Source organism: Lacerta agilis, chromosome 8, assembly GCF_009819535.1.
Source record: "Lacerta agilis isolate rLacAgi1 chromosome 8, rLacAgi1.pri, whole genome shotgun sequence".
NCBI lineage: Eukaryota > Metazoa > Chordata > Lepidosauria > Squamata > Lacertidae > Lacerta > Lacerta agilis.
Window position 1 is genome coordinate 21,360,806 of NC_046319.1, and position 144,179 is coordinate 21,504,984.

The 144,179-nt window shown below is 44.4% G+C and overlaps 2 protein-coding genes across 5 annotated transcripts; both read left to right on the forward strand.

Moving 5' to 3' along the window:
* The first annotated feature begins 5,470 nt into the window (after positions 1-5,470).
* Positions 5,471-52,745, forward strand: PRDM2 (PR/SET domain 2). Of its 4 annotated transcripts, XM_033156486.1 has the most exons (9): positions 5,471-5,576; positions 11,448-11,524; positions 18,902-19,019; positions 20,372-20,475; positions 21,420-21,572; positions 27,091-27,217; positions 44,608-44,715; positions 46,533-50,919; positions 51,445-52,745. In XM_033156486.1, the coding sequence occupies exons 2-9, from the start codon at positions 11,480-11,482 to the stop codon at positions 51,455-51,457; spliced, it is 5,055 nt and encodes a 1,684-aa protein (XP_033012377.1). In that variant the 5' UTR covers positions 5,471-5,576; positions 11,448-11,479; the 3' UTR covers positions 51,458-52,745. The 4 variants fall into 4 exon arrangements, with proteins under 4 accessions (XP_033012377.1, XP_033012381.1, XP_033012380.1 ...); XM_033156490.1 differs by lacking the exons at positions 5,471-5,576; positions 11,448-11,524; positions 18,902-19,019; positions 20,372-20,475; positions 21,420-21,572 and having other exon boundaries at positions 27,113-27,217; positions 44,613-44,715; XM_033156489.1 differs by lacking the exons at positions 5,471-5,576; positions 11,448-11,524; positions 18,902-19,019; ... (1 more) ...; positions 21,420-21,572; positions 27,091-27,217 and adding an exon at positions 38,072-38,126.
* A 5,740-nt stretch (positions 52,746-58,485) lies between these two features.
* On the forward strand, positions 58,486-102,028 carry LOC117051001 (putative uncharacterized protein C1orf196). Its single transcript, XM_033157004.1, has 3 exons — positions 58,486-58,629; positions 101,450-101,607; positions 102,023-102,028. The coding sequence occupies exons 1-3, from the start codon at positions 58,509-58,511 to the stop codon at positions 102,026-102,028; spliced, it is 285 nt and encodes a 94-aa protein (XP_033012895.1). The 5' UTR covers positions 58,486-58,508.
* The last annotated feature ends 42,151 nt before the right edge of the window (positions 102,029-144,179 follow it).

The following is a 144,179-nucleotide window of genomic DNA, read 5'->3' on the forward strand; positions in this document are numbered from 1 at the left end:
TTTCCCATATTTGATTACAGGAAGCCATTTCCTCCAATGTGAGATTTATCTGATATTTGGTGTGTCTGCAGTTTGTGCTCCTCTGCAGTGGAGAAAGGGCTTGGGGGCAGGGAGCAGGCTCGAGCAATCTGCTCCGCAAGCAACCCATTTGCAATGCACCTGTTCTTTTGCACCTGCGGCTTGGGTTCCGCAGCTTGGCTGCAGGGCAGGATAGGGGTGCAGGGATAAGATGTGCCACTCGCTAACATGCGAGACCCAAAAATAAGCACAGATGGATTAGACAGCTGTCAATGGAAACATTTCAACAGGAGGGGAGCAAAGACCGCACCAGAGCTCAGCAACACCGATCCTGTTCTGGATTAGGGTTCCAAGGACTGAAAAGCCTCCTTGCCTCTTTTGGAATAGTGACATCATCCCCTTTCTCGACCACTAATGGGGAAGAGTCATGCTTTCCAAGTAGCAGAGGCAATGAATATTAGCATCATACTTCTCTGAACTTTGCATTGTGATTCAGGAAACTGTCTGGGCAGCTACCCTCATGTGGTGAGCTAGCAGAACTACAACTTAGAACATCAAGCAGGCAAATAAAGCTTTCTCCGGTTCTGGACTGCCGTTCCCTCTCCAGACTGACATTTGGGCTTTCCAGGACATGAAAGGCTATCAGAGGCTTCCTGTTTCACTTAACCTGAAGAGGTATTTTTGCCTTCGGTGCAGTCACTGCCACTTACTTAAAGCTCAGCCCTGACAGACCTGTACAAAGGAGGCTGCGGAAGAGACTTATTACAATTGCCCTCCCCAGCATTAGACTTTAGGTGCTGTCAGCCTCCTCTGGAGAAAAGATGTGGGAGCCAGCTGCATAACATCTGCCCCTCCTCTCCAAACTGTATTTAAGCCAGGCTCCTTGGAGTGCAGCAAAACCAGCATCAGAAACTTTATTGTTGGTTAACTCTGGTTTTGCTTTGAATTTATGTACTTCAGTCTGGATTGTTGCTGTTTTGCGATATTGAATTTATTCTGTGTTTTCTAAGCTGGTGGGTTTTTTGTCATTTTTTTAAATTTACTGGCATGCTCTGTATTTTTGTATTTCCAATGCCCTGCGTTTTGATGTTTTGAATGTTTGCTGTAAGCCACCTGGGGCAGAGCTTAGTGTGGAAGTAAACGCAATCAACCAAACTCAATTATTTGCTATCTGGGGAAATGGCCATGGAAGGGTGAGAGCAGGGTGCCGGTGTCTATGTGGATGCACCTATGAGCATGTACATAAGGCTCAGTTTGCACCAGACCAAACTTTTGAAGATCTCAGGCTGAAAAGTGTGCATGTGCACACTCTAGCAGAATGTTTCCAAAGGCACCACCAGGAAAGGCAAATAAACAGTGGCAATGGGTAGCACCCAACTACTCAGAGTAGACCCACTGAAATGAATTTGAAATTAACAGACGTAAGTTAACGAAGGGGCAGGCTGTAGCTTGGTGGCAGAGTACCTGCTTTGATCCACAGAATATCCTAGTAGGACTAGAAACGACCCTTGTCTAAAACTCTTAAGTGTAGAGGCAGCGTAGACAATATTGAGAGAGATGGGCCAGTGAGTCAGGCCCATTAATTTCAGTAGGTTTACTTGGATACAACTCAGTACTTTGACCAGGTGTCAGAAAGCAGGAGTAGCTGAAACAATTGCAAATAAGAAAACACAAATCAGCCTCTTGTCTTCTCTCTGAAGGGCTTCATACTTCACTCAGATTAGGAAAACAGGACTATTTCCTGTTGTCTTCCAGCACGTTCCTCCAGCAGCATTGGGGCATTTGAAATGCTTGGCATGTTCGTCACATTCCAACCAACAAAGCATTCTTCCGCAATGTCGGAAAGAGGGAAGGCTGCAGTCGCATCAGGTTCCACCCATGGGATGGAGCTGTCAGCAATCGCAGCGAGAGAATTTCTCCAGTTCCGTTCCTGTATCGCTCCTTTTGTTTGTTCCCTGTCTGATGTCCCACTCTTCCTGGATTCCAGTTTGACTAGAGCAGTTTCTAAAAAGGATTCTCAAATTCAAGCATGCACCCTTTGCTGCAGTTTCATTGTTCCCTTTCATCTGCATCTGTATTGAGTCCGGAGCAGACATCCTAGAGGGGCTGGTTGGGAGGTGCAAGTGCTCAGGTCCAGCCCCCCAATTCTAGTTTGCTTGCCCAGTCCGCTCCTATATAATGGGGCACAAGGGGGCATGTCACTTGCTGGATCAATGTCTTAGCTTGCTTAGCCATGCATGGCACCTATGGTGCCTTTGAACCTTATTTTACCTATGCATCGTACTGATTTGAGCATTAAAGATTTTGGAAGAAAATGAGTTTGAACTCCTTATCCTGCAGTGAGAGCTAAGACAGCATCATTGCAACCTTCCTGATTTTTCTGTGTACATGTGCACATGAGAACTGATAAAACACTGTAGAGGGGGGCGAGAAATCTTGCTGCAATTGCATGATGACTGCAACATTATTTGTGTGTGTGTGCTTCTGGCCCACAAATATGGTCCTGTGTGTTGGCTGAAAAGCTTCTCCACAATGTTGCTTAATCAATATGAAAAAAGGACAAGCGGGAGTCCAAAATTTGAACAAAGAAATAAAAGAAAGATTAACAATATAATCCTAGGCACCTTAGAAGTGGGGAATGGGGGTGTTTGTAACTATTGTTTTTCAGGGTGGCAGGACAGAGTGCAGCTTGTAACAATGGATGACATATTCCAGGAGCAAGGACCTGAGGGCTGCATTCAACTCTGGGCAAATGTCTGGGGGCCACATGATAGTGGTGGGCAGGGCCAGATGCAAAAATGGGTGGAGCAATGTAACTTTGTTCAGTAGCCTAGTTTCCACACACACTCATCCTGCTCCCTGTCTGCTCTCCATCCAGACAAGCAAGAGGCACAATCAAAGTTCATGGACACATTCCAGCCAGGCAAAAACACTCAAGGAGGATGTAAAGTTGAGCCAGTGAAGGGCCGAGTCTTCAGGGGCAAAGAGACTCCTAGCTAGCACATTTGCAAAGCTAAGCAGGGTCTGGTATGGTTTCAAATTGGACAGATGATTGATTGTTAAGATTCCTGCATTGCAGGGGGTTGGACCAGATGATCCCTTCCAACTCTACGATTCTATGACTCCTGGAGAGCTGCATTCGGTTCCTGCGCCTGAGGTTTCCCTACGGCTGTCATATTTGGAAAACTTTCTGCTCCATGAGATATCACAGAACAAGTGAGCAACAGGAATTCCTTGGCAGGGCTTCACTATCTCAACCTGCACCCCATCCACTGTAATAACTGATTACTAATGATACAGATTTTCTTTATATAGCAGGATGCTTTATAAATGGCTTTCTAGCACCAGCTAGTGGCAACACTAAGTGAAGACCAGTAAAATAATGATAATATTAATGAAGCAGCAGCAGCAGCAGCGTCCTGGCTCCCACTCAATGAAGAACTCGAACTCAGGTTGCAGTTTCTATCCAACAAAAACAAAACAGAGGAACCAAAATTAGAACGGTTTAAAACATTTTAGCCAGTTGCCCCAACCCAAGAGTGCATGCATGAGAAAGTAATGTGGGGGATTTCTAGATCTGAATAAAGAATGACCTGAAGAATGACTTCTTCCTAAGGTTTAGTTGTTATCTCCTTTCCTAGTTTGAACCCACTGGTTTGGGTCCTACCTTCTGGAGCAGCAGAAAACAAGCTTGCTCTGTCTTCCATGTGGCAGCCCTTTGGAAATCTGATTTTGGCTCTCATATCACCTTCTCAGTCTTCTCTTCTCCCTGTGATGTGCTCTGCCCTTGAGTGCAGGGTCAGTTTGGTGCCACTGCCAGTAGAGGAATGGCTGCAGCTTAGGGTGCATTGCCTAGGGCAGGAGCAGTTAACCCGTGGCTCTGCATATGTTCCTGGACTCCAGATCCCATCATCCCTGATGACTGGCCATGCCGGCTGGCGCTAATGGGAGCTTTTTCTTTTTTAAAATTGCATTGTTATCCTGCCTTTCCTCCAAAGAGCTTAAAGTGCTATACATGGTTCTTTCCCCTCACCATTTATCCTCACAACAACCCTGTGAGGTAGGTTAAGTTGAGAGGCAATGGCTGGACAAAGGTCATCCAGCAAGCTTCGTGGATGAGTGGAGGATTTGAACCATGGCCTCCCAGTGTAACCAGTATTGTAAGCACCACAGCAACAACCTGCTGCGGACTTGCTCTCATCCTCAGTGAGGGTGAGCTTCTTCCGCAGTCACTAGAACCCCACGTAGCCTCTAGTCCTCATTGAGGACAGACTGCTTGCTCCCCACATCCCCAAGTTGTCAATAAGGGGGAGATGCCTATCCACTCACTGAAGACTACAAGCCCCACATAGTGAGTGCTGTGCTTTGTCCTTATAACCCCACAACCCCCTAGTTCTCAATGACGGCGAACTGCCTGTCTCTCACATCCCTCTAGTCCTCAGCGAGGGCGAGCTTCAGGTCCGCTCACTGAGGACTGCAAGTCGCATAGCGGGTGCTGTGCTCCACGTTGCTTCTAGTCCTCATTGAGGATGGGCTGCTTGCTCCCCACATCCCCGCCAAGTTGTCAATAAGGGGGAGATCTGCCTATCCACTCACTCAGGGCCAGATTTAGGTTTGATGAGGCCCTAAGCTACTGAAGGCAATGGGGCCCTTTATATGTCCTGCTGTCCTTTGTCAACAACAAATTGTCGCTGTTTTTTTGTGTTGAATATATGCTACATGGTAATTTATGGACCTAACAGGTACCTAAAGCCATTTGCACATAACAAAATATGTATTTTATCAAAGTAATTGTTGAACTGAAATACAATTAAGAAGTATATTAATAGTGAAATTTTGGAGGTGCCTCCAAGAGAGTGGGGCCCTAAGCTATAGTTTGTTTAAACAGTTTATACATAAATCCGGTACTGCCTGACTCACTGAAGACCACGAGCCTCGCATACAGCGGATGCTGCTGTGTTTTGTCCCTTTAACCCCACAAGCCCCCTAGTTCTCCATGACGGCAACCTTCCCGTCTCCCACACCCCTCTTGTCCTTAGCGAGGGCAGCCTTCTTCCCCGCTCAGCGAGAGCCGCGGGTTGCATGCGCTACAACCCCACGGTGCCGCTAGTCCTCAGTGAGGACGGGCTGCTTCTCGGCGCCCCCTCTCAGCGAGTGCCCCTGAGCCCCAAATATCGCGCTTGCCGGCAGGCTGCTTGCTGCGCTCCCACCCTAGAAGCCCCCCCCCCCCGCGCTCCAATCACCATCCCTCTAGACCTCAGTGAGGACGAGCTTCTCACCCGAGCGAGCTCTTCTTCCCTCGGGCGCCGCCGGCCGTTGAGTGGTCGCCTCGCGCGCCCCTCCCTCCTTCCCTCGCACGCGGCCCCCTCCCCCTCCCCCTCCCCCTCCCTCTCCCCCTCCCCTCCCGGCTGCTCCGCCGCCGCCGTCACTTCCGAGGCCGGAGACAAAATGGCGTCCGGAGGGGGCCGAGGGGCCCTGTGGGGCCTTTCGGGCTGAGCCGGGGGTCGGCTCTCGGAGGAAGGGGGAGGAGGCCGCGGCCACGGCGGCGGGCAGCGCAGGTAAAGGCCGGCTCGGGGCGAGGGGGGCGAGGGCAGGGTGAAGGTGGCAGCCACTTGCCCGCCGCTTCTTCCCTTCTCAGCGAAGGGGGCTCGGCGGGGTGGGGAAGGGGATTTCGCCCCAAGGGTTGTGTTTTTTTTTGGGGGGGGGGAAGAGACACACACACACACACCCTCCACTTCTTGCCAGCCGCAACCTCTTCCCCCAAAGGAAGCGGGGTGGACATAGGGTGGGGATGGGGTGGGATGCGGTGGAGGGGTGAGAGGGGTGAATTGGGGTGAGGTTATCCTAATTGGGGGAGGCACCCCCGCACATGACTCAAAAGTGGACTGGGGGAGGGAGGCGTTGATTTGGGGGGGGCCGGCGGGAGATGAGGCTTGCATTGATGGGGAGGGGTGTGGTGGAGTGGGGGGCGTGGGGTGTCTCGTTGCAGGGGTTGCCCCATTGGGAGTAACACTGCGAGGGGGAAACACAAGCACACCGCTTCCGGGGAAACCTCCCCACCTCCCCACCCCGCAAGGGGTGCAAGGGATTTGGGGTGGGGGTAGGGTAAGGATGAGGTGTTGATTCAGGGGCGTTGTTTTTTCATATTGCAGGGTTTTTGTGGGGGGGGGACGACCCCCCCCCCAAGCCCCAAAAAGGATGGGGCTTTTTCTTGAACAGTGTTAGTCGTGCATTGATAGGTTGGTGAAATAGGGCTAAAGCGTGTGTGTGTGTGGTATTTTATCTCAGTTGGGGAAGTAGGTCTGCAAGGGGGACCCCAGACCCCACCCCACCCCACACGTGGTGTTGTGTATAAGTAGAGTTCCGTGTTCATGTGCATGTGTCGTGTTTTACATAGGAGATAAGCGTGGGGCGGGAAAGGGGTCTTCTCCCTCCCTGCCTTCATGTCCGAATCGTGGAATGATGGGATATGTACATGAATGAGTGTGGCGGTGAATATTTTGCACCCAGTTAGAGGATGGGTGGGAGGACGCCTCCGGAAAGGATTCCTGCCCCCTGCTAAAAGCAGAGGTGCGTAAATGGATAGTAAAGGGTGGGGATTTTGTTATAATGGGAAGAAGTGGGGCTCTGTTCCCATGCTCACAACTTAGTCTGAAGTACGGAGTTGAGTGGTTCTGAAAAGAACCCCCCAACACACCCACCCAAAGCTTGGTTGCAGGAGGTTGCATAAAAGTGTGTGTGTTTAATTCCCCCTTAGACGGGAGTTTGACTGAAGGAGGAATCCCCCGTCCTCACAGAAGTTAGGTTCTGGATTGGGGGTGAGACTTTAGCATGAATGGGAGTTGTGCTGAAAGCTGGAATGAATAGATGTATCAATCGTTCCCATTGCATCCCAAAGCCAGAGTGAGTGCCTGGAAATAAAGACACAAGGAATCTAGGGGTCCTGCTGTTGTACTCTGAATTTTGAGTCACTTGTATAGTGTCAGTAGAAGGAGAAGAGCCAGGAGTTGTAATTGTAACAGTAATGATGATAAGCATACAAGGAAAAGGATGAAAATGAATATCTTTGAGGCATATACAGGTGAAACTCGAAAAATTAGAATATCGTGGAAAGGTTCATTTCTTTCAGTAATTCAACTTAAAAGGTGAAACTAATATATGAGATAGACTCATGACATGCAAAGCAAGATATGTCAAGACTTTATTTGTTATAATTGTGATGATTATGGCGTACAGCTGATGAGAACCCCAAATTAACCATTTCAACTTTGGGGTTTTCAAATACACTAAACAAAGCAACAGACTAAAATAGATAGTAAAAACAGTCATAAAGGCAAGGAGAATAAAAATAAAAGATAAAAAAGAATGAATAGCAGTGTCTAATAACACAACTCCACTTCTTAACACAAGAGAAGTGCATTCAGGGATATGTGTGTGTTGTAATAGCCTTTTCATTTCAGTGCTCCCATCCTCTGAAACAAAGCAGAAGTTGGCCTGCTGTTATCTCCTTATCTGCTCTGTGTACACACCCAAAGTTAGCTAGTGTGAGATAGTCCTTTCAACCACTCTGTGGTATTCAGAATCAGGATGCATAAAAATTCATCCAACCTGTTTGGTACAACTCTGATACTCCTTGGGTTTGTGAAGTCAAGGGGTGGTGATTATTACTTAACATAGAATATAGGAGTAAGATCTTGTTTTATTGTATCAGTATTATACTGCAAATGCTAGGCCATACTATGCACTAGCCTCCTGTGGGGCATTAGTCTCTTGTAGGGAAACCATCTCCCTTCAAAAGGGATTTCAATAGCACTTTGTGGTACTGGACAACTATAGTGGTTGATAGGAAAGAATGTGACATTCTTGAGATATCACCCCTAAAGATGATACCTGCAGGATAAAGGACTAAACATGCAGAAGACAGAATTAGGATTCAATGTGGCCATATCAGATTTGATAATTGGGTCAAAACTAATAAAATGAATTTCAGTAGAGACAAATGTCAGGTTCTGCACTTAGACAGGAAAAACAAAATGCACAGATATAATAAGATGGAGTACACTTGCATTAAATGGCGTTTCCATGCACTGCTCTGGTTCGCCAGAAGCGACTTTGTCATGCTGGCCACATGACCCGGAAGCTGTACACCGGCTCCCTCGGCCAGTAACGTGAGATGAGTGCCGCAACCCCAGAGTCGGACGCGACTGGACCTAATGGTCAGTGTTGTAAGGGGTCCCTTTACCTTTACCTTTACACTAGCAATGACAGTAGTACATATTAAAAGGATCATGGGGTCTTAGTAGACCACAAGCTTAACATGAGTCAACAGTGTGATGCGGCAGCAGAAAAAAAGGCATTGCTGTTCTAGGCTGCATCAGCAGAACTATAATATCCAGGTCAAGGGCAGTCATAGTCGTGCTCTATTCTGCCTTGGTCAGACCACATCCTTAATACTGTGTCCAGTTCTGGGCACCACAATTTAAGAAGGATATTGACAAGCTGGAATGTGTGCAGAGGAGGGCGACCAAGATGATCAAGGGTTTGGAAACCAAGCCTTATGAGGAATGGTTGAGGGAGTTGTGTGTGTGTTTAGCTTGGAAAAGAGGAGACTTTGAGATGAGATATGATAGCCATCTTCAGTTATCTCAAGGGTTGTCACATGGTGACCAGAAAGGAGATTCCAACTAAACATCATGAAGACCTTTCTGACAGTGAAAGCTGTATGGCAGTGGAATGGACTCCTTGGGAGGTTGTGGACTCTCCTTCCTTAGAGTTTCCTTAGTGTTAAGACTGAGATACATGGTAGTGTTTGTGTAGTGTTCCATTTTTCTTTTCCCTGTGAATGTTGATCTTTTCTTCTCTGCTTGTTCAGTATAGCTAGCAGATTGGAATGCTTTCAGGTGTGGGTTTCTTTCACTCGAAAGTACACAGAGAAATGTGTGAAATGCTCAACCCTGACATTCATAACAGCAATCTAGAACAGGGATGGGGAACACTATAGCTGTCCAGACATTGTTGGACTTTATCAGCCCCAGACGGTGAGGCCAATGACTAGGGATGATTGTAATTGTGGTCCAACAACATCCAGAGGGCTGCAGGTTCCCAATCCCTGATCTTGTGGTATTGCACTTAATGTAAATCAGACGATGCTAACTTTGAATCGTCCAGGTGTTTCCGACTGCATCCACCATATAGCTGTAATGGCTGGGAATGATGGGAGTTGTAGTCCAAAATATCTGGAGGACACTAGGTTGGGGATAGCTGAGTTAAACCATGGGCAGTATTGTGCTTGGTGTTGGATAACATTGCTGCCTTGCATTTGAAAGTGTATTTTAAGTGTAAGGAAGCATCCTTGGTCATTTTACAACAGTTCATCACATTGCTGAGGTGATTTGTATGTTCAGTCAGTTTCTGTTCTCACATATTACTTTCTCTGCAGGGTGTATGCAAAATTCAGCGACAGGGAGGTGATTGGGGATGTTAGCACTGAAATGTTGGCTTAATGCGGCTTATTTCTTTTTGTGCACATTTTAAAACAATTACTGTATTTTCTGGCGTATAAGACGACTGAGCGTATAAGACGACTGGGCGTATAAGACGACCCCCAACTTTTCCAGTTAAAATACAGAGTTTGAGATATACAGTACTCGGCCGCAGATTCTCCACCCAGCGTATAAGACGAACCCCGACTTTTGAGAAGATTTTCCTGGATTAAAAAGTAGTCTTATACACCAGAATATACAGTACCTCAATGTCAGTGAAACCACTTGTACTCTTTGTGCAACTATAATAGTTAGAACATCTTGTTCAAATGTGAGTGATTAAAAGTTAAGCCACGCCTTTAAACTCTTGACAGCATTGGGGACTAACGTCTTATTTCAGTTTTTAATGGCTTGATTTGTGGAGTATTTTATGGAGCTACAAAATCAAGTGAATGGGTCCTTAATGTTGCAAACTGTGTGTCAAGTTCAGAATATTTGTCCATCTAGGCTACTTAGTAGGGTTGACTGGCAGCAGCTCTTTAGTCTCAGATAGAGGAGAGGCTTCCAGGCCACTTGCTCCCTGATTCTTTTAGCTGTAGATGCTGGAGGTTGAACATGACCTTCTCTTTCTTTTTTGTTAAATGCACAGTATGGTAAGGCACCACTTGTTAAATTCTTATCTGTATTCATTCTGCCTTAATTTCCCAGAATGTGAGTCTGCTTTCAACCACAGTATGGACTGTTCTGTTCCCCACCCCCCCCACCCCACCAAATCACAGGATGCATGAGTTTGAGTAGAATACCTGTGCTGTGACTATTTTGCAGCAATAGTGAAACATGCTTTTTAGGGTAGAGGCACACCATGTTCTGCAGGTTCAAAGGTGGTATCCACACTTCCCTATAAACTGAATAGGAGTAGCTGAATGGCGCCGTGGGTTAAACCACAGAGTCTAGGGCTTGCTGATCAGAAGGTCGGCGGTTCGAATCCCTGCCACGGGGTGAGCTCCCGTTGCTTGGTCCCAGCTCCTGCCCACCTAGCAGTTCGAAAGCACGTCAAAATGCAAGTAAATAAATAGGGACCGCTCCAGCGGGAAGGTAAACGGTGTTTCCGTGTGCTGCTCTGGTTCGCCAGAAGCGGCTTAGTCATGCTGGCCACATGACCTGGAAGCTGTCTGCGGACAAATGCTGGCTCCCTCGGCCTATAGAGCAAGATGAGCGCCCAGAGTCTAACACGACTGGACCTGATGGTCAGGGGTCCCTTTACCTTTACCTTTAATGTCATTTAAATAGGGTGGACACCCCATGTTAAAGATGGTGAGTTGTCTCTAGTGTACTTACTTTGAATTCATTGCCTTCAAATATGAGAAGGCAAGACTCCTTGAGGGGACTTGCAATTTAGCTTTGACATACGTGAATATTTAAAAATAATAATATGAAAATTCATTTAAAATATCAGCTTGATTTTCTTATGCCATAGAGCAGGGCTGAATAATTTCTGGCCCTCCAGCTTTTCCTAGACTACAATTCCCATCATCCCTGACCTTGCTGGCTGGGATGATGGGAAGTGAAGCCTTCCATCTCTACTGTAGGTTCTCCTTAGGTGACTTAGTGAATCTACCAAATCTCAGCTCCAGTTCCCCCATGCCCCTCCCTAGTCTGCAGACCAACTTATCAGGTTGTTGTGATGCAAGGATGCAAGTAAGGTGCTTAGAGCACTTGAAAGTGCTACATAAATGCTAATTATTACTATAACGTTTTGAAACTTAGCTATGAAGTCATGCAGCTTAGGTGCCTTTACAGTTATTTATTTCATTTTTTTTAAATGTTGGGTGAAAAATGGTAGTTTTCTAGTTTGCTGCTATCCTCCTAACTTGAAGAGGATCAGCTTCAAATCAGTTATAAATCTGAAGGTAGGCACACATGACAACTGTCTGTTTTTCTTTTTAGGGTTCATGTAATCACAGGAGTTACTTTGTTGCATGTATCAACTTTGTTGTATGCAACAGGATTTCAGAATGAATCAGGTGAGTTTAAATGCAAGACTTTCTCAAAAATATAATTGCTCAGATGTTAGCATACATATCTATACTTACTGTCTTCTGGTAAAAATAGTAATCCCAACTGAAATCCAAAATGTAAATCTTCATTATTTCAATGCTAAACGTCCTTTTCTCTCCTTCTCTCTCCCTCTTTCTGGTTGTGAAGTTCCATTATTTGAAAATTGATTTGTGTTCAGTTAACTAGATTGTAGAATAATTTCACTGGCCCCTTCTGCAAGAGCACTATTCTCTAAGAAAGCTTTAGTTATTTTGCATGAATAATACTTATCTTTAGGCCATTAAAAAAATCAGAAACTTGAGTTCACACTTTCTCCCTCCTCCCTTCAATCTTAGCTCCATAATTAATATAATTCCCCCCCCCCCAAAAAAGAGAGGGACGTTAAGCAAAGATATTTGCATGCCTTCAACATGAAACCCTGGAACTGATTAAATGGTCCTCCAGCTACGTATTTTTGCATGTTTGAGAGTGTGGTCTTTTATGCTAGCCTTCTTCAATCTGGTGCGCTCCTGTGTTGTTGGACTCACAGGAAGACCCACACCTAAATACAGTATCTAAAATGCCCACTTTCTTTTGAGATGAGCTTATTAGTAAGAAGAGAGGGTGTCCTCATATCACAACCACTCCCTTTTACCCAGCCCCCAGGTCATTGGTCCTTCATAGTCTGGCCCATCTCCACTCCAGGTTGCACTTTGGAGAAAGGGAAAACGCCAATTGTGTCTGCACCCAAACTACAATCTTGATACCTATAGAGAATTTGGTGGCACTTTCCCTTAGAGAGAGTTTTTGTCACTGTTTTTATTTGCATTGTATTTGTGCTAGTGTCGTGTTGAATCTTTGCGATGTTCCTATCCTTCTCACTCTGCCAATGGCATTTTGTGAACTTAAATTAATAAGAGCATCGTTAGCATCAGCATCATTATTAAATGAAATCATTGGAGGCTGTATGCTGCACCCTTTCCCTCCTGTGCCAGAGCATGCATCTACTTAAAAGCAAAACCAGGGTGATGTGGGATCTGAAAAGCTATTACCTTCCCACTTCCTGTCCCATTCCATTGCATACAGATGCTGCTGCTGCATTGCTCTTGAAAAGGAACGTGCCTGGGTGATAGGGCACAGCTAAAATGTTGTCGCAGGATACTCAGTGTGGTAGGATTGCCACACTAGAATCCTCCTAGTAGCCATTCTGCTGTGATTTGGACTATTTCTTCTCATAAGTTGTCCCCACCCCACCCCTGCTATGTACTCCACTAGTGGTCGTACTGGTGCAACAAAAGTTGGCAGAAGGACATTGGCAAACTTCACATGTGGATATTGACATGGCCTACAGTCGGTGCAGTCTTTATATACCTGTGTGACCTTGATTAAACAAGTTTCCTTCTCCCCCATTGAATTGAAATGGAGGGTTGACTATGATAGTGGACAGATGATGTGGATGTATTTATTTACGTGGATATTACTGGTGTATGTTTATAACCTTTATCTCCTGCCCTTCCTGCAATGAGAACACGGCAACTATACACCGGCCACCCTCCACTGTGCGTATTATCTTCATAGCAACTCTGTTTTGGAGCCAGTGCTGGCACCTCCCACAAGGCAGAACTGATTTACAGGGAAGGCCATAGCTTTGCAGTTGAAAGGTCCCTGGTTCAATTCCCAGCATCTCCCAAGTAGGCATGAAAAGAACCTCTGCCTGAGATGGGGAACTGCTGCCAGTCAGTGTAGTGATAAAGGGAACTGCTGATTTTGTCAACCGGGTGCCCTCCAGATGTTTCGGACTACAATAAGTTCCAGCCAGCATGGCTGCTGATGTGGTCCAAAACAATGATATCCAACAGTAGTCATGGCAAAGGCCGTATTGGATTTGAAATTGTTTTCATATATGCAATTGTTTTAACTGTTTTTATTATGTAAGTTGTTTCTGTATTTTGAAATCGCTTTGAGATGCTTCATAGGAAGCGATTCATAAATGAAATCATCACCATCATCTGTGGTGCCCTGAGTTTTTGAAGACAATAATGAGCTAAACTGGCCAATGGTGAGACTTCCAATGAAACTTTTTAAAGAAAAAGGGAGGTGACATCCACTAGTAAGAGCTAGCACAGGCATAGGCAAACTCGGCCCTCCAGATGTTTTGGGACTACAACTCCCATCACCCCTAGCTAACCTGACCAGCTGTCAGGGATGATGGGAGTTGTAGACCCAAAACATCTGGAGGGCCGAGTTTGCCTATGCCTGAGCTGGCACAAGCTGTAGAGGAGAACAATTAATAGAATTTCGGGGCTCTAATTACCAACGTGACATCTCTGATTGATTGTCAGCGGATCACTGGGGAAAGCATGTTAAGATGACATCTAATGACCCTCGCCATGTTAAAGTTTATTCCCCATATAGGGTGGTTCTTTATAGTTGAAAAAGTCTCCTTCGTGGTCACTAGTTGCTATACTGAAAGCTAAGAGTTTGAATTTGAAGTTAACATATGCAGCTCCTCACCTATGCAGCTGTTGTATTTGTGCACAATACATACATACAACAGGCCTTTTGTCAGCAAGCAAAAATCAAGGGAAGAGTTTTAAAAGTTGCAAAATACCAAGCAATAAAAGCACTCACAAATCTCTCAAAATAAAAACCAGCTAGGTCATGGCCTTACCTAAGGTGGGTCACAAGAGCAGCACTGCATCATAGAAACATATGTTATCAGTTGATAAATGGGTCCTGAAATGTTTGTTTGGGTTAAAGGTGGGTGCTGAGCCTGAAAAAGAAGACTGCTGAGCTCAGTGATTGTGCTGAAGTCCCCAAAGGTTGTTGTGTAGCTGTCAAAAGGACATCAGATTTGATGCCAGGCAAACCTTCCTGGGGAGGATGTTATGCTTGCCTCAACAAGTGAAAAGACTATTCTTGAATTCAGAAGATGAACAAAGGTCTTTGGATAACACATGTACCAATAGGGCAGGCTCATATGGCGGCATTATGATTTTAAAACTTAGCACTAGCACTTAAAATTGTGCTCAGGACCACATCTGCTAGGCTGCTAACCAGTTTTCCTGAGCATACTTCAATGGCAGGCTCACCCACTACATGTTTCAGCTGCACAATTAGGTGGTTTACCATGGCCCGGCTATTTTTGTCCTGGAGGTGTCACTGTTGGTGTGCCATTCTTAGCTGGAGGAAGCCACTTGTTGCCTCAGTGTGGTTAATGGTCAGGGGTGATGGGGTTTGCAGTTCATTGATACCCACAGAGCCAGTGGTTACCTTTCTGTGCTCGATGAGTAAATAAATATCTGCTTGCTGCAAAATTGAATACCAGGTCTTTATGCACAGATTTATGTAGAAATACCTACTTGTAGTGAAGGGCATCTTGTTTCATTCCCCTGGTATTCAGAGGATAGTTGTATGTTTCATATGCTCCTCTCTCCCACATGCCAGCATTACATAGATCCTTTCCAGGTGAGATAAATAATTAGAAGGAACTGTTGAAATTAAATAGGTTGGGTCTTGAGCACTGCTTGGGTAGATGATCACTTGGAGTCGTAATTAAGCTTCTCTGAACTCTTAAGCAAAAGCCACAGCTGTAACATGCATTTCCACTTAGCTATTCTTTCTGTCAGTAAACCCTTTAGTTCTCTTCTAAGAAGGAATCAGCATTTTAAAATAGTTACGTTTTGTGCAGATTTTTAATTTGTGACTTGTAAACTCCATTAAATTGACCTGCTTTTGAGTACATCTCTGTGTGAAGGATAAGGAATGTGTTTGCCGGCCAGATGTTCTTAGACTCTGACCTCCATGAGCAGGGTTAGAAATTAGCAAGGCGTCAGACACATTTTGCGCCTAAAGATTCTCCATTTGTGAGCAATTCAACAAGTCTGGGTACCATTTTTTGCACCTGGCTGACACTCAAGGATTACTGAAATGTATGTGCTTTGAAGCCTCGAAGTATATGTTAAGGGTAGACAATATATTAAGGAGTTCAACAATTAAGAGTAAAGTGTTTTGAAAACTGAAGTTTGGTACCAATATTTTTTATTGTAAACACCAAATTAAACATGCATTAACAAATTCTGCTAAAAATGTGCAATTAACAATGTGTCACTTATGTGGATTGCATATTAATTCATGCTTATCAAAATAATAAAAAGTGTTGCCGACCCCCCCAGCCCAAGTGGCGACCAGACATTCTGTTTTGGTGCCCACAACCCAGGTCCCAGAAGCCACTTGGCTCCTAGCTTTTCTACCCCAGTTTCTAACATTGCACATGAGCCTTAGCTAGCATAACTGATGGCCAGGGATGATGAAAGTTTTAGTCCAGGTACATCTAGCGAGCCCCAGGTTGCCTACCTCTGCTCTTTGGCTCCACTGAACCCACATTTTGTAAACTGAATGTAGGCTGTTGCTGAGAGCGATTCTGGCAGATTTTATTTTTTTTAATCTACATGCTTATCCAAATGAGTAGGGTCCCACAAATACTGGATTACTAGCCAGCCTATCTTTGTGCTTTGTGGAGGAAACATTTCAAGGTCTGACGAAAAAGATCCAAACTTTGCTGCTTGAAGATGGAGAGCAGGAGGGGTCAAAGCACACTTACAGTGCAATCCTTGCATATTTGCTCAGATGGGTTCCTCTGTGTACCAGAAGGGCTTATACCTTAATGAACGTACAAAGGATTGAAATCCAGTCATGTTAGACTGAGTTAGGTGTAAGCATGTTTCAAGCAGTACCATGGGTTACTAGGACAGAGAAAGATGGATGCCCTTGCCTTGAAAATTAAACACAGTGGTAAATTGGATCTGCCTCCACTACTGCTCAGAACACATGGGCCTCTTTGTAGAGTACAGGGTGGGGTGAGGAACAATTATTTTGCTTTACTTTGCTTCATAAGCAAAGCCCCAGAATGAAGAATGCTGATGAGCTGAAGGCATTGGGACACTGATAGAATTGCTGGAGCACTGGTACGACTCCCAATGACTCCTTCCAGTAACAGCTGCATCGTTCTGTTCTATATTAGCTACTGCCACAGAAGAGTCATCAGGTCCTCTTGTAGGCTTAATGGTAGTGTGTATGTTAAAACATACTCCGAAGGTTGCCACAATGCTAAGAGGGAGAATACCTTAGTGGAATCGAGTATGTGTTTTGCATGCAGAATGTCCCAGGTTCAATCTCTGGCAACTTTAGTCTAAAGGATCAGGTAGCAGGTGACTTTCTGCCTGAGACCCTGGGGAGATACAGCCAGTCACAGTAAAAAGCACTGCAGTGGGTATAAGGCAGCTTTCCACGTTCTGTTGCCCACAGAGGGAAGCTGTTTAATATCTGAAGTATTAGTTGTTAACCTTATGGCATACTTGGTCGGTCTTTCTTTCTTTCTCTCTCACATCTCTGTATTTTGTAGCTATTTCTTGCTTACTGTAGTAAATTTCAGTTACAGGTAGGTAGCTGTGTTGGTCTGCCGTAGTCGAAACAAAAAAAAAAAAAATTCCTTCCAGTAGCACCTTAGAGACAAATTAAGTTTGTTCTTGGTATGAGCTTTCATGTGTGTACCTGAAGAAGTGTGCATGCACACGAAAGCTCATACCAAGAACAAACTTAGTTGGTCTCTAAGGTGCTACTGGAAGGATTTTTAAATTTTTTATTTTGTGGTAAATTTCACCACTTGCTTCTACAGACGATGCAAATGCACCCCCCCCCCCAAAGTGTAGTCCTTGTGGGATTTCTGATATACACCATGTTTGGAAGTGGTATTAAGAGACAAACTGATATTTATAGCTTAATCCTGGCCAAGCAACACTGAAGCAAATGGGTTTTGCATACATATTTATAAGTATTAATATGATTTTATTAACCACAGTGAAGCTTGTTTTACTTAAACTATGAAGCCCCGGGTTCCTGCATTGCACACCCCTTCACCATCACTTCTCTGACTTAGATAATTTCACTTCTGGAATAGATGAACCACAGCTGCTTATGTGCAAGCCCAAGAAATTGCTTCATCTTAATTGTGGTTTGTCTGAAACAAGCCTGCTTCAAACAGTTTTATTTAAACAAATAGTTTAATAGTTAGTATTAAGTGCAGTTTAGGGTTCAGATGTTTCGCTCTTCTGTGTTTAAATGGGATGAATGCTCATTTCTCACAACTGTATTGGAGAACAAGAGGAGAGTACATAACCCTCAGGCTTACTGAAGCTAGCTTTCATCACACTAAATTATTGTTTAGTGCAGGGTTCACCAGTCTTTTTGGACCAGTGGGGACATTTGGAATATTGAGAATGTTGTGGGTGCCAGTCACAAAATGACTGTCAAGGGGGCATGGCCTATCACAAAGTAGCTGCCATGGGAACATGTCTTAACACAAAATAGGTATTTGCTGAGATTTTTTATGGATGCCCTGGCATACTGTGATGTTCAAACGCAGCCTATATCTTTGCTTTATTTTACTATACCTTGGTTTGTTGCTTCTGTAATAACTAGAGTGGAAGCTGAGTAAAGCATATATCTTTGACTGAAAGGAAGGTAGCTATATTTCCTATTAAACTAAGTGCTCCAAAAGTAATTTCCTTCACATACCTGTGCCTAGCCTTGTAATCCCTTTTGAATAGCAGTGCTTCAGAGGAATAAGAAAAAGAATTATTCCTTGGCAGTGATGCTGTTCTTTAGATATACATGCTGGGTGCACAGATAATATCTGCTTAATTTGGTGGGGCATATCAGTACACAATTGGCTTCCAAAGTCAAGAGCCATCCCACAATACTTGGGGGCAATGGGTGGAGAATATATTCAAATACAGGTAGAGATGCTTAGGCCTGGAGTCTGTAGTAGGTGAGGAACATGGTTTTGAGGAAAAGCTGTGATCCATCACCTAGAATAAAGCCCAGATGTAGACCATCATAATCCGCTTTGCAGACTCCTTATAAGGAATGACAATAAGAACTATACAACAAGCAGAACCCTGTTGGAGACATCCCACCCTCCTTGTTTGTTCCTGCATATTGTGTGTCTGAAAATGAAAGCTACATTTCTGTTTAGTATGTCTGGTAGCTAGCGATAGCCCTACCCTCTCTAAGTTTAAAAAGTCACTTATCCTGCTGGCCGTCACAGCATCTGGTGCATCACTGAGTAGATTATGATTTGGACGAAGGATTTGCAGTGTTTCTCTTAATATCATCATTTTCAAATGTGCTTGGTAAACTAGTGTTTATGTGAAGTTGAAATGCCAGCTATTGCAACACAGCTTTGTTTATGGATTATTGTGTCGTGCTGCCAATTGTAATGCAGGTGGGTTGCCAGATTCTGCCATGTGTTTACTGTTGGGCTGTCCCCTTCCATTTTTTGTTTCGTTTTGTTTTCTTCATAGAACTCAACGGAGCCTTCAGTATCAGTTGAGACTTTGGCCGACGTACCTGAGCACGTGCTTAAAGGACTTCCTGAGGAAGTGAGACTTCTCCCATCTGCTGTTGACAAGACACGGCTTGGTAAGTAAATCTAGAAACAAGCTGTGGGCAGAGAGGCTGCTCGAACTGAAGAATGTTTAACCTGGGGAGGGAGTGCGGGGTGGAGTCCTTCTCAGGATTTGCTACAACAGGGTGACTAGATGATGCACCCTCAGCCCATGTTTTGAAATGTGGTATCCAATTTAGTGCCATATATTGTCTCCTGCACTCTAAATTCAGCAGCACTACCTGGTTTGAGGTGGACTTACATCAGCAGCACTGCTGGCAAATGGCAGCCCAAAGCCAAATGTTTTGTTTTGAGGTTTGGACAAAGAATTTCCAAGTTATTAACCCCAGTTGGTGTATGGACATTACTCACACCTCTAAAACCCTGATACTTATCTGTGGCCACCAAACAGTTTGCTTTCCTTGGGGTGGCGAGTTGAGGTGTAGAAGAGGCATCTATGAATGAGTAGGCTTTACACATATTGCTATCGTTGAAATTGCCCCCATGGAGGACATTAGCAAGCTGCCCGCAAAGAGATACATCTGGGTCCCATGAGAGCAGGTTTTGTCTGTTAAGGTCATCCAGGAAATGTGGGTGTATTCAGGAATGTTTCCCAGGGATGGAGGAGGTGTAAAGTGGAACATTGAAAAGTGGGACAGGCTGGTTTCTTCTCCCCACCCCTCCAAAAAAGAAGTGTGCCTGTCCATTTTGCCTTATATCTCAGGTTCTACAAACCTTTCATTTAAAAATGAAAGCTGGAGATTTAGTAATTATGGTTTGACCCCTTCAGAGCCTTGATCCAGGTCCCCTCTCCCAGCAGATTTTACCCATTTTTACTGCCCCCCTCCCAGTTCTCAGTCCCAGATTATGTAGTCATCAGCATCCTGGCATTTTACTGCTTTTTCTGTTTCATGTGTTTTGCTCTTAGTTGCATGCCATTTTGTAATATGCTTGTTCCCCCTCACCTCTTTTTGGCTACTCTGCTGTTCCACCCTTTACAGTGGATGCTCGGGTTGTGAACGTGATCCGTGCGGGAGGCACGTTCACAACCTGCAGTGTTCGCAACCCGCAGCGCCGCTCCTGCGCATGCATGGGTTGCGTTTTGGCGCTTCTGCGCAAGCGTGAAGCACAATTTAGTGTCTGCGCATGCGCGAGCGCCAAAACCCGGAAGTAACCCATTCCGGTACTTCCGGGTTTAGCATGAGCACAACCCAAAAAAACGTAACCCGCAGCGTTTGCAACATGAGGTATGACTGTATTTAGCCAGGCAAAGTTACAGTGTATTTATGGAATCGCTTTGTTGCCGTTACGCAGTGTTGCATGGTTTTGAAGCATGCAATACTGTACTGCCAAAGAGTCTGATTGTGGTTCCTCATTTGATCTTCAGGTGTCTGGGCAACAAAGCCAATTTTCAGAGGCAGAAAGTTTGGTCCGTTTGCTGGTGACAAGAAGAAACGATCTCAGGTTAAAAGCAATGTGTACATGTGGGAGGTAAGCAGTGACTGATGGGCAATTCCTTTTTTTATATATAATGATTTGAAAGTTCTATAATCCTTTTTTAAAAGTAGCTCATGGTGGCTAACAGCATTACTATCAAGCAATAAAGCATATAAAATAAACTGTAGATAGTTTTTCTCCTGGTTTTAAGGATCACCGAAGGCAAATCAGAAATGTAATTAAATTTTAAATTTAGCTTAACTCTCTTGCTATGGTAGCTGGCATTTTTAGACCAAGCCATGGTTTGTCTGCTTTTTAGTTTCTGAGAAGTAGGGGTAAGAGACTACTAAGAGGGACGCAATAAATGCTTATAAAATCATGACTGATGTATAGAGCAAGTGTGAGAAACCTCAGTCCTGCCTGGGGGCCAAGTGTGACCCTTTGGGCATCCCTGTTTGCCCCCGGAAGACTCCTCAGGCCATTCCTTGCTGGTCCTGTTCCACATCCTCAAGTGCCGGAATGTGCCCTTGAGCTGCAATAATGCCTCTCGTTTGCAGGCCAGGAAGGCAAGGATTCTCTTGTAAATTCTCAATAAATATTGTGCAGGACGGTGTCTGCAAAAGTTGTCCTTATTGCTTATTCTGCTTCACTACGCATCCAGCCTTAATCTAACGCAGATGCAGTAGTTAAGACAGATTCCAAAGTCAATGGTCTTGTTGCTGCACATCCCTTTCTACACCACCACCAGTGAGTAGCAAAAAATAGGCCTAAAGCCCAAACTTCCCACTCCAGAGAGCAACTTCCTGTCAGCACAGCCATGTGAGTAGGTGGTCTTAAGTCTCCTGGGGATCATCCCATTGTGCTCCATATGGACCCAGTCATATAAAACACCCACATTTTGAAACTGAGACGATGGGTGCATGCTCTCGTGATTAATGAGTACTTTTGTTTCTTTCCTCCTCTCTGTCTCCATGCACACATACGTTCAACCTCACAAGGTCTATTACCCAAACTTGGGATGGATGTGTGTTGATGCCACAGATCCAGAGAAGGGGAACTGGCTGCGCTATGTGAACTGGGCTCGCTCAGGAAAGGAGCAGAACCTATTCCCTTTGGAGATCAACAGAACCATCTACTACAAAACTTTAAAGGTAGCAGTGCCTCTGTGCCTATATCAGTTGCCTTTGTACAAATTTCAATACCCTGTCTTCCCATTGCTGCTGTGCAAAAGTGCAGCCTGCTGCTACAGGAGATGCAACATAGCTTCGTGGCGGAGTACCCGATTGGTAGCCAGAAGCTCTCAAGTTCAATTCATGGCATCTTCCACTTTAAAAGTTCTCTGGTAAAAAGCATAGCCATAGCTCTTTGGGGTGGGGAGCTGTGCTAGGCTAGATGGGCCAGAAGTATGACTTTTTAAAAAGTTGTTCAGCAATTTCTCAGGAACTCTGGGGGGTCTCCCATACATCTCTTTGCAAGAGACTGTAGTTCAGTGGTAAGATTGCTTGCTTTGCATTTATTTATTTTTTAAAGTTGTGGTCCATCATTGTTTCAAATGCATTTGAAAGGGTGGGGTATAGGTTTTCCAAATAAACTGAATAAGGGCCACATTAGAAATAGATTGGTGACCACAGTTAAATGTTCCATTTGAGGGATATGTGCAATTGCAATACATTGCGTCTGATGTTTTATGGCATAGGGTTGTATTCAGTGGTTAGTCCTACTCAGATTAAACCCATTAAAATTAATGGGCATGAGTAACTTAGGTCTATTAGTTTCAGTGGGTCTGTTCTTAGTGGGATACAGCCCATAAATCCCTAGTTGGCTGCTTGACCCATCATTTTGCTTCGTGATGTGCAGTCCTTGAACTTTCTGGAGGGATCCCTAACATTGATGTCAAACAGTCCTTTCTACTGCCAGGATCTCCACTCTTCTGTATGTAAGGGGGGGGGAGAGACCCTGTGGCCTTTTCTGACCCTGCTCTGACATGCTAGCCATCTTGAAGTCATGCTTATCCCCCTTTAATGAAGTGTTGCTCCAATTAAATAGCTGTGTATTCTTGTTTCTTCTTCCACTCCTCTTTCCCTTAGGTGCCTTATCTTTTCTTCTGGTTTGTAAGTCATAAGCCAAGAATTGTCTCTTAAAAAATAAAATAAAATAAAATGGTGTAGTTCCTAGTAAAAAGTAAAGGACCCCTGGACGGTTAAATCCAGTCAAACTTGACTGTGAGTTGCGGTGCTTATCTCGCTTTCAGGCCAAGGGAGCCGGCATTTGTCCACAGACAGCTTTCCGGGTCATGCAGCTAGCATGACTAAACCTCTTCTGGCTCAACGTGACACCCTGACAAGTACCTTGGTTATGTTACATTGGTCCCTGGTCATTTCCCAGAAAACCTTTCCTACATTGTTTCCAATAAACATTACTGTACGTTTGACACTTGGCCATGAAACACTTGCACTTTATGTATATTGCGGTTGATGCGGGGTGGGGGTGGAATTGGTCCATGCTTTTCGAGACAACACATATCCAAGTTACAGGTAAATTCTTGAGGTTGCAAAACTGTTACATTGATCATAGGTTTTTTAAGGTGCATTAACAAGAAAACATTTAAACTGCCAGTGACATCCTTCTTGATTATTTTTGTAATCATGTTAAGAAACAAACAGTTTAATGTTAATAAAATTAGCCAAAACACCAGAAATTATGAGAAAAAGGTTACAAATGTTGCATTGGTGACTACAGAATTACCTGATACCGTTTCTTCTTCTGTGTTGTTTTATTTGGCTCCTTTTGCTGTTGATATTTTGTGTTGGTGGTGTTTAATGTTGCTGTTTATCATAGTTGACTTTTAAAAATATTATAAGGTACCTTGGATATTTTTAATTCTATGTCACTGCACACTTGTGTAGAGTACGTTTTCCTTTCTCAGTCAGTTCTAAATTTATACTAATCTTCTGCTATAGTCAAAATCTGAACAAAACTTACCTATGTGTGTCAAATTGTAGACTTCTGTGATCTAATCAAATTGTTAATCAATGATAATTAGCCAAACACATTTTAATGTTAATATGTTTTCCCCATTAGAGTTGTGTATCTTCAGCCTTTTATGTTTTGCTATCTTGCCTATGTAATTAGAATGAGGTTTTTTATTAATCCTTGAATAAGTCACCTCATCACAATTTCAGAGCAGCTAGATCCAGGAATTATTAGGAAGTTGTAACAAAATTAAATTATTTCCACTACCTGTTTATTCTTGGAGAGGAGGAGACTTATGGCACTCAGCCTTTTGAGTGTCAGCTGTCAGTTTTTTCAACAGACATGTGATTTGAGATTCTTTATATAGGTGGAAGGCCACCACTGACTTTCCAAGGAAGCAGTGCCAGGAACAAGATAATACCACCTGCTTAATACCACTGAGAGCACCTGGTATCATGGCTCTGTTAATTGTGCTAAAAATCTGATTTTATTTTATTTTTCTGAACCTCTTTGAGAATCTTAATGGTTGAAAAGTGTTCTGAAAATATGGTAAAATTGTTTTTTTTAGAATTGTGTTTTGATCCAATAAAAGGATTAGTTTTGATCCAATATAAGAAGAGCCCTGCTGGATTAGACCAAAGATCTGTGTAGTCCAGCCTCCTGTTCTCACAGTGGCCAACCAGATGCCTGTGGGAAACCCACAAGCACAAGAGTTTTCTCCCCTCCTGTGATTTCCAGCAACTAGTATCCTTCTCCCTCTTTTTCTCCCTGCATATCCTTGAATTCCCCATGGTTCGCTTTTACAAAACTGGTGTTAGATTGGCTACATTCCAGTCCACAGGTATGGATATTGATCTAAGGGATAAGTTGCATATTTCTCCAGAAGTTCAGGAAGTTTACATTTGAGTGTTTTGAAAACTCTTTGTGGATGCTGCCTTGGGCCCAGTGATTCATCTTGCATTTAGGCTGAGATCCTATGTGTGCATTCCCAGGATTAAGACCCCTTGAACACAATGTGATTTACGTCTTAGTAGACATGCTTAGGATTGCACTGTTTAAAGTATTTTAGCTACCTTCTTACAGCTACATTGTTGCAAAACGACATAGAGACCAGGTATAGTGGAAAAAATAATCGCATCAGAACAACTGTGTGCAAATTCATATGAGAAGCTGCTCTGGACTAGCTATTCATGCTATCGCTTAAAAGCAGCCTTGACTTCTATTACAGTGCCTATGGTGGATGGGGAGCATCAGAATATGTCGGCATGGCCCAGAAAGTTTGTGTACATGCCTGGTCATGAACTTACTCAGGAGACTTTGGGCAGTGTTGTTAACTTTCAATAAAGGACTGTATGATAGTGAATGTAAAAACAGTTGATACTCTTATCAGGTCACAGTGTTTTCTGTCCTGCAGTTCTCTGACATAAGCTAAAACTAGTGGGGAGAGTATCGTTTCATTCTTGTCCTGCTTGGGGTTTTCTGATGGGCATTTTGTTGGTCACTGAGAACAGGAAGCTGGAGTAAATGGGCACCCTTCAGTCTGAACCAGCAGGACTCTTACTATGTTTGTAAAAGTATGTATTCTTTGTTGCATAGTCACCTGCACCAGGTTTCGGAGTGGGGGCTCCAGAAATCAAAAGTTCAGTCTCAAGTTTATTTTATATTTAAAAAGTCACAGAGCTTTCAGCTTTTATAGTCAATGGCTTGTGCCAACTAGGTTTTCCTCAGAGTAGATGCATTGAAATCAGTGGCCGCTACCATTCATTTCATTGAATCTACTCTGAGTAGTACTAGCATCCAATACAACCCAATATATACAATTTCCATACAGGGTAAGGGATCAGAGGTAAATGTACTTGGGTATCACATCACATCATGACTGGCTGGAAAAGGTTTGTGTGTATATAGGAGGGAAATTACAACATGTGTTCACTTATATGTTAAGAGGCGTTTTAGTAAGAGGTTTTCTACATTTGCATGAGGTTGGGCTGAGTGATCTTTTGTGGTCCCTTGCATTCTTTGATTCTGCAATCTACTTTTATATCCCCACCTGAATGTTTATTAAAAGGCTGGCAGATATAAATAAAAATGCATTTTGTTATCAGTGTATAATTATATTATCAGTTAACAAGTCTCAAAAGCTCAGACAGACAAGGTGACAAGGTGGGCAGTCTTCATTTACTTTAGTGCAGGGAACTGTAGTCTCAAAGTTCTGGAGGGCACCAAGTTGTTAAAGGCTGATTTAGGTCTGCTAAGCTAGATGCACAAATGTTCTGACAGCTACCTCCAATGGGAGGGGGGTCTTGGGCTTCAAAGCCCCACTTGCTGGGTGACCTTGGACCTGTTTCTATCTCTCAGCCTACCGGTAATTTACTGCAAATAGTTGTTGTGAGGCTAATCCAAGCAGGGGGAAGAAGCCAAATAAAGGCCTTGCAAAATAGTTTTTATACCCCTCTGTAAAATCTGGTCTTTGCAATGGGGGGGCGTGCGTTCCTATTTTCTGCCCTGCCAGTAGCATGAGAGAGAGAGAGAGTCTCGTTCCTTTGCGTTCTTTGGTGTCTGGCCTGCTGGGTTAATCAGTTTTACTGAATTGACCCTGTGCTTAATTGGGTACTTTTTATCTGCTGGGCTTTTTCCTGCACTGCATATTTTGATCTTATTATATTGCTGTGGCAGGGAGGGTGCTGTTGTAGAATGGAAATAAATATATCTAATACATGAATGAAGTCTGGGGGTGGGGGGGTTGATGTGTAAAGAGATGCCAAGGTCGTAGATAATTGTTGGGACTCTCTTTTATGAATCCACCTGAAATTTATGATCAAAGTCAGAGGGATGGATGAACTGGAGGGAGGGACATTTTAGTGGTGGTGTCCCATTGGAGGAACGTCCTTTCCCCAATAAATGAGGGGGATTATTCTGTTTCTTAAGAGAAGACCATTCTGTTCCTGAAGTTTTTAGAATTGTCATTATGTTTGTGTTTTAAATCCCTTTTATGTGTGTAGATCACTACGTTTGAGCCGCTTACTTGTAACAGCAGAAAATATGGGAGGTCAAACGGCACATCCTAGAGATGTTTAAAATAAAATGTGAAAAATTCTGTTTCCTTTCAAATGCATTGTTCATTTTTCCTCCTCGTCTTTTGAGAAGAACCTGTTGAAATGAGCCGATGCCATTTGGAGCGGTGTGGGTTTTCTTGTGCTTTTTTCTTTTCTTTTCTTTTTTGAAAGCTTGCTTGCTTCTCTCCCAGTCTGCCATTTGGTTAAAGCTCTTGTGCCAGATTTCACAGCAAAGCAAGCTGGAGTTTCGGTGCAATCTGCAAGTCATGCTAATGCACTGGATAAATGCAGTCCTCCTTCCAGCAGAGGGGTGTGGTGCAACCGGCTCTTTCTTTCTGTCTGTCTGTCTTTCTTTTTTCCCCTTCTCTCTCTCTCTCCTCTCTTCTGTTCCTTCCCTTGTGACGCTGCGCTTGCACAAGCCACCAAGGGTTAAAGAGTCCTTCCTGTTTGGCCAGGCAGGCAGTTAGGAAATCTGTTCTTAGTGCAGAGTACAGCTGTTTGTGATCCGCACAGCAAGCTCCACGCCCTCTGGCCCTGAGCCTGCTTCTCTCTCTGTCTCTCTCTCTCTCCCCCCCACCTCTTTTTTATTAACAACCTTCCTCTTGATTGGTGTCCTGCTTGTCTCTTCTTATTCCTCCAGCCAATTGAGCCAGGCGAGGAGCTCCTGGTGTGGTACAATGGGGAAGACAACCCAGAGATAGCAGCTGCTATCGAAGAGGAGAGAGCCAGCAATCGCAGCAAGAGGAACTCTCCGAAAACCAAGAAAGGTAAGAAGTTTCGCCTCCCTCTCTCTCCCATCTCTCCCGTTCTCTCCATGAAGGTAAAATCCAAGGTGGGGTGTGTGGCATGGAGTGGCATGAAAAAAGGCAAACTTTTTTCTTCTCTTCCTTCCTTACCCCCCCCCCCCCAAGTTCCTGCTTGTAGGATTAAGAAACGTTCCTAATGCTTTCTCACTGAAGGGAGTGTCATACCAGCAAGTATGTCTGTGTGACCTTTTTCCCCCCAAGCTCTGGTGCTTGCCTCCTCAATTTAAACAGCTTCCAGACTTCCAGTTAAAGTTTTGTGTGTGTGTGTGTGTGTTCTCTGCCCTCTACCCCCCCTTCATTCGCTCAAAGAGTAGAACGGTCACATCAATTTCCTTTTCGGGGCAGGGGGATTTGACAGTTCTTTCTCCGCTGTGTCGGTCCTTTTCAAACCAGAAGTTAGTTAAAACTTGAAGGAGAAAAATAACCTGCTGGCAAGTTGAGTTTTTAAGGTTTTCATGTTTTTGCTTTATCCGACATGTTGGGAGAACAATATGGTTCTCTTTCTTTAACACCGTGGAAGTATTTTTAGTTGCCTTTGTTGTTTATTGCACTTTGTGCCAGCAGATGGATTCCGCAAATGATTTCAAAAGATTTTAAAAGCACTGCATTTATTTATTTTTTTGAAGTCTGCAAACATTTTATATTGCCTCCCAATAGTGTTAACTGTCATGAGTTTAGGTAGCAAATGACATTTTGGTGCATGGAGAATTCCAAGTATTGAATTCAGACAGGTTGCATTTAGGGTTTTATTTCAGAGTGGTGTGAAATTTGGGCGATGACTCATCAAGACACGGCATTTGCATTTATTCCTTCATTATGGCTTTACTGTTTGCAGCATTGCACTAAAGAAAACTAGGCCTGTAGTTTGTATTTTTTTATTTTAAATTTCTTATTGCGGGTGGGGCTGCTTTTGTAATTAATGGGAAGGAAAAGATCAGTCTATATTCAGAGAGGGAAACGAAAAACAAGGTCTCCATGTGTACATATTAAGGACATGTTTCAATTTGTAATGAATCAAATAAGTTATTGTGATAGAAACAATAACAAGACAGGTGAGAAGAAACAAACTAATTTGTTTTTGAGATTGTAAGCAAATAAAATATTTCAGCATCATTATGAATGGGAAAATATGTTGTTGTTTTTTTAAAAAAATTAAAATGTCGTTTTAGATAGTGACTAAAATACAGGCTTTCCTTTTGTGCCGCCAAACTTCTCTGATAAGATGTAGCTGCCTTTGAGTTATAACTTCTGCACATTTCTGACAATGATGGAAGAAACAGAATATTTCTTAATATACTGTTCAGAGTAATTAAATTGTATTGTATTAAATTATGTTTTACTTAGAGTAGACCTATTGAAATTAATGTTCATTAGCTTAAGAGGGTATGATTCTGAGCAGGACTAACATAATGTTGTTTTTACTCCAGAAAATGTGTTTCTAGGCTATATATATGTATCCAGTCCTAACAAGAAAGCGGCTGCTGCTTTTAGTATTAGTAGTACAGTGATACCCCGTGTTACACATGCGATCCGTTCCGGATCGCGCTATGTAACACGGGTGTGCTTAACACGAACCCCCCCCCCAAAAAAAACAAAAAAACCCGGAAGTTTGCGTGTTTTTGCACTTCTGCGCATGCGCGAAGTGCGCAGAACGCTTTTGCGCACCTGCACATTGCGCATGCTCCGGGGAGGACTTCCGGGCCACGGAGGTCCGTAAGTCGAACGTATGCAACATGGAGCGTACGCAATTCGAGGTATGACTAATTAGTATTAGTAGTGGATCCACATTCCAGGAGCGATAATGTTACAGAGCGAGTTGATGCCTTTATTTACTTCACACTAGTTTGGGGAGAAGGGCAGGGTGAAGCCAGCCTACTTGGCCATTGAATCCTAGAAGGATCAAGGACAGAGACAGTCAATATGGTGCTCTCCAGATGTTCTAGACTCCAGCTCCCATTGTCCGTTGTCATTAGCCATGTTGTCCAGGTCGGATAGGAGTTGGAGTCTACAATATCCTCAGTCTAAGAACAAAAACTGAGGATGTCATCTTATGTTCACTAACTTTGAAACAATCCCATTGGTCAGGTGCACAAATCCCATGCTGGGAATGGCACCAGCCTTATTAGTTGTGAAGTTGCTTGAGCTAATCCAAAGGAAACAACATAAGAAACGCCCTGCTTGGATCAGGCAAGGGGTCCCTCTTGTCCAGCATCCTGTTTTCCCAGTGGCCAGTCAGGTGCCTAAATGGGAAACCCACAAGCAGGGCCTGAGTGCAACAGCCCGCTCTACACTTGATAGTCACAACAGCCGGTATTGAGAGGCATAACGCCTCCAACAGGGAAGGTAGAATATAGTCACCATGGCTAGTAGCCATTAATAGACTTGTCCTCCAAAGCTTACATAGCTACTGCATAAGACTGTTCCAGGAGATGGGAAGTGCCAAATGGTCAGGTTCTCTCAACTGATAAAGAAGGGCCTTGCTGTTTGCACTTTGCCCTCTGCCCATGCAACCCAGTGGAAGGGGTCGTTTTGGGGGAAAGGAGGTGCCAAATGGCAGTTAGTCCCAGCTGAGTCGATTCAGCCAGCTTGAATGTCAAAAACTTGAGGACTGCAATGCTTGAGATCAAAAGTTCAAAACAGTTCCCATTGACTCCGCTGCCACTGCAGTGCTACAGCGTATGCTTCCAGTACTAGTCCTACTCAGAGTAGACCCATCACAAGTTCCATAGTTTGCAATGCATGAAGAATTGCTTCTTTTCTTCCCCAGATCTTCCAATGTTCAGCTTCAATGGATGTCCATGGGTTATGAGAGCGGAAGCAAAACATTTTGCTATCCACTTTGTTATGCTATGCATAATTTTATAATCATCTGTTATGTCACCTCTTACTCTCATTTTCTCTAAATTAAAAAGTCCCGAACACTGCAAGCTTTCTAAGAAGTGTGTGTTGGGGGAAGAATCTGGGGATAATTATTCATTATGGGAGGAGGGTCCCTTTTGCCACCCCCAACCCTTGCAGACGCATCAACCAATATTGGGCTTATAGGACAATACATTCCTGGGAAGAGTCAGGTGACTTCCCTCTCTACTTTTATTTTGTCTTTATAAAACTCTGCCGTGTTTTGTCTTTTTTTGTTGTGTGTTTTTTTAAAAGAATGCTTTTGAAAACTAGGAATGGCTGCATGTGCAGAATCAATTTGCTTGCTGTTTTGAAGCCTGGGTCTCCAACTGGAATTCAACTGGAGTTGGGAGCAAATCCACTTAACCTTGGAAAACACATGTGCAGTTTGTTTCCCCATTCTTTCCCAGAGTAACTAAATTAGAAGCAACTCCCTCAGAAGCTGCTCTGTGTCTCTCTGTCCTGTGTATAATTTCTGTTGCTGATGCAGCTATCAGGAAGATGGGAAGCTGCCTTGTGCAGAGTCAGACTATTATTGGTCTATCTGGTTCAGCATTATCTACACACAACTCGCAGCGGCTCTTTGGGATTTCACACAGCATCTCTTTGAGATTTCTTTCTCAGCCCTTTCTAGAGATGCCAGGGATTTGTTCTGGGACCTTCTGAGTGGAAATTAGATGCTCTACCACACGGCTTAAACCACAATGCCTAGGGCTTGCTGATCAGAAGGCCGGCAGTTCGAATCCCCACGACAGGGTGAGCTCCCGTTGCTCAGTCCCTGCTCCTGCCAATCTAGCAGTTCGAAAGCGTGTCAAAGTGCAAGTAGATAAATAGGTACCGCTCCGGCAGGAAGGTAAATGGCGTTTCCGTGCGCTGCTCTGGTTCGCCAAAAGCGGCTTTGTCATGCTGGCCACATGACCCGGAAGCTGTACGTCATCTCCCTCGGCCAGTAAAGTGAGATGAGCGCCGCAACCCCAGAGTCGGACACGACTGGACCTAATGGTCAGGGGTCCCTTTACCTTACTAGCCATGATGGCTGTGCTCTGCCTTCTCAGTTGGAGGAAGTATTGCTTCTGAATACCAGTTATCGAAACGCCAGGAGTGGGAGGGTTCCCTTGTGCTTGAGTTGTGCTTTCAGGTTTCCCAAAGGCCACTGGTTGGCCACTGTGAGAAAAGGATGCTAGCTCGGATGGGCCATTGGCCTGATCCAGCAGGCCTGTCTTACATTCTTAGTATTGAGAGGCATACTGCCTCACACTGAAGGTAATACAGAGCACAGGGGCACCTTCTGATGAAAATTTCCATGCCCTTGAATGTATATATAGCAATAAACTTCTGCCCATTACCACTAATAATAATAATACATGTGCATAAAAATCCCAAGTAATAGCTCCATGTGTGAAGCATGGTACAAGTGTTATCTCAGACAATCAATACACACAGCAGCAGCAGATGCTTGTTTTTACTTGCAGTGAGCATCTCTGTTTATTACATAATGGTGATGATGATGATGATGATGATGATGTATTATTTCTACCCCGCCCATCTGACTGTGTTTCCCCAGCCACTCTGGGTGGCTCCCAACAGAATATTAAAAACACAATAAAACATCAAACATTTAAAACTTCCCTAAATGGGGCTGCCTTCAGATGTCTTCTAAAAGTCAGATAGTTGTTTATTTCCTTGACATCTGATGGGAGGGCGTTCCACAGGGTGGGCGCCACTACCGAGAAGGCCCTCTGCAATTGTGTGCAATGGCCTTGTGTGTCAAATGTTAGAAACCTTTTGGTCATACACACTTTCCCAAGTTTACATAGAGCAGGCGTGCCTAGCTGGAGGTTAAAAATAAGTTTTCACCACTTCACACAACACGCAGTGGATATGCAGTATTTGTTTGTGATGAGAGCCTCTAGCTTAGCTAGCTTTACAATGGGATTGGACCATTTCAGCGAAGTGAAGAGGTCTATCAACAAGCTGTTGGTTCATGATGGCTGTTGTAGATTCCTGGGCAGTGTACCATTGAATCACAAGGGCTTTTGCCTTCGGGCTCGGCTGCTGGGAATGCAGGAAGCATCTGGTTCGCTGATGCAGCAAACAGGATGCTGGACTAGATGGGCCTTTGGTTTTTCTGTAGCCCAGACACAGTAAGACAAGAAGCCAGCATGCTGCCTCTGAGCACCAGTTCCCACTGGGGAGAGGCTGTAGCATGAGCTCCTGCTTGTGGGTTTCCCATGGGCATCTATCTGGTTGGCCACTGAGAGAATAGGAAGCTGGGGCAGATAGGCCTTTGCCATGATCCAGCAGCATTCTTTTTATGTTCTCAGGCTTATGTTTGTCTTACATTCCTAGTCAAGAATGAAACCTGGGCAAGAGAGCTTACCTCTCTTCTGGCCTCTTGTGGTGTGGGGAGATCAATATCGGGACCATAACTTGAATGATAAAGAACATGCAATTTCTTTTGAGGCATTTCCACCAGAATCCTAACATAAATCCCCCAGTTTCTGCTTAGATTCTCCCAGAACAGCTTGCCATGGCTCTGCATGGGGTATTTTCATGGGTCAGGACAGACTCTTAACAAAGTGATCTACAAGTCTGGGGGTAGTTTGATAACAAGCTATCCAAGCATACCGCTCTTCCCAGCTGGAACAACTGCTCCATTGTATTCTGGGGTTTGTGAGGAGGGGGGCATGACTTCGAGAAGAGCCTGGAAAATGACAATTATTCTGCTTTTTTGCTAATAGGCATACTAACAGGTGCCGAGGTAAATGTGTCAGGCTCTGAATATACTGTAGCTGGGCTCGAGAGATGTTGAAGGGCTTATGTAATCCTCCTGGAATAGTTCCATAAACTTCTCTCCGGGGCCTTGAAAACTTCTACGGCTATTCATACCAGCTTCTACAGTTCAGTTTACAAAGTGTGACTAGGATCTGAAAAGCTGGTTAGTTTCCTGTGCCAAAGTGGGTTGTGGACTTGTCTGTATAAAAAATTGCGTCTTTTTCTCCCCAACTTAAAGGAGATTTAAAAGTAGTTTGTGATGTGGGGAAGGGTCTGGAATCCCAGCAGTGCATGCAATCTGTCTAAAATGGCTCTCTAGCTAGGAACAAATGAGACAGTCTTATTCCAAGGCAGGGTATGGGTCGGTCTAGTGCAATATTTTATACTCAGTAGATTCTACTGTGACTCTCCAGGGTTTCAGACAAGTGCTCTTTCCTAATCATAGCTGGAGATGTTGGCAGGATTGAATCTGAGTCCTCCTACATGCGGAACAGCTGCTCTGCCATGGATCGGCAGCCTGTATTGAATTCAGTATCTTCCAGAACTGAATTTGTTCCTGAAAGTTAACTGGTTTTGGAGGATTCTGTATGTAACCTAATACAATCTACTAGTGTCATACATTTAGTTGAACGCATAATAAATTTTTAGCACTATGAAATGAGTTTACTTTTATTTTTATTTATAAAAGTATGCGTGTACTGCCAAGTCATGTAAAATATTGAGGTGGTGTGCAAGATATTCAGTAAAATGCAAGATAATTGAAGTTTATTTTTAAGATTTGAGTCAATGTGTGTGCTAAAGGAACTGCCAAGACTGCTGCCAATTTCCAACTTTTCACGGGGGGGGGGGGGAGACCTTCTATATTAGATGTATACCTTGCCCTTGTGTTGCAGTACACCACAAATTGAAAGCAATCATGCAAAATGAATAAAATATCATATTAATAATATTGAGAAACCTTTAGAAAGAGAAATGAACCACATGAACTTTACAAATACCACTAGACTTGCATGACTTAAAACCAGCTTCTCCGCTTCTGCCACCTTGGTTCCTTTACGTAGGAACATGTGTGTTTGTGTATTTCGAAACATTCTCTATTTCAATTGATGCGGATGAAGAAGGACTCTAAGGCACGTGAGAATCAAAAGGAGCCTGAGATTGTGCTGAGATACCTGAGAATATTCTGTATTATGCAGCCCCAATGTTGTTGACCATTGAATAATCCAGTCAAACAGACTAGGAACGCTCTCATCACCACCTTTGCATTTTGGCTGTTCAAGATTTGCCGGAGCTTGAATTGACTGTAGCAGTATGGTTGAATGGTTAAGTATGGTTAAGAGGTTAAGACTGTAGCAGTATGGTTAAGAGGTTTCCCCACACAATCCATTTTTACCATTTCAAGCTGTGATTCCTCTTTTTTTCTTCCTATTCTCCCCACCCCCCAATCATTCATCTCCCCTTAATACTTTCCCACCAAATAGCCCAATCTGATTGGCCATCAAAATGTGTGGCAATAATTAAACTCCAAGAATAGGAGTTATAGTGTAGCAACGTGATTTTTCCCCCCCCTTTTGGGAAAACTAGCAATAACATCTCTTTTATTTTATTGTCCGTTAAAAAACAAAACAAAAAGGATTAGTTTCAGTCATCCCTTTTTTATCTTCTGGTGCTTCCTTCATTTGTCAGCATCTGTTTTTCCATTTGCAGTGTCCACAAATTAATATGGTGGTCCAGGTGGGCTTGGATTAGTTATGTCCCTGAGTCAGGGATGGACTATATCAGGCATGTCCAACATGTAGATCATTATCTACGGGTAGATCACAGGGTTTTCCTGGTAGATCCTGATTGATCTCTGGCTCCTCAGCGATCTCCTTACAAAAAAGCAAAACAACAACAACAACCCCAACTTTGACTTACTAAAAAATAGCTCCACAACTTTGGGTAGATCACTTCCAGTCTTTTTATGACAATGGGTCACTTCCAGTCTTTTTATGACAATGGGTAGATCACTGCCAGTTTATATATATACATACATATATATATATATATATATATATATATATATATATATATATATATATATATATAGTGAGTAGATCACAGTCTATTGGGACGTCCTGGGACTATATAGTTTACGCCAAGGGTGTCATAGTGCTCCCAACCCAAATGCAGTGATCTCCTGTAAATGCCCCTGTGCCTTGGCTTCCCACTGCTGTAATACTTAATTTGTTTACTTTGCTAAATTTGTATACGCCTTTTCACCTCTTTAAACAAACAGAGTGGGGTTCAAAGCAGCTTCCAGCCAAATAAGAACAAAGCAAAGCTATCATTTAAAAGCAACCCAATGCTCCCCCTGCCCCCCTCCTTGCAGTGAAACATAAGAACCTGAAGCATGCCCAAACAAAACTGTCCTATCCTGCTTCTAGAAATGCCAGCAGGGACAGAACTGAACAGGCAGCCTGTTGGAGGATGTGTCACGGCTCTCGTGCAGCAACTGAGCAGGTTCCTGCTTCTCAAAAGCCAGCCTGGCCTCTGAATACAGTGTACAGTAACTTGAAACAAAGCCTCTAAAACTGTGGAGAAAGTACCATATATACTTGAGTATAAGCCTAGTTTTTCAGCACATTTTTTGTGCTGAAAAAGCTGCCCTCGGCTTATACTCGAGTGAGGCGGGCGGTGGGGGCGGCGAGAAAGAAGCCCTTTCTCTCCGCTCGTGCCACCACCCGCTCTCCCCAGTCAACCATTCCTTAAGAAGTGTACAAGAACAGCGGTTCTTTACTCTCCCCAGGCAGCTTGTTCCATTCCTGAACTGCTCGCATAAATGCAAACTTGGCAAAGGAGGAAGAGGAAGGAGCAGCCCAAAGGGCTGCTTTCGGGCTGCTTGTTCCTCCTCCTCCTCCACAGCGGCAAAGGTGAATCGGCTTATACTTGAGTCAATAAGCTTTCCCAGGTTTTTGTAGGAAAATTAGGTGCCTCGGTTTATATTTGGGTCGGCTTATACTCGGGTATATACGGTACATGCAGGGAGGTTGTGGGAAATGCAGGGAGTGCTCAGCTTGAGTGCTTTGGCTCCTTTGCTTAACCTGTTGCATCTGAAGGCAGCCGTAGAAAACAGCTTCTGGAGAAAGGCTGGGAAAGAGCCCCTTCTCCTTGACATCTTGTTCCCCCTCTTGTAAGAGCATTTTTTAATATATATTTCATGCAATTCCCACTTGCAGTCTATTGTCTAAAGGTCCAGGAGTGGTTTTGCCACCTCATGAGTTGTTATTGTGAACGAGGCTTCAGACTGTGCATCAAAACCCAATCTGCCACTTCCAAAAGTCCACAGCAGTGCATTTGACTGTAACCTCATTCTGACAGTCACATGCAGGCATCGTGCTTGTAAAGGTAATGGGAAAGGGACCCCTGACTGTTAGGTCCAGTCACGGACGACTCTGGGGTTGCGGCGCTCGTCTCGCTTTACTGGCCGAAGGAGCCGGCATACAGCTTCTGTGTCATGTGGCCAGCATGACTAAGCTGCTTCTGGCGAAACCAGAGCAGCGCGCGGAAACGCCGTTTCCCTTCCCGCCGGAGCAGTACCTATTTATCTACTTGCACTTCATGCTTTCAAACTGCTAGGTTGGCAGGAGCAGGGACCAAACAACGGGAGCTCACCCCGTTGCGGGATTTGAACCGCCGACCTTCTGGTCAGCAAGCCCTAGGCTCTGTGGTTTAACCCACAGCACCACCCACGTCATGGTTGTACGATGCTGCAAAAAGGACCAAATGAAGTATGTTCCACCTCTCCACTTACTTTTAAATACAGTACTCGTCTGCTGCTTTCCCACTTTTTTTTTTTTTTTTTAAAAAAGGTGCATTCCAAAAGTTTATCGCATAAACATCCCACAAACTAAAGCAAGATTAAATTTACACTACTTTTTTTTTAATGGCAACAAGTAGCACACACAGTCGATAAAACAAATGGATAAACAGCAATCAGTAAAACAAACAAATCAATGAGGGTGAAGTTAATTAAGAAAGTCTTAAATGCCATTGAAAATGCTCTTTGCCACCCATCTAATATTTTGACACAGGGTCACCTGGAGAATAACTGGGGGGTGGGATGGTATTAGAGACCACTCATTGCGTGCAAACTGCTGTTTCTACATCTTTAAGCCTTTCAGCAGAAGTAGACCACTATTAATCCCATTTTACAGAGGAGGCAGTTGAAACCATGGGGGCATGCCTTACTCCAGATTCCACCCAGAGAGTCCTGGCTAAGTTTCTATTGCATCCCAGGTCCAGTGGTCTACACCAACTCCAGACAACATAGGAAATCGCTTTATACTTTTTCACAACACTGGTCCATCTAACTTAGCCTTGTTGACACTGTATGGTGGCAACTCTCCAAACTCACTTTCAGGCAGGACCCCCCCCCCCTTACCTGGAGATTGAACCTGGTAAGCTCTACATCAGGCTTCCTCAACCTCGGCCCTCCAGATGTTTTTGGCCTACAACTCCCATGATCCCTAGCTAGCAGGACCAGTGGTCAGGGATGGTGGGAATTGTAGTCTCAAAACATCTGGAGGGCCGAGGTTGAGGAAGCCTGCTCTACATGGAAAGCTACATTCTTTCCCCATCCTTGTACCCACAGTCTATATTTAAAAAGAGAGAAAGATTGAGGGCTGTGCACCAGGTCCGGCCAAATCCCAGATCACAGACAGCTTTGGGATGACCTGGGATTCGACCAGATTGGGTTGAGGCAGCTCTGGGTTGGCTCAGGTCCACCCAGAGGGATCTGGGGCTGTTAAAAGAGGGGGCGGTCTGGCAGGAAGGTGGGATGGGGAACACAAGGGCCTGTCTCCGTCTCCCCCCCCCCATTGCTGTTTAATTAGGCTTTTTTTAGGGGCTACTCTGAAGCATGGGCCCCAAAACGGATCTGTGCATCTCTAGAGAATAGCCTCCACCTTTCCTTGTCTCATCCTTTTAACCTCTTGGCTATTTTCTGTTCCTTTCATGTGGTCTTGTTCTTCTCTGTTTTGACACAGCATAAACCTGTTTGGTTCTACTTTTTTCTGTTTTCATTTTTTTCCTTTTCTTTCACTGTTCTCATTCCACTTCCCCTGTGGTTTCATTCCTATATCTTTCTTGTTTAGACCAACTGGAGGATCCAGCCGGCGGTAGCGCAGGCATGTAGGACCCTTCGGTAAACCTGATGGTAAGTGCACTCGTGTGCTTCTATCAGGCTCCTAACAGGCTTTGGGGCGTAGCGGCCACAAAACCTCTGGCAGGTGGGAACTGCTATCCTGTGCACAGGAGGCAACAGCATTGCCTTCTGCAGCTACAACACAGAAGTTTTCGACCATGTCGTAGCAACTAGTATAGAATGCCAAGGACCCAAAGTTTCATTAGTCATGAGTTCCCTCTTTAAAGAGGGAGGGAAACTGAAAAACTTGAGTGACTTGTTTTGACATAACTTGCTTGTGACTCTCCGTGTTAAGCTGAAAAAAATTAATGCCTCTTTCTAGCTCCTCTGGTAAATACGCAAAGGGGGTTCTCCTCCCCAAGTTTCCTATTGGGTGTCAAGATTGCAAAACTAAGGATGTTGATTTGTCTGCCTGTTGTGTCATTTAAATCTTCATTCCCCACCTTTTCTGTCCTCACCTGTGACGTGTGAGAGACAATTTGGTGTGGTTGTTAGAATGTCTGAACGAAACTTGATAGACCAAGGTACAAATAAATCCTCACTCAGCCCTGAAGCTCACTTTCAGCCTAATCTACTTTGCAGGGCAGTTGTGGGGATAAAATTTGGAGGGGAGAGAACCATGCCTGCCACCTTGAGCTCCTCGGAAGAAAAGTGGGATATAAAAGTAATAATAAATGAAAACGGCACTTGGAAGTTTGCTGATAGTCAAGAGTTAAAATGGAATGCCAATAAGTAATTAAAATAAATGCTGCACAGCAAGTAAAAATGGCAGCCACATAGATACGAATACTACCTGCTCCTAAAACATGCTGGAATAGCAGTTTTTACCTGGTGTTCTGAATGCCAGCAGAGAGGGGGGCAGACAAACTTCCAATACAAAAGGGAGGTCGCCTGGTTGAGAAAACTGTCTTCTTCTTCTTCTTCTTCTTCTTCTTCTTCTTCTTCTTCTTCTTCTTCTTCTTCTCAGCTGTAGCTATAACGGGTAGGACATAAAGTAGGGCCTCTGTTGAAAATCTGTGGGGAAACCAGGTAAAATTGCCCAGGATGAGATAGTCCTTTAGAGTTTTACTGATTTATTCATCAGTATCTATACCACCTGTCGATGAATTCCTCTGGGTGGTTTACAGACTCATTACAAATAGAAAATACAATAAATAGTGTAAACTCAGTAACCCAACTACATAAACCAAGTGCACACACAAAAACACAAGCTGCATTGAAATCAATACAAAACCAACAAGTGGGGCTGGGGGAGTGCAAGAATTTTACAAAGAACCAAGATAATATAACTAGTATGAACTAAAAGGTCCTGGAGAATAAAGATAACATAGTTTTTGCCCAAAGGGAGGGTGATAAACGTGTAGAAAATACTGCATGGTTTGGAAAAAGAGGTTTTCTTCATCATAATCCTAGGAACCTGAAGTCATCCAATGAAGCAGCTCTTCTGCATGCTGTGAGAGGTCTAAATGCAGCTCCTGGGAGCCTGCAGTTAGGAGACTCTCGGCATAGCTCATGGTCCATTTTCCACAGTTCTTGGCCCCGTCATACTTATCCAGTGATTTGTAAACTCCAGCGGCCTTCCTCTAGACTCTCCCGAGGTAGAAGTAGAAATAATCCAAATTCTGTTAAGTGTAAGTTGCCAAAGCAGAGTGCAGAATGTTCTGACTTGTGCAGCTTATTTCATTTCTTAATAAAACAAACCTATATTTATATAATTTCAAAAAAAAAAATAACAACACTTTCCAAATTACAATCAAATAACTTTGGACTCCCTCCCCAGTGGTTTCTGCAATTTTCCAATTAATGCTGCATATTATAATTATTCTATGCCTTATTTTCTCCACACTGTTTTCAGATATAAATTTTACTGCTGTTCTTATTCTAAAGCTACTTGCCTTTTAACATGTTTACATTTTTAAAAAACAATCTGCAAACAATTTCCAATCCTCCTTAAATTTTCCCACGTCTTGATCTCGTAATTTTGCTAGTTAAACTTGCCATTTCGGCATATTCCATCAGTCTGACTTGTGCAGTTTCAACGTTTTTACAGTATTTTTGCTTTCAGATCAGAGACTTTGGAGAACCTTTTGGGTGCAGTATTTCAGGCTATCAGGGTCCAAAGGGGCAGAATCCTAGAGAAACCAGGGGATATTTTTGGCTGGGAGAAAAAGATTTGGAAAAGATTACTTTTCTGCGAAACACAGAAAAAGGTTGTGCAAACCAGTTTGAAAAGTGGTGGAAGTTGCTGAAGCAGTAGACACTGAAAAGCTTTGGACATTTCCGTTTGCTCCTAGGACTCTGATCCAGTGGATCTAAAATTACATTTGCTCTCAAGTTGTCATCCTGGCTGTTTTTAGTAAGCGGGAGCAGCTGCACGTTGAATCGCCTCTTCCAGGGTAATTCCGTGTTAAGGTCATTCAGGTCTAATTCCAGAGCGAGTGTTTGCAGCTTGGAGTCTCACTAGGAGACTTTTAGGTGAGCCACTTATCTCTGGTATTGTTTCATTTCCAAGCCTATTTATTACTACAATTTTTTTATCTAACTGCTCCTCAAAGGAACTCCCAAGCTGCATGTGCCGTTTCCCTTCCCACCCGATTATAGCCTTACAACTGTCCTGCGAGGTAGGTCTAGCCCAGGGGATGTGGAGAACCAGACGTTGTTGGACTCCAGCTCCCATCAGCCTCAGCCAACATGGCCAGTGGGCAGTGTTGATGGGTCCAATAACATAAGCTCAGCTCCACTCCCGGTCTTCACATTAGATTTCACTGCAGTGATTTGTTCGTGAGGCTGTTACGGGCAAATCAAATACAGAAACTTGGGAATGCAGACCAGCAGCAAAGTAGAGAGTGCAGAATGAATGATGGAAAGGAAGCAGCTCAGGGATCAGTACTATAAAGCAACTTAAGCATATGAGAGAGCATCTCGGAGGAAGTTCAAGATGGGTTTGTGAGAGTCGCTGAGAAGACAATCAGACTTCCCATCAGTATACAGGGAGCAGAGCAGCAATTACCTGGAGTTAGTTGCATGCCCAGTATTAGCCCACATTTAACCTATGAGAATTATACATTCAGAAGGGAGAGAGATTATCAAATCTGCTTTGGGTGGTCGAGTCTCCAATTTGTTTTTTGTTGGTCATGGGTTGCTAAATAAAATTGTGCAGTGATCCACCAACCCTGCTGTTTCCAGACATGGGGAAAAGGTGAGCTAGGTTCCTCATTTTTCACCGGACTTGTGCTTCCACATGCCTCCAAAACTCACCACGGCATCTAGGGCACGGCGGCCCCCTTTCTTCAGGCCCCAAAGAAGGGCAGAGGCTCACCTGCATGTGACACTGGGCATTTGTAAATTGTCTTTCAAAAAGAAAATTTTCTGCTTTCTATAATTTTTCATTATGCTTTCTCACGTTTCTTAAGTCTTGGAAAAATATGCAGTCATTATTATTATTATTATTATTATTATTATTATTATTATTATTATTTAAAAGATAGATCAGAATTATAAACGGTCTTAAGTCTGCTGCTGATCTTGTTTCAGTTGAACGTGAAAAGATCTGTAATAGGACGGAGCTGAAATTGTAAGGAAGAAAACCCAATATTTTGCATTTCACCTGCGCACAAAATTGTAAATCCTTACAATAGTTCTGTAAGGTGGATGATGGTTATTTCCCCCTGTTTTTCCCATGTTAGACACTACACACATCTGTGCATGCAACATACGTGAATTGCAGAGTTCCATGTCATCAGAAACCTGACATGGTTCAAATACTACTGTGCATGGAAATTTTGTAAATATGGACCAGACCTGGTGCTGGGGAAAAGGGATCCATGAGTTGCCTGCTGTTGTGCTTGCTCATGAATAGAAAGGTAACAGTTTTAAGGATGCTGAGTGTGCCCAAGTATCTCCAGAAATTTGGAAACCAATTTGGTCACCCTAAACATATAATTTATATGGGGCACTTAGCACCATATCTCCTTAAACAGAATTTATAGTAGTAATAGTGCTAGGTGATGGAGGTGCAACCGTCATGGCTGACTTTTTTAAACAAGTATTGGGCCCACAGACCAAATAATTTTGGGGGACATTTGTTAAGTTAACCTATTGATCCTTAATTCGATTTCATTCTTTGCCCTGGTTAATTTGTTAAGTGATAATAATAGAGAAGGATAACCCAAGTGGTAGCAAAGCAGTGTGCAGCTCATTAACTGTACTGTAGTTGCAATTGGGTGTGAAGAATGTTGGGTCTTCAGAGCTCGCAAGTAAAATAAGAGTTGGCAAAATTTTGGAAACTGGTCTAAGCCAAGGAGGTAGACAGGTATGTGCTTAAGAGAAGGTGACTAGATAACAAGTAGCTAAATTATATAAACTCACTGGCTTTCTTTTATATTCGTGAAGGAAAGATTTAATCTAGAGAGCTTTGGGAAGGTTTCTGTGTTGAGAAGAAGTGTGTTATTGGAATAAGATAGTATTCTTAAATATGGCGCTACTGGAACAATTTCTCTTGCTGCAGCAAAAACAACAAAAAATAAAAAATTATTAAAAACAGAGCTTTCTGAGAGCCAGTGTGGTGTAGTGGTTAAGAATGGTAGTAGACTCGTAATCTGGTGAACCGGGTTCGCGTCTCCGCTCCTCCACATGCAGCTGCTGGGTGACCTTGGGCTAGTCACACTTCTTGAAGTCTCTCAGCCCCACTCACCTCACAGAGTGTTTGTTGTGGGGGAGGAAGGGAAAGGAGAATGTTAGCCGCTTTGAGACTCCTTCGGGTAGTGATAAAGCAGGATATCAAATCCAAACTCTTCCTGTGATGATACTCATTGGTATACAGAGTAACAACACCTCTTTCTCACCCCATTAGCAGCCATTTTGTGCTGGCACAGTCAATGCTTTTATTGAGATGAGTATCAGCACCACATTTTTACCAAAGAGGAAGAAGAAGAACCCCAAACAGAATGCAGCATAATAAATTTTGTGGACAGCAGGCCATTTCATCAAGTGCATGATCTAGCATCTGCTGACATGTATGACACAAAAGCTTATCCCATAATAGATGTGTTAGTCTTTGAGACTCCCTCTTGTGATTCTGGTAGAATTACTTTCTTGTTCATTTCTGTATGCATGGATACAATATTTCTAACGTACTTGATATTAGTTTCAGAATCAAAAGTAACCAATATTGAAATTAAAAGAATGTTTAAAAAGAGAGGAACATGCAGTGGTCCGAAGACCCTAATGCTTTTGCTTTATTTGAATGTACTTTCTGTAAACACCAACTTCATTTGGATACCTCTTTGGATGGCATACATAACCAAGATGGATGTATTTATTGTATCTTAAGTTTTAAATGCTTTATTGTTCATTTTCCATATATACAGGTGAAATTCAAAAAATTAGAATATCATGGAAAGGTTCATTTCTTTCAGTAATTCAACTTAAAAGGTGAAACTAATATGTGAGATAGACTCATGACATGCAAAGCGAGATATATCAAGCCTTTATTTGTTATAATTGTGATGATTATGGCGTATAGCTGATGAGAACCCCCAAATTCACAGTTTCAACTTTGGGGTTTTCATCAGCTGTACGCCATAATCATCACAATTGTAACAAATAAAGGCTTGACATATCTCGCTTTGCATGTCACGAGTCTATCTCATATATTAAACTCCAGTAGCTAATGAAAACAATTGCTTACATAAATGGACTTTTCCACGATATTCTAATTTTTCGAGTTTCACCTGTATATATATATATATATATATATATATATATATATATATATATACACACACACACACACACACACAACACATAATTTTCTTCATTTCAGTCAGTCCAATAAGATTGTCTATGTTCACAAAAAATGCATACAAATTCAATTATACGTTTTGTAGACAAACCTATGACTTCCCATCCTCTCAATATTTTTTTTTATAATAAACATCTTACTTTAATTTATCATTATTATTTTGTAAAAATTCTCTTTGCTATTTTGATACCATTTTCTTTCATATACATTATTTACAGAAATCATTCAAAGGCAACTACCGTGTGGAGATTACAACTATTTTTCAAATAAATCTTGAAATTATTCCATTCTAAAATGAACTCTTGTCTGGGCTTGTCTCTGATTTTTTTGGAAAGAGAGGCTAATTCCACGTATTCTGTCAGTTTGAGTAACCATTCAGCGCTACAAGGAAGTTTGTCATTTTTCCAATATGGAAAGATGGATGTATTTATTGTATTGTGAATTTGAGCTGATGGTTTTGGTTTTGTGCTGTGATGGTTTTGGTTTGCCCCCCCCCCCTTTTCCCTTCTTCTTCTCCTCCTATGCTTTTGTTTTTCTTTATTAAATTTGCAGTTAAAAGAGAGAGATAGAGAGATAAACACTGCCTCTCATTTGTTTATGGAGATGTTGCCTTTAAAAGAAGTTAAAGCACTGAAAACAAATTGTCAAGTCTTTTTTCTTTTCTTCTCCACACTCTTTTTTTTTTTAAAGGGAAGAAAAAATCCCAAGAGGCTAAAAACAAAGGAAAGAAAGCAACCGATAAAAAGCAGAAAACTGTTTTGGATTTAACTTCTGCCGACATGAGGGAGCCTAAGGAAGGTAAGAGTGCGTCTGTATGTGTGCACATAAAAATGAGAGAAGGTCCTTCCAGATTATCTGTTTACTGAGCATTCATTCCAATTTGCTTGTAGGGGGGGTTAGATGATTGTTGCGTCAAAGCCAAGTATTATTCCACACTTTCCAGGTCATCGTTCCTCAAAAAGTCCAACCTTTAGGGGAAGTGGGGTTTGTTGCACAAGAGTTCCAAAGCAACTTTAATGATGCAGCCTGAATTTGCTGGTATCAAATCACACTGAAAAATACCAAAAGCCTAGAAGCGCCCAGAATTAATTTCAGTCCCTCCTTCTAATAGCAATCTTCTTGTGATTGCCACTAAGATTGTAGTCAAGTGGGGCCATTTAGAATCAGTAAAGGTAAAGGACCCCTGTGTGGTTAAGTCTAGTCAAAGGTGATTTGTTGTTCAGTCGTTCAGTCATGTCCGACTCTTCGTGACCCCATGGACCAGAGCACGCCAGGCACGCCTATCCTTCACTGCCTCTCGCAGTTTGGCCAAACTCATGTTAGTAGCTTCGAGAACACTGTCCAACCATCTCATCCTCTGTCGTCCCCTTCTCCTTGTGCCCTCCATCTTTCCCAACATCAGGGTCTTTTCTAGGGAGTCTTCTCTTCTCATGAGGTGGCCAAAGTACTGGAGCCTCAACTTCAGGATCTGTCCTTCAAGTGAGCACTCAGGGCTGATTTCTTTGAGAATGGATAGGTTTGATCTTCTTGCAGTCCATGGGACTCTCAAGAGTCTCCTCCAGCACCATAATTCAAAAGCATCAATTCTTCGGCGATCCGCCTTCTTTATGGTCCAGCTCTCACTTCCGTACATTACTACTGGGAAAACCATAGCTTTAACTATACGGACCTTTGTCGGCAAGGTGATGTCTTTGCTTTTTAAGATGCTGTCTAGGTTTGTCATTGCTTTTCTCCCAAGAAGCAGGCGTCTTCTAATTTCGTGACTGCTGTCACCATCTGCAGTGATCGTGGAACCCAAAAAAGTGAAATCTCTCACTGCCTCCATTTCTTCCCCTTCTATTTGCCAGGAGGTGATGGGACCAGTGGCCATGATCTTAGTTTTTTTGATGTTGAGCTTCAGACCATATTTTGCGCTCTCCTCTTTCACCCTCATTCAAAGGTTCTTTAAAGGTGATTAAGGTGATTATGGGGTGCTGATAAAATCTAGCAGTAGCCGATTGGCTGGATTGATCCAGGGAGTCATTAGTGCCTTGTTACAGGAGAGGGTTATGCCTGTTTCCTTGAAAGAGATGGTGGTAAGCCCCTCCCCCCCGAACACATTAAATGGAAAAAACATAAAGGAGCAACTCCCCCAGTATCAACCATCTTTGGCCCTATAATCAGCGTTGGAGGCCTTCTTGATTGTTCCTCCTCTGGCTGCTGCCCATGGCAGGGCCTTCTCATTGGTGGTTCCCCATTGGTGGAATGCGCTCCCTGTTGAGGTGTGTCTGTCTCCTTCGTGTCTGTCTCAAGGGAAATCTTAAAACACATTGGGTTCAGAATTTTTTAAAAAATATTCTTATTCTTATTAGTGTTGTTTTAAGGTTTGATGTTTGCCATGCTCGGCTCCTTCGGGAGAAGGGGACATGATAGAAATTTAATAAATATTAGTAATAGATAATAATAGAAGTGTGCGTGGTACTTGGGCTGAAAAAAAAAAAATCCCTGTCCGTTTTATAGGATGGAACCTATTTTAAAGCCAAACTTGAAAGGCAAAGGAGAAAATAAATTGAAAATGCATTTGGAAAGGTTCTATACATTTTAATTCCTCCTCCCCATTTTTTTTTCTTTTATAGGCCATAAACAGGAGGATGAAACTCCCTCTGTTTCAGCAGTGCTGTCCGTGGAGCAGACAGCTGTGATCCAGGAGATGGTAAATCAAGACACACTTCCAAACTTGGTTATCCCCAGTCCGGTCAGTGGGCCCCATCCGGTGCCTGAAGACAAACCGGAAGCAGTAACGTGTGGCTCGAATGTTTTAGAGGAGGAGCCAGAAGAGGATGGGGAGGACCCTGAGGAGGATACAGGGGAGGAAGAAGAGGACGAGGACGAGGACGAAGAGGATGAACCTGAGGAGGAAGAGGAAGATGTCAGCTTCCCTAAAGGAAGTCCTGACATGGAACCCATGCCCATATGTGAAGACAAGCTGGAATCTCTGGAAGAGCAGAGCAGCATATCTGAAGACTCGCCAGAAAGCTCCCCCAAGAAAAAGGCTGTGGCGAAATTCCCCAAAGCAAGAGACGAATCTAATGGGAATATCCACGGTACGTTCATGTTTCCATGTCAACACTGTGAAAGGAAATTTACCACAAAGCAGGGTCTCGAACGCCATATGCATATCCACATCTCGGCAATCAGTCACGCTTTCAAATGCCGCTATTGCGGCAAAGCTTTCGGCACTCAGATTAACCGGCGGAGGCATGAGCGGCGCCATGAGGCCGGACCGAAAAGGAAGCCCTTCCCAGCACTGGCTTCGGCCCAGCTGTCGGAAGGCAGCGCCAAGAACCAAACAATTCCTGAAGATGGTATTAAAGACGAAATGAACAGCAGGCAGGACTTCGTAGCTGTGGAGACTGAAAAAGTTTCTCTCGAAATGCCAAATCCTGTTCTCTTTGAAGAGAGCAAGGGACCCAAAGAACTGCACCCATGCAAATATTGCAGGAAGGTTTTTGGCACCCACACCAATATGCGAAGGCACCAGCGAAGGGTCCATGAGCGCCATCTCATCCCCAAAGGTGTCAGGAGAAAACCTGAGGAGCCCCAGTTTCCAGCAGAGAAAACCCAGCAGTCCTCAAGTGCGTACGTAGCAAGCACAGACCTCGAAGAGGAGGGAGAGGCAGATGATGTGTACATTATGGATGTTTCCAGCAATATATCTGAAAATCTCAATTATTACATTGATGGTAAGATTCAGTCCAACAGTAGCACAAGCAATTGTGAAGTGATAGAGGTGGAATCCAGCTCAACAGAACTCTATGGAATAAACTGTTTACTGAGTCCAGTGACGGTGGAAATATCCCCAAGTGTAAAGGCTACATCAGTGCACCTAACCGACGTACCGAAAGAGTCACCAGTCAGTGGAAGCGCTGAACCCAAAAAGAGGAGGACTGCAAGTCCTCCTCTTCTGCCTAAGATAAAAACCGAAATGGATCCGGAACCAATCACATCATTGTGTTCCTTGACTATTCCTCTTACTATATCAGCAGCCGAGAACTTGCCTTTCCCCAAAGAGAAAAGTATTTATTTATCATCAAAGCTGAAACAGCTTCTGCAGACACAGGATGGCAGTAAGGTAGCACCGTCTCCCCCATCGTCGTCGTCGTCGTCATCCTCAACCGAAATCCCCAAACTGGGACTCACAGCTACATCTTCACCTCTTCTGCCCGCCGCCTCCAGCAGGTTCAAACGAAGGACCAGTTCCCCTCCCAGTTCACCGCAACACAGTCCAGCTCTACGAGACTTTGGCAAAGCAGGTGAGGGGAAACCTGTTTGGAATGACGCGACTCTGGGCTCTAAGATTGCCAAGCTAGAGAGTCATAGCAATTCTCCTGTATGGAGTTTGTCTGGGAGAGAAGAAAAAGAGACAGCGAGCCCTCTTTGCTTGGAAGAATATAAAGTATCAAAGGACTGGACGCCAAGTCCTCCATTTGGCAATGTGTGCAACCAGCAGCCTTTGGACTTATCCAGTAGCATGAAGCAAAGGTCCAACTGCAAGAACAGGGCTCAGGCTCCCTGGGAATCGGTGTTAGATCTCAGTGTCCATAAAAAGGCATGCAGTGACACTGAAGCCAAGGAGAGTAACTCGGCGCCACCAGCATGTAGTGGTGTCAAGAAGAAGCCAACCACATCCATGCTGCAGAAAGTGCTTCTGAATGAATATAACGGGACTGATTCGTCGTCTGAAAACCCTGCAGCTGAAACGAACCCAAGCCTGGGTGCCTGCAAAACAGAAGAGCATCCAGAGCCAGAGTCCAGGGCTAGCCTCCCTGTTCCAGTGGCCGAGTCAGGTTCCCTGTGCCCTTCTCCTGAGACACCTTTACTGCCATTGCCTATGCCGCCTCTCCTGACTCTAACAAACTCTCCTTCCCCTCCACCTTTCCCACCTATGTTAAAGGCTCCCACACCACCACCTCTCCCGCCTACTGTTCCCTCTCCGCTCCCAGAGGAGCTCACAAGCATCACTCCAAGTTCATGTCCTTCTCCCTTATCAAATACCACTGCTCAGTCCCCTCTTCCAATCCTTTCCCCTACAGTCTCAACGTCTCCTGTTCCTTCAGTAGGACCTCTTAGTTGTCCGTCCCCTGGACCTCCCAACCTCTCTTCCTCCTCCTCATCTTTTTCTTCCTCTTCTTCGCCATTGTCATCCTCATCTCCTTCTCCACCTCCACTCTCAGTAGTCTCTTCTGTCCTTTCCCCTGGCGATAACCTAGAAAACTCAGTCCCTATTATCTCTTTTAAGCAAGAAGAGGTGGAGAGTGAGTGTCAAAAGCCAAGGGAAGACCCACACAGTTCCAGTGAAGCTAATACCATCCAGGAGACATTTAATAAGAGCTTTGTGTGCAATGTCTGTGAGTCCCCTTTTCTTTCCATTAAAGATCTCACCAGACATTCATCTGTTCATGCCGAAGAATGGCCCTTTAAATGTGAGTTCTGTGTCCAACTCTTCCGAGAGAAAACAGATTTGTCAGAACATCGCTTCTTGCTCCATGGCGTTGAGAACATCTTTGTGTGCTCCGTCTGCAAGAAAGAATTTGCTTTTCTATGCAATTTGCAGCAGCACCAGCGGGACCTCCACCCGGAGAAAGATTGCACACACCACGAGTTTGAAAGCGGGACTCTCCGGCCGCAGAACTTCACAGATCCCAGTAAGGCTAAGACCGAACACATGCAGCTCTTTCCTGAAGACTCCTCCGAACCTTCTAAGGAGGAAGAAGAAGAGGAAGAGCTGAATGACTCCTCTGAAGAGCTTTATACAACTATCAAAATAATGGCTTCTGGAGTCAAGTCAAAAGATCCAGATGTCCGCATGGGCCTCAATCAGCACTACCCAAGTTTTAAGCCCCCTCCATTCCAGTATCACCACCGCAATCCTAACGGGATTGGTGCCACTGCCACAAATTTCACAACCCACAATATCCCACAGACCTTCACCACTGCCATTCGCTGCACAAAGTGTGGGAAAAGTGTAGACAACATGCCTGAATTGCACAAGCACATCTTGGCTTGCGCTTCCGCCAGCGACAAAAAACGGTATACACCGAAGAAGAACCCCGTGCCGTTAAAACAGACCGTTCGCCCTAAAAATGGTGTCATCCTCCCCAGCCCCGCGAGCAACGCGTTCAGGCGCGTGGGCCAGCCTAAGAGGCTCAACTTTAGCGTCGAGGTGGGCCGGATGTCCTCTAACAAGCTCAAAATCAGTGCGTTAAAGAAGAAAAACCAGCTTGTCCAGAAAGCCATTTTGCAAAAGAAGAAATCTCAGCAGAAGGCAGAGTTGAGGAACAGCACAGCGGAGCCTAGCACTCACATCTGCCCTTATTGCAACCGGGAATTCACCTACATTGGGAGTCTGAACAAGCATGCTTCCTACAGCTGTCCCAAAAAGCCTATTTCCCCTTCCTCTAAGAAGAACTCTAAAAAGAAAAGTGGGGCATCCTCTTCCGTCAGCGATAAAGCTAGCAATCGGCGGCGGACAGCAGACGCCGAGATAAAAATGCAAAGCACGCAAACTCACCTAGGCAAGACACGAGCCCGGAGCTCTGGGCCCTTGCCGCTGCAGCTGCCATCCGCATCCTTCAAACTGAAAGAAAACATCAAATTTGTGCCGCCCATTAGATCCAAAAAGCCGAGCAGCTTGTCAACAACAAGGAACGCCAGCCCTGTAAGGATGGCCAAGATGATTCCGGGAGAGGGCAAGAAAGTGAAAGGGGTGGCCAAGAGCAGCTCCCCCGGGCTCTCAAGCAAAGCGTCCCGCAAGTTACATGTCAGGATACAGAGGAGCAAAGTGGCCTTGGCCAGCAAGTCAGCTGTGGCAAACAAGAAAAAGGCTGACAGATTCAGCATGAAGTCGAGGGAGAGGGTTGGCGGCCCTGTCACCCGGAGTGTGCAGCAGGCAAGCAGCTCCGATGCCCCAGAGAGCAGCAAGAGGGAAGAAACTAGCACACGGCAAGAGCTGAAAGATTTCAGGTGAGTTTCTCTGCTGTGGTGGATCTTGCTGTTGTCAAGCACACTTGAGATGGCATAAACCCCGCTGAATCCATTGAAGAAATGCTTTAGATTGCACTATGAAGCAGTCCCTTCAGGCTTTAAAACAGTGTTCGAGACCTCTAGCCCTCTGGCTATTATTGGATTCCAGTTCCCATCAGCTCCAGCCAGTTTTAGTCTCTAGCAACAGATGAGCTTGGTAGTTCTGCAACGTGTTTCACATAGAGCTGGTGCTTTGAAATGCTTTTGGGGAAACTGGCTTTTTATGAGACATAGAATCATAGAATTGTAGAGTTGGAAAGGGACCCTGAGGATCATCTAGTCTGACCCGCTGCAACCCCAAACAAGGATCAAACCTGTAACCTTGATGTTATCAGCACCACCAGTTGGTTAGAGCATAGAGTTGGGTCACATTTCATATCTAGCTAGTTTAATTAAAAAAAAATCCTTCCTCTCCTGTTCCATTTTATTAATCTTCCTTTCCCCTCACTGTTTCTTGCCACATAGGAATCTCCTGTGACACAATGAAACGGACAACCACAAAGAATCTCTGAATTGTAAATGAAATTTCCTTACCGAAGAGCTTGAGCGGTTGCATGCTCATCTTAAGAGAGGGATGACTGTGGAGGCCCCAATTCTCCAAGCTTGAAAGGTCCAACCTGAGACAACTTTGACCCCCAAAGGGTAGACGATTGGCTTGCCAGCGTGCTCACACCGGGGTTGAGAATTGGCATGCACCAACCAGGCTCAAGGAATTATCAGCTGCGAGGAAAGCAGAAGGGCGCATGGTTCTTCCTTGTCCCCCCCAGCTTCGGTTTCATTTCAAAAAGGACATGGATCGAACTGAACTGGAGTCAGTCCTGCCACAGAGTCCATAGCTCATGCTTCTACTTCGCTTTTTATCTGATGGAAAAGCATGGAAAAATAAAGGTTGATAATAAGAAATGGTGCCGCCAAAACTTATGCAAAGCCAGGTCCTCACCAGAAGCTCCCCATATATTCAGGGATGACAAAACGTTAACTGCACTCGAAATCCTTTTTGCTTGCACGTCGAGTATCTCAAAGCCTTTGTTTTATATCAGCCAGTATGAAAAAACTTAATGGGGAGAAGGGAGACGCCTTTCGCCTCCTTCTCGGCACCTGCACTCACTTCCCAAGACTTCTTTTTTTTCTGAATGGGTGGGCACAGGTTTCGAGGTTGATGTTGCTTTCACCAGTCTTCTTTATACATGGGAAGATGAAAGGAGAGGTATCTCTAGAAGGGGCAGAAGGAAGGTTTGCTTGTCAAGCCCTACTGGCATCCATACCTGAAATCTCGTCCAACGTGGAAGTCACCTCACCCAGTTTTATCGTGAATGACTTGTTCACCATACAAAACTGTATAGCACAACTAAATACACAATTGGCTGACTTACCTGTATCTAATAACAAGAGCTACAAATTTTTCCTAGTTGTAAATCAAGATTATTATTAATTTCCTGGAAATACAGTTTTGTTTTGTTTTTGTTTTTTCACAACTGGGGGGGGAGGGGAGCAGTTAGCTTTGTTTGTGCACCCCGTTTGTTTGTTTTTGTTTTTTAAAAAATCTTATTTGTTCTTGACTTCAAAAGTAATCTACCTCTTAAAATTTGTAGTTTTAATATCGTTTGGTGAAGTTGTGCCACTTTAACGCTTTCTCTTTCACTATCATTCCCTTTTTTGTTGTTACATTTTTTCCATTTTAAGGGGACTTCTGCATCAAACTATTGTATAAAGAATTTGTAGCAAGTTTGGAAAAAAATAAAATATTTAAAATTATTTAAATTCTTTTTTGGACACTTCAGCTGTATTATATGTGATTTATATTTTACATTAATTTTGTTGCAGAGGGAAGAAAGGGTGTTGTTAATCTGGAGACTGTTCCTGTATTAAAGTTTGCTGTTCTGTAGTTTTGTTTTGTTTGTTTTGTTTGTTTTTTTGCTTTTTTTTTTAAGAGAGATATAAAGGCTATTCTAATGAAAACATTAAAATTTCCAATTTGCCATACAAGAAAAGGGAGGTTGTCTTTGCTTTTAAACATGGCATCTTTGGAGATACTTAAAATAACAGAAGATAGGCAAAGTGTGTGTGTTGAGAGAGAGAGAGAGAGAACTTGCCAAATGAAATTGAAATCTGTTGCTGTAGCTATTCCATATGTTGTTGGAGTATGCTTTTCTTACTAACCCTTCACCATAAGGTCCCGGGTTGGGTTGCAATGATATAATTTGTATTAATTTGCAAACTCCTGAGCAATTTAGTTCCAGCGTACCGTGTTTCTCAGAAAATAAGACACCGTCTTATATTTATTTTTCCTCAAAAAAACACACCATGGCTTATTTTCAGGGGATGTCTTATTTTTTTTTTACTGGTAAGCATTGGCATGGTACAGCAAACTACATTTATTCACACATAATTTTACTTTCATGCATGCAATTACAGCTTGCATCAACCATGCATAAATATTACTTTTGCACCAAGCAAAAGTATGCTGGTGATTAAAGCAATTGCATGCAGTTACAGCTTGCATCAACCATGCATAAATATTACTTTTGCACCAAGCAAAAGTACCCTGGTGCTTAGAGCAATTGCATGCAGTTACAGCTTGCATCAACCATGCATAAATATTACTTTTGCACCAAGCAAAAGTACCCTGGTGATTAAAGCAATTGCATGCAGTTACAGCTTGCATCAACCATGCATAAATATTACTTTTGCACCAAGCAAAAGTACGCTGGTGATTAAAGCAATTGCATGCAGTTACAGCTTGCATCAACCATGCATAAATATTACTTTTGCACCAAGCAAAAGTACCCTGGTGATTAAAGCAATTGCATGCAGTTACAGCTTGCATCAACCATGCATAAATATTACTTTTGCACCAAGCAAAAGTACCCTGGTGATTAAAGCAATTGCATACAGTTACAGCTTGCATCAAGCAAAAATATCGGTACCCTGGAGGTTAAAGCAATTGCATGCAATTGCAACTGGGCTTCACAAGTCAGCCTGAAGGTTAAAAGCTAAACTTCCAACACAATATCCCCCTTTTCATTCAAGGAATCCCAGGGCTAGCTGTACCATTATGCAGTGTGAGGCAGCAAAGGATTTTCTTAATGGTTCTGCCAGCTCTTCCATTTAGCCTTTCAGGGAAAGCCTTTGAAACAAAAGCAAGCAAACAAAACACAATACCTATGCAAATCCCTGGCTCCCGGGTGTTGCTGCTGCTGCTCCTGGGCCCCGCTGGCTTGGGGCTGAAAGCGGCACGTTGTTCCTGCTTTTGCCGAGCTCCGATGGCTCAGGGCTTCACGCAGCACGTGTTGCTGAGCGTTTTGGAGGGGTTTGCAGCAGCGGCAGCATCCACTTCCGGGAGCCAACCGGAACTGTGCCTACAGGTATCTCTACGGCTTATTTTTGGTGTATGGCTTATATTTCTCAACGTTTAAAAATCCTGCCATGGCTTATTTTATAGGCATGTCTTATTTTATGAGAAACACGGTACCTTAGGGACTGCCTCAACCCTTCTATCCCGAGTTGATCTGTGAGATCATCTGCAGAAGTGCTTCTGCCTGTTCCCTGAGTTGGTGAGGCTCATTTGACAACAAGAAACCAAGCTTTGAGTATCATTGGCCCAGTATTGTGGAATACTCTGCTCTGGCAGCAGAGATTCATCGAACACTTTCTATTTCAACTTTCAGACGTCTGCTGACAACTCATCTGTTCCGTTAGGCTTATATGCAGGCAATTAAGAATACACATCTTTCCAAAACGGTTAGCTGATTTTAACTTTTTCACGTGCTTTTTATTTTATGGTTTTATTGTTGTAAACTGCTCTGATTTTTTTTTATGAATAACAAGCATATAAGTTTTTTTTACAAATAAAAGAAATGGAAATAATCGTGCAATAATAAAAATGTGAATGAAATTGTGACAATTCTAAAAACAAGCGAGACCATTGTGAATAATGGAGGTCGCCGAAAGAGGTGGGTCCCACAAAGCAAAATATCTTCAGCATACAGCAGAAGACACAACAAAAAGGTCTCAATGTGTCAATGTGGGGAGAGCTCCATAGGGAAGGAGCAGCCACAGAAAAAGCCCTCTTCCAAGCCAAAGGTCCCAGCCATGGCCGTTTGGGAACTGTTGGCATCCGTCTGTCTCCAAAGAGAATGGAGTACAAATCCGGGGGGGGGGGGGGGTGAAGGCAAACTGCTGTGTTAGCAGCACCAAAGTGACCTCCCCAGGTTGCAAGTATTGGAGGTTACCGCCCACACGCTTCCGCTGCGCTTTTCTGCTTGTGCGGTGACACTAGCTTTGAGGGAGAGCAGGAAGATGATGGGAAGGCATAGCTCTGTTAGGAAACGAAGATGCAGGCAGCTCCCTTCTGCCAAGTCATCATTGGTTCATCTAGCTCAGTATTGGCTGGCAGCAGCTCTCCAGGGCTTCAAGGAGGGTTCCTTCCCATACCTATCGGATGATGCCAGGAATTTACCATCAGATCTGCTTCCAAAGCAGATTTTCTATCATGGGGCTCCAGGCCTTCGTCCAATACCGCTTCCTTTGCAAGCAGGAAGTAGTGGGGTGGAGTTCCTGCTGAGCCTGTAGCCAGCCTGCCACTTCCAAGGGTGGCCAGCCCCAGAGTTTTCCAGTAGCCTGGGGAGGAAGGAGGACTTTGAGCAACGTGAGCACATGTCAGAAAGGGGGGTACGCCATAGGAATGCCAAGTTAGCTACTCCAAATGATGTAGCTTTGAAACTGCAGAAAGCATTTTCTCTTACTGTCTTTTGCACCAATATTTTCTTAAGCCATAAAAAACCCTCATTTTCTGCCCAAAAGAAAATTCAGATCTCTGCATGTGGTCCAATTAAGGGAGCATCTGGCTTCAGCTTGGAAGACAAATGGATAAAAACCCTCCAAAAGTTTTACAATCTCACTTTCCACCACGTCAGATTTATAAGATGGCTGTTTTTATACATGCAGCAGGCTTGTGTTTATTATTTGCAATGCAGATTTCAGAAAGCAAGTGGTTTTCTTGGTAAACTAGATGGATCCTTGCTACTTCCTCTGATCCAGCAGAGCAGCTGGAATGGCTGTGACTGCCTCTCAGCTGAGAGCAGCCAAGCAACAGCACCACCTTGTGGGAAATGTATCACACTCCCTTTTTTGTAGCAAACAAAACTAAATTGATGGAAAAACATGTATGTGCATGGTGAATTTTTAGAATTGAAATGGGGGAAGGCACACCTATTCCCCCCCCCCCCGAGTTGGGACTGACGAGAGGTATATAGTCCTGTGATGCAACTGACTGCTGGGATGGGGCAGCAGGGGAGGGGGTGGAAATAATAATCTGCAGGTGCCAATGCCTGATGGAAAAACCTCAGACCTGAAAGCTCATTGCAGACCTCTGGCCAGCAGGACTGTGCTAAGACCAAGCCCTTTTCAAGGCAAAACCCTCTTCTTCTACACTTTGCACCCTGCTGGAATGTGTCCTTGAACTGGGAAAATGCTTCTTCTTTGCCTGGAGGGAGAGAGATGGTTTGTGTGTAGTTGGAATGGTAAGAGTTGCTCCCATTGCTTTGCTCACTATTGCTTCAGCCTGCATGTAGCCCCTGGAAAGTGTCCCTCAAGGGAATGCTCCCCACTGGCTCAAAAGCACACACACACATGCACATGTTCTAAGCTGACCCATGCATGTGGACACAAAGTGTAGGGGGAGAGAATGCGCCACCCGCAAATGTTTTTTGAAAGTTCAAATACCTAGACTCCTAAGTTCTAGGCGTGTGGGCCTAATGTCTGTTCGGGGGAATCCTATTGCAAACCAACCCTGTGTGTGCCCCCACGCCTGACTTTTCTGTATAAAGCAGGAAAGCCTAAAAGGGGGGCGGGATCAAGCCTTCTTGATCAATGTGATGTGGGAGAAAAGAAAACCTATATGGCATGGAATTCTAATGTATAAGATGTTTCACTGTAAGAAAACTTGGGAAATAAGTTTTATCATTGGCAGAAGTGCATACAGGAGCATAGGAAACTTGCCTTATGCTGAGTCAGAGCATGGAGGTATTTAAGCAAAGGTTGGGTGGCGATCTGTCATCTATGATCTAGTTGAGATTCACGCATTTCAGGGGGTTGGACTAGATGACCCTCGGGATCCCTTCCAAATCTACAATTTTAAGATTCCATGATTGGTCCCATCTAGCGCAGTACTGTCAATGCTGATGCACAGTGCCTCTCTGGAATGTTATTGTATTGTAGGAAAAGGCCATAGCTCAGGGGTAGAAAACTAACTTCTGACACGGCATTCTACACATTAATTCTGCATTGTATGAAGGGCCACTTCTCTTGGACAATGGTCTCTGGCTGCATGGAGCTTACACTTTAAAAAGATGGCCAGGGTCTAGAATATGCACTTGCATCCATTAGGTGCATAATTTTGTCTGGCTTGTAGAGGCTGGTGATTCCTGCATTGCAGTGGGTTGAACTAGATGACCCTCAGGGCTCCCTTCCAATTCTACAATTCTTTTTTTTTTTAAAGCAGGGCTCTATCATTTCCTTAAGGGTTATATTCTAGGGGAGATACATGCTCTGGTCCTCTTCATTCATCATCATTTCACCCTTGCTGAACACAGAGGTGAGGAGGAAGCAGGCACTTGAAATGGGTCCCTTTCTCGAGCCTGCTATTTCCATCTTTTTCCAGAAGAGCTTTCTCTTTTTTCATTGCTGAGTTGGAGTGGGATGTAAGTGGGGGGGGGTGGAGGAGGAGAAAAGACTGCAGCAGATGCAAAGGCAACACTTGGAAGCTCCTCCTGCTTCTCTGTTTCAGATTGGGAGGGAGAGATTTTGAGTGGAGGCACGAACCACAAACCGATGCCAGGCGGCAGACTGGACTGTGCTGTCAGTGGATGCTTGCGTGCTGTCAAGTGGCACAACTGCAGCTGAGGGGGGGGGTGGCAGAGAAGAAGATGAGCTGGTGGAAGCAAAGAGGGAAGCCACCGTGGTAGCAGTGGCGGTCAGAGAGGTGTGTGTCCAGCAGCTTTGGATCGGGGCCTGCCTCAAATTGCCGACCACCTTACCAAAATATTTTTGCCTCGTCGACAATTCCTGGAGCATTGGGAGTCTGACAGAGTGATAGATGATCTTGGTTCCTTGCGAGAGCCGGGAGGAGAGCCGCCCTCTTCAGAAACCAAAGACTTTAAACAACGGGGGAAAGAGTTGAGATTTGCAAGCTTAGAAGGCTTGGTGACTAAATGTTTGCTAACATCTTCCCGAGCACATGTATGAAGGGGTGTGCGATGGTGCATTTCGGGAAACGTTTGGAATCCTCTGCAAGGAAGCACTTGATTTGACAGGCTTTGAAAGAAGACTTTCTGGAACGGGCTGCACCAGAGAAGAGAGCACTTTATAAATTGCAGAAAGTGTCTTTCGTAAAGGAGCCTAGTTCGCTTGGAGCAGCCTCAGAGCTAGATCATCAGTGGGCGGCCTGCTCCCATCTCATTGCATTCTTCACTTAACGGGGTGTGATAAAGAAGAAGAGATACTTCCAAGGTTGAAGTCTCTTCCTGCATATGACTAATCCAGGAGACCCTATCAAAGTTATGGAGACCTCAGCTATGACCTCTGGCCCTGTGGTTTGCCCAGTCACCTTTTCACAAGTCTTTGGGCATCAGTGCCAACTTCTGGAAGCAGGTAAGAGGAGGGCCAAAGCATCTGAAATGGTCGTTTTGGGGTGTGGCAATGTTTTCAGAGCACTGGTGACATCACTGAGAAATGGCATCCCAGCATCCCTTGCAAGACGCATCATGTTAGGTGGCCGCTTGGAGAGGTGGGTGAAAGGGGGTGGTTTCGAAATCCTGGTGAAGAATGTGAAACTTTTCTTTTTTGCATGTTGTAGAACATTGTAGACACCTGCCAGGGATTTGATAGGAAATGCTTCTTTTGCTCACGGCAAAGAGCAAAAAGGTGTCATGGCTATACCAGGGCACCTGTAACACTCCAGATATTGCTGGACTTCTGCATCTGCTTTGCATGCAGAAGGTCACAGGTCCAGTCCCTGGTTTCTCCAGGTAGGGTTGTGTACCCCCTTGCCTAAAACATTGGAAAGCCTGGGGCAGCTGGTGTAGCAAATACTGAGCTAAAAAATGGACCAAGGGTTTGAGTCAGTGCAAGGCAACTTCCTGTGTTGCAAACCCATCCCTGGTTCTCTCCCATGAGTGCCTTCCAGTATGGACAATGATCAATGGCTATGAGAGTTGTCATTCAACAATGTATGGAGGCCTCATCCCGAACTACACGGATGTTATCTCATTGCTGTAACATGAGTCAACGTTAAGCAGACATGCCGGTCTCTATTGGGGTGGTTGGGTGGGAATGTCAGTCTGGTTTGGGCTGGGTTGTGCTCCAAATCAAGGGAAAGGCTTAAACGTAAGGACTGAGAGGAGAGGGGTGTGTGGGGTGGTAGGTCTGCCGACAAAGGCTTCAGAAATGTTAGTGAGGATGGGAGGTTTGGGGAGAGGGAATGTTTAGGCTCTGTTGCTGCTTACTGACTCATGAAGGGTTATTAGTAGGTCTGAGGCAGATGATGAAGCACTTTTTGCAAAGCAAAATAAATTTAAGCTGCAGGAGCAAAGGGAAGGGGGGAGCTCATAGATGCTGCTCTACCCTAGCTGTGATATGGACAAATGCCAGAAGACAGCTTATAGTGTGGATGGTGGTGGCTGCAGCAGCCTTCATTTCAGGACCATGGATAGCTCCAATGGTATCTTACTCAACAGAGGCCTTTTCTCCCTTTTGTATCAGGCTGCCCTTGGCAGGCTCCGCCCCTTCCTGAAGAGTGGTGAGCCTTAAAAGAGGCAGTCCCCTAGCCTGGCTCCTACTCTCATTGGTCACCCCCACCCACCGACCCATTCCCCATTGTTTGTGCTACACTATTGAAGCAGAAACGGGGGGAGTGTTAGGCCCTTGGACTAATTCCTTGGGGAGGTGAGGATCTGGCTTGGAGGATGCTCAACAGGTTACTGGCTGGCAGGGTCACCGTTGGTGTTATCAATGCCTAAGCCCAGAATCTCTCTAGTTTCCCTGACCCAACCAACTCCTGGCTGCTGCCTGGTACACTCCCCTTGGGCAGTGGGGTTCCTGTCACCAGGGTCATCACCAAAGGAAGTCAACTCTTTGACCTCTCCAGATATGACTGGGAGATCCCCAGAGAGCTTCTGCCAGTTCTCTATAGAGATAGATGGACCCCATGGTGTGACTCTGCATAAGGTTGCTTCATATATTCCTTATGCTGTAATGCAGGGGGTAGGTAACCTCAGGCTCTTCCCAAACACAGACCCTCCTAGACCACTCCCCTTTCCCACAAATCGCACCCCTTACCAGCCGTGCTCCTTGCCATCCTTGAATGCCTGGATGGAGTGCGCTCTTGAACTGCAATAATAATTCCTCTGGCTTGTTTGGATGGAGAGATCTGTGAAATTTCTGCTTTGGGTAGAATCCCTGCAATACATGAAATGTTACGGTGAGAGACACATACATTGCTCTACCCACTTCTGCCTCTGCTCCCAACTACCCCAAGCTTAGTTTCCCATGAGGCAATGCAGCCCTCAGGCTGAATCATTTCCTCACCCCATTGCAATGTGATTCCTAAGGCAAGTTCCCCCCGGCATCACTGAAGCCTCATTCTGTCCCAGCCAGCGTTTCTGTGCATTGCTCAAAAGCAGAATGCATTGTGATGATCCAGCCTAGAAGTATACAAGGCATGTAATTGTCTCGAGCAACAAAGATGCTAGGTTGGCCTCAACTAGGGCCAGGGCCTTCTCAGTATTGGCCCCGACTTGGTGGAACAGTCTATTACAAGAGACCAGGGCCCTGCGGGATTTGGCATCTTTCCGCAGGGCCTGCAAGACAGAGCTGTTCCACCTGGCCTTTGGGTTGGTTTCTGTGTGATACTTATGCTTCATTCTTTTATTGGTGGGTTATTTGAAAATTGAGACTGCAGTTTTAATATTGAATTTTTAAATTTGTATTTTAATCTGTTATTTTAAATTGATTGTGTTTATGTTTTTGCTGTGTTAGCCACCCTGAGTGTTAGCCACCCTGAGTCCGGTTTTTGGCTGGGAAGGGCGGGGTATAAATAAATTTATTATTATTATTATTATTATTATTATTATTATTATTATTATTATTATTTCTTGTTTATACCCTGCCCGTCTGACTGTGTTTCCTCGGCCACTCTGGGCAGCTCCTAATAGAATATTAATTATAATAACAATAAAGTGATCAAACATTAAAAATTCCCCTAAACAGGGCTACCTTCAGGTGTCTTCTAAAAATCAGATACAGTTGTACCTCGTGTTGCGTTCGCTGCGGGTTGCGAACGGCATGGGTTACGAACGTGCCGAACCCGGAAGTAACGGAACAGATTACTTCCGGGTTCGGCAGGTCACGCATGCGCAGACGTGCGCAGTGACATCACGCGCATGCACAAACACGCTGGATTGTGACCTGTGCATGTGCAGAAGCGGCGCTGTGGGTTGCGGACTTCTCAGGATGTGAACGGGGCTCTGGAATGGATCCCGTTCGTATCTAGAGCTACCACTGTAGTTGTTTATTTCCTTGACATCAGATGGGAGGGCGTTCCACAAGGCAGGCGCCACTACGAGAAGGCCCTCTGCCTGGTTCCCTGTACCTTCACTTCTCGCAGTGAGGTAACTGCCAGGAGGCCCTCAGAGCTGGACACTCCTTCAGGCATACTGGGCCAAGGCCATTTAGAAGCTCTGGCCAGCTCAGGAACAGATGCAGTTGGCATACGGGCTTCTTCTGGGAAAGGTTTTCCTGGTTACCACTGCCACCTGTGCACCCTGATGTAAGGTTGAATCCTCAAGCTATGAACCTCATTCTTCAATGGTTCTACTGGGCCATCCAAAAGTGGTTGAATCTCTATCCCAGAGTCTGTTCTCCCTCTTGGCCTCTAACATTTCTGGATTAAATCTATTAGCTCTGATGCAACCCTTTCCTGCCTCCCAACGCCAGTTGAGAATCTCAACAACTTCTGTAATGGTGGATTATTAGTTTTACCCTCCTCCAAATGTCTGTATTCATCTATTCAGCTGTAGGCTATGCTGAAGCCTGAATCTGGGGAACCTAGACGTCTATAAGGATGAGACTAACACCCAGAATGGGGTCTAATTAAACATACTTCAGGACATAATATGGAATAATGAGACCTCAAGGCTTTAATTTTCAAAGCAGTATGTTTCCAGTCATCAGGAAAGGAAATGCAAGTGGGTTTTGCAGAATAATATAGAAAACTGATGGGATCTGGTACATGTTGTTTGAATGCATGCTTTTTATGCATCCCCCCCACCCAAGAAATCCACACACAAGGAGAAGGGTACAGACCCATGATTGAGTACCAGCAAGACTAAAGTGGGACAAAATTATATGTTCAGCCCACCCCTAGGACAGAGCACGTAGACTTCATGGCTATTTGTTCATTTATATCATTGATATATCACTTGATATAATAATAAATCTCTAAATGGTTTACATTAAAAATCAAAGTACAAACAATAGCATTCAATCAAGTTTCCGAAAAACTACGTTAACGCAGGACAAAACAAAATATCACAGATAACACCCAGAGCTCTCTGTGAAGAGGGATTGAAGCCACTCTTGGAATTATAGCTCTTTGAGGGGAACAGGAGACTCCTAACAACTCTCAGCACCCTTAACAAACTACAGCTCTCAGGATTCTTTGGGGGGAAGCCATGACTGCATAAAGTTAAATGTATGTTGTGAATATGGCCTCTGTCTGGCAGCCATACATTGCTTCCCCCATTCCCTGCCTGCCTTCAAAGTACCAACCCAAACAAATTTGCTTTGCAATGACCAGCCAGTCACTCAGCGCAGCATGATCTGAATGGACATAATGAAGTGCAGAGTATTTTGGGCTTTCAGAGACACAGAAAAATCCCCTTGCCTGTGGCAAAGGATGCTTTGTCTCCTGTCAGCAGTAAGCAGAAAAGAGGTAGCTAACATGCAGAGACTCCGAAAAGACAAGAGAGCTCTCCGGTAGACTTCTTTGAAACGTCTCTTTCCAACTTATCCTGAGATCTCGCTTTCTTTTAAAGTTATTGCAATTATAAGAAAATTAAAAGGGGGGCAGCGGGACTCAGCTCTCATTAACAATAAGCATAGTCCACCCATCAAAAGGACGTGGGTGGCGCTGTGGGTTAAACCACAGAGCCTAGGGCTTGTCGATCAGAAGGTCAGCAGTTCGAATCCCCACGATGGGGTGGGCTCCCGTTGCTCGGTCCCAGCTCCTGCCAACCTAGCAGTTTGAAAGCATGTCAAAGTGCAAGTAGATAAATAGGTACCACTCTGGCGGGAAGGTAAACAGCATTTTGTGTTGCTCTGGTTCGCCAGAAGCGGCTTAGTCATGCTGGCCACATGACCCGGAAGCTGTCTGCGGAACCTGCCAATGCAGGGAAAGTCCTTTCCAGCCCTTTAACAGCGACCTTGTCATAGCAGCGCCTGCGTGCCTGTGTGGCTGTGGGGAAAAGGTGGTTAAACCTGCAAAGTAAGCATCAATTGAGGGAGTGGAGGGTGGGGAAGCTGTGAATCCAACGGCCACTTCCCAGGTATGACTCAAGTTCTATTGTGTGTACTGTATAATCCCTCCTTCTACCCAGCCAATCCCCCTGGCAACACCTCCCCAGCCGGGATTGGGTGGCTGCTAGAGTAGGTGGAGTCCACAGGTATCCCAACCTGGGGAAGGCGATGCCAGGACCAACTGCCAGGAGCCGCACCATGATCCAATGGGGCTACTCGTGACCACGCAAAAGGCGCACCCCATTTGATGTGGGGGAACGCTCATTCCCCAATATAATGCATTTTTGTATCTTATTTTCACTGACATTTGCGTTTTTATGCATACTTTCCCCAAACATGTGTATTTCTGTACACATTGGCTGGTTGGAGAATGGCACTGCAAAATCTGAAGGTGTGAATGTTGAAAGATAGCTGTGTTTCAGTTTGCAGATTGGCTCAAGAAGTGCAGATTGAGTACTTTTCCATTAAAAAATTCCTCCCTCTTGTCTGGTGCTGTGTTGTTGTTTTCCCCAATGTTCTCCACCAATTTATAGGAAAAGAAACTGCCCTTGAACATTAACAAGGAGAGGGAACCTTTTGGTGAAATTCTCATGTATAGGATTGCATTTTGCTTCATGTGCTTTCAAGGGTGCCAAATGGGGATGGTCCCTGCCCTGGTTGGTGTGTTGTGGGTGTAGAATCCATCATGGGCAGCATGCTAAGTCCTCACCCAAAAAACTGGCTCAGCCCTTGCCTAAAGTCAAAGACATTACTCACCACATCTCAAACTGCTTTTCCTAAGTGCCCAAATCACATCGATCATCCCTGCAATTCTTACATCATCATCTACCATGTATATTACAAAACAAGTCTGTTGAAAGCAAATGGAAACTTTTAATAAGATAATAAGCCTAGTGGTGGCACTAGTCCCTTTGAATATGAATAAGCCCAGTGAGGCAGAGTGAGGCAGAGCCTTCATTTTGCTCTGAAAAGGGCTGAGCAAAGAACCCTAGAATTGTAGATTTGAAGATACCCCCAAGGTATCATCTAGTCAAACTCCCTGCAATGCAGGAGAGAACACGGACAAATTATTTAAGGGGTGCATACAGAGAAGGGAAGAAAACCTTGGCAGAACAGAAGGTTCCTTGTGGTTTGTTCCTTCTCTCATTTTTCTTTTTAAAATCCACAAATCAATATTTGTTTACACATCCAAGTTATATTTCCACACAATTATATTTCATTGCATGGGATAAACCATTGATTATAAGAGGACTGGCTGTGAGCTGATGTTATCTATATTCTTTGTGATCTAAATAAGAAAGGTCTTTTGAAGAGAAATTGAACATGTTTTGAACAGAGGTTGGGTGGCCACCGGTCAGGGATTCTTTAGCTGCGATTCATGCATTTCAGGGGGTTAGAAAAGATGACCCTCTTGGGGTCCCTTCCAGCTCTACCATTTTATGATTCCATTTATATACTGAGATCTTTTGTGAGCATCATAAGAAGATGCCAGGATGGTGACCTCTGGTATATAACCTGTATACAAAGTAAAGGTAAAGGGACCCCTGACCATTAGGTCCAATAGCAAATGACTCTGGGGTTGCGGCGCTCATCTCGCTTTACTGGTACAGCTTCTGGGTCATGTGGCCAGCATGACTAAGCCACTTCTGGCAAACCAGGGCAGCACACAGAAACGCTGTTTACCTTCCTGCCAGAGTGGTACCTATTTATCTACTTGCACTGTATGCTTGCGAACTGCTAGGTTGGCAGGAGCAGGGACCAAGCAACGGGAGCTCACCCCGTCAAGGGGATTCAAACCACCAACCTTCTGATCAGCAAGCTCTAGGCTCTGTGGTTTAACCCACAGTGCCACCCACGTCCTATAAATACAATTTAAATGTATATTTTGGGCATGTCCTTTTAAAAAAAAAACCCTCCAGGAAAAAAGGATCATAATGGACCTGGGCATACAAAACTAACATGGAACAGGAATAGGCTCATCTCTAGCATATTTGGCTATGAATAAGTTTTTTTGTTTTGTTTTTAAACCCTCCTACCCCAAAGGCAAAACTGGGTCTCATTTAGGCATCGATTTTCCAGAGGCAGGTGCCATAACTGGGAAACCTGAGCAGGTAGACCACTTGCTCTTGTTTCCACATTTCCTCTGCTGAAGAAAAGGAAGAAACAAATTAAAACTGAGCTTGCAGGAATCTGTCGAAACAAACCTTTAGTGACAGCTCTCCTTCCCAAATACCCACAGTGACTGAAAGTCATATATATGGCGGTGTCAGTCTCGATGTGACCCTAGTTGCCCGTGCCTGGAAGCTCAATCCTTATTCCTGAGTGCATGAAAGTTTCTCAAGTACATTTGCTCCAGTTGTGAATCTTTCGTGATAGCAAGTCAGAGAACTGTTGGAGGGTATGGAGTTATGCTACCCCCGAGCCAAGGAGATAAATTACTGTACAACCTTTAGAAGACATCTTAAGGCAGCCCTGTATAGGGATTAAAAAAATTCTTTTTAAAAATGTTTTATTGTGTTTTTATATGAGTTGGAAGCTGCCCAGAGTGGCTGGGGCAACCCAGTCAGATGGGTGGCATATAAATAATAAACTGATGATGATGGATTAGGACATCCCTGCGGAGGATATGCCCCACAGAACAACTTAGCTGATGCATTTTGTACTACAGTGGTACCTCGGGTTACAGACGCTTCCAGTTACAGACTCCGCTAACCCAGAAACAGTACCTTGGGTTAAGGACTTTGCTTCAAGATGAGAACAGAAATTGCGCAGCGGCCGCAGGAGGCCCCATTAGCTAAAGTGGTACCTGTCAGGGTCGAGTCAGATGAGGAGGAGTGGTGGCATGCCCCCCTCCCCTGACAAGGCAGCACCCACAGAGGAATCTGAGGAATTCGTACCTGGGGAAGACTGGTGGCGGCACTCCTCAGAAGAGGAGGAATCTGACAGGGAGGAGGAGGGAAGACCAGAGCTAGAGGAAGAAGTTGAACCAGAAGCAGGTCCCAGCCAGGAGGGGAATCAGCCAATCCCCTCTCCTCCTCCCTTCTCAGCTGTAGAACGCTGAACTGAGAAGCAAAGGTGGCAATTAGACACAGCTGTAGCTCATAAGAAGTGTGGGAGTGAACCGGCTTCTTAGGGAGGCTGGCTGACCCATTCTGGAGCGTCTGCAACTACTGTGCTGAGCACGTGGTTGCTTTTGCTCGTCCTGTTCCTGTGTTCCTGGCTTGTTCCTGACTGACTTGGATTGTTCCTGACTGACTTGGCTTGTTCCTGACTTGGGCTTCTCCTGACCCCAGTACTGATACCTGACTTCGGCTGGCTTCTGACCTGGACTGTTTGACCTTGGCTTATCTCACTCTGACTGCTGCGCTCCAGCACGCCAACTTGTTGGTGCCCTAACAGTACCTCAGGTTAAGAACGGACCTCCAGAACGAATTAAGTTCCTAACCCGATGTACCACTGTAGTTGCAACTTCCAAAGTAACCTTAAGGGTAGCTCCCCAAACAACACATTGTACCAATCCAGTCTTGAGGATACCAATGCATGTACCATAAGGTGGCGACTCTATATGCTACCTCCAGTCACAGATGCCTTTGGATTCTAGATGCTGTGGGGCAACTGGTCTCCTGTCCTGCTTGCAAAGAAACATCCGCTTGACCACCGTAGTAAACAGACTAATGGACCAGATAAGCCTTCGGTCTGATTCAGCAGGGCTCTTTACGTTCTCAATACAAATGCCATCTTTCGAAGTGTCTGGGATGCATCGCTAGCTCCAGTAATGGGGGCCATCTATCTTCCTTTCTGACGGAAGGATTTAATTTGGGCAATTAATGTTCCTGAGTGGTCATCGCCGTTCCTGGAAATTGAAAGCAGGCATTTGATGTTTATGATGCTGCCGAGACAAGCCAAGCATGTGAGGCTGATTAGATTAGTCAAGGACAAGCATGGATCCAATATCCACACTTAGAAACAGCGGAAAGAATTGCAGCCGGGCCGTGTTGCCTCCAATAAATGCACAAAAGCCAACCCCAGAGTACAGGGTCCTCTAAGCAGACTGCCAGTTCAGGTGGGGATCACCTGTTAATGAACGACACCTTAACTAGTTCTACGAACCAAGGATCAGATTAAAGGCCTGATTCTTAGCGGCTAAGCAGATGCTCATCTGAAAGCCACTGGGGCTTCTAGCCACTGACAACCTTCCCCTCCATGAATCTGTCTAATCTGCTTTAAAAGCCATCCACATTGGAGGTCATCACCACATCCCATGGTAGCACATTCTAGAGTTTAACTATGGGCTGAGTGGTTATGGTACCTTCTGTTGTCTATCCCGAATCTTCCAACATTCAGCATCATTGGTCGACCCCAGGCCCCAATAAGCATTTCGCCAAAATGCTGACTCTTGTGAGAACAAACATCTCTATGACTAATCCAGAATGTGGCAACTAGAGTAGTGGCTGGAAGCAGCCACTGGGACCATATTACACCGGCCCTTAAAGACCTGCATTGGCTCCCAGTACATTTCGAAGCACAATTCAAGTGTTGGTGCTGACCTTTAAAGCCCTAAACTGCCCTATATACCTGAAGGAGCGTCTCTACTCCCACCGTCAGCCTGGACACTGAGGTCCAGCACCGAGGGCCTTCTGCCGGTTCCCTCACTGTGAGAAGTGAAGTTACAGGGAACCAGGCAGGTGGGCTTCTCAATAGTAGCACCTGCCCTGTGGAACGCCCTCCCATCGGATGTCAAGGAAATAAACAACTATCTGACTTTTAGAAGACATCTGAAGGCAGCCCTGTTTAGAGAAATTTTTAATGTTTGTTGTTTTATTGCACTTTTATATTTATGGGAAGCCACCTAGAATGGCTGGGGCAACCCAGTCAGATGTGTGGGGTACAAATAACACAATTATCTATTATCTGTAATAGGATTAGTATTCTCTGCACTGAATATAAAAATAAATTTAAAAACACACTTTATTGATCAGAATGGGCCGTGCATCATACCCCTTGAGTACAAACGCATAAGATAGCGCAGTTAATTTTTTTTAATTTCCTAGTTATTTTTATTGGCGTCCATCCGTCTCGAGAGACAATGGACAAATGCGCCTTTGGGGGTAAAGTCAAAGCACTGGAGAGTTATAGCTCCCACTGTGAGTATAGAAACTGATATGGGAATGTGGTGGGTGTGTAAGCTAATAAAAGCATACTGGGAAATGATATATAATGAATTGAAAAAAAATGTTTAAAATAACTTTTATTTTAAAAAGAAGCTTTTTTTTTAAAGGAGGTACCAATATTCCAAAGGAGCAGAAAAGACTTTTAATGTATGCGACAACAGCCACATGTCTGCTACTAGCCCAGAGATGGAAAGAAGATAAATTCCTTACCAGGGAAGAATGCCAAATCAAAGTGTTGGACTATGCCGAAACGGCAAAACTGACCGGAAAGCTCAGAAACCAAGAAGACCAAAACTTTTAATAAAGAATGGGGGGAATTTTATTATTTATCACTGTAAGCAGATGAAAACATTAGCAGGATTGCAATCACTCTAGATAATGGAGGCAATGGATTTATATAAAATATGGATTATTGAAAAAGATGCAGTAGAAACGGTTTAATAATAGGACCCACAGAGGGGAAGGTGGGAGGTCCAGAGATTCAGAGAAATCTTCAAATGTGGATGTGTATAATTGTACGGTGGTTCTTCTGTTTATGAACGCTTCTGGTTATGAATGCTTCAGGTTACAAGCTCCGCTACCCCGGAAATTGCTGCTTTGGTTATGAACTTTGCCCCAGGATGCGAATGGAAATTGCGCCCTGGCGGCACATGCGCAGCAAGAGGCCCCATTAGCGAAAGCGCGTCTCTGGATAAGAACAGTTTCAGCTTAAGAATGGACCTCCGGAACAAATTAAGTCCGTAACCAGAGGTACCACTGTATTGTTATAATTTTATACTTTTAAAATCAAATAAAAATTATTTCAAAAAGAAGAAGAAAAAGAAACTGATATGGGAGAGACGTATTCTACCGCAGCTGGGGCAGATGAAGGAATCAGGTTTCACTGTTGTACATGGTGTTTCCTCTCTCCGCACTCCTCCCAGTGCTCATTTCCGGTCTGGTCGGGGCTGTGGATACGCAACCTGCCTGTCTCCAGGCACCGGAGTCATCTGCAAGGGATTCCCACACAGCAGGGTCAATGCTTCCAGCCTTCATGTCACCTCTGCCGACATCTTTATAAGCGCAGAGATGCTCTGCCAACTGGTCTCTGAAGCCAGCTCATCCTTGGGCAGAAAAAACGTGTAGCGCTGAATAAATTTGACTTGTGCCTATCGAGCAGTTGTCGGAGGGTAATCGCTTTCCACCGTGAGACTTCAGAGCGAGGCTTTAAATAATGCCCAAAGACTCTCCGGGATGATTCCCAAGCAAGTCGCTTCTGTTTGCGGAAGTGACAGCCCGTCTGCGGCAAGAACCTCTTTGCCCGAGTCAACACCAAGAGATCACATTAAGTTATACACAAGGACAGTGTCAGGAATGGCATTTTTCATGGCTGTTTGCAAACGACGCTTGTCATACGAGGATGACTGTGAACTCATTGAAGCAGCCAGTTTCTCACCAGGGGGTTGGTTTGTTTCACTTACCTCCACCCTGTGCAGTCTTGGGGCTGGACAAATTCTCCGTGGAATCCCTGTTCAGTCTCCTTCAAAAGCGACTACTTAATCCTGGGGTTGTATTATTATTATTATTTTATTATTATTACTATTACTATTACTATTACTATTATTATTATTATTATTACTATTACTATTACTATTACTAATTATTAGTCGCTTGACACATCATAGGTCTCTGAGCACTGCACAAAATTTAGAAGCTTGAAGGATTACTTAAAATTCAGAGGGCAGGGGGCAATGCATAAAAATGAAAGTGATTGCAACAATCTTTTTTTCCCTTCAAAAACTAACAGCAAAACAGCAGCAAAACCAGCCAATGTTGGTTTCCTCACTTTTTCAGCTCTAATTTCAGTTCTTTTCATTTCTGCATCAGCTTGCAGCTATTAAAAAAATAATGTTGTGAGAAAACCCATTGTTGATGGATATCTCCCAACACAGGCAGAGTTTGTACATGATATACATGGAGTTTTGCAAGCAATGGCCCCTAATAATGCATTATTATTTGTACATTATTTTGACTATTGGAAGCATTTTTGTGTGTGTACATTTCCCCTTAATGTACACTTTTCTGTGCAGTTTTCCTTTTGGTTGGAGAACTACACTGCAAAATTCAAATGTACGAATTTAAGAAAGAGAGCTGTCATTTGGTTTGTGTATTGGTCCAAGGCAGGCAAATTAAGTGTGTTGTTGATATTAAAATATGACTGGACTGAATTTCTCCCTAGCAGAGATTCCCTTAAGTTTCAATGCCCTGATCCTACATTCATTAGACATGTTTTCAAATGATTTTTAAAAAATCATCTATGGTACTTTCAAAAGAGTGGCCTACAGATTTGGAAAAACAAATAAAGCCCTCCTTGTCAGAATTAATTTCTCCCTGGATTTTGGTGTTCAGAATTACCTAGTTTTCATTTCTAAAAGGGAAGCAGTTAGGAGTCCTCTGGTGTTCTGCTTACGAATTTTTGTTTAGGTGAGTGTTTTACCAACTCTTTCAGGTCCTTCTGTTCATTTGTATCTATTTATGTCTTGGGTCCTCATGGGAGATGGAAAATGTTGTCACTAAGCACTATCATGTTTTGGGGAAGGGTTGTGGCTTAGTAGCACAGCTTCTGCTTTGAGTGCAGAAGGTCTTAGGTTCAATACCCAGTATCTCCAAGTAAGGCAGGGAATGTCCTCTGTCTGAAACCCCAGAGAGCTGCTGCCAGTCAGTGTAGACAGTACTAGATGAACCAATGGTCTCTGATTCCCTATAAGTCAGCACGAAAACATACAGCTATACAAAGCCTTAGCTTGGTTGTAAATTTATTTTTTCTATTTTATTTCTGTCTCATGCAAACTTATGAGGTGCTTATACTTTTTGATAATGATAATAATGGTGATAAGCACAAACTTTTCACACAGAGCATTTCTGCTTACCAAATGTGATAGTGACCTCCAGTGGCTGAAACAGATTCATGTGATTTTAAAAAATAAATTGTAGAAGGAAACAAAATAAACAAGGAAGGCACAGAAACCAGAAAATATATACAAAAGGGACAAATCTGTTCACAGACGTGCTGGCTGATAAGATTTATCAAAGGGCAGAGGACCCCTTCTTCAGGAACCATCTTGAACTTTCATGTATTCCATACCGGAACAGAAGCACCTCAGGCGAATGCAACATGGAGCCAAAATAAACCTCCACAGCTCGTCTTTTTGAGAAGATTCTCCTCCCTGCATTCTTCTGAGAAGAAAAGAGACCTTGGAAGGTTTTGAACCTCAATGATGTGAGGCATTTTGGAAGGCCACCTAATCTCCGTGTCTAGAAAAGCAGTGTTAACGTCGCACCCCAATATCTGAGCGGTGAGAGAATCCAAGGTGCTTACTCAATGCTCACTTTCCTTAGAATGAAGGCCAGAAGAAGTTCCTGTTCCTTTCATTGCTGCTTCCTCACCTTCCAAGAGATCGCAAACATCATGTCTGGCCCTCAGCATAAAAAGAGTAACTGCTTTGTCAGTCAACCCTTACCTTTCTTCTGTTCTCCAAGAGGGCACAGAGAAACCGGTTTGACCTGTATTTTTCACCCTGCTAAATTCTGCACCTGGCACCTTCTCTTAATACTCCAAGTATTTGTTAAATTCTAACATTTGCTGAATCTAAGAATGAGGAGGAGGATCTGGCACCCAGAAATTTTGGGGGGGTTTGCTTCCCCACCCCACCCTGCAAACCTACAATGATATTGTTGACATTGACTGACAGCTGCTCCTCACATTTTTGGACAAGGGAGATGCCAAGCTGTACCTGAAGACGCTGGGGATTGAATCTGGGAACTTCTTAATGCAAAATGGGGCTATTCCCCAAGTTATGGCACTGATGAATTATCCCCCTCCCTCTAAACTGCCTTTAACCACCACGTAGAGGAACAGTTATATCCCCATTCCTGAATGTCAAACTGCGGTCCTGAGTTAGGAATTTTGCCTCTTCCCCCACCCCCATTTCTTTCTGCTCGGGAACATTTTCTATCGAGAAAAGCAGCAGATGAATTCTTTAACATTTTGAAGGCCAATTCATGCATATGCATTTCCGAGAAACCCCACTGAAATTGAATGTTTCATTTTTTCCATTTTACTCTCTGTTCCTGAACTATAGAATTTAATGTCACAAGTGGCCGAACAGAGAAGGAGCATATGCAGACCTAGGCTGCGTTTGTACGGGAGTGTATTCCGTTTCCCTGACATTTGCCTGATGTTTCCCTTACTGTTAATTTCCACATTATAGCTGAGCTTTCAGGTGACGTTAAAGCCCCTTCTGGAAACCTGGTGGAATCTACGGCAAGTTTAGCACTCTATTTCTGTGTTATTTCATTCCAGGAGGGGGCGGGGGAACCTGCTTGCAGCTGCCGCAAGATATAAAATCACAGACTGTCCCGAAACCTTGGCTTTACCTGCAGCAAGTCAGTAATGCCAAGTCCAAGAGTCGGTCCAAAGTCCAGGAAATGTGGTCCAGGGTCAATCCAAATAGCCAAGTCTGATGTCCAGAGACTAGATGAGCAAATACCTAGTGGAAAGAAAAGTGTGTTTTTGTATGCTAGCACGGCCGCCAGAATGGTGATAGCAGCTAAATGGAAAACACAAAAGGTCCCAACAAAGGATGAGTGGATAGGCAAGTTAAACGAGTATTTGTTAATGGCAAAATTGACAGCAGCAAAAAGAAATCAAACAAATCAAAATTTGAAGGAACAATGGAAATGTTTTGAGGAGTATATGGGGAAACATTGCTCAAAGAAAGAAGTGCTAATATGCTTGGAGTAAGAGATATGAAGGAATTTTTAATTATTAATTGACAAAAAAGAATTAAAGACGATTATAGAAATATACAGAAACTAAGAATGTACAAATAGTGAACAAACAGCTTACAATGGAAGTCGAAAGAGTGACGGAGGGAAGTCAGAGGGGTGTTTGGTGGTGGGTGTGAGGATGGGATGGAAAAATGGGAAATGTATGATAAATATGTTAATGTGAGAATGTATTGGTTGTATTGTGTTTTAATCAATAAAATTTTGCATTATAATGGGGGGGGGGGGAGTCTGCTGTCCAGAGACAAATGCCAAAGCACAATGCCATGGAGGTCCAGTCGCATCCAGATCAAGGTCCATCAACAGGGGCAGTTGAGCAGACACAGCCCCTCAGCTCGGCTTCCCTTGTGATTGCAGCATCTGGGCTTGATGAGACAGATGAGCCTCACCTGTTCCAAGCCTACTCCAGCTGAGGAATCACACCCAGAGCTAGTGAGCCCCACCTGGCCAGCTAGGGAGCTGGGCCCTGGGCCCTTTCCTGCCTTAGCCTCCTAGAGCTTCCCTCCTGCTGCGTTTGTGGAGACAGGGGCCCCTCTGGCTCTGGTGATGAGTCCTGCTGCTCTGGTTCCTGTGCATTGACCTCCATCCCTTTGCCATCCTCCATCACCCTGTGAGTACTTACTTCTCCATCCCTTTCTTGCTCCGGTATTTCCTAGTCCCCGGCTACACCCCTCACCGAGATCCTCTTCCCCGTTGTCCTCCCAGTTCATGGCATGGATGTAAAGTGACAAAATTTAGAGAAGGACATGTTCTGTTCATGGGGGAACAGAAAGGTGGGGGTGGGGGTAGCAATGTTGTCCTGTTTGTTTATTTATTTCATAAAATTTAGACACTGCTTTGACTGTAAAAACAACAACAACACACAAACCAAGAAAAAAAAATTAAAGTCATACTTTAAAACATACAAAAGTTGAAATACTAAAGCAGATTACAATTGCCTAAGGCCTTCTAATCCTGCCCACCTAGCAGTTCGAAAGCACGTCAAAGTGCAAGTAGATAAATAGGTACCACTCCAGCGGGAAGGTAAATAGTTAAATAGGTACCGCTCCCTTGGCCAATAAAGCGAGATGAGCACCACAACCCCAGATTCGGACACAACTGGACCTAATGGTCAGGGGTCCCTTTACCTTTACCTTTAAGGCCTTCTAAACATCTCGGTAGACTTGTCAAAACAAGAAAGTTTTTAAGCAGGGGCCAAAAGGAGTACAGTGAAGGCACCTGCTTGACAATTGCTCTTATGTCACACCATGCCGACTGCTGTGGATGGTATTTAGTATGACATGCTGGTCAAAAAGCCATAGTTCCTGCAATGTGAAAGGAGCATTAGAAAACAGGACAGGCAAACTCCCTTGAGTTTCAGGCAAGAATCTTTCCTCTACCTAATCTGGACCTCCCGGGGTAAAAACATGTGTTCGTGCACTGAGCTATTGATGCTGCTGTGGTCTAAACCATTGAGCCTCTTGGGCTTGCTGATCGGAAGGTCGGCAGCTCGAATCCCTGCGACAGGGTGAGCTCCCATTGCCCTGTCCCAGTTCCTGCCAACCTAGCAGTTCGAAAGCATGCCAGTGCAAGTAGATAAATAGGTACCACTGCAGTGGGAAGGTAAATGGCATTTCCATGCGCTCTGGCTTCCATCACAGTGTTCCGTTGCATCAGAAGTGGTTTAGTCACACTGGCCACATGACCCAGAAAGCTGTCTGTGGACAAATGCCGACTCCCTTGGCCTGAAAGCAATATGAGTGCCGCAACCCCATAGTCGCCTGTGACTGGACTTAACCATCCAGGGGTCCTTTACCTTTTTACCTTTACCCTGTTATACACCTTGATCATGTCCCATCCTTACTTGCCCTAAGTCCCAATGTTGCAACTTTTCCCTATAAGGGACTGCTTAGTTTTGGATGTCCTTTTCTGCACTTTTCCCAGTTCTACTATTTCCCCCTCCTTTAATTTCTGACTTCTCCTCTGACCCAGCAGGGACCCCTGACCCCCTGACCTTTCCCCATCACCATTCCATTTTTATGGTCGAACAAATCCTCATAAAAGATAATTGTGGGGGGAGAAGATGATCTGGAACTTTCCATGCATCCAATGATTTCCCCCCACTCAGAATAACAGCCACTCAATCGAACACTCTCTAATTCCCCCCTTGGGACTTTTCATGTCTTGCTCTTCCGAGGGAGTAAATGAGGAACTGACTAATAAAAATCACAATCCTTGCCTTGTTAATAACTCATTTTGCCCTTTGCTGTCAGAAGAGGTGGAGAGCCTGCCGCTCTGTTCAAAAGCTCATCAGAACGGGATGACCTTGGTGTCGAGAAAAATGGCTCCATATGGTAATGTAATCACAAAGGAGAAACATTATTCTCCTATAGATTATCCCCTCTAGAAATCTTAATAAGAGAATCATCATGTTGTAAAAAAGAAAGGGGGGGGAGATAGAGTTGCAATTCCAGGTCATAAATCTGACTTCCTCTTAACCCCTTTCTTTCAAAGGTGGAGCATGCTTCTCTAGTGATTATGCTTGCAGCTATAGTCCTTTCTAAAAGTTCGCTTGGTAAACCAGCATGTTTAAATATTTCAACTTACATCCACATAGACATGCTAGGGGCTATGCTCCTCTCTCAGCTCCACAACCCCTTGCCACATTTCCCCATGCCAATGCCCTAGAGCGGGTATAGGCAAATTTGGCCCTCCAGATGTTTTGGGACTACAACTCCCATCATCCCTGACCACTGGTCCTGTTAGCTAGGGATGATGGGAGTGGTAGTCCCAAAACACCTGGAGGGCAAAGTTTGCCTATGCCTGGCCTAGAGCTTCACCTTCATGCTTCCTCCTGTTACCCACCACTTTTCTGCCCCCTCTTGTACGCAGATCATCCCCCATGGTAACCTCCTGCATCTTCTTCCTCCCAAACAGAAGCACACGTGTGCAGAAAGGTTGGGGGAGGAGCGACGTCACCCAATTTATAAAATTTATGCACCACTTGTTTGTAAAAAAAAAAAAGTGGATTACAAAGAGAATAAAACAATAGAATTTTCAGTAAAAACATTTGAAAGTCAAAATCGGCAATAAACTAAAAATATATATGAAAACATACACCAATGTTCTACATGTCTGAGAAGGCTTCTGTAAGCAAATACTGTTGTTGTTGTTGTTGTTGTTGTTGTTGTTGTTGTTGTTGTTGTTGTTGTTGTTGTTGTATTTATATGCCGCCCATGTAAATGGGTTGCCCCAGTCACCCTGTGCGGCTCCCAACAAAACATTAAAAACATAATAGGACATCAGCCATTCAAACCTTTCCCAAACAAGGCTGCCTTCAGATGTCTTCTAACAGTCAAATAGTTGTTTGACATTTGATGGGAGGGCACTGGAAAGCGTACAGTGAGGGCACTTGCCTGAGGTCAACAGGCAGGGAGTTCCAAAGTGTATGTGCTGACACGCTGAAAGATTGATTTATTACAAAAGCGGAATAGGTATCGTGTGGCACCTTTAACAGTGCCAATTCCATGGATTGAAGCAGTCAATATATGGGCATATATATGGGGTAAGTCAAGACATAAGTCCCCCCACAAGCTATTAAGAGCTTTGTTTACTAATAGTAACACCTTGAGTCTGATCCGGTAGCAAATCGGCAAGCAGTGAAGATCTCCGAGCACAGGTGTTACGTGCTGGCACGTTCCTCCTTGTGTCGCACCCTGTACACTGCTATGAATTAAAATTACTGCAACAGATGTCAGTATATCAGCCATAAAGCCGCAGTTCCATAATGCAACAGGTAGCTCAGTGTGAAAGGAACATTAAGAGTACAATGCTAGCCCTTATAACACATTATTGCCCATGTACGAATGCACCCTAAATCCATCCCTTTCCTTTGCCTCTTGTCATTTCCAACAGGATCAAAAGCATAAAAGGAGGAGGAGGAGTGAAGATGAACCAAAATGCAAAGTCCTTCCTTCTCCATCCATTCCTCTGCCCTGGTAGCTTGAACCTGGCTGGGCCTTGGATGTGGTGGTAGAACCGCCATTACTGTCCTCCATCTCCAGTTCCTTCACATTGCGTCCGAAATTGCTTCCCATTCTCTTGCGCCTTCCACTCCTGCCCCAGTATTTTAAATATCTCAGATCCGTGTCTCATTAATGCTGCAATTCTGAGTAAAAAGAAAGGGGTGTGTGGATGTACTACTTCTTAGGTTACCACCAAACAGGTTGCTATGGTAACTCACACTCACATATACCCCTAGCTGTTGATGCTGATGAGCCTGTGATCTAAATGCTAGGCTTGTTTCCTTTCCATAAATTAATCACATTTTAAATTAACACATGGCGCTGTGTCATGTTCATTAATTTGTGCCTGGAACTAGATATGCTGGCTTTCCTTCGTTTCTTTCCGCTATCCTTCCATCCCCCACATCACTATTGTAAAGAACTGGATGCCAGTCACTGCTGGAAATAGATATATTTTTACTCCCATGTTGGAGATCATCAGTGTCCAAACTAATTGCTTCCCCAAAGCCCCTCTTGTCCCTGGATGTTTAAGGCCTAATGAAATAGTGTCTGACTTCTCAAGAATGTGACCGGCTGAGATTGTACTTGGATGGGTAAAGTTCAGGGGCCTCTGTCTTTAGCACATCTTCCACTCAATTGCTATTACACCCTCCTGACTCATAGGTTGTCCTTGGTAAACAAGATGGATGGGAGTGATGCAAGAAGGCATCATTTTCAGTTCCACCCTGCATTCGCCACATGACGCGCTGTTTCCCTTCCTATGCAATTCGCCTTCTGCCAAAAACAACTGTCCACTGAGACAAAATTTCAAAACGTGTCATTGCATTATTCCAACCCATTGACTTCAGTGCAAAAGAAACGCAACGCAAAGGGGCAGGGATGGGAATGCAATAAATTGCGTATCGTTTACAGATTGAAAGTAACAACAGCAGTGAGTGCCGACCCTACTTGCGGGATTGATTTCCGCTCCAGACATGGGCCAAATAAGCGAACGTTAGGAATTTCGGCTTCTGGATCCTGGCTTCATCCGAATTCCTTGCAAGCAGCAAGAAAACACTTGTGAGGAGCCAACTCCTTAAGCAGCGCTGGGGAACGTAATGGAAATATTAAAGGGCATCTTTAAAAGTAAGGACATTGGACTTGTGTTGAATATGAAGGAGATGGAAAGCCAGGTGGTGGACCACAGGAAGCTTGGGAGACCGAGTGATGCACCAGGAAGAGGAAACAAATAGGAGATAACAGCTAACAAAGACCCTCAACCATTGGAGTAAAGTCCTGGGTTCTCTGAACTGGAGGACTGGGGTGAACATTTATTTTATGCTTTCTGAGCACTGTTCTGCACCAGTTGTGCACCAGTTCCTTCCTTATGCACTGAAGTCCTTATGAAAATTGCCTGTACCCAGACCTACTGTAAAAGAGGTGGAGAAGGGCTGTAGTGCAGTGATCCCACATGTGCCTGACATGAAGAAGTTCCCAGTTTTCAAGTCTCTGTGATTTGGAGAACTGAGTCAAAGCTAACAAAATGAATTTGGGTACCTTTTACCACATGTGGTGGACTTGCCCCAAGATAAAAGACATCTGGGGGGGGGGGGAATTATAACGAACTGAAAAAGGTGTTTAAAAATAACTTTATTAAAAAGCCAGAAGCCTTTTTTTGCTTGGAATTGTAGGAGATGAGATCCCAAAGAAAGATGATACATTCTTTTTGTACGCCACAGCAGCAGCTAGGTTATTAATAGCCAAACACTGGAAAACGCAAGAGATGCTTACAATAAATGACTGGCAGATAAAGATGTTTGAATACATGGAACTTGCCAAGATGACTAGACAGATCCGTGACCAGAAAGAGGAGAAGGTGAAAGAAGACTGGAAGAAATTTAGAGAGTATCTGAAGAAGTATTGTAATATATAATGTATCCTTATGGAAGTGCAGATAGGTTTTCGGTAATATATATGATTTAATTTTTGGACAGAATTGACTGATTTTCTTTTTATTAAAATTCAAGATTTGAGAAGAGGAACCTGCTATAGGAGATAATTGGACAATGCAGCTCAGAGAGGGAGACTGAGGGAAGTCCCCACACAATGGAAAACAGCAAAGATGGATTGTGAATTTTTTGTGTTTTGTTTGTATGTTGTGTTTTGTTTGTTGTTTTTTTTTAAAAAAAATGCAATAAATATTATTTTTAAAAAACACAAAATGAATTTCAATAGGGACAAATGTAAGGTTCTAGAATTAAGCAGGAAGAACTAGCTGCACTGTAACGACGTTCAGTGGCTGTTCATGAGTGAAGCCAAGACACAGGAACTTCTAAGCTAAGTTCTTTATTGTGCTCAAAAAAATGTACAGTGAGAGCAAAAGAAACACTTCCATTCCTGACTAGACAGATCCCAGGAATAACTACTTCCTGTTCCTTGCCCAGCAAAACCAGCGTGGGATCCGATGTGGACCCCTCCCTTCCCTGCTTCTGGGCGTGGGAATCTGATCCTCCCCCCAGCCTTCCCCCCGGCCATAAGGCTGCTTCATCGTCTCGCCTCTACCCCTCCTTCCTGCTTCTGCTGGCGTCTCACCACTTGAGGAATGCGGGGGGGAGGAGGAGGAGGAGGAATCTTCGCCTTGAGAACTCTCGCTGGAATATAATTTAGGAGGATCTCGGTAATTATAATGCTCTTTCGCTTTCTCCAGCAGCCCTGGGGGGGGTTCCTGACATCCACCCCCCCTCAAAGCCCCCCTCCTCCCCCGAGGCTCTGGGCTTCACCTGCTGTACTCCCCCCTCGTTTCCCTCTGTTAGTTCGCCTCCCTCCCCCCTGAGAGGCGATACCGGAAAACCCCTAAAATCTTCCTCCTCGTCTTCCGTGGAGGCGAAGATGTCTTGGAAACCCATGGGTAACCCGACCTCCACCTCATCACCCTCCGGGACCTCCTCTTCCCACTCTGACTCCCTTTCTGTGTCGTCCCGCTCCCCACCAGACCGGAAACCCCAAAACTCTTCCTCACTGTCATCCGTGGGAGCAAAGACCTCCTCCCACGAGCCCCTCGCCGGCTTGGGCTTATGTGGAAACAAGGCATGGAACTCATGCACTAGATATTCCTCCGAGATGGTGCCTGCTGGTACCCATGTGTTCTCGGACTCTGGCTCCCCTTCCCATGCCACCAGATACTCCAGTTCACTTCCCCTCCACCTGGAATCCAGGATCTCCGTAACCTCATTGTAGGAATTCTCCTTTTCTAACACCGGGGTTGGTACCTCCTCCCTGGCCTCCCTATGAAACCGGCTCCCTTCCCTATACTTGGACAAGAGGGCACGATGAAACACGGGATGAATCCGCATACTTTCCGGCAGCCTCAAGCGAAAGGTGACTGGATTAACCTGTTGGGTTACCTCAAACGGCCCCAACCTTCGGTGCACCAACTTCTTACACCCCCTCCTGATGGGCAATCCCTGTGACGAGAGCCACACCTTGTCTCCTACCTGAATGCTTTCCCCTTCCCTCCTGTGCCTATCCGCATCCCTCTTGTAGGTCTCCTTGGCCCTCTCCAGCGTTTCAACTAGCTGCTGATGCACCCTCACCATTTCCCCAGCCAGCTCCTGCGCCGCCGGTACCTCCAGGACCTCCTCGTCCCTGCCCGGAAAAGCTCGAGGATGCCGCCCGTAGTTGGCCATAAAAGGGCTCATCCCTGTGGTGACATGCTCTGCGTTGTTGTACGCAAACTCTGCTAGTGGCAACTTGTCCACCCAATCGTTCTGTCTCTGGTTCACGTAACAACGCAGATACTGCTGCAACACCCCATTGGCCCTCTCCGCCTGGCCATTGGTCTGAGGATGCCTGGCCGTGGACAGAGCCACCTCCACCTGCAGCAAGTCCATGAGCTTGCGCCAAAACCTAGAGGTGAATTGCCGTCCACGGTCCGAAACAATCCTCGACGGCAGGCCGTGCAGTCGGAACACGTGCTTGAGAAACAGCTTGGCCGTTTCTTCTGCTGACACTGCCCTCGGGCAAGCTATGAAGTGACACATTTTGGTGAACAAGTCCACCACTACCAACACCGCCGTCTGCCCCTGGGACCTTGGCAAGTCGGTGATGAAATCCACCGAAACTACCTCCCAAGGCCCCCTGGGCGTGGGCAGTGGTTCCAACAGCCCCGCTGGAGCCACTCTCTCCCCCTTGGCCCGCTGACACATTTCACACCCCTGCACATACTCCTTTACATCCTCCCTCACCCCTGGCCACCAAAAGTCCCTGGTTACCAGGTCCATCGTCTTTCGCTGACCAAAGTGACCTGCTGTGGGGGTGTCGTGCAGCTGCTTGAGTATCTTGGCCCGCAACCCCCCATCTGGAACGTACACTGCCCCCTTGCGGAAAAGCAGCCCCTCCCCTTCAGCAAAGTCTCCCTCTGGGCTGCCCTCCTTAAGCTCCTGCAGCTGCTTGCGGGCGAACTCATCGTCCTTGGTCAATCTGGCAATTTCCCCCCTAAGGTCCAAGGTCCCCCCGCAGGCCCACTGCTGCTGACTGAAGACATGTCTCGGTTCCGGGGCTCCTTCGTCTGCCAAGTACTCGGGCTTCCTAGACAGGGCATCCGCCCTGACATTCTGCTCTCCCGGGACGTACTGGATCTTAAAATGGAAACCGGCAAAAAACTCTGCCCATCTGATCTGCCGCTGGTTGAGCACCCTAGCCGTGCGCCAGTACTCCAAGTTCTTGTGGTCTGTGCAGACCTGTATCTGGTGCATGGCCCCTACCAGAAAGTGCCTCCACTGTTTGAAGGCCGCATAAATGGCAAGCAGCTCCTTGTCCCACACTGTGTAATTGCGCTCAGACTTGTTCAACTTTCTCGAGAAGAAAGCGCACGGTCTCCAATCACCGGCCTTGTCTTGCTGCAAAAGCACGGCACCAATTGCGCGGTCTGAGGCATCTGTCTCCACCCTGAGTGGAGCATGCGTGTTCACGTGCACCAGCTGCTCCTCCGACGCAAACACCCTCTTCAAACGCTCAAATGCCTTTTGGGCCGCCTCCGACCAGACGAACTTCTTCTTGCCACTCAAACAGTCCGTTATGGGCCCCGCCACCTTGGCAAAGTTGGGAATGAACTTGCGGTAGAAATTGCTGAACCCAAGGAACCGCTGCACATCCTTCTTGTTCCTAGGGCTCTTCCACTCCAGCACCGCCTTCACCTTCTCGCCGTCCATGGCCAACCCCTTGTCGGTTAAACGATAACCCAGGAAGTCCACTTCTCTGGTGTGAAACTGGCATTTCTCGAGCTTGACGTACAGCCTATGCTCCCGCAGCTTCTCCAACACCGCCCTGACGTGACGCACGTGCTCCTCCTCGTTCCTCGAGTAGATCAGGACGTCGTCCAAATAGCAAACACAGTTCCTGTAGAGGAGAGGACCCAGCACGTGATGCATGAAGGCCTGGAAGCAGGGGCTTCCCGCTTGCAAACCGAAGGGCATAACTAAATACTCATAGCTGCCCAGGGGGGTAAACATGGTAGTCTTCCACTCGTCCCCCTCTCGCACTCGTATCAGATTATACGCTCCGCGTAAGTCCAACTTAGTGAAAATCTTGCCCTCGCGCACTCTCGTCAACAAGTCGTCGATGCGGGGCATTGGGAATGTGAGGGGTTGCGTCAAGGAATTCAAAAATCTATAATCCACCACCAGTCTCTTCTGGGTGGTGTCTTTCTTGTCCACGAAGAACACAGGACTTCCTCCTACCGCCCGGGACTCCCGTATGAACCCTCGTCTCAGGTTCTTGTCAATGAACTCCTTGAGCTCATCCATCTCCTGATCCGACATGGCATAGAGCTTCCCCGTGGGCAACCTTGCTCCCGGCACCAGGTTGATCTGGCAGTCGTAAGGCCTGTGGGGTGGTAGCCGATCGGCCTCCTTCTCACTGAACACCTCCGCGAATTCTGCGTAGATTTCAGGCAGTACTCCACCCCCACACATCTGGACCGCTGCTGCCAACACCTCGCCATTGTAGTCACTCCTTCCACCCAGACAATGCCCCATGCAATGTGCTGATCCGAAAGTTAGTGACCTCTGGTGCCAGGCCACCACCGGGTCATGCTGGTTGAGCCAGCTCATGCCCAGTACAATGGGCGGCCCTGCTAAGGTGGTGACATTAAAAGCGATTACTTCCTCATGCCTCCCTATTTTCATGCGCATTGGAGGGGTTTGATGGGCAATTTCCCCTCCCAACAACTTCCTTCCATCGATGGTCGTCACCTGCAACGGAAAGTCTAATGGAAGCAGATGCAACTGATGCTCCAAGGCAAAGTCTCTGCTGAAAAAATCTGCACTGGCACCTGAGTCAATTAAGGCTTCCACCTCCACGGGGTGACCGTTGGGAAGCTCTAGCGTCACCTTAACCACAATGCTGGGCTTGGGCGCTTCTGGCCGGGGCACCTTCACTTCCGTTCCGCCTGGCTGCTGGCCCCTCTTTTCTCCAGCCAGGCTGCCTCGTTTCCCTGTGGTTCCACCTTCTCCCCCTCAGGCTGAACGGTTCCTGCCATGCCCTGCCACCCCCTCCTCTGCGGGCATGATCTCGCAAAATGCCCCGTTTGGGAGCAGACATAGCATTTGAGACCCGTCCGAGGCGCCTTGCCTTCAGCCTTGCGCCCCGCTCCAGGCCCCTGGGAAGGCTTCACAGGCGCCCCCCCAATCTCCATCGGCTCTGGCTGCTGTACTCTGGGCGCATGGCCGGAACTGCCTGGAATACGGTTGCTTAAGAAACGCTCCGCCCTGTGCGATCCCTTCAAACGCGCCCTCTCCTCCAGCCTCACGCCCACGGAGAGAGCGCTCCGCATCAGTTCATTCATGTCCTTCGGCTTAGGACAACGTGCCAACTCGTCCTTCACTTCCTCATTGAGCCCCACTTCAAATAAGGCTTGGCTCTGTTCGGATGATAAGTCCCAATGCAAGGTATGGCAGAGCATTGAGAATTTTGACCAATAAGCTCTCACGGTCATGGCTCCCTGCTTGAGCGCTAGCAGCTCCTGCCTGGCCACATCTTTCTCGACCGAGGATGTGAACATCGCATCCATAGCATCAAAAAACTGTGTAAGGTCCTGCAGAGCAGCATCCTCTGATGCAATTAAAGGCCTGATCCACGCCCTGGCCTCCGCCTCCAGGTGAGAAATCACAAATGCAACTTTCTCCCCGTCATTGGTGAACTCCGCCTCCTGCAGCTTCAGGGCATACTTTATCTCAGTCTTAAAATCCAAGTAATTCCCGGGGTCCCCACCAAACTTGCTCACCAGCGCCCCCAACTTACGGCCAACCGGTGCCTTCTGCCCCCCCTGGCTCAGCTGCCTGTGTTCCTCCAGACGCGCGCTGAGCCTGTCGGCATGGGTCTGTAGCTCACCATTCCTCTGCTGGAGCGCTGCCAGCTGGTTCTCCCTCTCTTCCAGTCGGGCGTTAACCTTCACTGCATAGGCTTCCAAATCCCCCACTCGTTTCTGCAATGCTGCAATCTGCTGGGCCGCCTCTGCCATCCCCTGCTCGTCCGTGCTCATCGTCTGCCGGTAGCAGCCAAAAGATAAGAGGCAAAGGGGAAAAGAAAATAAAACCTCTCACAAACAGCCAGCAGAGTTTCATGGGATGCTGTAACGACGTTCAGTGGCTGTTCATGAGTGAAGCCAAGACACAGGAACTTCTAAGCTAAGTTCTTTATTGTGCTCAAAAAAATGTACAGTGAGAGCAAAAGAAACACTTCCATTCCTGACTAGACAGATCCCAGGAATAACTACTTCCTGTTCCTTGCCCAGCAAAACCAGCGTGGGATCCGATGTGGACCCCTCCCTTCCCTGCTTCTGGGCGTGGGAATCTGATCCTCCCCCCAGCCTTCCCCCCGGCCATAAGGCTGCTTCATCGTCTCGCCTCTACCCCTCCTTCCTGCTTCTGCTGGCGTCTCACCACTTGAGGAATGCGGGGGGGAGGAGGAGGAGGAGGAATCTTCGCCTTGAGAACTCTCGCTGGAATATAATTTAGGAGGATCTCGGTAATTATAATGCTCTTTCGCTTTCTCCAGCAGCCCTGGGGGGGGGGGTTCCTGACATGCACAAATATAAGGTGGGGGGCGCGCGTGCCTGGGATTGCCTGTAGTACATGTGAAAATAACTTGAGAGGTCTTACTAGACCACAAGCTTAACATGAGTCAACAGAGTGATGTAAAATAAAAATAAAAACCCCACAAATGCTATTGCTATTCTATGCTGCATCAACAGAAGTATAGTGCCCTGATCAAAGGAAGTAATGGTCCTTGCTCCAGTCTTGGTCAGACAACACTTGGCCTACTGTGTTCTGGTTCTACCAGTTCTGGGCACCACAATTTAAAGATATTGACAGCCTGGGTTGTGTGCAAAGGAGGGTGCCCTAGATGATAAAGGTTCTAGAAACCAAGTTGCATAAGGAACGGTAGAGGGAGTTTGATATGTTTAGCCTGGAGAAGAGAAGACCGAGAAGTGATATGACAGTCATATTCAACTACCCAAAGGGCTGCCAGAGGGTGAATGGAGCAAGCTTGTTTTATCGGGGGGCTAGGACCTGAACCAATAGATTCAAGTGACGAAAAAGGAGATTCTGACTAAACACCAGGAAGAACTTTCTGACAGTAAGAGCTGCTCCACAGTGGAACGGACTCCCACGAGAGATGGTGGACTCTCCTTCCTTGGAAGTTTTTAAGCAGACATTGGATGGTCTTCTGTCATGTATGTATACTTCAGTTGAGATTCCTGCATTGCAGGGGATTGGACTAACTGACCCTTGGGTTCCCTTCAAACTCTACAATTCTATGATTCTGTTATTCTATCTCTGGGTATAGCCGGGGATGTCTCCTTTCTGAAAGCCTAAAGAGATAATATTAGTCAGCATAGACAATTATGCACTAGATGGAGAAATGGTACGATTCAGTATAAAGCTACGTAGTTAAAGCACTGTCTAGTCTGGCTCTTGGAATTCAAGGGCAGATTTTCCCTGAAACAGCTGAGGGCAAATGTATCATGAAAGCAACATACCATTATGCCCATATCATAAACCATTTTCCTTTTCTTTTGGAAAATGAGGTGAGGGGGGTGCTCCAATGACAGGAAGATTACAAGGGCAGAAATATTACCTCAACTCTTGAATTCGATTACAGAAGCTTTTCTTTTTTTAAAAAAAAAAACCAAAACTAAATCAATATCGAGCCTCTGTGTAAGTTTGCCTAATCATAATATTGCATAAATTTGATTAGGATCATAATTATATGTTTGCCTTTCCATATAAACTTGAGGACTTGTCTCCCAGAGGAAGAACTGGCAAAACAACGAGAGCTTCTTATCACCGCTGAGAATTCACAGTGAGAGACTGTTAAACACCTGAACTGGCAATCATGCACAAACAGCGGGGATCTGAAATGACAAAGTGACTCCAGTCACCAAGGAGGGGCACTGTGTGAGAGTCACGCTGTAGTTCACAAAAGGAGAGGGATCGCTGAATCAGAGGGTTCTGCCCCACTAACTTGTACTCTGAATAGCTGTAAGGGAAATGGGTACCAGAGTTACTCAAATTCCCACAGGTATTCAAATTCTGGACGATGGTTTGTCAAGAAATGACTAAAATATTCCACCCCAGTTTCACCACAACTTAGTTGGTTAAATCTGCTGGATGATCAGATGAAAGGTTTCAGCTCTCAGGGGACTCTAAATATGGTTGCCAGAACTTCAATTGCCTCAAAGTGAAACACCTTACAGGATTTGCGACTTTTGCTTTGGTGTGAAAATATGTGGAGTTTGGCTGGGGTGGGGTGTGGGGTTACACGTTGCCAAAGACTTGGAGGAACCTGAAAAATTCTATGGTGTTCGGTGCGGTTTTATATACAACAAATACAGACATAAAGGACTCCCTCTCTGTGGTACAGTGTGAAATAAGACTTACCCAATTGTCTTTTAAGTACCCTATTATTCTTATTGTATTGATTTTTCTGATATTGCTGCTTCAATAAAATACCAGTTTAATTACAGGTGGGTAGCCATGCTGGTCTGCTGTAGTTGAAACAAAATAAAAATTTTCGTTCCAGTAGCACCTTAGAGACCAACTAAGTTTGTTGTTGGTATGAGCTTTCCGTGTGCAGTTGGTCTCTAAGGTGCTACTGGAAGGAATTTTTTTATACCATTTTAAGACAGGGCTGCCATACACCTGGCTTTTTCCAGACGTTACCAAGATTTCAAAGGCGGAATTGACATCGGGGTGGGGGGTGGTTCAGAAAGGCGGCACTTTGCCCTGGATCTTCGGCAATCTTTTGTCCTGGATTTTACTTTTTGAAATATGGCAACCCTATTTAAGGGGAAGGGGAGGAAGGGAATTGGTGGTCAGGTGTGGTGGAAGGGCAGTTGGCAAAGGGGGAGTTGGGGTTGACGAATGGAGAGAACAGGAGCAGCAGCCCCGTGTGTGTGTGTGAGAGAGAGAGAGAGAGAGAGAGAGATCCAGAAAGCAAATTCCGTTGCAGAGAAGCCTCAGCTTGAGGTGCAACCACCCAAAATTTCATTGATACTGAGAAGTCTTTGGTTCCTGCTTCAATGGCTTTTGTGTTCAGTATAGCACAGGCCTGCTGAAGCACAACCAAGGGCAATGCAGAGTGTCAGAGGCATAAAGACAGCATCCTACAAGGTCACGGTGGCGGCGGCAGCAGTGGCCAAGCAGGGCCCGAAACCAAGTAGAGCATTACCGAGAGGAATAACAGCTATTTCTAGAGGTATAGGTCAAGCTCCGTCCTCTGAAAATGCGAGACTGATCTAAGATCCTTTGCCTTTTAAACTTGTTGAAAGGGCAACTAAGACAGGGACGGAGGGATTTTCCCTTGTTTCATTTCGTTGCTTTTCTTCTGGCTCATGTAGAAAGGCCAGAGAAATTCAATTTAACTTTTGCGTTCAAGGTTCAGCCTTCCTCATTCACACTTTCTGAATCAATATGCAACCCAGAATGCAGCCGTCCTTCAAATATCCGCGCTTCTATGAATGCCGCCATGCAGTTCTCCAGGCACGCAATGGGTACAAGAATGTACGTACTTGGTTAAAGCATGCATAAAAATGCAAGTGAAAGTGAAAGCAATATGCAGAAATGCGTTATATTGGGCAAGATTACATGAAAAAAATTGTGTATATGAGTTCGTACTAAAATGCTGATGAATTTTCACAAGGACTGTTTAATGAATAATTCACAAACTGGTTGTAGCAATGAGGAATGGTAAACTGAAGATTGGAAATATGGGAATAAAACACATTAAATAACCTGTTCAGATTTAACCACAACTGTCATTTCTGAGGAAGTGGATGGACAACTTGGAAGCTAGTTGCTCTAATGAGCTTTTGATACGGCTGTCAGCTGCAGCTAGGATTCCAATAGCCCAGCAATCAAAAACCTTGAAAATTCTGCCTTTCTCCTTGTGATATAGAACATATGGACTCTGACTATTGCAGGGGGAAAATACACATGGACTACATGTTTCTAAGGGGATGGAACTCAATATAAAAAAACTAAGATCATGGCCATGGTCCCATCACCTCCTGGCAAATAGAAGGGGAAGAAGTGGAGGCAGTGAGAGATTTTACTTTCTTGGGCTCCATGATCACTGCAGATGGTGACAGCAGTCACGAAATTAAAAGACGCCTGCTTCTTGGGAGAAAAGCAATGACAAACCTAGAAAGCATCTTAAAAAGCAGAGACACCACCTTGCCGACAAAGGTCCGTATAGTTAAAGCTATGGTTTTCCCAGTAGTAATGTATTTGAGTGAGAGCTGGACCATAAAGAAGACTGATCGCCAAAGAATTGATGCTTTTGAATTATGGTGCTGGAGGAGACTCTTGAGAGTCCCATGGACTGCAAGAAGATCAAACTTATCCATCCTTAAAGAAATCAGCCCTGAGTGCTCACTGGAAGGACAGATCCTGAAGTTGAGGCTCCAGTAATTTGACCACCTCATGAGAAGAGAAGACTCCCTAGAAAAAAACCCTGATGTTGGGAAAGATGGAGGGCACAAGGAGAAGGGGACAACAGAGGAGGAGATGGTTGGATGGTGTTCTCGAAGCGACTAGCATGAGTTTGGCCAAACTGTGGGAGGCAGTGAAAGATAGGCGTGCCTGGCGTGCTCTGGTCCATGGGGTCACGAAGACGCAGACACGACTGAACAACAACAACAAAGGGGATGTAGAATCCAGAACATTAATTGCTTCAGACTTAGAGGCACAACATTCACCATAAACACCAGAAATATGGGTGTATTGTTTTATATCGGTGTGTCACCTTTTCTTTTTCTTGGCATTTATTGTTTGCTTTGTATATGGAAAGTTGCAATACTCTGCACCATAGTACCAAAGCCACACACCCCCACTCTGCAGCATTTCCTAAGTTGTGGCATTCCCTGCCATGGGTGCCTTCCTATAATTTCTGTTGCTTTTAATTGCTTTTAACTCCTATCAAGAGAATAGGATGGGGGGGGGGGAGATGCCCCATTCTCTTGACTGTCGTTTTAAAAAGGCAATAATATTCCAATCGCCACATAAGCTTTGTGCAAGCAAATTAGGACAAATGCTGCACAAACACAGTCTGGGAGACCTGTTGAAGAGAGACCCAGACGCCCCACTGAGAAGGTAGGATGCAGCAACGCTGACAGATTCTCCACCTCCTCCCTCCCAGTAAATTAATTTTGTTGCCCAAGTGGCAGGGAGATAGGAAAAGCTGCTCCAAGTGCATTGCACAAAAGGCCAGATCAACTTTTGCAGAAGGAGAATCTGACAGACTGTGACCTCCGAAGCATCTTCCATCTATCACCAGCTGAGACATTTTCCTCTCTGGAAGTACAGAGGAAAGCCATATAAATAACTTAAAGTGATGGGGGGGGGAGCACTGGGGGCAGAGTAGAGAGCGCACTGAAAATCAGCTTGCTTTTCCTCATCTTATTGGGCAGAGCACCTGACTTTAAGATTGCTGTTTCTGAAACATCTGACAGCTCTCTGACAGGGGTGTGTGTGTGTGTGTGTGTGTGTGTGTGTGTGTGTGTTTTAAGGCAGGCATAGGCAAACTCCGGCCCTACAGATTTTGGGACTACAATTCCCATCATCCCTGACCACTGGTCCTGTTTAGCTAGGGATGATGGGAATTGTAGTCCCAAGCATCTGGAGGGCCGGAGTTTTCCCATGCCTGGTTTTAAGGCATCAGTTCTGGATCTCAAAGTGGTCCAATGTTAATTTCAAAAAATACATATTTACAGGGCATCCAACATGTACAGAAAATTTTGCTACCCATTCTTTAGCATTCATGAATCCTTTCATTAATATTATAGAATCTGTAGCAAAATGGTTATTTACTGTATTTATTTGCTTATTTCAAAATATACACTCTGCTTTTTGAGGAGCTACTTCGGCAAAGTGGCTTGCCATCTCCAATAAAAGCCAACTCCACCTGTCACTGAAAAGAAAATACAGAAAGGCAACATGCAGGACAACTAAATGATAGACCAGAATTCAAAGTACAATGTAATACAGAGTCAATATAATACCTTCCGACTGGGATAGATCAGTTGGTAGAGCATAAGACTCAACACCTAAGTGTTGGGACTTGCTTCCCTTCTAAGGAAGGGAAGAAAATTTAACGGGACTAAAAGCAGGAGCTGGAAAGGTTGCAACCTAAGAGTCCTCCGGTCTAGAGTTCCAGTGGAGGCAGATATACCTTAATCCTGGATGCTCCATTCCCTCTCCCACCTGTTTTCCCCTCTCTTCTTCCTCCTCCACCACCCCAAGAGTCAATCAGCATTCAGCGGCCGCTGAGCAACCTCAGTCCTCAATGGGCTGTTTAGGGGAGGGGATTCCCCCCTTTAGTATTTCCCCAACCCCAAATAAGCTTTAACTTCTAAACAGCTTGTGGCTTCCCTGACACTGCTGGTACCTCCCTCTAGTCTCGTGTGGGATTGCAAATCCTCCAACAACCTGCAGATCAAAATTGGAACGATCCTTTTTTTGTTGTTTGTTTGTTTTGTTCCTGAGCTCTCACGAGAGTGAGAACCCAAAAGACAGGACATTCTGGGATCCCATCAAAAGCCGGAATGACTTCTGTAATTCTGGGATGTCCCACTCAAATTGGGATGGTTGAGAGGTGTGTGAATGGTGCTGTTTTGGCAACATAAGCAGCAACACTTACCCCTGAACATTGGAAACAGGTGGATTATTTATTTTGATTTATTGCTATTTTTGATTTTTTTAATCCCACCCCTACCTAAGAACATGAATCTGTTGGGTGAGGCCAATGGTTCCTCTGGTCCATCTTCCTGTTCTCGCAGGGGCCAACCAACTGCCCTTGAGAAGCCCACAATCTGGACATGAGCGTGTGAGGGATCCTATTCCCTCCCCTTCACTACTTCCCCAACAGTGACTCTCCCTAGGTTTCACTGACAACTAGGATGAATCCTTCATATGGGAGTTCTCTCTGGGGTACCTCAGGGCTCTACTTTTGAATACCTCTTGCCACCTATGGGATCTCCCTTCCAGGGTTCCCAACTACTGCAGTTTGCCTTCCCTTTAGGCAAATAAGTGGCACACCTGGCTTCACTGTCCAGCCCTCTGTATGACAGGAGAATAAGCAAACAGTTTCCTCTTCCACAGGAAAGCTTTGTTCTCTCCTCTTAGTCACACCTCTTAAGGTACTGATCCACTGCCACAGTCAGCGAACGTTTAAGCACATTTAACTTTATTAGGTAACTTGAAAACATGGATGTCTCGGGTTATTACTGGTACAAATCTTCTTCTCATGTCATTCAGCTTCATTATAATATTTCCTGCATCCCTTTAGCAATCAATGGTAATGACCTTTCCTCCCATTCCCCAAAGCCTAACCTCTCATTTTCTCTCTCTAACCCTCCACCCCCAACTGCCTTTTAATGGTTGTTCCCCCTCCTTTTAGAATGCCAACTAGCTCCGCCTCCCAGGGAACGCCTACCTAACATGGGAGTGATAGGTTAACCCATAATGAACCTGAATCATCAGCAGGCATTATTCCGCCACAGAGCGCAACAATTCTCTCCCCACCCAAGATTCCAAAAACTTGCAGTGGATGTGGAGCAGTAGTTATTGTGGCTAGTAGCCATTGATAGCCACATCCTTCACGAGTCTAATCCTCTTTTAAAACCCTCCAAATTGGTCGCCTCCCCGAGAAGCCCAGAGTGGCACGCACACAAACAGAAAAACAATTCCAGTACCCTTGACACCTGAGATGCAGATTTTCAGGGCCCACCCTATTCCTGTGACTGTAATCAGGGTTTTTTTTAAGTATTTTTATTAAAGATTTCTTGATTTACAAAAGTCTGTGCAATGTCTCTCACCCGTATTTTTTTACATGCATCGTTTTTACAAATCAGTTTCATTTGTTGAGACATTGGGAGGGAAAAGGGGGGAAGAGGTGGACAGGGGTGGGAGGATGGGTGGGGGTGGGATCCGGTGGCGATGTTTCTATTTTACTTAATGCATGTGTGGGGTTTTGTGTCAATGTCGCTTGTGCAGTTTCTCTTTGCTATTCGTTTGTGTTCCCTTGGTGTTGAGAAAGGTTGGGGGTTGGCCTAGGGTGTGGTTGTTCATTTGTGATTGGCTGTGGAGGTCTTTGTTTTCATGTGTGAGTGGGGTGGGTGGGTGTTTTGGATCAGGTTAGCCATGTTGATTTATATGCCGTTGGTGGATTTTTGTCATTGTCTTGTTGGGCTGTGTGTGTGAGATGAAGGGGAACCATACCTGGTTGAAGGCGTCTTCTTCTATTTGTCCCCGTGTCAGAAGAAGAAGAAGAGTTTGGATTTCATATCCCACTTTTCACTACCCTAAGGAGTCTCAAAGCGGCTAACATTCTCCTTTCCCTTCCTCCCCCACAACAAACACTCTGTGAGGTGAGTGGGGCTGAGAGACTTCAGAGAAGTGTGACTAGCCCAAGGTCACCCAGCAGCTGCATGTGGAGGAGTGGAGACACGAACCCGGTTCACCAGATTACGAGTCTACCGCTCTTAACCACTACACCACACTGGCTCTCTTATGTAAACTAACCAAGCAACTATTAGAATTGGCCTTACTAAACATCTTCCAAGACAATAATGCCCACTTGCACCACAAAGAACTCATAATCCACCTACTCTCAGCAACCAGAAACATCATAACCAGACACTGGAGAGACCTGTCAGGAGTAAGCATGGACCAATGGTACCAAACAGTATGGGAAACAGCCTTACTAGAAAAATTAACCAATAAGCTGAGACTGTAGTCAATTTTAACTGCTTTTAATTCTGAATTTTACATTGTTGTTACCTGGGACCTGCCGGTGAAAGCTCCCTACAAAAAGATTCAAACTTGGAGCAGGGGAATGTTCTGTAAAAGCAAATATAAGTTTGCATTTCCATCTCCCTCAATGCTTACGCTCGTGTACAAGAAAAGCTCTTTAAAGCGGGAAGGGGGGGGGAGAGATAAGCCTCCCACAGCAGCCGTCTTAGGTTTGCTTAATCCCTTATTATTTATACATCACAGAGTTTTGTTTTGGTGGTGGAAACTGATGGATATTAGTTGGCAAGCAAAAAAGCTTCTATAAGGAGCAGATGGATTGCCTAGGCCTGTCTCTTATCAACGGAGAGTGAGAGTTGACTTGCGGAAAAGCCACATTAACCCCATAATTAATTCTTTCTTTTAAATAAATTTTTTTTTAAAAAAATCTACCACTTGGGTCCCAAATTAGCAATTCTCACAGAAAATTATGCATGCCAACAATGTGCAATATTACCGCTGCTAACGACCCTAATGGGCAATTGTTAAAAGCTTCGTTTCTCCAAGAGGGACAGGAGTAATTTTAAGCTGATGCTCCATTAGCAAACTATCGACCGCTGGCTACCCTCTCCTTCCATAGCACAGGCTTTGAGATGAAAGGTGTATAATTCATTTTGAAAGGGAAATGAGTGATAACATTGTGAAAGCCCAAAGCTTCATATTTTAAATGCATATTTTTCTTTATTACCTGAATGTGGGAAGCACGGTTTCAGCAGGGGTGTTACTTACTGGTAGAGCATCTGCTTTGCATGAAGAAGGTCCCAATCCTTGGCATGTCCAGGTATGGCTGGGAGAGACACCTCCCTGAAGCCCCGGAAATCCACTCTCAGTCAGGGTAGACCGTGGGGAGAAAAATTATGCAAAAGTTACACAAAATGGGGCCAAATATTTTCCTATTCTAAGTGAGGGTAGAAAGTATTGCCCTCGTTCTAATTTAGCTTTCAGGTGTTGTCACATGTAGCAAAAGATCCTTGTCGTTGTTTAACTGCGGTGTCATCCCATTGACTAAATGAGCCTCTGGATTGTATTGGCCAAAAGAAAAAAAATATTCTTTTTAAACAAAGAAAGGAAGAAATTGCACCAAGCCTCCTTTTCCAGAGGGTCAACAAACAGAAGCAAAATGGAGCCAAGTGTTGCTAGAAGAACCACGGCAGGAATGTAGGTGTGCTTCAAGCATTCCCTGGTACTTCCATGGATGCAGGTGGCACTGTGGTCTAAACCACCGAGCCTCTTGGGCTTGCCGATCAGAAGGTCGGCTGTTTGAATCCCCGCAACGGAGTGAGCTCCTATTGCTCTGTCCCAGCTCCTGCCAACCTAGCAGTTCGAAAGCATGCCAGTGCAAGATAAATAGGTACAGCTGCAGCAGGAAGGTAAACGTTGTTTCCGTGCGCTCTGGTTTCTGTCATGCTGGCCACATAACCCAGAAAGCTGTCTGTGGACAAACTCTGGCTCCCTTGGCCTGAAAGTGAGATGAGTGTCACAACCCCATAGTCACCTATGACTGGACTTAACTATCCAGGGTTCCTTTACCTTTTTTAAACCTTTACTTCCATGTTGCATGTCCAAAACTCTACCCAACCCACCTCCTTGGGGTCCTATTGACATCATTTCCCTCTCCAATGTCACTCTAGGATGGATTCTGTTATGTATTCAGTGGTCTGTGTTTGCCTGAGCTTGAGTCTGGACTAAGGATTCTGAACTCCAGAGGCTTTAAACAAGCACCAACAAATCTGTTCGCTTTGCTTTATCACAATTTCTCATCTTTCCAATCTTCATTTCAATTATCTGTGTTTCCGCATAAGTTTCCAGATTGTCACAAAAAAATTACCCAGCATTTTAGGACAAACGCACACATTTCTGAATGCAATTTTGCTCGATGTGCACATTTCACAATCCACCCCCTCCTTAATTCAATGCATTTATATTTAGAATGCATTTATATGCTATGCACACCTTCCCAGAATATGCACATTTGATTAGAGCACCGTGTGGCAAAATGAGAAGTGTGAATTTCGAAGGATGGCTGCGTTTCAGTTTGCACTTTGTTTGGGGAAGTGTGAAACCTGAAAGGAGCCAGATTTCTCCCCCATCTCTACATAGAAATGCATATTTAAATACCTGAGCAGAATGCACTTACGACATGTGAAAGTGAGATGAGCTATACATAGACCGATTTGTCCATTCTAAGTTCCAACAGAAGTTGACAACATAATTAGACATTGGCTATGAAGGAAAATGGTATGTGAGAGCACCTGAGTGCTAGGATATTTGTGGAACATTATTTCCTTGTCCAGATGAGGGCAGGATTCCCTCATATCTTGAGGATATCTCTCAAGTCAGGTTTAACATAAAGGGATTGGCAGGTACAGGGAGTGTTGCTGAATCAATGCACATAAGCATTCATTGAATGCAGATCTCACTTTTTTTTGCATCAGGACCAGTTTCCTGCTTGTCAAGGCACTTTTAGCATGAAAGTCTTTCTCTCTCAATTTCTCTGTTTTCTTCTTGCTGTTGTCCCTCTCTCATCCTGGAGTTCAAGCCATGGGGATGATTGGTATGACAAATTATTTTTAAAAAATGTTTTTTTTGCCACATTTCCTGTAGCTCTTCACCCTCAATAAAAGCTGGTGGAATTAATAAGATTGCATAATTGTGCTAAGAGGGGAGGAGAGGGGAAGGGAGGGAGGGAGGGAGGGAGGCTTTCTCTCTCTCTCTCTCTTTCTTTTTTCCTTCCTTCCTTCCTTCCTTCCTTCCTTCCTTCCTTCCTTCCTTCTTGTCATGCTGAGACAAGAATAGCAGTGATTGTGTTGTGTCCAGAGCTAGCACTACTCAGAGTGGACCCATTGCACCATGAACCACCTACATTAGTCATGCTCATTCATTTCAATGGGTCTACTCTGAGTAGGACTAGCAAGAGACACAACTCAGCAAGTTTCTATTTCAGGCTGAAGTTATTCTTGTGGAATCATTAAATACAAACAGAGATTCCTCATTGGGGAGGCAGATGCACTCTGTGCATGCTCAGCCTGTATATTTCTGAGGCTCATAATTCCAAATCATGCCCCCCCACTCTATTTAAACCTTTTAGGATCATAGCTGTCAACCTTTCCTTTTTCTTGCGAGGAATCCTATTCGGAATAAGGGAATTTCCCTTAAAAAGGGGGGAAAGTTGACAACTATGCTTAGGATGTTTCATGCTTTGTTTTTTTGTTTTTTTTTATAAGAATTTATTGGCATTTTCATAACAAGACATAAACCCACACCCACACCTACATATATAAATCAAATACAAACACAAATACAATTCTTCTTGTTTACACACTTAAGAAAATGTTCTAGTTCCAAATCTTGACAGTTGACTTCCCCTACCTTCTCTCCTTCGGTTTTAAATCCATATTCTACTTTAATAACATCATCTCTCAAAAAATTATATTCATTTAAAAAAGTTCGAACCTTAAACATAAATCTTAATAACAATTCTTTAAATCTTAACAAATTATTCTTATATCAAATCTAAAATATTTTCTTTCCCTTAAACTGCTGCTAATAACAAAAAATTTCAAAATATCCCTTTTCTTGTTAAAAATTAAAATAAAACTTAATGTCTTAACCCTCCGATTTCAGATTACCATAACAAAGCAGTAATATTCTATACTTAACACAGTTCACCCTATCCCCCCTCTGTCCAATGTCCTTCTCCATCTTTCACCGGAACCACTCCTCCAATTGTCCTCTTTTCTTGTACGTCCACAGAACCAGACACAGTCCCCAACAGTCCTTGCATCGAGCATCAGGATACACTGTTCATCTTCTCTTGGCTTCTCCCATTCAATGCTGCATTCTTCTATTTGTAAATATCTTAATTTCTTGCCCTTCGCTCCCGAGCTCACACCTCGGGGGCTGGATATAACATTCCTCACCGTCCTCGGGCTGCCACCACCGAAGGACGTTTCTTTTTCCGGGAATCGCCATGCCATCTCGCTCAATTTTTTAATCATCTCCTTCAGCTCTTTGCCAAGGCTTTCTTCCATAGTATCGAATATCTGGAAGGTCTCCTCTGTGGGAAGTAGATTTTTCTTCATATCCCCACTCAAAACCTTCAATTTCTGATTAAGCAGTTCCAGTTTCAGTATAATAATCCTTTCTTCATCAGTTAGTCCAGAGTTCAAAACAATTTCAAAAACAAAGCCCAACATGGTGAGGACGGGCATAGGTATCAAATTTCAGTTTCTATTTCAATGTTATCCGTCATATAGCAGTGATTTTCCACTTCGGTTCAGAGTTTTCGCAGCCATTTTCTCTGAGACCGGGGCGCAAAGACCAAAACTTTCAAATGGAATATTCTCCATCCTCTTCCTCCCCAAAGGGAGATCTATAAAGTCTCACTCATAAAAAAACTTGACAATGTATCCATCCAGTAGCAAGTATCACAATCCGTTATTTTCTTGCCTCCGAAGGGAGACAGGCAGACTTCCTTTATCTAAAGCCTCCCGTGTCGTTAAGTCTTTAAGCTCAGCAGTTAATCCAATTAAGTACTCACGACCTCCGGGCTTCTTTTCCTTTCATCTCTCAGGGAGAACGTCGTCGCTCGTCACGGCCAGTTCTCGCCGCTTTTCCGCCCGGTTGGGGCATTTCCCCTAATGGCCCGGCTCCGCGCTCCCTTCACCCCCACTCCCCCTTTACAGGGGGAACGAGGGAAGGGTGCTTAGCCTAGCGGGCCCGCCGGGGAGCCCGAGGCGCAGGACGCTCTTCCCGCGCCTCACCGGAGCCCCGCGTAGCGGTGGCAGGGCTCCAACCCCCGGGCTGGACTGGGTCGCCTCGCTGCCGAGGCAACCCAGCGACCGCCCGTGATGGCGACCTCGCCGGAAGTTTCATGCTTTGATTGAGTAGTATATTACAGAACATTTTCCTTCTTAGTAAGCCAATTGGCAAGCCATTGATTCATTGTATAGATTTTATGAATATTTCCTTAAAATCTTTGAATTTTAATACATTTTATTCTTTTAAGTTCAGTTTTAGATGGACAGAAGTGTTTTCCTTTTTACCTCTATAGATACATATATCAATGATTAGAAACAAAATATACTGCTTAATGATATACAGTCATACCTTGGTTGTTGAATGCCCTGGAACTCGTACGTTTTGGCTCCCAAACAGTTAAAAACTGGAAGTGATTGTTCCAGTTTCCAAACGATTTTTGGAAGCCGAATGTCCGGCACTGCTTCTGTTGCTTCCGATTGGCTGCAGGATGCTCCTGCAGCCAGTCAGAAGCTATGTCTTGGTTTTTGAACAGTTCTGGAAGTTGAATGGACTCCCGGATTGCATTCTGTTTGAGAACCAAGGTACGACTGTAATAGTAAAATACGCTGTTAACTAAGGCCACATTGGCACCATCTGTTTAAAGCACTACGATACCACTTCAAGCAGTCATGGCTATCCCCCAAACAACCCTGGGAACTATAGTTTGTTAAGGGTGTTGAGGGTTGTTGGAACCCACCCCCGTACCCCTCCCAGAGCTACAATTCCCAGAGTGGCTTAACAATCAATCCCTCCTCAGAGGGAACTCTGGGAATTGAAACTCTGAGAGGGGAATAGGGGCCTCCCAAAGGCTCTCAGCCTGCTTAACAAGCTGTAGGTCCCAGAATTCTTGTGGGGTAAGCCAAGAATGTTTAAAGTGCTATCATAGTGCTTTAAATGTGTGGTGTGGGTGATTATTTATTTATTTATTTATTTATTTATTTATTTATTTTTGAATGTATATTCCGCCCTGTACCAGGAGTTCTCAGGGCAGTTCACAGAACAAAAAGCAAAATAAAAAGCCACAAAATACAGGTGAAACTCAATAAATTAGAATATCATGCAAAGGTTCAATTCTTTCAGTAATTCAACTTAAAAGGTGAAACTAATATATGAGATAGACTCATGACATGCAAAGCGAGATATGTCAAGCCTTTATTTGTTTTAATTGTGATGATTATGGCGTATAGCTGGTGAGAACCCCAACTTAACAATTTCAACTTTGGTGTTTTCATCAGCTGTACGCCATAATCATCACAATTATAACAAGCAAAGGCTTGACATATCTCACTTTGCATGTCACATGTTAAACTCCAGTAGCTAATGAAAACAATTGCCTACATAAATGGACTTTTCCACGATATTCTAATTTTTCGAGTTTCACCTGTACCTAATCCAAATAAAAACCACAACCCGATAACTCCCCCGCCCAAAAAAATCCCCACATTTTAAAAGGGGATAGGATGTGGATGTGGCCTAACTCCTCCTTACGCATTTAGCTCCATCCTATTTGGTAGCCGACATGATGCCTTCCACAAGTCTGTCTGTTTATTTGTTTTATTCCCCTTATGAATCACTTCCCATGCGATATCTCAAAGTGATTTCACAGCAAAGCATCAACAATAAAAACAATTCCATATGGGGAGAAAGCAGTTCCATATGTGCAAAAAAAAAAAAACAATAATAAAAGAAAACAATAATTGGGGGGTGGGGCATTCCATATATTAAAAACAATGAAAAATGTCCTATGCAGAAAAAAGGCTTTACCCAACTGAGATGAAGCTTCTCAAAAAAGAAAGGACTTCAATAGGTGCCAACAAGGCAGCAGAAGTGGCACCTGTCTGATATGGAATGGCATTCCTGATAGTAAGTGCCACCATGCTAAAGACCCAATTTCAATATTGCAGGTGTGGGGAGCCTTTGGTCCTCCAGATGTTGCTGAACTCCAACTCCCATCATCCTTTGCTCTTGGCCATGCTTGCTGGGGCTGATGGGAGTTGCTGTTCATCGGCATCTGGAGGATCAACTGTTCCGAACCGCTGCTAAACCATACCAAATGGACCTCCTGATAAGATGACATCTACAGGAGCCCACCCACCCATGCTTTTAGAAGGCATTCTCCCAAACAAGAAGAACAACAGAATAGTAGGACGGGGGGGGGGGGGCGGCACAAAGAGGATAAAGGCAAATACTGGGGTGCACAGTAAACTGGGCTGATGGTAGAGGAACCTGGTGATGGGCAGGAAAAACCAGCAAGGAAGCAGCTGGAGGGAATGACTTGTGGTTTCAGTTGTCTCTGTATCGTAATGAACTGCATCCAGGGGTACTAACGAAATGTAATCTCAGAGCCGCTGTCTATAATCTTTGAGAGTTATTGGAGAACAGATGAGGACCCTATCGACTAGAGGTGGGCAATTGACGTCCCCTTCTTTAAAAAAGGGGGGGGTTGGGGTTGGGGAGAGAACCTGGCCCACAACCAACCAGTCAGCTTGACATCAACTCAAGATGAGGGCCTGGAACAGATAATTAAACAGTTGGTCCACCTCCCAACCCATCAGTAAAGTAATATTTTCCAGCCTCGTGGTTCTGAAGAAAGGGTTGATTTAAATAGATAGCTGCCTTGTACCGAGTTAGACCATTTCACCATCTAACTCAGCATTATTCACGGCAGTGCTTTTCAACCTCAGATATTTCAGTTACTTTTCGGCTGCATTATCCCTGATCAGCCACCCCTAGTCTCAAGAGCTCCCCTCTTGTCCTTTCTCCTTAGCTGTGCAGTCGCTACACACCTTGAACGACCAGATCTCAGACTTCATCATGAACAAGGCCAAAGCGCTCAGTGAAGATGACAATGCTTTCCTGCCCAACGAGAAAGACACACTGAAGAACTCCATGGCGCTCATGAGACACCTCTTGATGGACGCGCAGGTACGAAAGCAATGTGTTGTCCTGCCAATTATTTTTATTGATTTTCCGATATAAACCCAGTTACACGGATTAGTTCCAAATTAATACAATTTTGTTAAGAGGCTTCCCGCGTGCCGTTCTTGATGGAGCTTTATGATCTAATATTACTGTGTTTCATATTCTTATTTATTTCTATTGCATTCCTTCCCCCCCAAAAAAAATTATCACATAATTAACAGCTGCACTCTTAACGATTTCTATTCATGTTATTGTATTATTTAACCCCCCCCCCTTGCAAAAAAGCCTTCAAGTGAAGAACCATAGCTTTTTCCTTTTCATCCTGCGTCCAAAAGTCAGTTGTTGGCCTTACATGTCTCTCTGATTTTTTTCCTTTTTCCTTCTGCATTTGGGGCTATCTCTCAATGTGTTGGGACAGTATTAGCCTTGCATGCATCACAGATGTAGGGAATGGGTTACTTTTTAATGGGAAGTGTGGAAAGCTGTGGTGATGGTGGAACGCACACAAGAAGTGTTTGAGCACTGGGGCCTGCAATCCTACGGTTCCTAAGAGGGAATCCCAGGGGCTATCAGAAATATTGGTGATGCTTCCAAGACTTTCATATTCAATCACAACCCAGGAACCAGACATTTGAGAAACCTCCATATCACCCAGTAGATCAACACCCTGTAGTTCACGGCAGTTTGCAGGAGAGTTTCCCCTGTAAGTTCCAGAGATCTCAGAAGTCCACTCCATAGCAACTCAGAGCAGAGCTTTTCGTGTCACTGCCCCTGTTCTGTGGAATAGCATTCCTACTGAGATTACGGCATTTCTGTTCTGTGGGCTTTCATAACCTGATAAATTGGTGTTTACCATGAGCCTCTACTCAACAAATCTTTATTACGGTCAAAGACCAGTATTTGAAATCTAAAAAGCGCTTTAGGAAGCTAAAAGGTATTAAAACACCAGGTGAATATAAAAATCTATAAGAATCCAAGAGAAGGGTCAGGAACATTGGGCGGGTGTGTGGAAGAGCACAAATGGTTTGATATATAAAGGTTTTAACAATCATTTACAGAGCACTCTGATATGTTCATTAAAACTGATTTGTGGCACTGGTCATCCTCCTACGAATCTCAAGCGCTGCTGTGCAGAACCTAGCAAGACTATACATTGCGTCAGGATCAGTATCCGAGAGCAGCAGGCAGGTGTAAAATTGTCCTGTGCACCCTGGGTACTTTTGAAGTAGTGGGGAAATCAGGCTAGTATGAATGTCTCTGTAATACAGGCACTGGAGAAGGACATGATCCAATGTTTCTATCTGTCCCGAGTCACAATGGCAATGTCCCTCCAGGTAGTCAATCTTCCTGTATCGACCTTCAATAATGGCCGAGGGGATGGCATGACATCAAGCCAGGGTAAAAGCCCTTCGGAGTTTAGGGACTTCGATGAGTCTCTACTTTCTTTTGTTGTTGTTGTTCAGTCGTTCAGTCGTGTCCGACTCTTCGTGACCCCATGGACCAGAGCACGCCAGGCACCCCTATCCTCCACTGCCTCCTGCAGTTTGGCCAAACTCATGCTAGTTGCTTCAAGAACACTGTCCAACCATCTCCTCCTCTGTCGTCCCCTTCTCCTTGTGCCCTCCATCTTTCCCAACATCAGGGTCTTTTCCAGGGAGTCTTCTCTTCTCATGAGGTGGCCAAAGTACTGGAGCCTCAACTTCAGGATCTGCCCTTCCAGTGAGCACTCAGGGCTGATTTCTTTAAGGATGGATAAGTTTGATCTTTTTGCAGTCCATGGGGCTCTCAAGAGTCTCCTCCAGCACCATAATTCAAAAGCATCAATTCTTCGGCAATCAGTCTTCTTTATGGTCCAGCTCTCACTTCCATACATCACTACTGGGAAAACCATAGCTTTAACTATACGGACCTTTGTCGGCAATGTGATGTTTCTGCTTTTTAAGATGCTGTCTAGGTTTGTCGTTGCTTTCCTCCCAAGAAGCAGGCGTCTTTTAATTTCGTGACTGCTGTCACCATCTGCAGTGATCATGGAGCCCAAGAAAGTAAAATCTCCCACTACTTTCTTTTAGTCTTGCTTTAAATCGTGTATGTATTTATTTTTAACTGTTTCTAATTATCTTGTGTTTTCATCGCCTATGGATCAAATTGTAAATGACAAGCCAATAGGCACTGTATCTCTATAGCTGCTAAAATGGATGGTTAAAATCCTTTCTTTCTCACTAGCCATCCAAAGAGAGTTGTTACTAGCAACCCATCTCTAAAATTGCCCGTGCTGGGGGTATTCATAGAAAGATAAATTTGCCAGTCATTTTTCCATGCTAACGAATGCACCTTATGATATAAGCGGATGTCTGGGAAATTGAAACCACCATCAGATATCAGCAAGTACATTATGTTCAGAAATAAATGTGTTAAATATGTAGAGACCTCTGGGCACCAACAAAATCACCAATTAGTGTGCAAAGCAGGTGATCTAAAATTGGCCACTAGTACTATTTCAGATTTTGACAAATTTAACCATAAGCACTGAAATACTACAAAAAAATTTTTTATTCTGGTATAATGTTTCAAATCTACTAATAAATACTAATAAATCACCAACATATGAGGCTATTTTAAATCTTACTTGCACATGAACGAAACCATGAATTCCCCCAAGATTCAGGAACCTTTCCAGGAGTTCCAAAAATAAATCAAAGATCAATGAAGGCAGAGGGCTGCCTTCTAGTGTATCAAATACATCCAAACCAAACACATCCAAAATAATTCCATTTCTCCTTTTTTTGTTATTTAGAGGAAGCGGCATAAAATTCTTATGAACGTTCTAAATTCTTGAAGAAATTGAAACTTGTCCAAAGTAACAACAGAAATTGCCAATATACTTCATCAAATGCTTTCGGCATCCCAAGATTTAAGTGCAGCTGGAGCTATTCTATATTATTTATGGCCATGGAATTGGATACCAGTCTTAGATGATCCACCCCCTGTCTATGCTGCATAAAATCCACTTGATTTAAAATGTACTACAGTTGATAACCAGTGTCTGAAATCTATTAGTCGAAATGGCTGTTTGCATTTTATCATGGACGTAAATTAAATATATTGCTCTCTAGTTTACATAACTACTATGGCCTTTGCCAGGCCTGGATATAAGAGAAATATAGGCACCATAGGTTGACATTGGCAGGCCTATTCCCCCCCCCTTTCCTCCCCTTTTCCTTAAATAATATGCTTAGGCAGTTAGGGGCCAAAAATATCTAAATATGTCTTATACCATTCTGGGGGGGGGGGGGGGGACAACCATCTGGTCTAGTTCTTCATGGACTTCGTTTTATGAATAACACTCCTAATTTTTTCAATTTATTATTCTAATTCAGTCAATAGGGTTGGTGTTCTTCCTATATAATTTTTAATAATTCTGAAATTCTAAATTTATTTCTGGAAAGCTCAGAATGCCGGGCTGGTGGTTGCTGGTGTAAAGGTAAAGGTAAAGGGACCCCTGACCATCAGGTCCAGTCGTGTCCGACTCTGGGGTTGCGGCGCTCATCTCGCTCTATAGGCCGAGGGAGCCAGCATTTGTCCGCAGACAGCTTCTGGGTCATGTGGCCAGCATGACAAAGCCACTTCTGGCGAACCAGAGCAGCGCACGGAAACGCCGTTTACCTTCCCGCTGGAGCGGTCTCTATTTATCTACTTGCACTATAACGTGCTTTCAAACTGCTAGGTGGGCAGGAGCTGGGACCGAGCAACGGGAGCTCACCCCGTGGCAGGGATTCGAACCGCCAACCTTCTGATCAGCAAGCCCTAGACTCTGTGATTTAACCCACAGTGCCACCTGGGTCCCTTGGTTGCTGGTGTACTAGATGCCAAACATCAGTCAAATTTGGACAGATATATTTTTACCATTGACCTCACCGAAGTCCCAGTTTTACAAGGAGGAGCTCTGCTATCTAAAATCAGACAAAGAACCCACCAATGTCCTCTACAATGTCCTGTAGAGTGTAGGTAGGCCACTGTTATTCTTACTCAAAGGGAACCCATTGAAATTAATAAACACAGCTATCCTAGGCCTTTTTGATGGACCACTACTGGGTACAAATCATTGATCTGATCTGGTATATAAGGCAACCTCCTGCAATCCCACCTCTGCCTGGCTCCAACATTCGCTGTTCTGTTTACTTTCCAGTCACAAGCTCGTCTTCAGCTATTTACCACTGCACGGCGAGCGAGATTGAAAATAGTAACACATACGCCAGCTGTGTGGGCAAGAAACAAGTGGAAATATCGCTGAGTTCTGTTGATGCGCTTTCTTTTCTGAGTTGCAGTAATGAGTGTTCGCATTCTGCAGTAGCCAAGTGGACCTCCTCTTAGCCATGGAGACAGTGGCTGTTTTGTAAAGCGAGGCTTTTTAACCTATTCAAACTCTTCCTCTCCTTGGCAGCCTTGATAGCTACTCCAGCATAGTTCTTGTTTCTACAGCGACAGTTAAATAGCCTGTGAGATGGCCTTGCCACCCAAACCCGCTCCGCCCCAGTCTCCAGATATCATTCCCTCCATGGACTAACCCAGAGAAATGTATAAAGGCAACTATTCTTCCTCTCTCTCTCTCTCTCTCTCTCTCTCTCTCTGTATGTGTGTGTGTGTCTCCCCCCGCTGCTGCACCCAGCTTCTGGTTGATCAAACGAGTTGTTGTCAAAAGGAACGAAATGTTGTGTGACCTTTTGCTGTGTGTTTGCTCTGCAGAGATGACAAGGACGCCTTTCATGCCCTGGAATGACTCGGGGTGGGAGGCAGGGTTGGAATCGGGGTGGGCAGGAGCAGCTGGTGAGATGACCCAACTTGTTCAGAGGTGGCATTTAGGCCGAGCAATTAAAGTAAAAAGTGATCAAGTCGTGCAATCGTGCAGTTGCTTCCCTTTCCGGCAACGAAAGGGAACACATGCACAGACACCCATCTAAAGATTCCCACACTCCAAAGAACCACAGAATTATTAAGCAAACTGAATTAATAGCATACAGGTATGTTCCATATGGCTCATACTGAGCAAGGGCCATCTCACTTCCCTGGTCCCATTCTAGCCCCATTCATTACATCACAAGATTACTGGGAATTTGGGGCCGTGTTCCTTGCCTGACCCCTGGCACTGGGCATGCAGAGGTTGCAACTCGGTGGCACAGTACATGCTTGGCATGCTGCAGGTCCTGGATTCAACCCCGTGGAAGACCCAGGAGAGTCCCTTCCATTGAGTAATGGCAATCCTGAGCTAGTTGGATCAATTAGCTGGAAGACCCTTTGGATCCCTTCCAACGCTACCGTACAGTTCTGTGTTTCTATGGATAGTGTCATCTTGTTCGGCTCATAAATAACATTCACAGCTCAGTGACCAAGCCCCAGTTTTGCATGCAGAAAGTACCAGGTTCAATCCGAGGCATCTCCAGGTGTACCTGGGAACAACTCCTAGATGCAACACCCTGCAGGGATCACATCCAATCGGGATGTGCAATGCTGAGCTAGATGGACCAACACAGCTTTCCTTGCACATATATGCCTATGCCAACCTCCACCCAGAGAAGCCCAGGCATGAGCCTGTGTAGGCCACCTTCCTAGGTGCTTTAGGGAGTTCAACCCCCAACATCTCCAAGAAGAGAACCTTGCCTGCAATCCTGGAGCTCCACTGCCAGTTGATGTACTGAGCTAGATGGAACAATGGTCTAAAGGCTGCTTTCTATATGCTGCGTGTTGCTCAGTGATAGGATTCTGTTTGATAAGGGTGCCTGTTTGCACAAGTGTCTTGATTGTATGCAGTTGTATCTTAACTAAGTCAGTCTGAAATAAGACACCATGAAATTAGAGGAGCTGAGTTAGCCATGTCCATTCCTTTTTGTATGTCTACTCTGAGTAAGACTGACATTTGCTACAACCCAGGGAAGTCTGGGCATCTCTTTAATGAAAAGCTGGACTGCAATTATTATTATTATTATTATTATTATTATTATTATTATTATTATTATTATCATCATCATCAAACCCCACCCATCTGGCTGCATTGCCCCAACCACTCTGGGCAGCTTCCAACACATATTAAAACATAATTAACATGAAACATTGAAAACTTCCTGATACAGGGCTGCCTTCAGATGTCTTCTAAAAGTTGTATAATTATTTATTTCCTTGACATCTGATGGGAGGACATTCCACAGGGTGGGTGCCGCTGCCAAGAAGGCCTTCTGCCTGCTTCCCTGTAACCACTTTTCTCAGTGGGGGAATTGCCAGAAGGCCCTCTGTGCTGGATCTCAGTATCTGGGCTGAAGGGCAGGAGTGGAGATACTCCTTCAGGTATACAGGGGCAGAGGCTGTTTGGGGCTTCAAAGGTTAGCACCAACACTTTGAATTGTGCTCGGAAATGTACCAGGAGCCAGTGTAGATCTTTTAGGACTGGCGTTATATGGTCCCAGTGCCTGCTCTCAGTCACCAGTCTAGCTGCCGCATTTGGCATGAGTTGTCATTTCTTAGTCACCTTCAAAGGTAGTCCCACGTAGAGCACATTGCAGTAGTCCAAGCGGGAGATAACCAGAGTGTGTACCATTCTTGCAAGACAGTGCACATTAACAGGTGGGGTATCAGCCAGTGTACCAGATGGAGCTGGTAGACAGCCGCCCTGGACACAGAATTGACCTGTGCCTCCATGGACAGCTGTAGTAAATAAATACTCATTACAAAATATTCTTCTGTCGGGGGGGGGTGTTTAGTAGTGTGCCCGTTGCTTTAGAATACCCTGTCCTCCCCACAAATAGGATTCTCTGTGGCTCACTGTGGTTTTAGGCTGCAAGTCTAGCTTGAATACAGTAACAGGTAGGTAGCCATGTTGGTCTGCCATAGTCGAAACAAAATAAAAAAAATTCTTTCCAGTAGCACCTTAGAGACCAACTGAGTTTGTTCTTGGTATGAGCTTTCGTGTGCATACACACTTCTTCAGATACACTGAAACAGAAGTCACCAGATCCTTAAATATAGTGAGGGAGTGGGGAGGGGTATTACTCAGAAGGTGGGAATGGGTGATCAGCTGATAGGTGTGGAAAACCTGTTGACGACTCTTAACGGCTGCGATTAGTCTTGCAGGGAAAGGCAAGGGGTGAGATGGCTAAAGATAGCTTTGTTATGTATAATGAGATAAGAATCCAATGTCTTTGTTCAGACCAGGCTTCTCCATAGTTTTAAGTTTGGTGATAAGTTGCAATTCAGCCACTTCTCTTTCCAGTCTATTTCTGAAATTTCTTTGTATTAAGACAGCTACTTTGAGATCTTTTATGGAATGTCCTGGGAGATTGAAGTGTTCTCCTACTGGTTTCTCTGTCTTGTGATTCCTGATATCAGATTTGTGTCCATTTATCCTTTGGCGTAGGGTTTGGCCTGTTTGTCCAACATAGAGAGCTGAAGGGCACTGCTGGCATTTGATTGCATACACAATGTTGGAAGATGAGCAATTAAATAGTCCTGAGATTGTATGTTTGATGTTGTTGGGGCCAGTAATGGTGTTGTCCGGGTTTATGTGGCAGCAAAGTTGGCATCTGGGTTTATTGCAGGCTCTGGTACCAGTGTCCATGTTGAGTCCTGTTGTTGTAGTATTATTGTGGGTGAGGAGCTGTTTGAGATTGGGTGGCTGTCTGTATGCGATGAAAGGTCTTCCTCCCAGAGCTTGAGAAAGAGAACTGTCATTGTCTAGGAGAGGTTGTAGATCTCTGATGATGCGTTGTACTGTTTTAATTTGGGAGTTGTATGTGATTATTAGTGGTGTTCTGTTATTTTCTTTTTTGGGTCTGTCTTGCAGCAAGTTCTCTCTGGGTATCAGTCTGGCTCTGTTGATCTGTTGTTTAACTTCATCAGGTGGATATTTTAGTTCTAAAAAGGTTTGCTGTAGATCTCTTAGGTGAGAGTCTCTGTCTGTAGAGTTGGAACAGATGCGGCTGTAACGTAGGGCCTGGCTATATACAATGGATTGTTTGGTATGTTTGGGGTGGTAGCTAGAAGCATGTAGATATGTTTGTCGGTCAGTTGGTTTACGGTATAAGGTGGTGTCTATGTGTCCATCCTGTATTTTTATAGTAGTGTCCAAAAAGTGTATTTCTTGCATAGATTGGTTCATTGTTAGGTTGATGGTGGGGTGAAAGTCATTGAATGTCTGGTGGAAGGTGTCCAGGGTCTGTTGACCATGTGTCCAGATAATAAAAATATCGTCAATGTAACGCAGGTACAAGAGAGGTTTGAGTGGGTGGGAGTTTAGGAAACGTTGTTCTAAATCTGCCATGAAGATGTTGGCATACTGTGGGGCCATGCGGGTGCCCATTGCTGTGCCGCTGATCTGAAGGAACAGATCCTCACCAAATTTGAAGTTGTTGTGGCTAAGGACAAAATGACAGAGTTTGGTAGCAAAGTCCGCTGTGGTTTTATCTGAAATGGTGTTCCTTATAGCTTGTAAACCATCGTTGTGTGGGATGTTGGTATACAGAGATTCCACATCCATAGTGACTAGAATAGTATTGTTAGGAAGGTTATTCAAAGATTGTATTTTTCTCAGAAAATCTGTGGTGTCACGTACGTAGCTGGGAGCACTGATGGCATATGGTTTCAGAACAGAGTCCATATAACCGGAAACCCCCACTGTAATGGTGCCAATACCTGAGATGATGGGGCGTCCTGGATTTCCTGGTTTGTGTATTTTGGGTAGAAGATAGAAAGTTCCTGGTCGAGGTTCTGCTGGTGTGTTCATGAGGATCTGTTCTTGGATGTGTGGGGGTAGCTCCTTAACAATCTTGTTCAGTTCTTGAATACAGTAATCTGCCACATTGCTGAGCAAAACCTATGCCCAACCCAATCCTTTTTGGCATCAGGCAAACGTACAGCCAGTGACATTGATGGGCTAAATAGGTGAAACTGTCAGTTTTGATTTCTCTCTCTTCCTCATTTTTTCCAGTCATATGTGTAGTTATCCGTATTTCCACATCAGTTTGTGATTAAAAATTTAAAGTCCTCATGAAAATTAATCAGCATTTGGGGCAAATTTTCCCCGTTATTGGTTTTTTTGCACGCAATTTCTCCTAATGGAAACATTTTTTGAAAAGCATTAAGAAAAGTGCATTTTGAGGATTTATTATTATTATTTTAGCAATAAAAATATTCTGTCCCAAAGGAGGGGGGATACCCCATCCCTAGGGAGGCACACTTTAAATCTGCCTAGGAACAAGCTGTTAGTTGCCCTCGCTGCTCTTTACGGATTCCGCTCCACCCGGAAAGAAGCTTGCCGGAAATTAAAAGCTCCGGAAAGCATTCCTTGATTCTCTCCAAATGTGGTTTGCTTGAAGAGACGTCTCCATAAAAATCCAGAGATAAGAGCGGGGAGCTACAGAGAGATAACACATTGTTGCTCTTATCTCTTTCAACCGGGAGCCACAAACTTACTTCCATGTAGCAAGAGTGATAGCGGACTCTGTATAAACATTTTTTTTCTGATTTTTTAAAAGGTGATATATCGTGCTTAGCCTTAGTAGGTGCTAAGTGGGGACCCGGCTACTCTGTTGTTATTATTTTAAAATAGTGGGAGGGTACATTACTGCTCCTTCCTTCCTTCCTTATCCTATATGCTGGAAGCTGGTGTTAAACCAGGGCAAGCTACCCCATATCTAAACTCCATTCTGGAGCAGTCAGTTCTGCTGACTGAGCCAGCCTAACCAACCCTTTTAGCTGGCTTCATTCACCAGGTCATGTGAGTGAACTGAACAGGCTTAGGGTCTGCCAAAGTCCTCCCTCTCTAGTCCTGCCCCACTCACCCCGAATACCCCTTTTCTAGGGCTTACAGTGGTTTAACATATGGTAGACTTGGCTCAGCTAAACTGGCTGGGTCCCAGGACAAGGAAGCTACATTGGCTTAAGAAAAGATGGGGAGTTAAACCAGAATAGCCCAGCTGGGCCTGGAACCTCCCAACTCAACTGGAGATCCACTGGATCCCCTTCTCATCATGATGAATCTTGCTCTAGGATTGCTGTTGTATCAGGATATTAGTAACATGTACATAGTAAAACCGAGTCAAATAAGTTGCTGTTCTTGTTCTTGTTGTTCTTGTTCTTGTTGTTTTCCACCATTCCTTCCAAAGAAGCCCATGGCAGTAAACAACAAAGCAATATATATATTTACAAACACAACTGAAAATGTATTTTAAAAATGAATTATTAGGCACACTGTCCCGATTCACACTTCCTGAACTAATTCACCTACTCTGAATCTGCAGTGCTTTTCAGTGCCAAAATGCATACTTTAGCATAAATTGCACGCACGGATGCTATTTTACAGTACATTCAAAAATTCATACTTCATGAAGACTTTTTTTAAAAAAAAGAGGTACAATTTTGAATTAGTTTTTTTTAAAATAATAAAATAAAATAAAAAAGCAGCGTGACTGGGAAGTTGCACTTATAAATGTGAACTTGACATAGACTGATCCCCATCCATTCCTAGTCATGAGAATCCAAGAATCAGGTCAATATTTAGGGGTGATAGGAGTTGTAGTCCAAAACATCCAGACAGCACCGGGGGAGGAGCCCATAGGCAGAGAATTTGTTTGGCATGCCAAGGCTGCTGTTTCATCTTCCAACAATTCCAGGTAGGATGCGAATGGACTCCTGCCAAAAAGTCTGTAGAGAGACTTCTGGTCAGCTCACACAAGCCTTCCCCAAACTGATGCCCTCCAAAGGTGACTGGACTCCACCTCCCATCATCCACAGCCAGCATGGGGTGAGGGTGTTGTAATCTGTAAGAACATAAGAAGAGCCTGCTGGATCAGGCCAATGGCCCATCTAGTCCAGCATCCTGTTCTCACAGTGGCCAGCCAGATGCCTGTGGGAAACCTGCAAGCAGGATCCGAGCACAAGAGCCCTCTCTCCTCCTGTGGTTTCCAGCAACTGGTATGGCAGCAACTGGAGGGCAGAACATTGGCTAATGCTGCTCTAGCTATTCCTACGGTGAGGGATGCTGAATGAACCCCGTTTTTGTTTAATTTCTACATAAACAGCATTGCAGTTGCGCCGAGCAGAGATGCTTCCTTTCCCTTTGCAGGAAAGGCTCCTGCTGTAATCCATGCACCTGGCCCGGGTTTTTCATCACATACCCAAACCAGACTTTGCAGGATACTGGCTAGGCATGCCTACAGCTGTCGGGATTTGGCAGAGCCGCCAACCTGGAATTGCATAGCCTGAGCTGGCGCCACAAACTGCCTGTGGGTTGCCACCTCTTCCGCTGGAAATGCAAACAGTGTTCCAGCCAAGGAAATTTGGAAGCAGGTTCAGCAACAGTCAGCCTAGCAATTTCTTGGATAAGGATCTGCCCGTTACTCTTATTTGGCTAAATGGATATAATATGATTGAAGGGAACTCAACCAGTTAGCCAGTTCTGTGACTAATATCACAGAGGATGTATCACCCCCAGAAAAGGACTTGCCAAATACAGAAGGCCCAGGTCTGGCTCTCCCATGAGGCAGACTGAGGCAGTCACCTCAGGAGGAGCAGAATCTAAGAGGGTGGGGTGCCCCCGTGGGTGCCCTGCCTGCCAATGACAGCAGAGAAGCAAGGAGAAGTGGCTTCGGGGGCAGCTTTCAGCAAGACCTCGCAAGAGCCCTATGAGATCTCTTGGAGTCCTCATAAGATCTCATGGGCATATTCCTTGTTGGAAGCCTCCACTGCTTCTCCTTGCTTCTCTGCCATTACCACAGGTGTCCTGGCTGCTCCCTGCCACCAGAAAAAAAACAAGGAGAAGAGACTGTGGCTTACCAGGTTCTGGTGATATCTCTCCAGAGATGCTGTGAGCACTCTTCCCACCCCCTATGCCAACACAACAACCGTTTTGTGACTTGCTTCAAGTTCCAAATGTGTGCACCGGCTTATAAAGCTGGCAGCCCTTGATTTAATAGATACTATGCGTCATTATAACAATGTGGGGAGGTCCCTGCTTGGTGATGAGAATGGAGAACAGCCACTGCTTTCATGTTATGAGAGAGAGAGAGAGAGAGAGTTTATTCTGTCCTGGTGAATCTTTGCTTTTATTGTCCCTGTCTTGTTAGACATAAACCACTTTGCAGCCTCACACATCACTGCGGACCTCTATGCACAAGAACAAGGGAGTTGGGCATAAGGTCGCTGCTTTAAAAGGTTCTGACATTTATGTGAAACGACAGTGACTTACATTAAAGTTGCCCTTGTCAATTACTTCGCTCTCAGTTGTTCTTTCTATCAGATCCAGATCTTGGCTTCCTTGCCGTTAAAAATAAATCAATCAATCCTGCTTTGGGGAGCAGGCCCCCATCTGTGCAAATGGGCCATAGCCCTACTTTTGGTGGCAAACTCATTAGCCCTCTGATTGATGATATGCCTTTGAAGAGAGAACAAAAAGTTTAGGCATGGGCTGAAACAGAGATGATGTCCAAACACACGAATTCCAGTTTTAAGAATCTGTTGGCTTGTAGAGCCACCCTTTAATGCAAGTGATGTGGGTTCTTCTCAGGCTTAGATTTTGACTGGAGCTGGGGCAGGGACCCCATCTTTCCTTCCCACTTGCTGGTGCATTTCTCTCTTCCAGCCTATAGACCTCCTCTTCTCATATCTCACATGGGAATTGTAGTTTCCCCTTCTTTTGCACACATTCGTACGAGGCAGGGATAGCCAACTGGGAGCTGTCCAAATATTGCCAGTTGGAACCAGCACAGCCAATGGTCAGGGGTGATGGGTTGACATCATTAACATCTGCCTCCATTGCTTACACACTGCACTCTATTTTCATGTCTCCTTGTTTTCCTTGGAGGGCATAATGTTGGCTACCTTTACACCAGGACAAGTTGGGACAAGAGGAAAGGAGGAGAAGGGTTTAAGTAGAGAAGTCTGAGGCCGACATTCGTCCTATATAGTTGATGGAGCAGTTGCCAGAGAAGCGCAGGAGGAAAGAACGGTGGGGAAGAAGAGAGCATATGGAAATAAGGAGAAAGGTGTATCTAGTGGTCAGCGAGATACCAATGGGGAGCCCGCAAGTCGAACATAAGGAGATCCCTGATGGATCAAACCAACAACCCATCTAGTCCAGCATCCTGATCTCACAATGGCCACACAGATGCCTGTGAGAAACCCGCCAGAGCACTCTTCCCCTCACCACTGTGGTTTCCCAGAACTGGTACCCAGAAGCTAATCGCTGCTGATAGCATAGTCTAACTGTGCACTACGTGAAGAGGTACTTTCTTTTGTCTCTCCTATTGTAAAATTAAAAGAATCCATTCCAGAATGCCAAGCAATGTGTAAATTAAAACCCAGATCCCCAAAGAGCTGGTGACTCCAGCAATTGTCTGCTGCTACCATCAATAGCCAGGCAGACTCCAAGTATAAGTAGGGCCATGTTTGCATTCCGATCACAGTTGCATTATTTCCACCCATGGATTTCTTCTCACCAGCTTCACAGCCTCTTTCCTCTGCATTTTAGCTCTCCTTCAGGCATCAGTGACCAGGCACTTTCAACCAAGATGGTGCAATGTAGCTTCTCAATTTCCATTGTCATGCTCAGAGCAACTCCCCCCTCCCCATTTGTACAGAAGTCATGAAAGTCTTGCAAAAGTGTTCAGGCACACGTTGGAGAATGGTTTCTGATGTCATTGATAGCTCGCTCCCTTGGTTTCATATTACTCTCACCATGCCTGACTACTGGCCGTGCTGGTTGGCTAGTGATGATGGGAGTTGTAGTCCTACGGCATATGAAGGGGCAATGAGTTCTCCACAGTTACTGTAAAATAGGCAGATTTTTTTTGTTTTGTTTTGTTTTACTGTATGGCTTCGCCTCATTTTTGCTTCTCAATTGCTTTTTTTTTTTTTAGGAAAACATTCCATGATCCTTCCTAAGTCGTTCCATTTGAAAAAATTACGGGAGGTTCTTCTTTTTTAAAACAAAAAAACAAAAAAACCCAACAATGTGGCAAACTCTGCTGAGAAATTAAACAAGGCAGTCACTCTTCAAGTGCTGTGATTTGTTCCAGTGACCTTAATTAAATCCCGGTGGCCAACTGTGAAAATTAGGGCATATAATTTGCAAGTTACAGTAACTTGCTAGTGTTTATTAACCTTGCAGCTTCAAATGTAAGGTTTCAAGCTGTTGGGCACCTTCTCATAAGACTCTTGTAATAGAACCTATTAGAATGGCATTTCGAAATGGATGTATTTCTCCCCCCCAACCAGTAGAAAGTTACTGCGAGTGGCTGATTAACCTGTCCAAGTAGGCGGATTTGTGGGGTTTTGGGGGTGTGTGTCTCTTTCCATTTCCTCCAGCCCTTCTCTTGGGTGGTCAAATGAGGACAATGCACATACCTTGTTCTGTTTCCACTTGTTTGCGGTGCGTTTCTGGGCTCAGTTCATGTTGGGTTGGGCTTTAGCGCATCTGACATTAACGCCTTGATAACTGCATTATACAACTGATCTGGCCCCAGGATCAAAACTGGCAAAGCGCAGTTTGGAGATTGCAGTAATAAGAGAATTTTAAATAACAATGCTCTTCCTGCATTCAAATCATGGGGGTGTGGCAGTGTGGGGAGAGGGAGGAGAAAGGAGTTGGTCTATATGCCATAGGTAGGCAAACTAAGGCCCGGGGACCGGATCCGGCCCAATCACCTTCTCAATCTGGCCTGCGGACGGTCCGGGAATCAGTGTGTTTACATGAGTAGAATATGTGCTTTTATTTAAAAAGCATCTCTGGTTTATTTGTGGGGGCATAGGAATTCGTTCATTATTTTTTTCAAAATATAGTCCGGCCCCCCACAAGGTCTGTGGGACAATGGACCGGCCCCCTGCTGAAAAAGTTTTTTGACCCCCTGCGACTCTATGCTCATTGAGAGCTCTAGCTTTGAATCCAGTGGTAGTGATAATGGGTTATTGTCACTGCTGTTGTTGCTGCTGCTGCAGCTGCTGCTAAAATTTGTATACCACTCTTCATCCAAAAAAATCACAGGATGGTTCACAACATAAATCACAAAATAAGACCATAAAATACATATCAAATAAACAAGAGCTACTGTTGAGTAAGCTGGTGCCCACAGGCGTGGCATCAGCAACTGCTACATCCAATTTTTAATTTATATAACACAGTTGATGTTGACCTTCTAGAGCATGGGTAATCAGCCAATGAGGAGCCCTGAAAATACTGCCAGTGTCCAGCCCTCACCAGCCCCAGCCAGCATGGTCAGTGATCATTGACGATGGGAGTTAGAATTTTGAAGCACTAGAGGTTTCTCCATCCCTGAGCTAAAGGAAAAGTCCATGAAACGGCATGCGGCATGACATATCCGTGCACCAAGATGCAAATATATGCAGATTTCATTATTGTCCATGATTTATGCTGGGTGCAATTTCCTCGGCACAGAACAAACATCCCCAGTCCAAGAGAACTGAATTGATTTTCAAAATTGCCAAAGTATGTGGCTTCCCAGTGAGTGAAAAATAAAGACAGATGGCTGTGGATTCATGAGAATGTGTTTTGTTTTAATACAGAGGAATCATTACTGATGTCTCCATTGCACTGGCTTTAATTAGTTTCCAACACTTTAGTCTCCTATAACTTGCTCTTGTGTCATTTAGAGGGAAAACTGCAGCTATGGCGTTAAAATAGACTTGAACATCAGGAATGACACCCATATTCTCGGAATGAGTTTCTACAATCCTCTGTTCCGCTAATGTGAACCAGTTTGAATCTGATGTTACTTCCTCCAGTGGAGCCTGACAATTTCAAGTTCTTTTTTTGTGGGGTGGGGTGGGGTGGGGAGGCTGCTCTTAAAATTGGGACAGACGGGTGCCGGTAACATATCAGGTGCTAGTCAGCCAGAATCGCTGACAGCTGGCTTTTATGGCAAGCAATGTTCCTCTATTTCACAGATGCCAATATAATATTGATGGGTTTAAACTATAAGCTTCTAGCCCAGAAAGCATATTTAGAAGTATCTCCTCATGTTAGAGAGTCATTCCCAAAGCAGTTATCCCATCCAAGGAGACCAATGCTTGCAGAATTCTTCATTAAAACAACCCCATGATTTGCTCCGTTAAGTGTTGAAACATACTTGGTCCTCCTGAAATCATTTGAACCCAAGGTATGGCTGTACTCCCTTTCCCAATTTTGCTTCCTCACAACCGCAGAAGTGCTGCCTAAGGGCTGTGGGGTTCCACCACTGGAGGAACTCCACCACTGACCACCGTCGTGTGTATTTGTGCATTGCATTATGTAACGTCATGAATAATTAGTTCCTGGAGTTGCTTGGTTTCCTCTTCCCTCCTTAACACTTCAGTCTTGTCTATTTGAGGGGTGTGGCTTCGGGAAAGAGGGTGTGACAAGGAAGGAGGTGTGGCCTAGCAGAAGTCCTTGGGGGACTGCATTTGTCCCCCAGGCCTGAGGTTCCCCCAGCCCTGTTCAAATTAATGCTCTTGCATTATGAACCAACTGGAACTTCTGGACCCTCTTCAGAGACCAATACTGTACACAAGGAGCACGTGGTTGCAGAAGCACGAGGATGACTTTGAGGGCTGGTCCTCTCCAGAGAATGGAGTAGATTGTGTCCCCAGCATCATATGCTGTGTGTTTGTGTGTTGGTTCCCCCCCCCACACCTTTTTCCGTTCAGTATTTTACTTGAGCAATAAGTGAGTGCACAAATACATCTGCCAATGTGACAGATAAGAAATAATGCGGTTTTTATTATTTTATTTTACTATCATGCTCTGAATGAAGGCATGCCTTTACTTTATCCCCCCTGACTAAAAAAAGAATATTGCTTAGAAGCCCCAAACTGGAATGCCTACAGCCCAGAACAAATCCACGTTGTGTTGTCATAACAACAAACAATGAATGGAAATGCAAATTCTGCTTCTCTCCCCCCCCCCCACCACCACCACTTTTTTGTAATGGGAAGGCTGCAGAATATGGAGAAATATGCTCTACAGAGATTGGGCTGGTTAGACTAGTGTGGCGATAATAGGCGTTGGTGGAATGCCTGGCGGGATAAAGAGGGTGACTTATGGGGCACCTAAAGCAAGAATTACATATGTTTAGAGGAAAAACTACCCAGCTACTTCAGTGCACTGGGTGAGCAGCAAGCTGGCTTGCTTTGAAACAGAATTAAGAATGTTTAGGCAAGGTTTCTGTTGCCTGATTATTTATTTATAGTTTAGTTCAAGCTTCTTTTCCAGGCATGTTTCTATAGTGTCACAAAATCCAGGGCCAGCACAATTTATTTTGATGCCCTCATTCCCAAAACACACACACACAACAAACAAACATTCCACATATAGTTGATCACATACAGGAGCAGCCAAATCTGACACCACTGAAAACAGACCAGCATTTTCCACCTTGACTTTGTAGGTTTTAGTAATTTGGTTAAAGAATAAAAGGAGGAATCCCTGAGTGCCGAGATCCAGGCTTGTGGCAAGTACTCTTTGGTGAGAAAAACCTACCAGGGATTTAAAAATCACAAAACCTGCAGCAAAGGAAAGCGTGGAAATGCAGGCTGTTAGACCTTTAAAATACCCCCTTGTAAGTTTCTGCCAAAGCTTCCCACTTCTCCCAGTGTAGGAAAAGGCCACGTGTTTTGTAAGCTAAAAATCATTTCCTCGCAAGAGATCGGAGTCATGTTCTTTCCCACACAATCTAAAGCAAACTGACATGGTTCCTTGTCCTGGACACAAAACTCCACCATTAAGCTGACTGCACACTTCACGTTTTGCAACTCGGTTTCAGGTGTTGTTGGGGGTGTTTGTTTGTTTTTTTGCATATAATTTACATGCATTTAGTTAAAGCGCAGAACATAAATCTACAAAGCAAACTTGATATTGAGCACGTGGGAAACTGACATGGAATGGATATAAATGGCTTTGTCCATCCTTAAGACTGGTTAGTGCCGTAGAAACCACAAGTTGCAAAACCTGTCAGAAAAGCCTATTACTGCTGATATACTGAAGGCTTTGCTTCCAAGTCTCCCATTTGATCTCATTTTTTTTCTGACTGCAGCTAAGGGCAGGAAGCTATGCATTTTTTTAAAAAAAGTGCAGTCCCCAGTATACTTTCACCACTAGCATAAAAGATGTTTTCCAATTATGATGATGTGGCATCACCTTGATATCTAGGGCAAAAGCTTTACGCTCCTTTTACAATGGTGCCACGTGGCGTAATAAATGGGGCGGGGGTGGGGGAATAGCTTTTAGGATGTGAGATATGTTATCGCAGGATTGCATCGATGCACCAGCAGATCATTTTTGTTGGCGATATAAACTTTATAAACATCACTTGCTTAAGTGCTGCCCTCTAATACCACCGTAATGTAATTTGTTGAGGCTGATGTTTGTGGCAAAGCTGGATTTTGCTGTAATGGCGCTGCCTTTGGTATCAAAATCCTGTTGAATGTCGCCGGAGAGCTGTGCCTTGATATGGCATCAAACAAAAGTCCAAGGTTCCCCCAAGAAGGATTTAACAAGTTGAAAACGTGTCTTGTGATGCTTCAACTTCAAGGATTATCCATTTCCTCTCTCTCTCTCTCTCTCTTTTTCTCCATTTTTCCCCTGGATGCATGTGCATGTATATCTGAGTCTGTACCATGGGACATCCCTGAACTATTCACTTCCTTTTTGCTTGCTTCCTTGCATGGTTTACTCCTCATTGCAGAAGTTTCCAACCTTTTTGAGTCCACGGCTCCCTTGACCTACTACATTCTTTCTGCGGCACCCCTGTGGGGCTCGGGAGCCCAGTTATGTCACCCCTGGCCTGCAGAGCTGGGCAGCCCCTTACCCCTTTTCAAACATCCTCCCTTGTCGAGTGTTCCCAGTGTGGTGTAGTGGTTAAGAGCGGTAGACTCGTAATCTGGGGAACCGGGTTCGTGTCTCCACTCCTCCACATGCAGCTGCTGGGTGACCTTGGGCTAGTCACACTTCTTTGAAGTCTCTCAGCCCCACTCACCTCACAGAGTGTTTGTTGTGGGGGAGGAAGGGAAAGGAGAATGTTAGCCGCTTTGAGACTCCTTAGGGTAGTGAAAAGCGGGATATCAAATCCAAACTCCTCCTCTTCTTCTAGTATATGCATTGTCTGTACATTATGTTCACTAATACACATTTTTTTGGGTAAGCTCTTTCTCCTTCAATCCAAACTCTTCTTCTTCTTCTTCTTCTTCTTCTTCTTCTTCTTCTTCTTCTTCTTCTTCTTCTTCTTCTTCCTTCTTCTTCTTCTTCTTCTTCTTCTTCCCTTCACATACCCTCTAACATTTCTCCGGTGAATTCCTCCCTCATCCCTATGCTAGATGCACCTCTGTGAGCCACCCTTGGCTAGCCACACCAATGGTTCATTATAATTACTCACATAGGTGAAGCATTGCTACTAAGAAATCCTCAAGCGCTGTCAAGAGTTTCAGAGCTGCAGGTGCACATTTATTTATTTATATTTTTAAAAAAATAACAGTTTGATAATGCAGTGGCTGAAGGCTTCATCCCTAATCCTTTGTTTGCCCTTGTTCTGTATCAATCACTGCAGCGAGTGGGAAAGCCATTGGTTTGATTAATGTGGAGCCATTCCTGTGAACAAGGTAGAACAATGCAGATGCCTGCCCGATTCTCCCATTGTCGCTCCAATTTGATTAATCTGGAAGGGCAGAGGGAGCAAAAGATAAGCTGAGAGCCTGATACTGTACAACAGAGTGAAATGGGGATAGAATCATAGAGTTATAGAGTTGGAAGAGACACCAAGGGTCATCTAGATCAACCCCCTGCAATGCAGGAATCTCAAGCAAAGCATCTCAATTTTGCATGCAGTTTAAATGTGAGAGCTGCCCACCGCCGCCCCTCCATACTCCAAATCATGGCAAAATTAGCTGTGGGCTATGCAAAAGTGATGCAACAAGCTTCTGTTCCAAACATGGGTAGCCAACCTGGTGATATTATTTGGCAGCAGAAGTGATTTCCATTAAAAAATAAATAAACCCATCAAGCACTCCTTCCTGCAAGGCACTTCCAAATTGTACTTCAAAACCAAAGGAAATTATGGTAGGCTAACCATATATATAGGTCCCATCAGAAGTAATTGAGTTACAGTATATGGGAACCAACTTCCAAGCAGGAATGGGAAAGAAATGCAATTTGCCATTGTGCTGGATCAAGTGTGTTAAGATGGTGGTGCATCTCAAAAGAATTTACTCAGAGTAGACCTACTGAAATTAATAAACCTATTAGTCTTGTCCATTAACTTCAGTGAGTCTGCTCTGAGCCGGGCTAGCATTGGTTACAAGCCAGGGACTCACATGTAATGTTCTACAAGTGTACACTCTCTGAATCACTGGGGTATACAGATACAAGCCAACAAATGTACACTCTTTTGCACAAACACTTGAATCTGTGTTCAGTTTAAGGTGTGAACAAGCTTGTTCTTGGGTCTGTTGGAAGACACCCTGGAGATTATTTCAGAGCTGTATAACAGTGGAATGGACTACTTCAGAAGGTGGCGGACTCTCCTTCATTGGATATTTTTCAACAGAGGTTAGATGGCCATCTGTCAGGGATTCTTTAGCTGTGATTCCTGCATTAGATTACCCTTTGGGTCCTTTCCAATTCTACAATGCTATTTTTCTTTCATTGAAAGAAAGGGTCTATATCATGTGTGTTTGCGTGTATCTTGCAGAACTTCAGTATATGCAATTAAAGAAGCACATCAAAACACCGAAAGATGTAAATAAGGGCCCCCTTTATGATAAAGGCAGCCTGTATCCTCTCCAAACTGATACCATCTAGGACACTATCTGTACGCCGTCTGGTGCTGCATGCTGTAAACCTGCCTGATGTCCATGTAATACACCGTCCTGAGAAAAGAAAATGTTGAAACAAGCAGTGTTGTGTTACAACAGGAGAACAACTGAAACTGGAGATTACAGCCATGCCCAAGAGGCATGTTGTTGTTGTTGTCATCCATCTGTCCCAAGAGACAATGGAGTGTGCCACTGGGGGTGCAGTCAAATTGCAGCACTGAAGTGACCTGCCCGGGCTGCAGGAGTGCCAGCTTGGCTCCGCAACTGTGGGTACCCGGGGCTGTGGGTGCTATGTAGCGTGCATGGCCGTGGCGCCGAAATTTGTATGTGCTCGGCCCCTTCATGGGGAATTTTGTGGGCTTCAGGGAGCTGACACCTATGCTGGGGCACAAGCCTGGGCTGTGTGCATGGAAGTCCTGGGCTGCCCAGATGACAAGACCTCCTGCTTGGCCTTGCTGGTGTGGTCCAAAGGAAAGCAGAGCAATACATTTGGCATAAGCTTGGCTGCAGGAGTTGCCAGAAGGTGCCATCCACCTAGAGTGGCTGGGGAAACCCAGCCAGATGGGTGGGGTATTATTATTATTATTATTATTATTATTATTATTATCCAACCGTCTTAGCGACTCTACTCCAGATTTGTATAGGGTTTACTGCTCAGCCCTTTCTTTTGCTGAAGATAGTCCACTGCCCCGCAAGGCAGTGGAAGTTTAGGACAAGAGTTTTCCTTCTCCTAGATAAACTGCCTTCCCCATCAGCCCCTCACTTCCCTCTACAGCATGTGCAGAAACCACCTTCTTGACTATTTGACCCTGTTGGTCTTGTCTTGTCTGTTCAATCTGTTGGAGCTTGTCTTCACATACAGAGGCAGCCCCTAGTTCACTGAGGATTTGAGATCAAAATTGAGCAAAATACCCCAGAAGGAACAGAGATGCTACCCCTTCCTTAACACCCCAAGAGACATGCTAAAAAGAAAGAAGGGGGAATGAATCCAAAAGTGGAACCTGAAGCAAAGTGTTGCAGTGTGGAGTGGTTCCGATAGCAGCGAAATCTTACACTGGAACAGACAGACCATTTGTCCTTCTAGGTCAGTATTCCTCTGGAGTTTCTGTGAGAGAAGCATCGAAACCAGACTGGTCCCAGCTGATAAATAACGGCAGGAGGAAGCTGCTCAGAGCTCTTTGAGGCTCAACCTGGGCTTGCTCAGGTGATGGAGTGAGACTCATAACATAGGTGTTTCCGGGCAGCCCGCCTATGAGGTGTGGTGAGTTGGTTGTCTCGGGATAGCAGGCTTCAGACAGCTCAGAGGGGCGGTATCGCCGTGCACCACCACAGCCATGCACCCTTGAGCCTACCACTGCCCACTCTTCTTTGGGCTCTTTTCACTCCTCAGGCTGCCTCCAGGCAGCAGTGGCAGAGGATGATATGGTGCAGGGAGGCATTTTCAGTTCTGCATTGAGTGGCAAGACAACCCGAACAGGCCTTGGGTGTTACTTGGAGCTGTCCAAGGTACTGCCTTTATTGAATGGTTGGCTTTGGGGACCTTGACCTCTGTTCTTTTGACCATATTGGGACCTGCCATCTCCTTTGTATTAGCTTAACCTGCTAGACCTTGTCCTCTGCTGGACTTATTTTTCCATGTATCACACGCCCCCGTGTATAATACACCCCCTCTCTTTGTGAATAAAAAATTGAGAAAATGGGGGTGGATTGCCCAGGCTTGCTGAGTTTTTTTTGGGGGGGGGGTTGACAAAGATCGCTCACTCACAGAACCACCACAGCCAATCACACACACATCAACGAAGCCACCAATCGTCGGCACACTCTCCAAAAGCAAGTGCTAAGCGCCTGTCCAATTGCTGCAGCAGCCAATACTCAGTGGACCTTACAGGTGGGTAGCCATGTTGGTCTGCCATAGTCGAAACAAAATAGACAACTGAGATCTGAAGAAGTGTGCATGCACACGAAAGCTCATACCAAGAACAAACTCAGTTGGTCTCTAAGGTGCTACTGGAAAGAATTTTCTATTTTGTTCAGTGGACCTTGATGCACCCAACAATAACACGCAAAAACCCCACTGAGAATCTCCTACTTGTGGCTGCTGACAATCGCCTGTCCCAACTCTCCACTGTCCATGTATAAGATGAGCCCAATTTTTAAGCATTTTTTTTAAAGACCCTCGTCTTATACACGAAAAAATAGAGCAATTTTGCTTCCTTAGACCCTGAATTGGGATGAATGGCACAGGACCTTGCATCCCTTAGCTTATGCTCGCACTTGAAACAACCTGGAACTGCTGTGAAGGATGGAAATGAATTCACATACCAATAAAGGGACAGAATGGGTGGAATGAGGAGCATCTCTGGCCTTTGAATGTTTGTGAATATCTGGCTGCATTATAAAAGTATTTTGGGAAGATGTGTGATATACACCCTCCTTCTCCTTCTTTTTTTTATTACTATTGACTAAAAAAAATCCTAAGGCTACACAGAAGGGATTCCTGCTTCTTCTGCGGTGCTGCACAGCTCTGTTCCACATATTTGATCCAGGACCTTTAATAATTAAAATCCTCAACCATAGTAGCTGAGGCCCCAGGAGAACGAAACGTTATTTGCTCTTGCCTCCAGCACAATGCAGAAGTTCAGAAACCATATAGTTTACTGAGGACTGTATATAACCCAGATGCAATAAAAGCAATCATAAAATTCAAAGCCAGCCTTATTAACTTGTACCTAATAAATTGTGCTCTCTGTAAGGTGTGGTGCTTTGGGCTGAACGGCAGAAGGAGATGGTATTCTTTCTTTCCCCTTTTCTTGCTTTTGCGAAGGGAGAGTCTCATTTTTGTCATAACGGACCCTAATAAGTTGAAGGTGTTTGTTTGTTTTAAATAACCTAGGAGTTAAGACTTATTTGAGAGAGACCTGCGGGAAAATGTGGTGTTGTGTTGTGTTGTGTGCCACCCATAGCTCACTATGACTCTGTGTCTCAGTTTCCTTCCTTCCCACACTGTTCTTATTCTTTCCATCTCTTTCCACTGCTGTTCTTCTTTTTCCTTTCTCTCTTGTTCCTTTTTCTGGTGCTCAGTCTAGCATTTCTCGCTGCCTCAAGTCTTTGTCTCTCCCTCCCTTTCCCTCCCCTGTCATAGTAAACATGACTGCATCATGGCAGCTTTTTTGTTTTGTTGTGTGTGTGTGTACACACACAGGTGAAACTCGAAAAATTAGAATATCGTGGAAAGGTTCATTTCTTTCAGTAATTCAACTTAAAAGGTGAAACTAATATATGAGATAGACTCATGACATGCAAAGCGAGATACGTCAAGCCTTTATTTGTTATAATTGTGATGATTATGGCGCACAGCTGATAAGAACCCCAAATTAACAATCTCAACTTTGGGTGTTTTCATCAGCTGTACACCATAATCATCACAATTATAACAAATAAAGGCTTGACATATCTCGCTTTGCATGTCATGAGTCTATCTCATATTCTCATATATTAAACTCCAGTAGCTAATGAAAACAGTTGCTTACATAAATGGACTTTTCCACGATATTCTAATTTTCCACAATACTTTTCCACGATACTCTAATTTTTCGAGTTTCACCTGTGTGTGTGTGTGTGTGTGTAATTGATGCACCGAGAAAGAAAACAAAAACAAAAACACAAATGAAAATAATAACGAGCACAATATTTTTTACAAAACAATAAAGCAAAAATTGGTCTTTAGACTATAGATCCGACCTCCCGTCTATTCTTTACTTCAGTTGTATATTACTTACTGCCAATACACACTTTTATCATAATACAGTTTAGCTATCTCTTAATTTTTCTTAGGTCACATGTCTAACTTAAAGCTGCTACTGAAATTATTTGAATGCTGCGACAGAGTTTAAACTGCCGTAGTTATTTTTCAAATATACTTTAAAGACCTCCCATTTGGAGACAAATTCCTGTTTTGGTTTATTCTTCATTTTTATTTTCTGATAGACTATCTAACTCTGCATATTCTGTCAATTTTTGAGCCCGTTCATGAATAGAGGGGATTTCATCACTCTTCCATTTTCCAGCGATGAGAACTCTTGCTATAGCCGTAGCATATAAAAAGATACCCTTCATTTATTTTATTTTATTTTATTTTATTTTATTTTATTTTATTTGCGGGATACCCAGATCTGTAATTCCCAGAAGGTAAGCTTCTGGTTTTCTGTTAAAGGAGATCTTTAGCATTTATTTATTTTTTGTAATTCTGAGTGGATGCTCTCCCAGTATACCTGGATTTTATTTTTATTTTTATTTTTTTGAAGTGTGTAACACTGCTTTCCTGACACACACATGCGGAAAACCACAAAAAAACTCCTGATTAAAATCATACACACAATCTCACCAAGATTGCATTTTCTTTTATTTTCTTGCAGTGCTTTGCCAGTGCAAAACCACACACGTGTGCATCAGTAAAAGGCAGTGCCTAAAGAACCATGAGAAAATATTGCATACGATTCCACCCAGATTGCTTTGTTGCAGTGTTTTTATCGATATGCACACAAACGCTGGTAACGTTGCCACAGTATGCCAATTAAAAAAAAAAAAAGACAATGAAGGTTTATTCTAAAAAAAAAAACAACCAACAAGGTAGAATCAGATTTTTCCCTGGTGAAATATAAGGTTCATATGAGAGTTTCAGCACTCAGTTCAGTTTCAAACCAGCCAAACACTACTCTAGTTTATCAGAACTAAAATCCAAGGTACATTACAGGGTAACTTCCACTGTACTGTATATTCATGAAAAATAAATTTAAAAATAAAGGGTAAATATAGAATACGTTTGTTCATAAACACGCATAAGCATGCCACAAGCACAACCACACACTTAAATACCTCACCCCAACCCTCTTCTAGCAATTAGGTTTGAAAAGTCTCAGTGGTACAGAATCTGCAGTTGCCATTGAAAAGGTGCATTCACCTCCCCTCCACAGTTGCAAATTGTAATCTGATCACGTACCCATGTGGGTGGCACTGTGGGTTAAACCTCAGAGCCTAGGGCTTGCCGATCAGAAGGCTGGCAGTTTGAATCCCCACGACAGGGTGAGTTCCTGTTGCTTGGTCCCTGCTCCTGCCAACCTAGCAGTTCGAAAGCACTTCATGGTGCAAGTAGATAAATAGGTACCGCTCCGGCGGGAAGGTAAACGGCATTTCTGTGCGCTGCTCTGGTTCGCCAGAAGCGGCTTAGTCATGCTGGCCACATGACCCGGAAGCTGTACGCCGGCTCCCTCGGCCAATAAAGCAAGATTAGCGCCACAACCCCAGAGTCGTCCACGACTGGCCCTAATGGTCAGGGGTCCCTTTACCCTTTACCCATGCATATGCAAAAATTCAGCTCATGGGAGAGCTTTCCATTGTGCCCAGCCTAATACCGTATATACCCGAGTATAAGTCGACCCGAATATAAACCGAGGCACCTAATTTTCCTACAAAAACCTGGGAAAGCTTATTGACTCGAGTATAAGCCGGTTCACCTTTGCCGCTGTGGAGGAGGAGGAGGAATGAGCAGCCCAAAAGCAGCCCTTTGGGCTGCTCCTTCCTCTTCCTCCTTTGCCAAGTTTGCATTTATGCGAGCAGTTCAGGAATGGAACAAGCTGCCTGGGGAGAGTAAAGAACCGCCATTCTTGTACACTTCTTAAGGAATGGTTGACTGGGGAGAGCGGGTGGCGGCACGAGCGGAGAGAAAGGGCTTCTTTCTCGCCACCCCCACCACCCGCCTCACTCGAGTATAAGCCGAGGGCATCTTTTTCAGCACAAAAAATGTGCTGAAAAACTAGGCTTATACTCAAGTATATATGGTACTTTTTCCATGCCTAACTGCAGTAGAAGGAGAAGGTGTTGCAGCCTGGGAGAGAAGGGTGATTTCATGGGATCATAGAATCGCAGCGTTGGAAGAGACCCCCAAGGTTCATCTAATCCAACGCCCTGCAATGCAGGAATCTCAACTAGATCATACATGACAAGTGACCACTCAACCTCTGCTTAAAAACATCAAAGGAAGGAAGATAGCAGGGAAGGTGACTCGCAGGTACCTCTGTGGCCGTGGGCACTGTCCATGGTGGCCAATATTCTAAGCACTCTTTCGAAATTTATTTGCACTGTCCTTTAGAGAGTTCTTTCCTGAGCCCTCCGCCATGCGAAACCATGCAACAGCTGCTCAGCAAAGCAAACTTGGATGAAAACAGACGTAAACAGAGACATTGATTTCTATGGAAACACAAGTGTGGAAGATATGGCAGGGAAGAGAGTGGGCTTTTGTTTTATCTTCTGCAAATGTCTCAAGGAGGTGTCAGTACGCTTGGAGTAATCCGGCTTTTTCAGAGAAACACTGTCCCTCCAGTGGAACTTGCACACTGTTGGCTACAGCTCTTAGTTCCTTCGATTCACCTACATCCTTTCCCCATGTGAAAGAAGAAGAAGAAGAAGAAGAAGAAGAAGAAGAAGAAGAAGAAGAAGAAGAAGAAGAAGAAGAAGGGGAAAGCTAGATGATCAGTGGTTCATAAAACAAGTCATAGGAGCCAGGAAACTGACTTTCCCCTGAATTATTCCAGTGGTCCATCTAGCTCAGTGTTGTTTACACTGGCTCTCTCTGGCTCTCCAGGGCCTTGGATGGGAGACATTCCCAGCCCTACCTGGAAGAGATGCAAGGGATGGACCTTCAGCATGCAAAGTAGATGCTCTACCACTAAATAAGGAAATGATGAAGAAGTGAGTAAGCCTTAAGAAGAGGAGATGAAAGAGGAGATCTAGCTCAAATGTCTGAAGCTTTGCCAGATGGGGTATACAGCTTCTTTAACTAACGGAGAGTAGGACTAGAACTAACAGGTGGAAATTAACAAGACAGCAGATTTAAGCTAAATATTTATAGTCTAACCTTGGGTGTCTTTCAAGGAGTGGGGGGACCTGCCAAAGATGCTGTTGCTACAGTGTTCCATTGACCAGGGGGATCAAATGACCTCTAAGGGCCTTTCCAACTCTGTAATTCTATGGTATTGCATCACTGATATGCATATGGCCAAAAATGGAATCTCCATGCAACTGATTCTTTTTCCATTGTGTTTTCTCAATACACATGCACATCAGTTACACAAAGGGGGACTGATACACAAGTGTACTGTGATTGTGTAAAATGTCAAACACAGTTTTACATGATGCTGTATACAATTGCATCCAAATGGCTTTTCATGTGTGCAGAGGATTTTTTTTACAAAACACAATGCACAGGCACACCTGTAAAGCTCCACACAAAGGCAATATTGATTCCTCAGTAGCAGCTCCACATCTGATTCTACTGCGATGTTTGAAAACAAGAATCACAGCAAATGTTCGTAAAATATGTCGCTGTTTTGCAATTTGAGCTGGAATATACCCAAAGAGCAGACCTTCTGAGTGGACCATGAATTTTCCTGCCCCTTCTGTCAGACTCCACTTAGCAGGTTTCAAAATCCACATGAGATGGGATGAGATCAGGAGTTTAGCTGGGCTTATGTTTTCCCACTGTGTTTTCCATGACAGATCGGAGGTTTGGTCCTTGCTATTTCCAGTACGCCCAGCTTTCTAACCACTGCAGCATGGGCAGGCTTCAGGCCAGTCAGATTTGCTTCGCTGGAATGCTACTAGGGGCGATGATGAACAGTTGACAGTAGTTGGCCAGCAACACCTCGCTTGATATCGTATCTCCCCTGGGTTGCAGGATGGGTTGCAGGAGGGCAGATGAGCTCAATCAGCCATCAAACTACCCTTATGTTCTTATTTGCAAAAAGAAAACAACCTTCTCAAGCCGGGGCGAATAATGCCACAAGATGGTGCCGACATTTTACTACTAATGGACTCTCAAGTGCCTGAACAAGTCAGGGCAAGTCAGGGGCCAGTGTGTGTTTAGCTCCGGGAGACAAAGCACGGAAATGTTTCTTAATTAACTTAACATCTGCCTGAGACTTTGCCTGTGCATTGTGATGATGCCGGGCCAGGCTATTAAAAAGCCGCCATTGTGGCTGCCTCTTCATAATAGTGTTTCTCAGGTCACCTGGGCCAAGGCGTCCCTTTCTGCACAATCTGGCCAGCTGGTAACAATGCTAATTAAAAGAGTTGATGCTTGATTGTAGCATCTTCTGTGGGTTCTCTTCTCTCTCTCTCTGTCTTTCACACACACACACACACACACACACACACGTCTTTCTGTTACAAAGGCTGCTTGGCTGGAGGCCACATCTCTCTGAGATATTTGCTTCAGCTGAATGCCACCTCTTTTGAGATGTGTGGTGGGGTACCTCAAGCCACGGACCCAAACACAGCTCTCCAGTCCTCTCTCTTGTGGGAATGATTAGGAGTGTGGATGAGTATATATTAACTTATATATCTCATCCCAGCTTGTGTTAACAAGCTCCAAACTTAGTAGAGTTCCATTCCCTTTTAAAACACACACAGCAGACGCGCTTGCACAGGCTTGCTAAAGCCTAAAACAATATATATATATATATTCCTGGTATAAGTCCCCTATATCCTTCTTAAAAGACTGCACACAACACAATGTATCTTAAATGAATAAAAAGAGTTTACTCACATTACTTGCTGAGTTACACAGCGTTTCTCAGAAGGCAGGCGTGCTTAGTAAAAATATTTACATGTGGTTGCTACTTCCATAGGGAAAAAGTAGTTTCCTTTGTTCTCTTGGCTGAGAGCCAGGAGGACATGGTTGTTGCTCATTCAAGAGACGAGGAGAAAATGGTGACTGGTCTTGGGATCTTGTTCCCAGGTGAGATTACACCTACTTCTGGTCAGGAAGTTAACTCAGTCCAGGTAGCAGGAAGTTATGCCTGGAGGACTGAGTTACCTTCATGTCCACTCTAGCAATGTTGTGTTTTGACTGCTCTGTGTTTACATCCCACATCACTCCAGCCCTCAGGCCACACCCTTCACTGTCCCTGCTCCACACACTCTTTCAGTGTGTTTCTTCTAACAGGCTTGTGCTCTCTAAATGTGATGGTGTACTTCTTGCTTGACAGGCTGGAGAGAAGTAGGGGTGTGTGTGTGTGTGTGTGTGTGTGAGAGAGAGAGAGAGAGAGAGAGAGAGAGAGAGAGAGAGAGAGAGAGAACCTCTGGCCTTTGCCTGACTGTGAAGCACCCAACCATATAAAGATAAAAATCAATTCAGTTTTTAGACATTGTCCCTGCTGATGCATCTTGCCATGGGGGCACAGTAGAACATGGGAGCCAACTCCAGGGGGCCATGGGTGCTTGGGCACCCACAATAATATAAATTGAAGGGGCTGGGCACCCACAAAGCTGCCTCTGAGAGAGAAGCAGTTCAGCTTCGCCCTCAGCCAGTGAGCAAGGCACCCTTTCCCAGGGAGTGGGGCTCAGACGCGGTGGAGGCAGAGTCTCCCTGCCTCCGAGTCCAAGCGCCTCCTCATGGAAGAGGGTGCCTCGCTGGCTGTGGATAGGAGGAAGAAGAGGAGTAACCACCAGCGCCAGCTGGCGCGATGTGGATGTGCAATGTCACACGCACACACCTGCTCATGTGACATCGCACATCCACAATGTGGGGGGCGGGCACCCACAATCCTGAGGGTGAAACGGTTACCTTGGAGAAGAGCCATCATGGCTGGTAGTCTTATCTATGAGCTTGTCCAATCCAAGTTGGCCATCACTGCCTCCCGAGGAAACAAGTTCCCTGGTTGAGCTCTGTGCTGTGTGAAGAAGGGCTTTCTTTTATTAACCTGAGTGCTCACAAACCCCTGTTTCATCTCACTCTGCACTGCCGTACCGCTGAAGAGAGAGAGAGAGAGAGAATTTTTCCATAGCCTCCCGCCCAGCACAGGTTAAGAAGCCCCCAAGCAGTCTTGCAATTCCTAATAGTAAAGCTAATGGATTCATTTATTCTGGCAACCTCTCTCTCTCTCTTTCTCTCTGCTGGAACATTATGAATCACTCCTTGGGATTGCTGAATGGCACAGAGTCTCTCTCCCACCCCCCACCCCACCCCCTGCTCTTAATATATGGCTCCACAATCAGCCAGTTTTCATTGCCAACGAGACCCTGCTTTTATGGGATTATTTCTCATTTATTCAAAATATTTGCTGCGGATTCAATGACACAATCCCATCGATCTGATAGTTGACATGGTTACATAAGGATGTGTTTTGCAGGAGTGGGAGGGGAACTGTAATGCAAGGAGACCAAAAAGAAAAGGGGGGGACTCTCTGTTGTCAGCCACAGTAATTTATTCTGCTGTGTATACAGAGCTCACATTCTCCACTGTAGCGCAGATCTGCCTTTGGAAGACAAAACAAAAAAACAAATAAGCTGCAGAACTCCAGCCCAAACCAGGGCTATTTTGGTGTGCCAGCTGTGGCATCTCCTGCGCATAGATAGACTATGGCAATTGTTATCCATGCTCCAGTAACATCTAGGATGGGTTTTGACTGGGATTTGTGGTGATATGTCTTGCTGATATTCAGAGTGCTCTGCTGGGTTCTGGTTTGAAGAGCCGACTTAAAACCCTACACGGCTTATAACTGAGATATCTGATGGAGCTCATCCTTTTGTGAAGTCCCTCCTAACTGAGATAAGGTGGGTAAGAGCCAGAGAGCTTCCCACTACTGGTGTCTCATGTGTAGAATTCACTCCTGAACAAGGCTGCCCGGATATTGTTACCCTTTTAAAATAAGAATGTAGGAAGAGGCTGTGGGATCAGGCCAATGGCCCATCAAGTCCAGCCTCCTGTTCTCACAGCGGCCAACCAGATGCCTGTGGGAACCCAACAAGCAGGACTTGAGGCCAAGAGCACCCTCCTCCTGTCCTTTCCAGCTACTGGTATTCAAAATCATTGCTGCCTCCAACCATGGAAGTGGTGCATGGGCATTGTGGCTAGTAGCCACTGATAGCCCTCTCCTCCATGAATTTGCCTAGTTCTCTTGTTCAAGCCATCCACAATGGTCGCCCTCCTTGCCTCATGTGGGAGTGAGCTGCACAGTTTAACCATGCACTGTGTGATATCTAGGAGGCTTATCAACTATGAATTTGTGTCTTCCTTTTTGGAAGCAGTCCAGGCTTGAGGAATACCTTAATGCTATTGATAATATCTTATTTTATACAGTGATCCTCTGCTTTATTTGTTTTTTGATAATTGTTTTTAATTAATTTTCAATAACTTCTATTTGTGTTGACACATTAAATGATTTATAGAACTACAAGTGAGGCACTCAAACTGTATCCTTGTTCTTCCTGCATGTGGCAATTATTCTGTCCGTTGTGTTTCTTCCTGTCCTTGTAAGATGTTACGTCTCTCTTTTCGCAGTTGTTGCTGTTCTCCATCATGCCTTGGGTGGAGATGAAATCCCATTGTTGTTTCAGAAATTTCTCCATTACTCCATCCCATGCTTCGTTCTTTTGCAAAATAAAAATACTGTACAGCTGTTGTTAAATTTGCTTTCTTTCTTTCTTTCGAACCAATAATGGCATCACAAAATTATGAGAAGTGAGAAAACCAAATTATGACCATGCTCCTGCCTGCATATTAGTCGTGTTGGATGTAGAGGGAGTGACTCCCCATTAGGGCATCTGGTTGGCCACTATGAAATGCTGGGTTAGATCTAGGCCATTGGCCTAATCCAGCACAGCTCTTCTTGTGTTCTTAATCTAGGAACTACAAAACAGCTCAGTATGCCTAAAAATGCAAGACAACCTGGAGCCTAGTATTAAACTAACCCTGCATCTTGCACTACATAAGTCTCGGGTTGGAAAAGGAGAGAGGATGGAAATCTCCCATAGAAGCTTTGCAATTATTTTCAGATCTGCCAATGCTTTGGTGTTTGTTGCTTTGTCTGCTTGACAGCCAGATCCATTTCAAATCCAGGTTTTAGTAAAAGCAAAGCCAGTGTGGTGTAGTGGTTAGAGTGTCTGACTTTGACCTGGGAGACCAGGGTTCAAATCCCCACTTAGCCATGAAGCTCACAGGGTCACCTTGGGCCAGTCACTGCCTTGGTTGTTGTGGGGATTAAACGATGAGCAGAACCGTGCTTGCTACCTTGTGTCCCTTGGAGGAAAAGGTAGTGTTTTAATGTAATGTAAATATTGCCTTTCTGTAATGTTTTATCCATGTACGTTGGCAACCTCGGAACACAAAGGCAATGCAATATTGAAAAGCTGCGGTGAATTATGCATGTTATAGAAAACTAAGCAATGGCTCGACTGAGCAGTCTGTTCCACTTTGGAAACCAGGTAATTCTAACATCTGGTAAGAAATTTGGGTGAGGATTTCAGAGGTGCCCTGGAGTTTAGAAATCTCCATAGCTGGAATAATGTGCTCTCTAGCTTCAGTGCATTCTCCAGAGGGCCACGTTGTCTTTTGGGCCCCCTTCCAGGGGCCACATTCCAGTTGTGGGAAGAACCAGATGCAAAAGTGAATGGAGCAATGGAGAAGGCTACATTTCAGGTGTACAGAGGACTGCACACACAAACACATTCACCTCTCCATGCTCCAGCCAACCATTGCTGTAATTTGAGGACACATTCCAGGCAGATAAAAGCATTTGAGCAGAACTTGGGAGATGATAGATAGATAGATAGATAGATAGATAGATAGATAGATAGATAGATAGATAGATATAGATAGATATCCCCATGGCCAATTAGAGAGATTGGGGAAGGGGCACATTCAGCCTCTAGGCCTGATAATTCCCCAACCTTGGTTTACAGGAACAGCTCTGTTGTTATTCAAATGCCATCAGTCTGGCTCATTTTATTTTTTATTTTATTTTTTGCTTTTGTTTTGAACGAAGACCCAAGTCTTGAGGAAAATCCTTTCTAGGCTAACCACATTATAATTGAAGCTCTGTGGTTCAGGTTCCCCTGACTCTTTAATGGGTTCTTAAGCATTTTGTGTTTTACTCAAGTAGGTTTCAGGCATAAATTATGAATTTCCTGGTGAACTATTAACTGCTCTGCATCTTTTACCAGTCAACATGTTGGCTATTTAAAGAGAATTTCTAATATCACCTATTGTTTAAAACAAGACAAAAACAAAAAAGGAGGTTCTCTGGTAAACATTAGACTGGCTGGTGGTGTAAATGCTACAGATTTTAGTTATCCACTCTCTCATGGGTGATGTTCTCGTCTCCACACACACACACACACACAAAATATTGGCAAATAATAATTCCGGCAGCAGTTAAGAGACGCTGCATTGATTCCCTGTCCTCTTTTAGTACAGTTTAGTTAACATATATGAATAGTAAAATAGTAGAATTTGTGTGATTTTGAGAGAAAGTGCTTCACCCAGAAGCATTTTCAAATATGCATTCAGCAGCAAATTTTGTGCCTTTTAAAAAGTGGATTAATGAAGAAGCTGGGCAAAATGGAATTGTGATTCCATTTGCACATCCGAAAGTGGCATGGGCTACAAATAGGCTGATCTGTCCATTCCTATTTCAATCCAACATATTACGTACAAACTGTAGGGAAGGGCGTCATTCCACCAGCGCCCCTCCGTACTGGGTGATTAGACTACCAACCCCAAGGCAAAATTCCTTCCAGACCCTAAACCTCGCTCTCTGCAGGAGCATGAACTATCCTGCACTTCAGCGTTGCTGCTCCCGTGCTTGAAAGGAGAAGCTCGCAGGTTTCCCGTGCCCCTCAAGTGATGGGGATAAGGCAGTTGTCAGGGTAACCACAGGTATTTATTTCAAGACGATCTGCGCAGACAGAAGGGTGAAATTCTGAGTCACGGCACTTGCCTGGAGAGGTAAGATGCAGCCTGAAAGAGCCAGTCGCTTGTTATGTGCCAAAGAGGCTCCCTATATGGCATGAAATGGTAAGCTGTGACAAAGGGGGAAAGAGGGAGCTGTGTCATTTCTACCCAATGGGCTTATAAAAACCTCTGCTGTACAATCAGTGTCACTCTATTTCAACAAATATGGGAGTCTGGCCTTGGACGCTTCCAAGCAGTGTTAGAAACTGAGATATGAAAGCTAGGAGCTAAATGGCACCTTAAAGCTAGGTTATGAGGGCAACAATGGAATGTCTAGGCATGTTTTTTATAACAAGAAAACAAAGCTGAAAATGAATGAACTGCAGCTAAATATTATGTTCCATTTTTCACATGCTCTACTCCTTCCCCTGCTCACTCCCTAATATTTTTAGGAGGGTCTCTTCTCCCGTCTTCAGAAAGTAGCTGAAGGTTGGGAGGCAGAAAAAGGTCCTCCTTTCCTTCCACTCTGCACTTTTAATCTGAAATCTTAGGCGCAGTATTGCGCCCAGAGCTCAGAAACTGCTCATGCTAATGAAATTCCCTGTAGCACAGGGGTGGCCAACTTCCAAGAGATTGTGATCTACTCACAGAGTTAAAAACTGGCAGTGATCTACCCCCTTTTGGGGGGTTCAGGTCAAAGTTGTTGAGCTTTAGGGAAGAGGAAAGCGTCACTGAGCTTTTTCTAAAGAAGGAAAGCTCTATTTTTGGTGGTTCAGGTCATTTTAGGGGTGCAGGGCAAAGATGTTGAGCTTTTTTTAGGGGAGCCAAAGTTTTTTAGCTTCTTTCGGGGGAGTCACTGATCTACCAGTGATCTACCACAGACGTCCAGTGATCTGCCGGTAGATCACGATCCACCTGTTGGACATGCCTGCTGTAGCAAAATGCACCTAGAACAATGGGAGTTTCGAACGCTGCTTACAAGCCCTGAAGAGGTTGGTGTGAATGGTATGTTATGCTGGTGGAATGGTGGGGCAGAGGAAGTATTGGCCCCATGGCATGCTGGAATGGTCAAGGAGGAGTTAAATTAGCATAACACATTCCTTCTTGTGGGAATGTTTAGGAGTGTGGATGAGTATATATTATTTATATATCTCAATCCCAGCTTGTGTGAGCAAGCTCCAAACTTAGCAGAGTTTACATTCCCTTTTAAAACACAGCAGAAAAACGTTTGCATAGGCTTGCTTAAGCCAGCTATATTCCTGGTATATTCCCCTTGTTCCCTCTTAAAAGTAGAAAGACACAATACTGATTATAAGATATAAAAGGAGTTTACTTACAGACATCCATGAGTTACAGTACATGCTTCAAGGAGGCAGACAAACTTAGATAAATGTATTTACATGCAGTGAAGCTGCCTCCATGAGGGAACAGGCTTCACCTCTGCTTCTCTCAGCTGCAGGCTGAGAGAGAGCATGCTGCTTCTTCAAAGGATGAGGCAAAATGGAGAGTGATCTTTGGGATGTTGTTCCCAGGTAAGACCACACCTACTTCTGGTTCCTGTAACTCAGTCCAGGTAAACAGGAAGTTAAGCCTGGAGGACTGAGTTACCTTCATGTCCTCTCTAGGAGTGTTGTGTTTGGCTGCTCTGTGCTTACATCCCACAAACCCCTTCTCAGACGAACACAACATACAAACATATACAACTTTATTCAACCACCCAGAGTCCCAGCTTGACACGTAGATTCTGGAAACTCTCTCTTGGGAGGGGCTTCGTCAGGATGTCCGCAGCCATCTCATTGGTGCAGCAGTACGACAGTTCCACAAGTCCATCCTGGACTGCCTGACGTATATAATGGTACCTCACACCTATATGTTTTGTCCTGGCAAGGAACTTTTCACTCTGAGTCAGTTTTATGCAACTCTGATTGTCCTCCAGCAAACTGACAGCTTGCTTTCTCACCAAACCAAAGTCCTTGATGAGTTCATCGAGCCAGGCAATCTCTCGGCACGCTTCCGATGCAGAAATATATTCAGCTTCTGTGGAAGATAATGCTACACAGTTCTGTTTATAACTGCCCCACACAACAGGTCCATCCCCAAACATAAAAACATGACCACTTGTTGATTTATAATCAGCATTATCCCCAGCCCAATCTGCATCAGTGTACCCCACCAACTTAGGGTCACTGACAGCTGGCAACCTTAATTTACAGTTCACCGTACCCTTCAGATAACGCACCACCCTCTTCACACCAGCCCAATCATGCTCAGTGGGAGAACTCACTTTCCTGCTAAGAATCCCCACTGCATTGGCTATGTCAGGTCTACATGTGGTAACTAAATACAAAAGTTTACCAATTACCGACCTATATTCACTGTTATCTGGCAACAGCTTCGAATCCTGCTGATTCTTCAGGAAGTCTGTGGCCATGGGCGTTGCAACTGTGTTTGCATCTTGCAACTGCATGCATTCAATCAGTTCATTTATTTTCTGCCGCTGGCTGAGAAGAAATGATCCGTCTTCTTCTCTTTCCACTTGGATTCCTAGGTAGTACTTGACGTCTCCTAGTTCTTTGACTCCCACCTCTTTGCTGAGGTGTTTCACAATTTGCACATAGTCTCTGTTATTAGATGTTGCGATAATCAAGTCATCAACGAAAGCCAATATATAAGAAAATTGTCCATTACTTGACTTACTGTACAAGCACTTGTCAGCGTTTCCTTGCTTGTATCCAAGTTGCACCAGCATACTGTGCAATTTCTGATTCCAAGCTCTAGCAGCCTGCCTTAATCCATAAAGTCCTTTTTCTAATTTGCAGACTAGATGAGCCTCATTCGGTTTTATAAAACCCTTAGGCTGTTTCATATAAATCTGTTCTGTAATCTCGCCATGCAAAAACGCAGTCGAAATATCGATGTGACGCACGTCCATTTGCTTAGAGGCTGCTATGCTCAAAAGCATTCTTACGCTACTGTATCTTACAGTTGGTGCAAACGTTTCATCATAATCTTCACCATATTTCTGCGAAAATCCTTGTGCTACTAGCCTTGCTTTGTAGCGTTGCACTTCCCCTTCTGACCCCTTCTTAACCTTGAAAACCCACTTGCAGCCAATGGCTTTCTTACCCGGAGGTAGTTCTGTGAGGGTCCAAGTCTTGTTTTGATGCAGTGCATCCATCTCCTCCTGCGCGGCCTTCTTCCAGAGACTGGCTTCTGCAGTTGGCATCTGCTGAATCTCTTCCCATGTGGAAGGTTCCTGTGGTGACGCCGACCCTGCAAGGTAGGACAACCTTACCGGTGGAACACCTCTGTTGGTTCTGGATGAGCGTCTGACCTCTGGTTCTGGTTCCTGAACCGCATCAGCTTCTTCATCATCCTCCAACGCTGGCATGTCCCCTTCTGGATCCTCTTCGTCTCTGGAGCCGCCAGGATTCTGGTCCTCTGCGTCTTCTGGTGCATCACCTGTAGGGGGCGCTATGACACTAGAAGGCAGATTAGTACTTTGTGGGGTTACAGAAGGAAAGTGTATAAGTTCTTGAGTCCATTCTGACTCTTTGGAACAGTCAATGACAGTCTTCCTTGTGTCAACCTTTGCAGACTGGCTTTCTGAAAGATCAACCTCATAAACATTATTGATTAGCTTTCCTTGGATATACACTTCACCATGCTTGGTTACATTGCATTGTCCATTTTCAAATGTGACCTTGAAACCTTTCTTTTCAAATGTGGATACACTAAGTAAGTTGCAGTTCAATTCTGGTACAAACAGAACATTAGACACTCTGGTTCTAAATGGTTCATTGTCTACATTGAATTCCAAATGCACAGAACCTGCACCTTTCGACTTCAAAATGCGGCCATCTGGTATCTGAATTTCAGATTCTTCATCATTTAGTTCATCAAAGTACTTTTCATTAAAACAAAAATGGGAGCTCGCTCCAGAATCTAAATACCACTTATTATGCATATTTTCATAATTCTGGACAGCTAAGCTCCTTTCTTGCAGCAGCATGTTGCACTCATGCTTCCCCCTTTTGTCCCCTTCTGGCTTAAAGGGGCGGGGTTTGTTCACTTTAGGAGATTTACAGTCCTTTGCTATGTGACCTCTCCTCTGGCAGTTAAAACAAGTTATTTCTTTGGCCTTTTTAAATTGCTTTGAAGCATAATTACAGTCACTTCTCCTAGAGTTGCGTTCTTGAGAATCCAAGCTTTCTCTGCATTCCTCTCTTAAGTGGCTGATTAATTCATTAAAAGTCAGATCTTTTGTGTGATCCATTAGGCTTCTAAATGAAGAAAATGCTGGTCCTAGCGATGCTAGCAAGAAAGTCACCTTAGTCACTTCATTAAGAGCTTCAGGAGTGAGAGCAATTCTTTGCACAATCTCTGAAAAACTCTTAACATGCTCTGTGAACTGCTCTCTGGAGTTCATCTTTAACTTGAGCAATTTATCTAGCAAATGCCTGTAGGAGTTCTGTGTAGATGCTCCATAAATCCGCTCAATGTCTTTTAAAATCTGGGATGCATCATCCTCAATGTTTATTAAGGATAGATGCTCATCGCGAAGTGCACTTAAAATTATGTGCTTGGCTTCGCTATTCTTCCTTTCCCAGGCTTCAATTTTGGCTAAATCTTCTTCTTTATCTCCTGTAGGCTTTTCATCTTTTATAGCCTGCAGAACGTTCCTTGCACTCAGATATACCATTAAGCGTTGCTTCCAGTGCACAAAATTATGGTCGTTCAGCAGCATATAGTTTGGCCTTGCTTCACTAACAAAAGCTACACTAGCCATCTTAAAATTCAAAAAGTTGAAAAAATTTCAAAAATCCAAAAATTTGTCAAAAATTCCAAAAATCAAAACCTCAAAAATGCTCAAAAATACAAAAACCTCAAATAAATCTTCACTGCCTCTGAGTACTGTAAACTCTGAGGGAGGGGAGGGGGTTAATCCCTTTTCAGCACAAAGACAAAGAAACATGTGCTCACCAGGAAGTACTTTTTAAAAAAAAATCCAACTCAACTCAAAAACACAATCCAATGCAATCCTTCAAAAATACACAAAAATATGCAATTCTGGGGCCAATAACCCTTTGTGGGAATGTTTAGGAGTGTGGATGAGTATATATTATTTATATATCTCAATCCCAGCTTGTGTGAGCAAGCTCCAAACTTAGCAGAGTTTACATTCCCTTTTAAAACACAGCAGAAAAACGTTTGCATAGGCTTGCTTAAGCCAGCTATATTCCTGGTATATTCCCCTTGTTCCCTCTTAAAAGTAGAAAGACACAATACTGATTATAAGATATAAAAGGAGTTTACTTACAGACATCCATGAGTTACAGTACATGCTTCAAGGAGGCAGACAAACTTAGATAAATGTATTTACATGCAGTGAAGCTGCTTCCATGAGGGAACAGGCTTCACCTCTGCTTCTCTCAGCTGCAGGCTGAGAGAGAGCATGCTGCTTCTTCAAAGGATGAGGCAAAATGGAGAGTGATCTTTGGGATGTTGTTCCCAGGTAAGACCACACCTACTTCTGGTTCCTGTAACTCAGTCCAGGTAAACAGGAAGTTAAGCCTGGAGGACTGAGTTACCTTCATGTCCTCTCTAGGAGTGTTGTGTTTGGCTGCTCTGTGCTTACATCCCACACTTCTGACAGTGTGGAGATCTGAAGGAGTTCCAGTACCATAACTTTTTGCGATTATTGCATCACAGAACTGTAAGACTTGGAAGGGAACCTCTTGAGAATTCCATTAGTGGTCACAGCATTGTACTGCTGGTTTATGTCTAGTAAAGCCTGTAGATTCTTTACACGTGTGTTGCTGTCTGCCCTGTGCTTGATTGTTCCTACTTACCTGCAAACCTTTAGATATCACTCATTTCGTTAATTCTGGCCCATTTCAGCATTCTGTCAAGATCATCTTCAATCCTGCTTCTGTCCTCTCTAAGAGTTTAGCTACCACACCTGGAATGGCGCTATAAATAGGTTAAGCAACACTACGACAGAACCAATGGATTCAAAGTACAAGGAGATTCTGACTAAACATCAGGAAGAACTTTTTTTTTTTTTTTGGTTAAATCTTTTATTGAACTTTTTCAACATAAGATACATTAAAAGCCAAAGTAACCAAAAAAAGAAGATGCAGAAAAGCCAAAATAAGTGGAAAAACAAAAATAAAATAAAAAATAAAGAGGCAACAGAGAGAAGAAGAAAGAGACATAAAAACCCTCTATCACAATTGTATCATATATTTTATCCATATACAGAAATGTAGACCTTCCCAGATCTCACCTGGAAACTTCTGTTTCTTCCCCCTACCTCCCACTCTGGGGGAACTTTTCTGGAAGAGCTTTCTGATGTGAAGAGCTGTTTGACAGTAGAACGGACTTGGAAGGTTATGGACTCTCCTATGTTAGGGGCTTTTATACAGAGGACAAGGTTGGATGGCCATCTTTCAGGGATTCTTCAGCTGCGATTCCTGCATTGCAAGGAGTTACTGACCCTTGGGTTCCTTTCCATCTATGATTCTACGAACCCAGAGGTATCTCATGTCACAGTTCCCTAAGTTCATGGGAAGCCGTTGATTAGCACTCTTTGGATAGGTCACACCTGACTGGCACCATCGAGCTAGCATTTTACCAGCGTGACAACAAAAAACTTAATAGGGAATCTTGTTGAAATTGGGAGTCTTTCCTAGCCCCAGCCGGGATGCCAGCACAGAAAAGCTTGCATCCAATTATTTTCTACTCATAGTAGACCCATTAACAGTTATCAATATGACTAATTCAGGTCTGTTAATGTCAGTGCTCTACTCTTTGTAGAACTTCAATGGATATAGTCCAAAGTATATGCTCTACTTTTGAGGTATGGGCCTTAGACTGAGTCAGACCATTGGTTCATCTGGCTCAGTATTGTCTACATGGACTGGCAGTGACTCTCTTGGGTTCCAGGCTCCCATGTCTCTCCCAGCCCTTCCTGGAGATGCCTGGGATTGAATTTGGGACGTTCTGCATGCAAATATTACCAGGCGCTAGGACCATTTCTCAAAGAGTCAGTCTCTCCTCCAGTTAGACCCCATGCAGACACGGAGGGATAATTAGCTACCTGTGAGGAGCACTGGATGATAGGGGGTGAGGGGAGAGCAGAGGCTGATGCAAAGACACAACACCTTGTGGGTGCTTTGGGAACCCTTAATTATTTAATTGCTTCTGTTTCTGGTAAGGCTTCTGCAACTCTCTTGTGGCATGCTGGCGTCTCCCATGAGAATGACTGCAATATAAGAGAGTGCGGGAGAACACACTGACAGACTTTTAACATGATGACTTTGATATCTTTTGGACACGCTCTAGTTCCAACATCCATTTATCTGTCCCGGTGATTGCGTGGAATTTTATGAGCTGTGTTATTTGCGAGGTCTGATAAGATTAGCACAGCAGCCCTTCGGAGGTCTTCATTTCCTTCCAGGCTGCGAAACTGTGTTCCAAGGAAGGAAGGAAGGTGAATCCTAGCAGATCCACAACAGGCTGGACTTAAAACACAGTGCTGCCATTCAATTAAATATTTTAGACACAATTAATTTGCTGATGAGGGACAATCATCCAACATCTGTCAAATGAAGGTGCAAAGCTGTTGGCAATGGTGTGCACATATCATTTTTGATGTCTAAGCAGAGGCTGGGCATCACTCTGTTGGGGACACTCTAGCTCAGGATTTGCTGTATTAAGCAGTCATGGAACAAGATGACCTTCAAGGCACACACACAAACACACACACACACACACACACACACACACCACCTCTATGTTTCTGCCATTTTCTTCTAATCGGCAGCAACTTTGGGTGCTGAAATATGAAATGAAATACAAAAACTTTAAAAGGGGAAGGAATTAGAAAGTTCATAGTTTTGGGGTGGGATGGGGGGGGCATATGCATTGTAAGTGTTATGCAAGGGTCAGTACTGAGTGGTTTGTATATTGTTTCCCTTTTCTTTCTGTGTGCGTCATGATCCCA

Excerpts from the sequence above, each read along its gene's own strand:
- PRDM2 (XM_033156486.1), top strand. The coding sequence starts at position 11,480 with ATGTATCAACTTTGTTGTATGCAACAGGATTTCAGAATGAATCAG. Across the intron at positions 19,020-20,371 it reads TGTTGACAAGACACGGCTTG|GTGTCTGGGCAACAAAGCCA; the intron begins GTAAGTAAATCT and ends TTTGATCTTCAG. Across the intron at positions 20,476-21,419 it reads GCAATGTGTACATGTGGGAG|GTCTATTACCCAAACTTGGG; the intron begins GTAAGCAGTGAC and ends CAACCTCACAAG.
- LOC117051001 (XM_033157004.1), top strand. The coding sequence starts at position 58,509 with ATGACTAATCCAGGAGACCCTATCAAAGTTATGGAGACCTCAGCTATG. Across the intron at positions 58,630-101,449 it reads GTGCCAACTTCTGGAAGCAG|CTGTGCAGTCGCTACACACC; the intron begins GTAAGAGGAGGG and ends CTTTCTCCTTAG.